Source organism: Dipteris shenzhenensis, chromosome 29, assembly GCF_047967505.1.
Source record: "Dipteris shenzhenensis isolate YYH24624 ecotype China chromosome 29, Dip_SZ_1.0, whole genome shotgun sequence".
NCBI lineage: Eukaryota > Viridiplantae > Streptophyta > Polypodiopsida > Gleicheniales > Dipteridaceae > Dipteris > Dipteris shenzhenensis.
In genome coordinates, this window is record NC_141624.1 from 527,332 (window position 1) to 652,230 (window position 124,899).

The 124,899-nt window shown below is 42.7% G+C and overlaps 3 protein-coding genes and 1 pseudogene across 6 annotated transcripts; 3 read left to right on the plus strand and 1 right to left on the minus strand.

Annotated features, from left to right (window-relative positions):
- Nucleotides 1-29,349: 29,349 nt before the first annotated feature.
- LOC147882282 (uncharacterized) lies at nt 29,350-56,466 on the plus strand. Of its 4 annotated transcripts, none has more exons than XR_015543898.1 (3): nt 29,350-30,933; nt 31,297-31,439; nt 55,999-56,466. XR_015543898.1 is itself a non-coding variant. In XM_087401022.1 (3 exons), exons 2-3 carry the CDS (start codon nt 30,788-30,790, stop codon nt 56,354-56,356), a joined length of 504 nt encoding a protein of 167 aa, XP_087257148.1. In that variant the 5' UTR covers nt 29,350-30,642; nt 30,768-30,787; the 3' UTR covers nt 56,357-56,466. The 4 variants fall into 4 exon arrangements, 2 of the variants coding, with proteins under 2 accessions (XP_087257148.1, XP_087257147.1); XR_015543899.1 differs by having other exon boundaries at nt 31,297-31,435; XM_087401022.1 differs by lacking the exon at nt 31,297-31,439 and having other exon boundaries at nt 29,350-30,642; nt 30,768-30,933.
- A 1,303-nt stretch (nt 56,467-57,769) lies between these two features.
- LOC147882283 (uncharacterized) lies at nt 57,770-101,350 on the plus strand. Its single transcript, XM_087400190.1, has 8 exons — nt 57,770-59,394; nt 59,696-59,774; nt 59,906-59,973; nt 60,680-60,830; nt 67,075-68,096; nt 68,260-69,936; nt 97,977-100,151; nt 100,422-101,350. The coding sequence occupies exons 1-8, from the start codon at nt 58,095-58,097 to the stop codon at nt 100,955-100,957; spliced, it is 7,008 nt and encodes a 2,335-aa protein (XP_087256316.1). The 5' UTR covers nt 57,770-58,094; the 3' UTR covers nt 100,958-101,350.
- Nucleotides 101,351-114,695: 13,345 nt separating this feature from the next.
- LOC147882284 (uncharacterized) lies at nt 114,696-116,727 on the plus strand. Its single transcript, XM_087400856.1, has one exon. It carries the CDS (start codon nt 115,045-115,047, stop codon nt 116,353-116,355), a length of 1,311 nt encoding a protein of 436 aa, XP_087256982.1. The 5' UTR covers nt 114,696-115,044; the 3' UTR covers nt 116,356-116,727.
- A 3,856-nt stretch (nt 116,728-120,583) lies between these two features.
- On the minus strand, nt 120,584-121,666 carry LOC147882285 (uncharacterized; annotated as a pseudogene).
- Nucleotides 121,667-124,899: the final 3,233 nt, after the last annotated feature.

The following is a 124,899-nucleotide window of genomic DNA, read 5'->3' on the forward strand; positions in this document are numbered from 1 at the left end:
TCACCTGGTTGTCATGGCGACATAGTTGTCACCTTGTTAGCTCGCCGACATAGTTGTCACCTGGTTGACATGGCAACATAGTTGTTACATGGTTGTCACCATGTCACCTGGCCGGTTGACATACTTACACACCGTTGGAATGGCTTGAACTTGAATATCTGCAATATATTGCAATAAAGATCTTTGGGGAAAAGGGGGGGGGTTGGGGGTTTCAGCCCTTATTTCTAGCCCCTAGTGCTACATTTTTATTCTCTCTCTCCATCTCCCATCTTTTCTTTCTACAATGATTCACCTACTAGCCTCATTGTTGAGTTTTTAACGAGCTATCCAAAATTTCCAGCTTCCATACGAGGTCTATCCCATATGTAATTTGTTCTAGAGTGTTGTGATTCTTCTTTCTTGTTGCAACTCAAGTTTCCTGCAGTTCTAGGCTTGTTTCCAAGTTATGCGAATTGAATACAGCAACTGTGTTTTGTTGTGAGGGATGAGTTTGTGTTGTGGTTAAAATTTCATAGGACATACTTTTTGATTGCCAACTTTTGGCACTAGGGGAAGAACTTGTATTTCAGTGTGAAAATCTTTTCTCCTCATAGCTGTTGACGTGGAAGCATTACTCCCTCTAGAGTACAGGGGATTTGACTTTTGATTGGTAGACATAAGGTTGATCTTCTTACCTTTACGTCCCCAACAATAAGAGGAAAATATGTCTTATTTTGGAAGAATTTGTTATCCTAAGCTCCCATTCTGAACTCATGGATTATTGGGTGTGACTTCAACATGGCGGACCCTCTGATAGAAAGTGCAGAAGAGTAGGAGGCCTTCACTCTTCTGACGGTGTCTTGGCTCTCTTTTTTGGGGCTTCAGATTTTTATGAGATGCATAACTTCTTTTATGCTCTTTCAGCTCGATGACATTTAGTTATCTTGCTCTCTAGATAATGTTCCCCCTTCTCGTACATACCTGTACATGCCTCGATGGATACTTTTAGGGAGATCTTCGTGAACATTTCGGCATGGCATATATGGAGATCCAGATGCACAGAGGCACTTTATGTATCTCAAGTCCACCCATCTCACACTTTGGCCAGTAGTTGGACAGACAATGTACAGACTATGATGGCCTTATGCAAGGGTCTTCTCAAGTGTCCTTTGCTAGGAGGACTATCTCCCTTAAGGAGTGGAGAGGCTCTTCTTTTCTCTTGCAGTACACCACAAGTTTAAGGTGGCATTTTTTGCCTCAACCTAGGAGCTTTATTGGCTCTTTGCGTATTTTGTTTTTTCTGATATGCATGATGTACTCATACCATGAGCATTGGCACTTGGCGTTTTGTTCCAACTTAATAGAAGTATTTCCATTGAAAAAAAAGAAGCTTCAAAGCATGGTTTGACGTGCACAAAATCAATAACGTATGCACAGTGTGGTGGAGTTAAGATCTAAGAATCAAGCATGACCACCAATAGTGCAATGGATTTAGAATCATGGAATTTTCAATTGGGAGTTACACATGAATGGTATGATGTGGATCTAAAAATTATCCAATGGGAAGAAGGGGTATCTGGAGCACAATACCAATAGAAAGGAGTCGACTTCAACAGCATGCCGAGGAGAAACATGAAAGGTAGAAGGGCTGGAGATAGAGGCAACCTTCACGTGGATGGACTTAGAGAGGGACAAGGAGTGTGTGAACATAGAGAAAGAAAGAAAGAAGAAAGAAAGTCTATTAAAGTATTCGGAAGACCAAGAAGGGTCTATGAGACTAAAAGAAGTTGATACAATGAACTGATGGGTGGAGCCACTAAACAAGCATCAACACCTATGATGCATGCAAAATTTAAAAAATCCATAATCTTGCCCATAGAGGCATCAGTACATAAAATCCAAGTTGCTCTGAGTGAAATCCGACGAGAGTGTCAACTCTAGGAGGGAGACGTCGGGGCAGAAATCCTGTGATAGGGTGCAGGCAGCTGTCGACATGTACGGTCCGTTGAAGTCTCTTGGCTATAGCCCTGCGGTGGACAAGTGCCATAGTCACTCCTGTGGGCCGTGTGTCTGCTCAAGTAAACATGGAGGTGAGGTCCTCACCTAGCATGATCTGTGTCTCAGTGCACTGGCAAGTCTGGCATGTCTCTGGCTCTAGCTCTTGTCCCTATACCAGCCGCCTCTGTGAGCAGCTCTGGTCCCTATAGCAGCCGCCTCTGTGAGCCCTCCCGATCAGTACTGTCTGGTTGGAATAACTCGGCAATCATATTCTGATCGACCATGACATCTAGATGTGTGCCATGATCTCCCCTATGTGCTCTGAGCAACTGCTCCCTGTCTCATGTATGAAAGATTCCAAACCTGGCTGGTCTGGGTAGGGAGCCGAAGCCATCTCTCAGAGGAAAAGCAAAAAGCAGAAGTATGTGAATAGGCTTGAACCATGAGCTCACCATTATAAGCATCTGCATTTCCCCCCTTTGTTCATCATTTATTGCTGGGTCCACATCTCACATTCTCCTCATCTTGTGGCATTGAGCGATGTTGTGGGGCATCTTCTCAGTTCATAATGCATGCTAACTTTATGAAATGGATGCCTTTCAATCATGCTACTACATACCTTGCCTTCCATCCTAATACCCGAGCAGCCATATCAGATTAATACACTTGACATTGTCAAGGAGAACTCTCTTGACTCAATGAGACCCTATCATAGAGTGAAAGAGAGGGAAAATAGCTGATGGTAATAATAGTACCAACTACTTGGATGAGAGAAATCAAGATAGAAAGAAAAGAGAAGGGAGGGAGAGTGGCATTGTGCTGTGAGCAAGGAGAAGTGAAAATTGGAGGTGGCATGCAATTTCACAAAGGATCTAGGAAAGAGAACTCAAGCCTTTCCATTTTTGTACCTATTTTGTACGCAGGATAGTGTGTGACTAGAGGGACTTTCTGACAGAGTGATCATGATTCATAGGAGGGGAGATTGGTAGCTATGATCTCTCTTTTTGTTACAGTCAAGTGCCTGGCTAGTGTTAAAATATTGAGCCTTTTTTTGTTATCCCTCATCATCTATTGATGTCTACTTGTACTTGTTTTGTTATGGTTCGTAACTCGTTCTCTGCTGATTTTTAACTCCTAATTTTCTACTTTTCTCACAATTAGAAGTACCCATTTATTCTACTCCATGACAATTGGCTAAAAATTGTGCTCCACAAATGGTTTCTCTCACAAGTGGCCACAAGCTTCTAGAAGAGGAAAAGCTCCCCTTCACCTCAAATATTGTTTTCTGGTTGTAATTTTGTTGTTATGGTTGATTCTCTGCCTGTGTTTAACGTCTAACTTTTTGGCCATATTGTTCATGGAATGCACCGCTTTTCTCACACTTAGAAGTACACATTTGTTCTACTCTACGACCTTCCATCCTAATACCCGAGCAGCCATATCAGATTAATACACTTGACATTGTCAAGGAGAACTCTCTTGACTCAATGAGACCCTATCATAGAGTGAAAGAGAGGGAAAATAGCTGATGGTAATAATAGTACCAACTACTTGGATGAGAGAAATCAAGATAGAAAGAAAAGAGAAGGGAGGGAGAGTGGCATTGTGCTGTGAGCAAGGAGAAGTGAAAATTGGAGGTGGCATGCAATTTCACAAAGGATCTAGGAAAGAGAACTCAAGCCTTTCCATTTTTGTACCTATTTTGTACGCAGGATAGTGTGTGACTAGAGGGACTTTCTGACAGAGTGATCATGATTCATAGGAGGGGAGATTGGTAGCTATGATCTCTCTTTTTGTTACAGTCAAGTGCCTGGCTAGTGTTAAAATATTGAGCCTTTTGTTATCCCTCATCATCTATTGATGTCTACTTGTACTTGTTTTGTTATGGTTCGTAACTCGTTCTCTGCTGATTTTTAACTCCTAATTTTCTACTTTTCTCACAATTAGAAGTACCCATTTATTCTACTCCATGACAATTGGCTAAAAATTGTGCTCCACAAATGGTTTCTCTCACAAGTGGCCACAAGCTTCTAGAAGAGGAAAAGCTCCCCTTCACCTCAAATATTGTTTTCTGGTTGTAATTTTGTTGTTATGGTTGATTCTCTGCCTGTGTTTAACGTCTAACTTTTTGGCCATATTGTTCATGGAATGCACCGCTTTTCTCACACTTAGAAGTACACATTTGTTCTACTCTACGACCATTGGCTATACAAATTGCTAGACAAATTGTGCTCCATTGATGGACATGCGATAGCTGCACAAATTGTTTTCTCTCACAAGTGGCCATAGGTGTGGCCCGGTTATCCAGAGACTATGAGGTGGTCATATTAGTATATGTGAATTTGTTAGATCAATGTAATGAAAAGCATAATGCCAATAATATAGCGGTACGAGTTTCAAAACTATACGTTAAATTCAAAGAAAGTGCAAGATAGAAAGTAAAGAGCCCCAAACGTAAACCTATACCCAGAATCAAAGAGCTGCCCATGGTGCCCCGCGCCACCCTCCAGGTTGAAACGGAGACAAAAAGTTGCGAGTACAGCCACATAACATTCAACACCCACTTTAGATCCTTAAATTCTACTTGTGGCATGAGAATCAGTGAGGGGACTTGGATTGTTCAAGGGCTCTTTTGGACCACTATAACACAGTCATTCACGCTTACCTGCAGTTCCATAGCTGAAAATTTTGGATTTCAAAAGAAAATTTTCCACTCGATCTTCTTACTTCTTACCTGGTTTTATTCTGACGTTTTCCTCAGAATCGCTTTCTCCGTCATTGCCTCTGAGCCCTAAATGTTCTCGGGCAGATTGGCTCTTAATGGAACTACGTTTTTCATGCTTCTTGTATAATCGTCGCTTTGGTTTGAGAGAGGTACGCGGTCGATCTTTGCATCTGAGCTCCAAACATCTCCTCAGTTTTCGCGCTAGATTGGATTCCACACGATCTTCTCTCATCTCAATGCCTGCTATGGTCAAAAAACCAATGGATACTAAGCGTTTCGTCACTGAGAAAATTTTGTTCTTATAGCGATTAAGAGCTCTTGCATCCACAAAAAACTCCATCTGCTCCATTATTATTTACAACGATCTATTGTCGAAGCTCACCCATAGGTTTGTCACCAAGGCGATTATAAGTTTTGACAAGATTTTTTGTAAAGCCGCATTGCGTTGATCAACCTGAATCAAAAGCAAGCTTTCAATAGGACAGTTGAAAATGCAAGATAGTCAGGCAAACGGAAAGCACTAACACCGTTACGGCAGGACTAACGACCGTAGAGACGTATATCTACATGCATGCAAGAGAAAAAGGTCGAGCCAACCATGGATGTTGTTTGAATGCTTCTGCGTGGCGGCAAGAGCTAAAGCAATCAAGGTGCTGTGGGTAATCAGGAATGGCCTACGAAGGAGAACGGGAGAGCGAAACGAGGTCAGCTGGCACGGATCACATGCGAGACCAACACCAGGCTGAGTCCACAACTTCGACAAGAAGGCATTATCGGCGTTTGGGCGGGGGCGGAGCAGAACTTGGAAGTGGAACACGATCTCCTTGTTCTGGTCATCAACGACACTCTCTTGGGCTGACAGGAACTATCTTCTCGACTCAGTTCAACCCTCTCATTTTGCGCCTCTCATTTTCCATGCAAATCAAACTGTACGTATGCATGGCACTAGGACCAAAAGCCCTGCTTTTTTGGGCCCTTGCAAAGGGTCCTAGGGGATGGCTTGGTTTTTAGGTCCATACTTTTGAAGTTAGTTCATTTGGTCAATTTAACCATCCAAATTGTGGTTAGTATGAGCTTTAAGTGTGTGTGAGTAGTAGTTTAAGAGATTTCTATGTCTTTATGGTTTAAGGTTTTCCTTTGCTTGTGGAGGTCCTAAATGTTCTTGTCTTTTGTTGTGGAAATCCTCAATGGTTTTGTCTTTTGTTAGGTATTTCTCTCTAAAGATACTCTTGCCAAAATAGGCACGTCCCCACTTTTATTTAATGGTCCTTCGACCACACACCTCTTTCACCTCTTTTCTCTCTCTCTTTCACTCATCCACCTTTCCCCATATTCCTTCACCTTCACTTGCTTTTTCTATTTTCCTTTCCTTCCAATTTACACCCATCGTTTCCCTTTTATAAGTTATTGGAAATATTTATGGAGCTTACACTTAGACTTATAATGTCACTCCAAAAGGCAAGGCCTTAGTGGGATCCCCACCTTGTTTTCTCTAGGGAGACCTTGCATTTCAAGGAGTTTCCAACCTCTCTCTAGCCAGTTCTCTTGCTTCCCTATACGTATTAGGATTATTGTCCCTTCTACCAGATAGAAGCATGCACACAACAAGAAGCATATGCAACACGTAAAGGAGAGGTTGGCCCACACAAGAGAACAAGATAGCTGTCAACAATGGCATGAAGCAAGCCTAATTCTTTAAAGTTGATGCATTGTCAAACACGTGAATGTATTCTTGAAAGTTAATCATTTCATGCAGTGGATGATGGGGCACAAGCTTAACTGCATGTCTTCCTTCCCACAACAATAAGAGGAAGTTGGCTTGGAGTCTATAAGGAAACTCCCAAATGGAGGTTTCACACACATTGTAGTTGGCTACGCTACCATTAATCTACATAGGTCATTTAAAAAATCTTCTCATGCTTGAAAGCTCACATTCAAAGTGTGTATTAGTAGGTGAACTAAAAATAGACTTGTGCTTAAGGAAAGGGTCGTTAGGTTCATGTTTTAAATTTTTTCCCAAATAGTTCTTTAATTTACAAATGATTTTTTACAAATGACGATTTTTACGTTGGATTTCATCAAATCAAACACTTAGGATGCTTGAGGATCTCATTATACCAATTGCTAAGCTTGACTAAAGATAATACAGGGTGATATGGCTAGGGTGTATTAAATAAATGTAGCATTCAATCCAGACGTGGGCACTTAAACAGTGGTTAGGTCAGTTCTCAAAGATAAGGGGTACCCTTGAGTATTATGTTTAGGTGAGTGCAAGGATAATACTAGTTTCTGCAGAGTGGAGCCGGGAGGTCCCAATGGATTCGAGAGACCCAGAGGTGGATGGGAGCCTAGGTTTGCTTCATCGGCAAATGATCAGGGTAGTGGGTTGCTTGGGCAAGGAGTGATTCATCGACCTTCCTTGCATCTCTGTGCAGGATGCACCTCTACATGGCACCTTTGACTTTGGGAGGGCTATCCACTTCGTGAGGTCCAATGGGATGTGAGATGGTTTTGGCTGTCTAGAGTAGGCCTCTTAGAGAGGTGGCTTTTTCCTCTTACACAACATGTATAAGATGGTGTCTCGACGATGTCTCCAGCTAGAAACATCAGCATGGACTCCTCACACACACACTTTTTTTTTTTGCTAGAATCTTTGAGTCATTATATTACAAAAAACGCTATCCCAGAAAGGGAGAGCTATACTCCTCACACACACACACACACACAATTCTAAGCAATAGGTGCACCACGAGGTCAGGTCTAGATTTTGCGCGCACACACACACACACACACACACACACACACACACACACACACACACAAACACACACATGCACACAGGTCTAAGCAACAGGTGCACCATGAGGTTAGGTCTAGATTTTGGGTTTATTTATGGTCCAGTCGATGGTCATGGAAGATCCCTTACTTGTTCTGAAAGGTTGCCCAACGGCAGCTAATTGGGGATCTACCCATTGGCCTTTGGTTTGAGTAGATGTGGGTGGATGGATGGTGTCATTTTTGCACTGACTACTCATTGGCAAAGTTTTACAATTGATCCCTCGCTACTTATGGACTTGCCCTAGCACACAAAGGATCTAGTTGAGATCCCTTCGGATTGTAGCTCTGGTACAGATGATTCATAGGGACTTCACTTTGGGCATGGCAGCCTAGTTGACAGAGGGGGCCCATGCATTCCCAGTCTATGAGATCTCCCTAGCATACAAATACATGGACAAAGTAGATCCACAAGATTGAGCTACATGAGGCAACCTTGTTAGAAATCACTGATCCCACTTGTGAGCCCTCGATTTGAGGGGACAAAGGGGGCAGTAGATTGTAGGGGGTAGGATAGGCACCGCTACATCAAATGGGGCCTAAACTAGGAGCTCTAAAGAAGCCTGGATCAAGGCTAGCTATAGGGTAGCAAAGGCCCTACAGCAGGGCTTTATATAGGCCTAGATTTGGGCCTGGTTGTGGTCGGCCGAGGCCAAATAGCTGACTGCAGGGCTCCCTATAGGGATGTTGCCTAGGTCGACTAAAGGGACTGAGTTAGCCCCTTCTGGTCGGCTGATTTGCCCAAGCCCCTGGGCTATAAAAGGGGGTCCTATCCCCCCTTCTTTCATCATCCATTGAAATGAAGCCTTTACCCATGGGCACCGTTGTTTGAGGGAGGAGTCCTCTGCAATACTCACAGCAGTTTCGGATAGCATCCTTGCTGGCTACTTTGTGCTCATCTGGAGCTTGCTTATCCCACACTTTGTGGAAGAATATAGTCTGAGTTTTGTCTCTCTCTCTCTCTCATGTGCTGTTCTAGTGAGTTTTATAGTATATGTGTGATCATCTATTAAGAGGTTTTTGAGTGTTGTATGAGCTGAGATCTGGAGTGAGAGGTGTGAGAGATTCTATCCTTCTATTTCCAACATGGTACTAGAGCTAGATTTCAAGATCTAGAAAGGATTTTCTTAGGTCCAATCGACACTCAGGTCTTCTGCGTGGTTAAGTTCTCTATTGCAAGTCCATTTTTCAGTTTGTTGTTTACTATTACAATGAAGATCGAAGAGAAGGGCCAATCTAGAGCCTCTTCATCCCATGCTCATCCTTCCTCCTCCTTTTCTCATCTTCCTTCTTCATTCATCCCTAACTTTGGCAAGTCTGGAAAGTTGGATGGGACTAACTATCCCATATGGAAGGTGAAGATCCGGAACCATCTCATGGCTCAAAAATTTTGGAAGCTTGTGAAAGGTGTTGAAGAGAGCCCGGAGGATGTTCTAGACAAGAACGAAAGAATTTTGATTCTAGTAGATGCGGATGATCTTGCAATGTGGGAAAAGAGAGATGCCCGCCTTAGCCATGCTGATAGGGATGACGGCGGATGTAGTAACTCCCCACATTCAGATGGCGGAGATGTCTATAGAGGCGTGGGCCATCTTGAAGGATCTGTACGAAGCAGATAACATGTCTTGGATCCTCACTCTCCAGCATCAGTTATACAATTTGGATATGAGTGAGCAAGACAACATTCATGACCCATCTAACGAAAGTCAAGGTGGTGAGGGATCAGGTCACAGCAGTTGGGCAAAAGGTAGAATCAAGTCATCTAGCTTTGCTGATACTTCACAAGCTACCTCAAAGTGTTAAGAGTTTTGTGACGATAGTCACTGCAAGTCAGTAGACCAAGCGTCTCACATTTGAAGAGCTTGCTGTAGGAAGAGGCTCAGGAGAAACTATTCAATCAATAGGACAAGAAAGCACTTGTGGCAAGGGACAAGCCAGGCAACGGCAAGTTTAAGGATTCCAAGAACAATAAGACCAAGGATGTAGAGAAAAAGAAGAAGATGAAAAGCTTGGTCATTCAGATAAGGAATCTTGCAAGAAGAAGGCAGAAGGAGTCCAAAGCCAAGGAGGAGCCAAAGACTGCATCCAACGTCACTACCAGTGCTCTCTTTATCATTACTATGTACTGCTCAGCCTATGCAATTAGCGAAGGCAAGGAGGGATGGTACGTGGATAGTTGAGCCTCAAAGCACATGTCCAACAAGAAAGAGTAGTTCAAGACCATGGAAGGTACGCATCCTGACTCCAAGGTCACTGTGGGGGATAATTAAACATGGCTTATAAAGGGTGTTGGTAGTATCCCATTCATCACGACTGCAAGAAACGAGGAGTCGATTTTTGGTGTACTCTATGTACCGACTTTGTACAAGAATCTTTTTTCTATCAGCCAGATGGACAAACACAATGTATGTCAGTCCTATTCGATGACGGCAAAGTCACTGTTACATCCAAGGAGAATGGAAAGGTGATGGCTCATGGTGTCAAGGAGCATGGGCTATACCGGATCAACACTTTGTTGGTGCACAGGGACCATGGCAAATCCAAATTATGGCATGAGTGGTTTGATCACGTCAATTATGGCACTTTGATCGAGATGCAAAATTCCAAGATGGTGGATGGACTTCCACTGATTGCAGGCAATGATCATGTTTGCAGGGCTTGCTTGGAGGACAAGTGACAAAGGGACAAGTTCCCATCGGAGACCTCATAACGGGCCAAGAAGCTGCTCGAGTTGGTCTATTTTGACATTTGCGGCCCGATGTCAACAAATTCATTCACAAGTTCATGGTATTCTCTTTTATTTATGGATGATTTCAGTCGAATGACCTAAATATACTGCCTGGCCAAGAAATCTCAAGCTTATGAGAAATTCAAAGAATGGAAGGCCTAGGTAGAAAAGGAAAGTGGAGAGGCAGTCACTACCTTCCACACAGACAGAGAAGGGGAATTCACTTCTACCAAGTTCAAAGGATTTTGTAAGAAGCACGGGATCAAGCAACAACTTACTACAGCTCGCACATCTCAACAGAAAGGAGTTGTTGAGCCGAAGCAGAGGACCATCACAGAGACAGGTTTGACCATGTTGTGAAGGAGAAATCTTTTAAAAGCATACTGAGGTGAAGCCATGAATACTGCCGTTCACATCCTCAATAGAACTAAGACCAAGGCTGTTGATGATAAGACTCCATATGAAGCTTACTATGGTAAGAAACTAACCATATCTCATTTATGGATTTTTTGGTTCTAATGCATTTGTTCATGTGCATAAAGATGAGCAGATGAAGCATGATTCCCATAGCAAAAGATGCATCTTTGTGAGATACAGTGAAGAATCGAAGGCTTATTGCCTTTACGAACCGATGAAGAAGTAGATCCATACCAGCAGGGATGTGATCTTTGAAGAGTCAGAGCCCCAGACTACACAAGAGGTTCAAGACCTTCTTACATTTCCCCCACCCAAGGTCACCATCAAGGAGGTGGAGATGATTGAAGAGCCCAAGGAGGAGGAGGAGAGGAGGAGGAGTAGGACATCCCAGTGCCGGCTCCAAAGGCACCTCCATCAGAGAAGAAGCTACCTCAGTGGTATTTGAAGACTTTAGTAGACTCACGGGTCATTGACAATACCGAGAGCAGTTTTGGAGCATGGTAGTCTCCATGGAACGTGAAGACTCCCTCCGTGAACTTTGCTATGGTGGCTCAGGTTGAGGAGCCCATATCCTTCAAGGAAGTGAGGGATATCCCAGAATGGCAGCATGCTATGCAAGCACAAATGGACACCATTCTGAAGAATAACATCTGGGATTTGGTGGACGAGCCAACCAAGCAGAAGGTAATTGGTACCAAATGGGTGTACAAGCTTAAATTCAAGTCTAATGGGAGTTTGGACAAATACAAAGCTCGATTGGCTGTGAAAGTCTCTGCACAGCCAGAGGGACTTGACTTTGAAGAGACCTTTGCCCCCACAGCCAAGATAATGACAATACACATTGTTATTGCCTTGGTTGCTCATCAAAGTTGGCCTATCTTTCATATGGACGTGAAGTCCACATTCTTGAATGGAACCTTAGAGGAGGAGGTTTACGAGGATCAACAACCAGCCTTTCAGGTTCCAAGGTTCACATCCAAGGTAAGAAGGGACTGTACGAGCTGAAATAGGCCCCCAGGGCATGGTACCAACGGATAGACTTGAAGATCGGGCTACAACGAGGTCCATCTGAGGCAAACCTCAACCTCTTCCCTGAGAGGGGGTTATGGCGGTGGCTGGTACTTATCTTGTACATGGATGATCTTATCCTTAGGGGAGACCACTCAAAGAAGATTCCTCAAGTCAAGAGACTTCTCATGGACGAGTTTGAGATGATAGATCTGGGTATTCTTCACTACTTTCTCAGGATCGAAGCCAAGCAGGAGAAGAGCAACATATTTCATCTCTTAGGAGAAATACTGCAAGGAGTTACCGAAGCATTTTCAGATGGAAGACTACAAGGTGGCAATCACTCACATGGAGGTTGGTTTGAAGCTAAGCATCCATGATATGTCTGAGCCAGTTGGCACATCACGGTATTGACAGATGCTGGTGGGGAGTTTACTTTATCTCACCAACACCAGGCCAGATATCTCCTTTGCAGTAGGGCTACTCTGTCAGTTCTCCGCCAAGCCTAGGAAGGCCCAATTGGATGTAAACATGAGGTTGCTAAGGTACTTGAAGGGTACATGAACCTATGGCATTACATACAATAAAGGTATCGAGCTAGGTGGATTCTGTGATAGTGATTGGGTAGGTGATACTAAAACTAGAAGATCTACTACAAGGATTTCATACTTACATCATGGGCCATCTCATGGCTAAGCAAGAAACAGCCTTATGTTGCCCTCTCATCAACACAGAGGCAAAGTACAGGACTATGTGCACTACAACATTCGAGATATTGTGGCTCAGGTGGATCCTAGAGGACATGGACGTGACTTAGGAGGATGCAACGATGATCATGTGCGACAACCAAAGCTGCATAGCCATCACCAAGAACCCCGTGTTCCATGCACGGATGAAGCACTTCATATGAGAGCTCATCATTGATGATGGAGTTATTTGAAATCATTGACCCCACTTGTGAGCCCCTGGTTTGAGGCGACAAAGGGGTAGCAGATTGTAGGGGGTAGGGTAGGCACTGCTGCATCAAAAGGGGCCTACACTAGGGGCTCCAAAGAGGCCTGGATCAAGGTTGTCCATAGCATAGCAAAGGCCCTATGATAGGGCCTTATATAGGCCCTACAATAGGGCATTATATAGGCCCAGACTTGGGCCTCATTGGTCGGCCTAATAGTCAACTATAGGGCTCTCCATAGTGATGCTACCTAGCTTGATTCAAGGGGCTAAGTTGACCCCTTCTGGTCGGTTGATTTGCCCTAGCCCTTGGGCTATAAAAGGGGTCCTATCCCCCCTTCTTTCATCGTCCACTGAACTGAAGCTTCTACCCACGGGCAACGTTCTTTGAGGGAGGATTTCTCTACAATACTCAGCAATTTTGAGCAGCATCATTGCTGGCTACTTTGTGCTATCTATAGCTTGTTTATCCCACACTCATATAGTTTGCGTTTTGTCTCTCTCTCATGTGTTGTTCCAGTGAGGTTTATAGTATATGTGTGATCATCTCTATCAAGAGGTTTCTGAGTGTTGTATCAGTTGAGATCGGAGTGAGAGGTGTGAGAGATTATATCCTCCTATTTCCAATAGACCCCACCTACTTAGCATCATCCCCAGATAGTGACCAGAGGATACTATGTGGGAGATAGTGGCGAAAGGACACTCTATGGGAGATAGTGGCGAGCATCACAACTTGGAGCATCTTGGTTGTGTGTTGTGGCTTGGAAATGGGATAATGCTTTGTGCCACTCGCAAACACTTTGGCCGCCATTTGGCAAGATACCATCTACACCTCATGTGCCACATGGGAATGTAGGGTGTTGTTATCTAAAGCAACTGCCCAAAAGGTAGGAGCGTTTTTTCAAGGCTTGGCCTGGACAAATATATTTTATATTTTTACATTGTGAGAGGGATACGCTAGTTGTATAGTCCTCATCCTTGGTTGCTAGCCTTGCTCTAGAGATTCCTTAGGTAGGGAGCTAGGATCTCTAGAAATATGCTAGTTTCCTTTCAGCTAATTTTCTATTATGTTTCCCATGATCCCGCTTGAGAGACTGCTGATTCTATGGTTGTTTTTCTCAAGCATTAATAGAAATCTCTTTCTTTGTGAGTAAGAATTACATAAATCTAGCATTCTTGTAGAATTGCCAATTCACTATCTAAAGTCCATGCAAGGCATTTGTATCTTCTCTACCGTTTGTCCTCTTCCATGACATTCTGCACTAGTTGGATTCTAGCTGCATATTTAAATTTGGCACAAGTAGCATAGTATAGCCCATAAGGCTCACAGAGGGTGCACCAATTATGCCATTATCAACATTCCTAAGAATGGATGAATAACATGGTTTTCCACTTCTCTGTTGAAAAAATACTCTTCATCCTATCCTTGTAAGAAGATTTAGGTCTATATCGAGTCTACATCATTGCCTATCATGTGAATGGAGCCATTCTTCATCACAGGCTAGGAGCATCTCCATTTTAAATTGTGCCAAGTTTCTTTTCTAGAAATGATTATAATGTAGCGATCAAAGACTAGTGCCCTTAATAGACTCCAACTGAAGCATTGGGTCAACAACATGGATCTATTATGCCCTCCATGCCACGTGGCCACTCAACAATGCAACCATTTGTTTCTCCTTCCATATTTTCCAAAGAATGTGCTCCCCCATTTCCACACCACATCTTGAAAATGCCTCGTAGCACTAAGGTTAATCTCATCCATTGTTACATCAACCACAATCGTGGAAGCTTGTGGTTTGGTTATGGTGAGGTGGGAACCAAGAGGGATCAATAGTGTCTACCAAGGTAGGGACATTAGCAAAGATCTACAACCTTTGAGGAATACTATCACTGATGGAAAGATATGTGCTTTTAGAATTCATCACATGCTTATACTTCATAATCCCATTAGTATTCATTTAGTCATCTCTTGTGCATTCCTCTCTGTGTGTCCTTGGTCCTCTTATAGGGAGATGGGGATTCACACTTCCAATGATTTCACCCCTTTGCTACCAAGGCAAGCATGTTCATAAAACTAGAGGTGTGTTGGCATAGAGGAAAGACCTTCTGAGTTTCAAATTTACTAATTTTTCTTGAAATGATGTTAGCTCCATCAATTATCGGGCAAGTAGCATAAAAGTCACAGTTGAAAAAACAACACAATACAACATATCTATAGTAAAGTCAAGTTTCAATGTGAAAGGCTAAAGCTGGTACATATGTCCACACAAGGTGTGCAACCTGCATAGGTAGTTAACCCAAAAAGAAGGGCCATCATAACTTGTTGCAAATGGTCAGATTTTTCAAGTATGTGCAAGTTGTCCAAAAATCCAAATCATGTAGAGAGACTAGCCCAAAGCTACATAATGGCACAAAAAACTCTATCAAAATGTGCTCACTCAACTAGTCAATGATGTGCTTATGGCTCAACTCATAATCAGATTTGTGGAACACCTCTAAATCCTTGCCATATTTGCCAGAGCTAGAGGATAGTGAATATTTGTACATGGACAAGAAGCTTTTAGAGAAGATATTGGGGATAATGATAGTTACCCACTCTTTACATGCCTAAGAGTTGATGTGAGCTATGGGATTTTTCTATTAACATTTTTGGGTGAGTATGGAGAAATATGACAAGTGCAAATTTGGAAACATGGTGAGACTAATTTGAGCCTTATGAGTGTTATTCTTCTTCTACATGCTTGATCAATTATTACCCATGCCCCTCTCCCTTCCTCTCCCAACTTGGCATATTTTGAAAAGGTTTTTAATCAAATAATACAATTTAAACATTCGACATTGCTAGAAATTGTTTAAAACTTTAAAACAAGTGTTTTTACGATCAAATTAGGGTTATTGGTTGACTAGCCATTTTTGTGTGTGCAATTCAATGAAACATTTTATTATATCACGCACTATTATTTATTTCATGTGATAGTTAAGATAATAAATAATATTGTGAGATATAATAAAATATTTAATTAAAGTGCACAATGAATCTTAGCAATCAATTTATGAGGTTTTTCCACGAGGCAAAATTCAAGTAATGAAATATAATGCATGGTATTTCTCATTTACCACTCAATAGTAGTTGCCATAACAAATGTATAAAAGAGAGGATTCTCTCATTTACTACATTATTTCTATGGGTTCTTATTTGTAAGAGTAGAGTTGGGCTTGTTTTGATGATATTTTCTATTTGTATTAAGATCTTGCCAGCTTGATCACCTTGCACAGAGAGAGAGAGAAAGAGAGAGAGAGAGAGAGAGAGAGAGAGAGAGAGAGAGAGAGAGAGAGAGAGAGAGAGAGAGATCTATTAACGTCTGTAGAAGACCTCTCGAGTCTATGAGACAAGGTACACCTTCAAAAAGTGACTAACTACATCTAGAAAGCCAGAGAGGATCAGGGGAGTGCACTAAGCTCTGCTCCTCCTGAATTATTACAAGGAATAATTGCATTCTAGTACTTTCATAAGGTGGCCTTTATAGCATTAGTTTAAGATTGAGAGTCTTGGGTTTAGATTTGAAATCCTAATCGGTTGACTTGCCCATCTCGATAAACTACCCATTTGCTTGCTTTGCATGTCCCTTTAATTTGGCAATTCAGTATTTCTTTGCTTGAGCTGGGTTGGCGTGAGCTCCTCTGATATCCAAAACTTTTGCCTTCAACTTATCTATTTATCTCAGGATCTTAACTCTTGCTGCCCTCCCTTTGAAGTGGACCTGTACTTGAGTGCTGGTTTGAAAAATATTGCTTATATTGTTCTCGTCCCATTCAACTTGTAGTATCTCCTTCTTAAGGCACACAATTATCAACATGAGGCATCCATATTTCAAACCCCCAAACCATAAGATCATTCTACTATTTACCCTAGATGCCCGTTCTTTCACTTCCTTGTTGTAAAGATCGACTTTGTTCACTTTGCTATTCACATTAGCAATCATCTCTTGCTTTGCTTCATAGATTTCACTTGAGTGGTTACCATGTCTTGCACTTTACAAACCAATTGCGGTGTCGATGGATATGCATTACATTTTTGTATTGCCTCATGGAACTTTTGCTTCCATACCCTCCATATCATGAACCCTCCTTTCTAGAGTTGCAAGCCGAAGCTTGAGCTCTTGAACTTCAAGCTCTAGGTAATAGATGTGCTCCTATGGATTTGAGATTGTCTTCATTGGGTGATATGTCTTTGTGCTAGGAGTTGGGGCAAAAGCTCCAACAGGTAAGTAAGAAGTCTTGCTAGTCGAGGTCAAGGTCAAGGTAGCAAATGACTTCTTGGTGGGCTCCATGTTGGCCTATATAAACTGCCTACCCCAATGTTGGTCTTAGCCTCTAGGTTGGGCCAGGGGGTTAGCCCAACCTAGGGTCAATGGATTGAGTTGAAACTAAACTGGCTTAAGAAATACTGAAACTCAAACTCAAACTGAATCAGACTACTGGGAACCGTTGTGAGCTATACTAAACTGAAAGATAAATCAGACTAGTGATGATTTGTAGAGGAACCTTAGGACCTGAAACCTTAATGGAGGCTTGGCGGCGGCAAGACGGGATGTGGTAGCGAGTCGGTGCTATGGAGTTAGGGCTGTGCTGGGGTAGTCAATATCCAAGTTTGTGGCTCCCATATATTGGATCTTGTTTAAGGATTTGTAAATATCACAACCTACATCACCCTGATAACAACCCTCCCAATCCTATTGATGAATTTACTAATGTTAATTCTTTTGGTGGGATGCATGCTATTTTGGTTAGTTCAATTGTGTGTAATTTTTGCAAGTCCAATCATGTGTACTTTCATCATTTTAATTGCATATTTTGTTCATTAATGTTATCCTCATTTTTAGTACTTGATGAATCGCGTCTCCTGTATTCATATTCCAAGTTTATATGTGCATTCCATTCTTAGACAAGTTAAATTTCTTGTATCATGATCATGCATTAGGTAAGGCTTTGGTTTTTCCATCACGGTGCTCTAAGGCAACATCATGGAGGATGGAGCTTTAGATTCTCATTCATAAGCATACCTTGTGACATATTGCAAGTTTGAGGGAGGCTAAAATTCAAAGTGGTGTCTCTATTTTAGAGCTCCTAGAGCATATGAAAGAGTAGCCCTTTGAAGTGGTTCGTCATATCATTCAAGATTCCCAAAAGAGTCGAGGTCCAAAATGCAAGATGTAGTCCATGCATTTTGTCCTTGCTTGTTTGGGGATGTGCTTTGTCACTGGAATCACTCAAGTCAATTCAAATTTATTAATTTGCACGTTGATGACTAGAAAATATTGCTTAACATGTGGTTATTTGAGTGGAAGGAGACGAAAATAATAATCCATTAATCAAAACAAGAAAGAGAAGGCTCTGGTAGGTGCCTTGGCAATAAGTGCCTTAACACATTTTGGTAGCATCTCCACCAACTCATATGCATCATGATAAAAATGAGCTTTGAAGAACAAAAGTAGAGTTACAACTTTGCAACCAACATGGAGATGTATGTGCTCTTGATGTCCATTTTCTCTTGAAATTTTATGGATTCATGAGCAATTGGGCAAGGGAGTGGGTGTACAAGCTTTAGACCCTTGTGTCTTATGCTGGTAAGAATAGTACATGTGACAATGACATACTATACTCAAGACCAAGCTGGCAATGGCTCTCGTGCACAAAGCTAGGTTCTCCAGAAATAGGCTGGTTTTCTTTCATCTAGTTCTCTATCATGTTTCTCATGATCTATGCTTGAGAGACTGCTGATCGTATGGTTGTTTTTTTCAAGCACTAATAGAAATCTCTTTTCTTTGTGAGTAGGAATAACTTGTAGCATTGCCAATTTTCTATCTAAATTCCATGCAAGGCATTTGTATCTTCGCTACCATTTGTCCTCTTCCATAAGATTGTGCGCTGCTTGGATTCTAGCTGCATATTTAAATTTGGCACAAGTAGCATAGTATATCCCATAAGGCTCATAGAGGGTGCACCAATTATGCCATTATCGACATTCCCAAGGATGGATGAATAACATGGTTTTCCACTTCTCTGTTGGAAAAATACTCTTCCATCCTATCCTTGTAAGAAGCTTTAGGTCTATATTGAGTCTACATCATTGCCTAATATGAATGGTGCCATTCGTCCTTGGCAGGCTAGGAGCATCTCCATTTTCAATCGTGCCAAGTTTCTATTCTCTAAATGATCATAATTCCACACCACATCTTGAAAATGCCTCGTAGCACTAAGGTTAATCTCATCCATTATTACATCAACCATAATCATGGAAGCTTGTGGTTTGGTTATGGTGAGGTGGGAACCAAGAGGGATCAATAGTGTCTACCAAGGTAGGGACATTAGCAAAGATCTACAACCTTTGAGGAATACTATCACAAATGGAAAGATATGTGCTTTTAGAATTCATCACATGCTTATACTTCATAATCCCATTAGTATTCATTTAGTCATCTCTTGTGAATTCCTCTCTGTGTGTCCTTGGTCCTCTTATAGGGAGATGGGGATTCACACTTCCAATGATTTCACCCCTTTGCTACCAAGGTAGGCATGTTCATAAAACTAGAGGTGCGTTGGCATAGAGGAAAGACCTTTTAAGTTTCAAATTTACTAATTTTTCTTGAAATGATGCTAGCTCCATCAATTATCGGGCTAGTAGCATAAAAAGCACAATTGAAAAAATAACACAATACAACATGTCTATAGTAAAGTCAAGTTTTAACGTGAAAGGCTAAAGCTGGTACATATGTCTACACAAGGTGTGCAACCTGCATAGATAGTTAACCCAAAAAGAAGGGCCATCATATCTTATTGCTAATGATTAGAGTTTTCAAGTATGTGCAAGTTGTCCAAAAATTCAAATCATGTAGAAAGACTTGCGCAAAGCTACATAATGGCACAAAAAACTCCATCAAAATGTGCTCACTCAACTAGTCAATGATGTGCTTGTCGCTCAACTCATAGACATATTTGTGGAACGACTCTAAATCCTTGCCTTATTTGCCAGAGCCAGAGGATAGTGAATATTTGTACATGGACAAGAAGCTTTTAGAGAAGATATTGGATAACGATAGCTACCCCAATTTGGAAACGTGGTGAGACTAATTTGAGCCTTATGAATGTTATTCTTCTTCTACATGCTTGATCAACTATTACCCATGCCCCTCTCCCTTCCTCTCCCAACTTGGCATATTTTGAAAAGGGTTTAATCTAAATAATTCAATTTAAACATTCAACATTGCTAGAAATTGTTTAAAACTTTGAAACAAGCATTTTTACGATCAGATTAGGCTTATTAGTTGACTAGCCATTTTTTATGTGAAATTTAATGAAACATTTTATTGTATCATTCACAATTATTTATTTCATGTGATAATTATGATAATAAATAATATTGCGTGATACAATAAAATATTTTATTAAGTTGCACAATAAATCTTAGCAATCAATTTATGAGGTTTTTCCATGAGGCAAAATTCAAGTAATGAAATATAATGCATGGTATTTCTCATTTACCACTCAATAGTAGTTGCCATAATAAATGTATAAAAAAGAGGATTCTCTCATTTACTACATTACTTCTATGGGTTCTTATTGTTGTAAGAGTAGAGTTGGGCTTGTTTTGATGATATTTTCTATTAGTATTAACATGTGTGGCTCACACTTGCCAGGTGCTAATGTCGAGATTCTTCCAACTATCGCTATGTGGGCATGCTTTTCATCAATTGTTGGATCTAATATTTGCAAACAAGTGTTCCTAATTTGGTGAACGTTCTTGAATTATCAAAACATTTTGAGTAACCTTCAAAAAATCATCCTAGTAGTCCATGTTATACTTGCAGAGTACTTGCATAATTTCCTTATACATTTTTGGATGGTATTCCCACTATGTGTAATCCAAGGAAGGGTTAGCATAATGAATCATGTTGTATGCTTGGAATCATTTCCTATAGGCACATTTTTCAAAAAAGGCATGCTCTCAAGGGATTCATGAAGTAAAAATACTATATAGCTAGTGTGCTCAAGGGACTAATCTAAATACCCTTATCTTACATAGGTATTTTATTCTAATCGTTCATATCCAATTTTATAATTCTTTAATGCCCACAATAAAAATCTCTTATTTTTTAATTTGGAATCTTCTAAAAATTTAAAAGAATATGTTGTATAAGTAGAATTCTGTAAGGTTTTTTTGTAAGTTATCTAATTAAAAAGTTGTTTCTAATGATTGCATGTTCTATACTTACATATTAAAATATTACAAAAATTATTTTAAATTCCTAAGTTATCTAATAAATTTTTTATTTTAATGATTGTTCATTCTATCTTGCATATTCCTTAGTGCACCCCCTCGGTGAATTTGTAAGGACCATTGCCTCAACAATCTTCCATGTAACATCTCATTCTGCCATTCACCAAGCCGTGTACACATTGTCCATGCTTGGGGCTTCTACATTAAGGATGGTGAACCAAATGTGTTTCACTACCACAAAGATTTGTTAGCTCACTAAATTTAGGTAGAAGGGCAAATGAGTATTGCTATCTCACTCTATCTTGTAAATTATGTTCATGAAGTTTGATTACAATTTTTGTAAGTGCTCTCAGAGGATATGTTTTGTTTCCAAACACATCTATAGGTTTGAGGAACTCCAAAGGCTTTGATTTAGGTTCTTTACCCTTGAAGATGCCCAAAAATCATTCATGGTTCATGAAATACAAAATAACTTTTTGCCTCTCATCGACTATGGTTTAAGAGAATTGGATTTTTAGTTCCTCCTACCAATCATTGAGGATAACATTAAGCCAATGGTGACAAAGCATGGAGAGGACCAAATGGTGAGGTACTTTTTGTGAGATATTTTTCCTATCCTCCTACAATTTTAAATAATATATATGACGATGGATGATTTTATCAATTGCCAGATCATCAATCGCTTAAGTAAGCCCTTGGGTGATGTATTCACTCATCTTACTATATTTGCTTGTGATAATAGACTTGAAAAACTACTTGCCTTTGAAAGTTACAACCATTATATCAGTTAATGATCGCTTAGACACATTCTTCCATCCATTGTTCATAGTAGTGCAAGCTGTCTTCTTGATGCCATTGTAAAAAACTTAATGAATCTCTTTATTCATCTTGTCATTTTAATTATCCAACATCTCATTGTAGGCATCATCATAGGATGGCATGGTAAACCTAAGACTAGATCTTGGCAATAAAAGCCCTTAATTTATTCTGCCAAGTAAGATTTTAAAATTCCCACTTGAATGCACGTTGTTTGTGATTTATATTCCATGTGTGCGTTGATTAAGGCTAGCATAAGCAAGCCCCACATCTGACACACGAACCTTTTTTTAATAAAAAGACCAAAGTCTATCCCCTAGATTGAAAATAACAATGTATCATCTAGAAAAAAATCAGGGACTGCATCTTAAAAAAAAAAGACTTCCACCTAAAGAGATCATAACAAAGCTACTTTAATCGATGTGTGGGTTGGTTAAGGCCAACATACGTGAGCCACACCTCTATACATTGATCAAATACATTACACGCATATCAACTACATGTGCATCAAGGTCAAAGAGCGTATTGATCAAATATACTACCAAGGTATACTTTATAGGTTGACATAAGTGAGCCACACATGATAATTTTTTAAATAGGAGAAAAGCAACTTAGAAAATAATATTTAAAGATCTACCAAACTCTATTTTCATCAATAGGTATTTGGAGATTCTAGCTAGCTATTGGATTAGTGAGCACTAGTAATCTTGAGGATCATGACTCTTCACTAGTGGTGGGGTTTTATACACTTTATTGCCTACTAGAGAAAAATATATAGCATAGTAAATTAAAAATTTCACATAGTAGTTATCCATGAATAGCCTTACAACCTTTTGCATACACGACAACTTCAAAACTCTTATGCTTTTTTTGTTGGGAAACTGTAAATATGTTGGAAAATTTTGAATTGGCTCCCAATCTCTTGCATACTTAGCAATTTCAAAAGTCTTTTGCTTGTTTTTTTTGAAATTTTCAAGGTTTTGAAAAAGTGAATTTCCTCCCAACCGTTTACTTACGCAACAAGTTTAGAAAGCTTTTGCTTGTTTTTCTTTAAAATTTCAAGATGTTGAAAAAAGTGTACTGCCTCCCAACCTTGTGCATACACAGGGCATACACAACAATTTCCATGGAATATGGTCTAATAATAAGTTCTCAAGTACTATTTATTAGATGAAACAATATTAGGAGAAAGAAGTATCATGGATTTGTCTTTATGATCTTGAATATCTCTATATTCATGCAGAGCATTTTTTATCTTGAATATCTCTTTATTCATTTATAGCATTTTTGCACTATCAATTTATGATTGCCTTATTAATAAGTTAATTTGATTATGTTATAAGTCAATTCAATATATGAATCTTCATATGATCATATTCAAAGAGATCTCTTTAATCCTCTAGGAATCATATTAAATTTAATAATACACTTCCTATATTTATTCATATTTATATAATAATCATGCGCATTGATATTTGAGGACTACAAAGAGTTCCCATCACAAATTTAATTACAAGGCATATTTATGAAATTATCTTTTACAATATAAGAATGATAGTCATCACCTTAAAAACCCTAAATCTTAAACCCCAAATCCTAGATCCTCAAAACTAGATCCTAAACCCTAAAGCTTAAACCCCAAATCCTGGATCCTAAAAACTAGATTCTAAATCCTAAACCTTAAACCCTATACCCTAAACCCTAGATCTTAAACCCTAAACCCAAGATTCTGAACTCTAGACCCTAGATTCTAAACCCTAAACCCTAACTCTAATTCGAAACCCCTAAACCCTTAACCGTACAAATCCTAAACTATACAATCCCTAATTCAAAAACTCGGAATCCTAAAACCTAAACCTTAAATTGCTAATCTAATTTGCAAAATGTCTTTGTTTGCATGAGGTTGTGTTGCACCCAAGAAACACATTGGGGGTGTGCAATGCACCCTCTTACTTGAATTAAGAAATTTTATTGATTCAAATAATAAGTTATATTTCATTCTAAGGTGCTACTTGGGCTTGAGATATGAGTTGGTACAACATAATTTGTTGCTTAAAAATGCTTTTTTTTCACATTTTAGCAATAGGGTATAAAATCAATAAAATCTCATGGTTCAAGTAAGAGGTTGTGTTGCACCCACACTCATTTCTCTAGCAATATGTTGTCTCTATGTTGTGGTGCATAAAATCTATTGCTCAAGCAATACCTTGGATTGAAAACAACTTGTTGCTTAAATTGACAAATTGTATTGATTTGAGAAAGAGGTTGTGTTGCACCCTAACCTGCTGCTCAAGCAATTGCTTGTCTCTATGTTGTGTTGCATGTGACTTGTTGCTCAAGCAGCACCCCAACTTGTTACTCAAGCAACAAGTTGGTGAAAGGCCCAATGCAATAGGTTGGGTGTAACATAACCTCTTTCTTAAATATGATAAATTTTAAAATTATGTTAAAAAGCTTAGGATTTTTTCAAAACATGTTGTAAGAATTGATTTTTTCCCAATTTGGTACAAAAATGAGTGCTTCTTAGGTGTAGGGTTTGGGGTTAAAGATTATTACATTTTTAAAAATAGGTATTCACTTTAAAAGAGGGTTTAGATGTGGTGTTACATGGGAGCCTAAGAGGCCATTTGGTGAGGGAAACCATTCTTTGTCAACCCACTTGGGAAGTTATCTTGCATGTTCATGTGGATGATAGTGGCTTGGCCCTTGGTGCAACATTGGCCCAACCTAATGAAGATAACTAAGTGGATTAAAAGAAACTATAGTACAATTAAAGGACAAGAGTTGGACATGGTACATGCTATGACCAATTACTGGCGCAATATATTGGCTAGTAAGTTTATTATCATTACCAATTCTCAAGCTCTAAAATACTTGTAGAACAAACCCACTCTTGGAGGCATGGATCCTTCTATTTCATGAATTTGACCTCAAGGTATTGGTCCATCCAAAATGCTTGCACCAACAACATCAAATCATTTATCAAGGATATATTTATGAGAGTTTTCTACAAGTATGAATATGATAAATTTCTTGATGCCAAGCTTTTTTGAAGTTTCTATTGAACTAGATACATGTTTGTTTGTTGTGGACTATTGTCCACTATGGCACGAGAACATAGTTCAACTCTTGTCCACAAGGGAATTTAAATGAATTGCACATGCATTATTACCCATCGCAAAATGCAAAATGATCATTCAAGTGTTACCCTCCAAAACCACAAGTCATGAGTTTCTTCCTCTCAACACTTTAGTCTAGTTCCACCTTTCCACCACTGTTGTCATGGGCCACTCAACCCAAGAACCAAAAAATGAAACAAGTATATATTGGTAGCCAATTACTATGATACTACAGGGTGGAAGCTTGGGCAGCATCTACATGTTTTGCACAAGTGGTGGCATCCTTTTTTATGGTAAGTTAGATCATTTCACCATTTGGGCGTCTAGTACAATTAATTATTGATCAAGAAACTCAGTTGCTAAATAATGACATGATGTGACAATACAAATTTTCAATTCATGTTAACAAAACCATATTGGTATTCTGACCAAGTTATGCCTCAATTGTTTAGGGGACTAGGATATGTTACTACTAGTTGCCTTGTTGTACAACATACAAGGCTAGTACTAGATACTCCCTCTTATGGAATAGAGGCAATTATATCCTATAAATTCCACATGAAAGCTACCAAAGTGTTCTAAGAGGTCTCTAATGATTTTGAATCTTCTATCATGGAGCACCTATGGAAATTGGAAGAGCTGGAAGAACATTGCAAAGAAGCCATCTTTTTTGATTAGGTATGGAAATCATAAGAAAAGGCATGGCATAATAGAAATCTTCATCATCAAGAGTTAAAGGTTGGTGACCTAGGATTGTTGTACTCTAGTAGGTTATCATAAGCTCTATAAAAGTAGTACACTACTTGGGATACATTATATCCCAAGAAGGGATTCATATGGATCCTAAAAAAGTAAGGGCCATATTAAAATGGCCGCACCCCCAACGAACCTAGAGAAATTATAGCTATTCTTAGTTTTGTATAGACTTTATAGAAGATTCACCAAGATATATATTTCATTGATGGATCAGCTTAAGGGAAGGCCCAGTACCTTCATTTGGGATGAATCTCAAAGGAAGAGTTTTAAATAATTAAATGTAGCTATAGCTATAGCGCTTATCTTAAAGGTACTGGATTCCCAATGAGCCGTTCATGGTTTGAAACAGATGCTAGTGATTTTGCTGTTGGGGTGGTATTTTTACAAAGGGATTGACTAGTAGTTTTTGGGTAATGGTAGAACAAATAATGGGTGATTCGCCAGGGAAAGGTTAAGGTTAGTAAGATAACCTAAGAAGGCAATTGATTGCCCTTATCCACTGCGGCATTTGCCATGTCTGTCAGAGCATGTCAATACGAGCATGGTCAAAACTATTCCCTAAAAGGCAAAATCGGATTAAAGTAGGCGTCTGGAGGCCTATCACCATGCTGAACGCTTCATACAAGATAATTGCCAAAAGCTATAGCGCTGAGGATAAGATATGTATGCTCTTCTATTGTAGATCATGAGCATAATGGGCTTTGTTAAAGGTCATGATATCTTTGAAAATATATTAAATGTTTCCTTTGTGCTAGACTATGCAGTGGATACATAGCAAAAGTGCATTGTGTTGGGCCTAGATTGCAATAAGGCCTATGACTGGATAAGATGGGACTTCTTGTTGGATGATTCTAGAGAAATCATGATTCGATGCCAGGTTCACTAGGTTGGTATCATGTCTGTTCGCGAATGCAACAATAGTGCTATGTATTAATGGAGGGGCTGTGGGAAGGTGCCCCATGGCCCCCTTATTGTTCACTATTGGCTCAATCCTGCTGATGCAAGTTGTTAAGAAGGAGGCCATGACGGGTCGGGTCTTTGGGGTGCACCTCTCGCAGGAGTTACAGGCTAACATCTAGATGTTTGCAGATGATACAGTGGTATTCTCTTTAGAGGAGCAAGAGACCATGAAGCACCTCCTATGTGTCCTTTAGACCTTATACACAGCGTCAGGGTTGAAGTGCAACTGGCCCAAAACCTTTGCGGTTAGGACTAATTATGGTCCGCCCCCAGAATGGCTAAAAAACTTGGATGTGCAGATAATCTCCCGAGGTGAAGTTGTGAGGTACTTGGGTACACCCCGTGGGTTAGGAGTTAGGCAAAGATTTCTGTGGGTCAAAGATAAGTTAAAGGAGAAGCTCAAAAAAATGGGATAGTATGCAGTTATGCTCGAATGCCCATTTGTTGGTCTTCCATCACATTCTCATAGTCGCCTCAACATACATTAGGTCCATTTGGTATTTTAAGAAATCTCAATGGCTGGAGATAGAAGCCATGATAAGATCATTCCTACGGGCGGAAGAGGAGGGGTGCAAGAAGATGCATCACATCCCATGGGAACCACTGAAAGCCCCTAAATTATAGGGAGGAGTAGGATTGCTAGATATCAGGCTCAAAAACACGTCACTGATCTCCAAGTGGTTGCCAAAACTATTTTTGCAGGGCATACAATGGGTGTCTATTACCAAGTTTTTCATAAAAAAGGGTGTGGGGAGAGGAGTGGGATCCTGACATGGCCTCTCATGGTACGATAAGCTTATGTCTAATTTCCCTCTTCGCATAGTAGGATCAGACTTGATTGTAGGCATGGTAGCGGCGTGGAAGGAATGCATCAAATTGCTAAACTAGAAAGGGCGGGTGGGCTTAAAAGGAGATGCGAGCCTGGTAGAATCCATTTGGTGGAGAATAGCTTTCAGGAAGGCGTTTGCACTACACGACATCTGCATGCAAGAAGCTTATTCAAAAAGGGAATAAGAGCTTGGTGTGACATCTGGGACAGAGGCCATGCAAATTGGAAGCTGGTGGAGCAAATTAAGGCCGAGTTCAATCTCAACCTCGGTGAGGAGGATTTGATCAGGGCAGTTCTTGTGAGGGTTCTCGAAAATTGGCCCTCCAATTGTATCTTGGCCTGGGAGGGATTTGCAAATCAATGGGCATTGGGGAAGCTTCGCCTTCTATGTATCTCTGCTAAGGCAACTTATCGCGGTTTAATCGCAGGAAACTCTGTGAGTCTGGACCTTAATAGAAAATGGTCACTGCTCTGCGAAGAGATGCGGAATGGTGGAAGAGGAGGTTGCAAGAAATCTGGAAGTGCTACTGTGTGGGCAAGGCTAGTTTCTTCTTGTGGAAGGTGCTCCATCAGTGGGTCCCTACTAGGGTGAGGTTGGCAAAGTATATAGCCATCAACCTTATGGCCCCGATGTGTGCGGACAGGCTATAGAGGCAGTTCGTCATCTTTTGTGGAGTTGCTTAATCACAAGGGAGGCATGGAGAAGAGTCGAGAGCTCAATTAGAAACACAGGATTAATGCACAAATTCTCTCTGGGATCTAGATGGAGGCTTGCTCTCACTGGTGACACGATAGGGCTTCCTTCAACACTGGTTGCCTACTGGCCTTATATTCGTGCAACCGTCATCTCAGCGGTTTGGGAAATTCGAAACAAGGTGGCTTTCCATAATGGTGTTCCATACGGGGCTAGGGAGTTTGCGGTCTCTAGATTAGTTAAGGTCAATTTGAAAGACTTAGTGCGGATTGTTAAGGGGAAAGACAAAGTGGTAGGTGCTAGGTTGCTGGAACTTAGTGTCGATATGAAAATAGGCATGTAAGGCAAACTCACTCTTAGCGTGGGCCAAGGGCTTTAGCCCATTTGAGGCCAGTTTTTGTAAGGTTTTTTTTTCCAGGTTTGATCACCCTGCGTAATATACTCGGCTAGTTTACTTTTTTAAAAAAGAAAAAAAAAGAGGTGTCTTCAGCACCAAAAAAGAAAAAGGAAAAAAAGAGAGAGAAGGCAATTGATTGAATTGAGAGCTAGTACAAGTGCCAGGTCTCTTTTAATCATAGTAATTTAAATGTCCACTTTGCTTTGCTACCCCAACGTATATATTTCACTTGCAATGAAAATAAGATTTTTCTTCTTATTTATGTAAGAAATGGAGCTTACAAAATATTAGCCATTATATTTTCAAATTATAGAGGGATGCTTCATAAGCGATAATCTAGAAAATGATTTAATGGTGTAAACAAGAGTTTATTTTGAATAATTGAGTAGATGAGAACCTGCACCACTACATGTGTCTCAAGACCTTCGACGACCTTTTGCTACCCCTGTGATGTTTCTAAGGGCTCCTGTCTAGTTGTAGTGGATGAGCCTTACCCCATCCCTACATGATGCCCCTACATCATTGTGCAAGCCTTTGGCTTTGTTATGTTGCTTCTCTGCAAAGACTTCAACTATTGGTGGACTCCCAACTAAATATTTCACCCATAGGGAAGGCCATTTGAATGACAAAAAGTCATTCAACTTGATTGGATAGTAAAAATGGTTTTTTTGTATCCATGTGGGCAAAGTGTTTCCAAAGTAGTAGAGCAACTTTGGGATAGCATTCAGCCACCAAAGTCCATCCTTTAGGGCATGATATACTAACAAGGGTGGCTTATAAGCGCAACTGACCGCAAGTGAGCATATGATGCTGCACACACACACGCACACACACGCACACGATGGTCACCTTGTGCAGATTTGCAAGCTTCATCTGCTCTGTTTCGACAATCTGCTCAACAAAGATGCCCAGGCAATTCACAAAAATATGCAGCTTGGCTTCATGGCAATCAGTTCTACACAACAGGGGCACTGTGCCTTTCTCCACAGAACGTTTTGTTTTAGCATAGCCGCTCAAGCTTGCGTTGGTCCAGATGGAAGCAGTAGGTTTTTCAGCCGGTTGCAACTGCGACTCACTGCGTACTGCGATCCGTAAATAAATACATGGAGACAATTGTCGAATGAGCAGCTCAGCACTGGAAAGAGACGGGAATGCTGTGTTGTAATGAAATCTGAGGCGTGGAGTTGAAGCTGCAGCGGTAAGTCATACCATGTCATCGCGTACGCGGGGGACATTCTTTCTCATCAACTCTTGCGAGAATCCAAAGAAGGAAGCTGACAAGACGGGAGGAGGGAACAGAAACTGTGATGGTGGTCGTCGATGGACGTGAAGGGAGCACGGAAATGGTAAGCGAATGAAAGGTGGTGCAGAGCAAGAGATGAGAAAGAAAAGCAGAGGAAGAAACAGTAGCGGAGAGATTCATTCGAAAAGGGAGGCAATTTTGTATATGCGACAATGCGATTAGCTACGTTGTGGCTGCATGGGGGCCGTCGGATCATCGCTTCCTTCTTCCCAACGAAGAGGAAGATGAAGAAGAAGAAGAAGAAACAAGACGAAGAAATAGAGCAAAAGAGGAAGCAAGAACCCTCCCTGTGCCAATCCCTTCATCTCCTTGCCTTTCGAATCGCTTCTCCCTCTCCTTCCTCTTTCTCCTTCTCTGCTATCCATCTCTGATCGCTCCCGCTCCGCTTCCTTCTTCCCTCTCCTTCCCAACATAACTTTCTTCTTCATTGAAGTTCCTTCCTTCGCTCGGTTGTCCCGTCGCAATCATCTCCTCTGTTCCAGCCCTTGTCCCGGTCGTCTCGTCTTTCGTACGCACCTGTGTGGGCTCCAGCACCCTGCTCTATCGATCCGTCGCTTGTCGTTGCGAAAAATTGCAGTTTTACACAACGTGCAGGTGGAAGAAGAGGAACGGAGGAATGCGATGAAACTATCGTTTCATTCACGTTAGCGACACCCGCCGCACGGTTCAGCCGCGTCGAACCTTTGCCTCGGCAACTCGCGTAAATCTTTGGCCCTGGGATCCATTCGCTGTCGCTTGGCTACTGGCCACATCGGTGCTGAATTACCAGTGTAACATTTCAAGGTTTGCAATCTACGACGGGTTAGCACCAGCTTAGCTAGCACGTTGTGGTCATACGCCGGTTTGAAGGTCAGGATTCGAGCTAACTATGCCTGTCCAGAACAAAACGCCAATCTTTCCAAAACTCAAACATGCGATCATGGTATTAAGATCTGTTCCATGCCGTATGACAAACTTGATCCGCGATACTGCAGCTACGGTCCTATTCCTCGGAATGGCAGCCATCGCAACGTCCGGCTGGTTTAATCCGTTCCAGAGCAGTTCCTCCAACGTCCTGCTTTGGGAAACAGGCGTGGAAGTGTTCGCCAATTTAACAGGGATGACGCCGGAAGCGAAATTTACTTGGCAAACCTCTTACAGGTGAGCTCACAGTATTCATATTACAGCGCTCCATCAGCGGGTTTTACCATTTAACAATGCTCTACATTTTCGCAAGAACTGAAACACTCGCGTTGAAATATTTATTAGCATCAGCTTATACAATCGTGTGATAGTAGTTTGCGAGCAACGGCCGGGAGTGTTCTAGGGTTAGCAAAAGAATGTAGTCTACGGAGGTCGTATCACAGTGTGGAAATGTTACTAGTCAAGCTGCAGATGGGGACGTTTTGATCTTTACGTGACTTTCCAATAAGATGGACTCGAACAACAGAGCATCTACAACAGAGTGCTCTTAGCACCATTACCAGCCCTCCCTCATGTTCTGTGCCCTGTCGTTGTACACAGATATCTTAGTGGGAAACAGACATTACTGATTTTCCATGCCGACTGACCGCAAACAGAGTGCCCTTGTGAGACTTGACATTCGTTACCACAATGTCAGAATGCTTCAAACGCCACTTTCAAATTGGCAATCCTAATCCAAGTAGGTACATACCCTTGCCAAATCCAACTTCCCGTTGTCGATAGAAAGATTTTCGCAATGCACTGCCTCTTTTCAATTCTAATGTTCGCTTATTGACCAGTAAAGTGCTTCTGAAATCTGTACGTAACCGTGTTTTTCTCTTGGAAATGTTAACGTCAGCCTTTACTCAAAATGTAATGAATATTTGTGAAGTCAATGAGCACGGACGACAGGGGCTTGAACTAAGTCCGCCCTAATTTTGGTGATGAAATATATCGGTTTCTCAGAATTGAAACTTTCGATAATTTCAAAAATTGAACCAATTCATATTATCACATATGTATTTATGTACATATGTCAAGTTTTGAGTTAATTGTTTGTTTCCATGGTTCTCTAAGGCATGAATGGTACAAAATGCAGTCAAACATCTATGCCGCTGTTGTACAGTGTCTTCTCCTCTAGTTTCCCAGCTTTAACAGTTTTATTTTGTACGATATTATTCCGAGACTACCACGTCTGCAGCCGTTGCAACAGTACAAACAAGGGCGGTAATCAATGTTTCAGAGTGGTAGAGAACAGCCATAATTTTGTGCCCCTCATTTCTGTGCTCTGTTGCACCCAGAAACTGTAGTGTGAATCAGATATGAGCGCTCTTAGGTTGACAAATAAAGTCGGTGTATTTGGAAAAAGGACATAAACTCATTTCCATTGCCAACGGCATTTTCATTTGTTTTCATCCTCGCTTGTAAACCAAGAGCATTATGTGCAGCTCCACATAGTTCTAAACGTATCAATAAAGAGATGCAAACAACGTATCACCCTCTTCTCCACTTTGATTTATGTGTGCATTTGTTGTTGTTGACCATGTGTGGGTGCACAACATGTCAGCAGCCTGGTCTTGACTTGGTTATGTTATGGCAGGCATGAATATAGAAATTGTGAATCAAAACATTGCTGTCATATTTAGACAGTGTCTCTTTGTCTAGTTTCCAAGTCTTTGTATAAAAGCACATATTCGAATGGAAAATAGTGCAACACATTGTTTGAATCTGTCTATTGACAAAGTGTGTTTGGGCAAGGATACATCGTTCTAATTGGATTTGTTAAGAACTATGTGGAGCTGGGTATCATGCTCTTACTGGGAGATGAAGAGTGCACTTGGCGATGGAAATAACTACGATGCCCTATTTAACAAATAACTAGACTTTATCAATCATATATATACCTTTGTAAGACTAGAATATATACAATCAACCTGGAACATCGTACAATGTTCTGATTTATACTTGGACTTTATTAATCAACCTGGAATATCCCACAAAGAGTGCTGATGTTTGCTTCTCACTAAGATTGCCAGGTGCAACAGAGCACAGATAATGAGGGACAGAAAACTATTTGTGCGACCACCAGTGTCACTCAAAGTTCTAATCGTGCCCACTATGGAAACTGATATTAGCCTTTGCTCGTATTATTGCAAATTGCAATTAATACAGACATCCCTTGGAAACTTGAACAAGACATGTATCACACCTGGCAGTCTCACATTTCCTAAAACTTGGGCCCGTTTTCCTCCCCACCCCTACCTCACCCCTAAGAGCAAGATGTTTTATTGACGTCTCTTGCCCACGTTTCAACTTGAGCCCCAGGCCCCAAGATTTGATTTTTCAGACTTGTGGCCATTAATTCTCCCAAAAGGCCCCAAGATATGGGAACTGCGTGGCATGTCAGTAGCACTCCTCTTTAGTCAGGAATTTTATGGAAGCATTAATAAGTGAGCATCCTCACTTTTTGGCCTGATGTAACGAGTTTTTGGGGACCAGAGTCTTTGGATTCGAACTTAAAAGTATATAGCATTACATTGCATGATTGACTGTTTGTATTTTCATGGTAGTACTGGTTAATGCCACTTGTGAAAGGAGTTATGACTAAGACTTGCTGCATCTTATACTAGACCCTCTTTGTCTTCTTGTTCCAACTTTAAGAGTTTGTATGTTACGTCTCAAAAACGTTTGCAGCCTCTCGTCTTCGATGCTCTGTTGCAGTTGACAACAGCAGACATCAGTGCCGTCCTGATTTGACTGACGATATCTGCAAGTTAATTGTAGGTGCAAAATGTGAGTTATCTGAAACTACTATTGTCAAGTATGTGTTCGAGACACCTTGCTTCTCAATTCAACCTAATTGGGAACTGAAGGTCAACAGGTATCCTTGCTTTAAGTCTTAGTCCAATTAACATGTATATATCCTCATGAAAAGGTTCAATAAGCAGATTTAAGAGCAGCCTGCTGCTACGTCTTCATTACTGGTTTCTCCGTCAGGATCTCCATCTCCTGCATTGCTGATAGAGGCATTTGGCTCGTTGCTTGTGGATGTTTTATAAGAACGGTTGTCAGGAGCATCAGCCTGTTGTCCCATGTACTGATTCAAGCTAGTTTCTACAACCCCAAAAAAAAGAGAGGTGATTAATTTCTAAAAAAAGAGAACGTTGCTTAGCAATGGTGCAGGTTGTCAGGAATTGACAGAATCTAGCCAGAGCACACTTTGACAATCTAGTATCGCAGGTGACTTCTGCAGCAAATAGAAGAGCTATAGTTGCAACAAAAGACAATGGATGGATGGTGCAAAGATGGAATTAAATAGCTGGAGTTTTGGGGGTTAAAGGCTCCCGCCAAAGAGGGAGAAATTAGAGAATTGATGACAAAGAATTTTTTTGATAAGCTATGCATGAACCAGTAGAGGAGATTGACTTTTACTAGAAAGTACTATGCCATATCTTGGTCTTCAAGACATGAAATGTAGGATGAGGACCAGCTTACACGATCTAGAATTGGAAAGGGCAGGTGAAAAAGACCAAATCTCCTATGAGAAGAAAGAACTTTCAAGATATGCCCAGGAGGGGAGTAGAAACTGAAGAATACACACTTCTCTATTGTGGAGCGTATATTCACATCAGGGAGAAATAGAGCATTGACGCCATATCATCCAATAACCTAAATACCTTTTCGGTTTACCACAGCAAACAACTAGGATTATGTTTGAAGGAGATTTTGGGGCACATAAACAAAGTTTGTATGTGGCATACAGGGTGATTAGATCCTTTGGGTCTCCAGGAAATGTCATATCACATGTTTACAGCCTGGAGGCCCCATTAATCCTGTTCACCTATCATGGGCAAACCAGGTCATGCGGGAGGATCTCCTACAGCTCCAAACATACAGAACTTTGTTTATCGCCCTGTGAGCTTTTGTAAAGCTCAAATTCTATTGCTTGCAGATCTCAGAGGAGGGTTTCATTGATCCCATGCCATGAGTATGTCAATTAGGCAGTTTCGGCTATCCTCATACTGACTGCATATGAGTGAGGACCCATGATAGCTCTGCACCTTATGCGACATGTAGGAGCTTGAGTCATAGGAGCACTTCGCCTTTAGGTGCCATGTGAACTATGAGATCTAAGGACGATACCAATGCCTATTTAGGGATGGATTCGTCCACATGAAGGAATGAGCACAATCAAATATATCCCTCTTTTAGAACATACAAATTGCGCTTGATGGGTGTATTCACAAAACCCCTAGACAAGAAAAACTAAGGTACCTTCTGACACCGTGCATGAGGTGCTTGTTTTCAGTTTGCAAAAATTTGTACTCATCCTGAACCCACAAAACCTTAGGGAGCCTGCACATAAACTCTCTTGAAGGTTCCCGTTCAAGTACTCTTGACATCCTTTGATAAACTGACCAACCATATGGTGCAGCTAAGGATACAACAGAGCAGGTTGTTCCCACCTTTGCCACTGGAGCAAAGGTCTCTTCATAATCTAGCCTTCTTCCTATTTGTACTCCTTGTAACAAGGTGGAATTTATACTTCTTTGTCATTCCATTGAGTGATAATCCACTTTCTATGGCTTCTAAAATCACTTTCAGTGGCTTTTTGCCATGATGGATGACCTGTGCATCCTTATATGTGTAAGGCTCAATGGAAGAACCCATTATGGTGCTCAACAATGTCAGCATTGGCAAAGCCTTGTCACTGCCCTGATCCCCCCCACAGAAGGCTCTGCATTTTTCACGTTCCAGTTCAAGCAAGAATCTATTTTCCAAGTGTAGTCAGACTCCAGAGCGTTTACAATCATCATTGACATCACAACAAGATCCTAAACAGGGAATGTACGTGGCTCAAAATATCTCATGTAATCCAAGCCCCACACGAGGGGAAAACTAAAGGCTCATCACCAAATACTTCGAAGCACACGAATTATAATCTTGAAGGATGTAACCAAGGTCTAACCAAGGATGTGCTAATAGACTAGGTTGAGACCAGACCTAGTACAGGATGGGATATGAAGCATCCGATATGGCAGCCTTGAAAATGACAACTAGTACACTACAGGATGGCCACAGCAACTATGACATTGGTATGTCATAAGTTGAGATTGTCTTAGCAGTGATCCTTGAGTTATGACTCCACCTACCACATGGATGCACCAACCTACTATCATGTGGCACAAGTAGGACTGCATGGTGATACATGGCAGTCATATGTAATTTGTAGTAGCAAACTAGGGTCTCAAAAGGGTCATCCAAAAGGAGATAGACTTCTCTAATTGATGTATGTTGGGCGCACTGCCTCAAGGCAGGTTATAACATCTTACAACATCACTTTGTATGGGAAACGTGTTCTTAATTAAAGGAGCTCTTTTGGTTAGGTTGGCCTAGACCCCAGGCTCAAGGATGGCTAACAATGTACAGAGCCTATGGCTGCGAGCTGAGTCAGCTTGCTCATCTTTGATAATTCATGTTGATTTGTGCTTTGTTTTTGCAATCTACCTACCTTGGAGTCTAACTCACCCAAGGATGATCATGCCCATAGTTGAGGTCAAGGATGAACTCTAGCTTGAAGGGTTGCTTAAACCCTTGAGCCTTAGATCTAGACACCAAGGAAGCTACCTAATAGATAGAATTGTGGACCCCTTGTCACATGCCTCTTCCAACTGGCCACCATCCCCATTAGAGTCACCAGAGACACATTTTGAGGTATAGCACCCCTCGAAATGTTTTGCCAAAATGACAAAACAAGGCAATGTTTAAATGCTAAGACTGCTTTTGTATATTTTAAGTTCTCTCCTACAAACTGAGAGGTACTAGAATATGGATTTCAGAGGAGCTCACCCCCATTCAGCTCAAGGCAAGAACTGCAGAATTGAAAAAAGTAAAAGAACCTCGAAAGGAAGGAAAATGGGCTGTTTATCGAGATGGTATAGCACTAAGCAGAGATTTCAACCCTAGACCCAAAGACTCTCAGTGTAAAACTGATGTCATTAAGGCCACTTCACAGAAATAGTATTAGACTCTACTAATGTGCTGAATAATTCGAGCTGAGATGCCTTGTGTACTCCTGGACTCTCTCTGACTCTCAGAGATGTAAGTGTTTCCTTTTGATGTGTACTTTGTCTCATAGTCCCATGAGGGCTTCTGCAGACATTAATACATCTTTCTATCTTTCTCCTTGAGTCTCTCCGTCGCAGCCCTCCTCCATCGTAGCCCTCGTCCGTCGTCACAGCCCTCCTCCGTTGTACCCCTCTGCTGTAGCCTGTTATATCCCCCTCTCTCAACTCACCCGTTGTAGCTCGTCCTAAGTCCCCTCTATATACCACAGCTCCCTGACCCGCCTGTAGCAGCACACAGCAGAAGACAGAGGAGGCACAGCAAGCCGCCTGCGTCACCAGCAGCGAGCCGCCTCCGTCACCAGCAGCAACTCACCACCTCCACCAACGTAGCAGCGATGTGTCGTCACCCTTCGGGTCCTTTTTCCCTTTCAAAGTTCTTAACGCCCCAAGCTGGGCTGAGTCCCTAGCCCAGCTTGGGGTTAGTTCTAGCAAAGGGGTTTTCAATTTTATGAAGGCCAATATGGGGTTTCCTGAGACGAAACTATTTGCTTCTACCACGGCCAGCAAGCCCTCATACTCTGTTATCGCAGCAACACCAGCCCCTATGCATTGACTTTCAAGCGAAGGATTGGCACAGATCCGCACGAGCAGATTTACTGCTTACAAAGAGAGCTCAGGCTCTGGTTGCAGCCCTAAGGAAGAAAGTAAAGGAGATGGAGAGCGATGTCAAGAGAGAAATCATACAGGAGGTATTGCAGATACATAGTGAAGCAACACCTACACCATAGCTGGTGACCAAAGTCTAGAAAAGAGAAATTTTCAGCAACAATGGACAATAAAATCTACAAAAGCGAAGTAGATGGAAAAGTACAAGAGCAGGAAAAGAGGGCTGCTAATGCCCAGTATCTACACATAGGAGGAGTACCTGGTTGGGCATGACGGAGCTTGGCAACAAAGATTGCTAACATGATAGCAGCAACCCCTCAGGTTGAGTGGGACTTAAAGGACATAACCTGTGTTGCCTATGTTGGGACACAAGCCAAAGTGGTTCTCAATGATAGTAGCGCAAGAAGCGAGATTCTTATGCAAACCAATAAGCTGAGAGGCACCAAAATATGGATCTCGGAGGAGCTCACCCCGACTCAGCTCAAGATGAAAGTCACAGAAATGAACAAAGTGAAGGACACTCCTAAGGAAGGAAAATGGGCTGTCTATAGAGATGGAAAAGCACTTACCACAGATTTCAAATCCAAACCCAAGGACTCTCAGTCTTAAACTTATGTAATGCAGGCCAATTGTCTTTCGTACCAGATTGTAGCTAATGTATAATAACTTTGGGAGTGGTATATGCACTTCCAAGAGACTCTCAGTCTATAACTGATGTTGGTGTTTATCCTTTTTGTGTGTGCACTCAACAATGGACGGACATGCAGATCACATTGAGCGACCTCCCATCCATGCTCAGGCCCCCACAGGGGTTACGATAGCCTGGGTCAGGAGCAGAGTCATTGCTAGGAGACCGAGACGGGCAGCACCCACGGACAGTCATCGGCGCTCCATCGCTGGCTACCCATTAGTACCTCCCTGACATAGATATACCCTTAAAGACGAATTGCATTGACCAGAGCCAGCCAGCCTTGATGGTGATTGACTCGATGATGATGACGATGATGCCATTATTGATGATATGACTATGTACTACTTAGCGCTTAGCATTCAGCATGGGTGATGATGCTCGTTTAGTAGCTCCACCCTTTCTGCTTGTCGCATCGGTTTCCTATTAGTCTCATAGACCCATCGGTCTTCTGAAGAATTTAATAGACTTTCTTTCTTTCCTTATTTCTCTCTCTCTCTCTCTCTCTCTCTCTCTCTCTCTCTCGCGATGATTATGTATGATCAGACTTAGGATTCAGCACGGGTGATGATGCTCGTTTTAGTAGCTCCACCCTTACTGTGATTTGTATCAGGTTTTCTTTTAGTCTCATAGACCCATTGGTCTTCTGAAGACTCTAATAAAATTTCTTTCTTTCTTTCTTTTCTTTCTCTCTCTCCAGGTTGATGCCATTTTTCAGACAGTGACTTTTCTCCACAGAGTTTGGGACCTACCTCGCAAGAGACTTCCGAGGCTGGCACTAGAGTCCTCCATATGACTAGCAGAGAGTGGGGTAGGTACAGCATGGTTTGCATGCATCATCGCATGGTTTGCGAGTCACAACGTTTAGATGGATCAGCTTCCCCCGTTTCAGTATACCATGGATGCACTGCCCGAGTTGATCCCACGGGATGAGATTAACAGCATCATACGGTTAGATCTCATCCAGCTTCACACATCTCGCACTTGGGGGGGGGGACCAGGAGTTCCCCACCAAGACCCAACTCTACTATGACCACTTTCTGAAAGTATCGGAGGATGGGCTCATCATCAGACCTCAATATCTCGAGGACAGAGGAGTCTCACATGCACTAAGGATTGCCATCGGACAGATGCGGGTCTCGTCCCATCAGCTGAGGATTGAGACAGGTAGAGCAGCACGCATACCCAGAGAGCAACGAACTTGCAGGTTGTGTACGATGGGGGCGGTCGAGACAGAGGAGCACTTTCTATGTGTCTGCCCAGCCTACTATGAGATCTGGGGGCGTTACCACTGCCTTTTTTAGGAGGGGCACGGCTTTGGCCCACTCTCACGACGACTGATCCACTTTCAGGACCAGGTCTATATTGGGCTCTACCTGATGGAGATGCGACGACACAGAGAGACAATACTACGACATATCAGAGAGCAGTAGGGTAGGACCACCGCACCATAGGGTACTGAGGTAGACCGAGCGCAGAGATAGGTCATAGCCTACCTCAACAAAGTTGAGAAGATGGTGTGTTGCAGCAAACCATGGGCTGGCACAGAGAGGGAATGAGATGGATGCAATCATGGGGTATAACAACCGCTGATATACCAGAAGATGCAAATGAAATAAGGGAGATTGTGAGGCAAAAAATGCTAGAGGAACTCTAACAAAACCCAGGTTAAAAAATGCAGTTTAAAGAACAAGAAATTAACTCAATGGAAAGCCATGGAATGCAGAAATACCTTAGGGAAGACATATCAACATTTAAACGACATCTAATCTACAAAATTGGAACTAGTTCACATGATCTCGAGGTAGAGAAGGGTAGATGGGCAATGCCACGGATTCCCAGAGAGGAAAGAACCTGCAAAATCTGCCCCACAAGGGAGGTGGAAAATGAACAGCATGTACTTTTAAGGTGTAGAGTCTATGCACATGTTAGAGAAGGCTTACATGGATGGAAAAGCACGCAGTAGAGACTTCAAATCCAAACCCAAAGACCCTCAGTCTTAAACTGATGTAATGAAGGCCAACTTTATCATAGGATCTAGATGTGTGCTATAATAACCTCGAGATGAGATGCCATGTGCACGCCTCGACACTCTGGTTTATCCAGATGTTGTAAGCCACTCTTTTTTGGTGTGTGCTTTTGTCCCATAGACCTGTGAGGTCTTCTAAGCATGTACCAGGAGTGCTAGCCCTGAGCACCTGAGACTCTTCTGTTATTTTGCTACTCTAGTATTTTGTTCACTAGTTTAGCACTTTAGCTTTCAATTTTCAGAAAGGGTCTTAGTGAATCCTTTGCTTCAGCCCTCATTGGCTGAGTTACCTTTTGGTTTTGCACTTTGTCTCATAGGCCTGCGAGGCCTCTTGCAGACGTTAATACATCTTTCTTTCTTTCTCTCTCTCTATGTGGCGTGGGCCACTCTGAACGATTTGTACGAGACAGACAACATGTCCTGGATCTTAGCTCTCAATCATCAGTTGTTCAATATGAGCATGGATGAAGGAGATACGGTCCATGACCATCTCACAAAGGTGAAGGTAGTGAGAGATGAATTCGAGTCAGTTGGTTAGAAGATGGACTCAAGCCAGTTGGTCTTACTGGTACTTGGGATGCTACCAAGGAGTTCAAGGATAACTCTGAGGATGAAGAGGACACTTCAGAAAACAAGAAAAAAGAGAAAGCATAGGAAGAAGGGCTTCTACTATAATACGCCATACCATTTTGCGAAGGTCGTAGAAAGAAGAAGGCAGATCAGAAGAACAAGAAGGGGGTCTAGCTCAGAATCAAGGGCAGGGGAGTCAGAAAACCAATGTGGTAGTCAGCGGAGAACTATTCTCGATGACATCTATGATGTGTTATTGAGGTAAGATATGCAAAACTAGGTGTCACAGTGAGGATGTCTGATATTGAGATGTGGGTAGAAGAGGAGACGTAAACCTTTGTGAAGGTGCAGGAAAGCATTGAGTGCTTGGACTCTTCTAGGTGCTTGGTTGATAATATTGACATAAGGGAGAATTCCATGGAGTGGCCCTAGGGTTTCAGGGTCCGATGGATGCTGTGGTTCAGAAGGGGACATTACAGGACTATACAGGGTAGTTGGATGTGCCTCCATGAGGTACATGGTTTGCTTTCAGAGCAAGCACACAAGCAGGACGACATTCTAGTATGTACTTTATGTAATTGATTTGAGCCTTTATAGCATGCTTTGGGAAGAATCTTCTCTTCATGTTTCTTAGGTAATGCGAGATTGGAAGGTGTATGCCTTCCTTGAAGATAGAAGGGAAAGTGTGGTTGCTTCTTTAAATATCGGAAGCAGATTGTTGGAAGGTGATAATGGGGAAAGCACACTAAAGCTAGAGGAGTACCTACTTAAGAGCTCATTGTGAGCTTATGGTCCAGGTAATCTAGAGATATTCTTGGGACTTCATTCTCAAGATGCTTGCTTGGTTGCAGACCTTGCTAGAGGAAGGAAAGGTCGAAACAAACCCATCGAGCACAAAGAGACCACGCTGGCAATGGCCACTCATTAAAAGAGGGACAATGGGAGACTGTTTGCATCAGGTGTACTTGAGATCAATGGCAAGAACGTGACTGAAGGAGGTGGTGCCATGTGGTGCTACCAAGGATGGAACTATGTACCAAAATGGTTTGCTTACGCGAAACCAGCCTGGTTAGCTGATGGAGCAGTTTCATCAACGAGTTAGGATTGGGCCAAGAGGTGTCGGTGAGGGGGTTTTGCAAAAGTCACCTCCCCATCTATAAGCCCCCATATGAGGAGAAAGAAAGAAAGAAAGAAATTTTATTAGAGTCTTCGGAAGACTGATGGGTCTATGAGACTGAAAGAAAACCTGAGTCGGGTTGCATAATACTTCTTTAATAAAGGCAGTTTAGATTGATCTTCTAGAGACAATAATTTGATTGTAGCCACTGTAACCATCCATAGATGATACATCTGATGTCTTGCAACTTGATCCAAGATTTCATTTGTGAAGGGTATTGAAAATTGGTCATAAACAATTTGTGCATTCAGCTTTTGGTAATCCATGCATACTCGGTGTTTACCATTTTTCTTTGGCACCACCACAATGGAAATAACTAGTCACTGCGGTTAATAGCATAAAATGAATCCAGCAGGAAGAAGTTGATCTAGCTCAGCTTTCACTTGTTTAGCATAATTTGGATTCATCCTTTATCTTTGTTACTGAATTGGTTTAGCATCTCACTTGAGGAATTCTATGTTGACACAACTCGGGGGAAATCCCTGAAGATCAACATAGGTCCAGGAAAAAAAATCCTTATACCTGGTAAAAGGTTCTTTAACAACCTTGAGTGGCTTGGAAGAGAGATTGGCACTTACCACCACAGTTGTAGGTTTGCCTTCTGTTCCAAGATTGAGTTCTTGGGTTGGTTTTGGCACCAACTGCTTAGTTGCGAGGCATGTAATGGTTATTGGTGTCTCGGCTTGTTGCCTCTCTCCTTTAATCTCTTCAATGAAATCTCTTGGAAATAGATCTTTTAGCAATTTGCTCGGCTTTCAGTTTCTATTTGATGTCAGTAGTCACTTGGAAAATATCAATCTCTTTGATAGGAAGTATATTTAGTTCCATCAATCACGACTCCAGATCTTGAGGAAATGGATCTGTAACTTTCAAATCTTTAGGCCGATAACTGCTCGAAATCTTCCTAGAAGCAGATGTCTTGATTATCAGTTTTGACGATCATTTCCTTTGAATCTGTAGTACCTTTGCACTCTTAAGCCAAGGCCATCCGAACAGAATAGGGTAGGCATTTTGCTCCATGGTAATCGCAATAAAACTAAATGTATAAGAAATACCGCCTATAGAAATGACAACATCCTATAGCATACCTTTTGGGTCAACTGGTCGTTGATCTACCATCCGCACTCGGAAAGGAGATGGCTCCATGGTAATCACAATGAAACTAGCTGTGTAATAAATGCCGCCTACAGAAATGACAACATCCTGTAGCTTACCCTTTGGATCTACCATCTGCACTCGGAAAGGAGATGGCTTGAATAACTTCAAAAATAATGTTTACTTTTGAACCACCAGCGACTATTACACCTAATATGGTCTGCTTTTTAACTTTGATGGTGATCACTGGTACTTCTTCGTCGATCACTGTTCGTAGATCAGTGTTGTATCAATGGCAGGTATGGTAACCAAAGAGTCGACCTTCTTCGGCTGCTCTTTAGATTCCTTAATTTGCTGGGCAAAGAAATCATGGCAACTAAGGCTGATCATATTCTTGAATAATTCCCATACTTGGACTAGCTTTGTGCTAGAATCTAATGAAGTGCTGGATTCTTGAGCACTTTGTTCCTTAGACTTTGAAGACTCGCCTAGTTGAGCGATGGATAGTTAAGACTGCTCGGATGACGTTTCCACTGTTGGTGCTTTGTCCTTCAAATCTCTAGCAATTTTAGCAATCCTTTTGTGCCTTCCAATTGACATCCTTATCTGATGGACCCGTATCTGCAGAGGTTGCAACTGGACCTTTCGACTTGGTAACCACTTGGGCGTCCACTGTGTTTTGGTAGCTCGGCTACAAATATTCGGCACTTTGGATCCACTTCTTTTCGTTCCATATTAGTTTTGAGGAACTTCAAATGTTCAGCCCAAATTAGACAGTCAGAACGGAGATGATTCTCTCCATAGGAGAAACATTTTCTTCTTTTCCATACCCTTCCTTATCCTGATCTTTTTGCTTGGGTCGTGGTGGCTTGCCACTGTCAGGCTAGGTGTCAGTTGCTACCTAGTTAGCAGATAGTTGACGATTGATCGCCAAATGTTGATGCTCTTGTTTGCTCACTCCCGATGGGTTAACTCACAAGTGCTTGGTGCTCGTGAACAGACCCCAACCCTATGCAATGCTTAGGTGAAGATGCCCACTCTTGCAATTCTTAAGTGCTGATCGTGCATGCTCGGGGGTGACAATAGATGTCAACAAGATAACTCGGAGGTCGGGGTTGTTGTTGAAGGGAAAATTGTGTGATGACAGGGGATTGAGTTCTTAACAGTTAGAAAGTATAGCACTACAACGGAGACAAAATGGAAAGGAAAGTATATCAAAGAAATCTGTTACAACCAAGACGACTTGGCTTGTAGTGCACACTTAATAGCAAACTTCCTAACCTACCAAGCCAGGTGAGAGGGAGAGCGTGAAACACATTGTCACTCCCTCCTTACTCCCTGTTACAACGCTTTTCTAAGTTTACTGTAGAATTGCCTTCTGTGGTTGCCATACTCGGCTCGTTGGACCACTGCTCGGGGATGGTTCGAATTGGTTGGAAAGGTGGGATATCTCAAGCCAAGATTTACCTGAGAAGAAAGGGACCAGAAGGGACTTTGTGCAGTAGAAAGTGGTGGACACTTTCTGGAGAGGATGTGAGGCGAAAATGGAGTTTTACAAGAAAGAGATCAACCCCATGTTAACATACAATGAGCAATAGTACCTCAAGGAAAATATTTCAATATACAAGAGTTAGGATATTTGCAGATTTATAATCAGCTCCCATGACCTGGAGGTAGAGACTGGTAGATGGACAGACACTCCCAAGCAAGAGAGGCTCTGTAAAATCTATAAGGACTGTTTGATTAAGGATGATCATCACTTTATTTGGCAGTGTCAGGGATATTCGGTTATCAGATTGGCACAGGATTTGCAGACGGTGGTACCACAGGATCTGATGATGTTCCCCCTCCCAGCACGACAGGTTGGATCTGGATGGCAATGCATAAGAAGACACCCCTAGCATGTAGGAGAGAGCACTTGGGGGGATCTTCACGACCCTTTTTAGTCTTTCATTTGAGAATGGGTGGCTTGCAGGGATATACAGCCCTGTCTAGGACCATGTATGCCCATACTCTTCATTACTAACTTTGTCTTTTTTAGTTCTACATGTTTGTAATTTTGTTTTATTGTCTTAGTAACTTTAGATTGAGGTTGGTAGGTTTACTTACTCTAGTGTAGATTGCTTTTGTTTTTCTTTTCCAATGGAGTTGTGTCTAGAACTCTCTGGACCTTGTATATTGTTCTTTTTTTTTCTAGTCCCATAGATCCTAACGGGTCTGCTGCAGACTTTAATACAAGCATTTCGTTCCATTGATTACCCTCTGAGGCATGAATGCAGTTCTTCTTCTCTCGTTCTTTGCTTTCTTCCTTTTTGCTATAATAGTGTCTATATTCTGGGTTGGGGATTTTATAGCTTAATAAGCACTGGTTTACCTATAGGATTCCAGAATCTTTCAAAACATAGGTTGTCATCCTGCTTCAACATGTATCCACTTGCTTGGTACTATTTCTTTTTGTTTTTCAATAGTATGCTTATTAAGAAATGAAATGTTTTTCCTTCTGTTCAGTTACGGACAATGGGGACTAGGTCTAGCATTTGAGGGTGGACCCCCTTGCTTGGGGTTATGGGCATTAGTGACCCACAAGAGTGATGGCCTCTCTTTGAGAGGGACATCTAGAAACCACACCCCACCTGAGTACCCAAACATGGGACCAATCAAATGCACAGATTGCATACCGACCTAGGAACCATTCAAGAGAATGTTCCCTGAGCTTTGGGTGTGGGCCTGGCAGCATGCCAAGAGTAATGGAGATACAAGATAAGACGACAAACAAATGAGCTCAGTATGGCTCAATTATGACCTTAGAGTACGTCAATAGATAGTCTAAGCTGTTAGGAACCCGTGTGTGCGATCAGAATTAAATTCTGACAACTTTGAAATTTTAGGGTTTTTGGGAGTGACGTGGCAGCTGACACGTGGCAGACTGCCACATGGAATCTGAGCTGGCAGGTCAGTCCACCTGTCCCACACATGTGGCAGCATGCATGGCAAGTGGCAGGGCATGCAGGCCAAGTGTTTGGCCCCAAATCTGGTAGATTTGGGGCAGGTTGTGGGCTGTCCACTTTGGGACTGCAGCCCACCAAAAATCTGGGACAAGTGTCCACCTTCCACTCTAGGCCTAGGGGGGGGGCTGAGCCTATAAAAGAAGGCCTCTCCCCTTCATTCCACACATGAAAATTTCGTCACTTTTCTTCTCCCTCCTTTTAGATGATGCAGCAGAACCTCTCCAGCTCCTTGGGCCAGCTTCTCCCCAGGCCATTCTCTCACCTCAGCAGCACTTTCTCTCTCTATAACAGCACATTCTCTCTCTACAGTTCCAGCCCCTCCTCTCCAAAAATCTGCTCCCTCTCAGCTCTTCTGGAACAGCAGCAGCATCCTCTCTCCTTCACCTAGCCTGGAGCAGCCACAGCCCCTTTCTCTCTCCTGCTGCAGTCTCTCTCTCTCTACTGCAGAATTTCTCTCTCTACTGTTCCAGCCCATTTCCCTTGCAGAAATCTGCCTTTCTGTGCACCTTTGGAACAGCAGCAGCTCCTCTCTTACATCTCCTCCCTTGGGATCAGCATAGGCACTCTCTCTCTACAGCTATCACTCCATAAAAGCTTTCTCTCTCTAGCCTACAGGCTGTTTTTCTAAGCTGTTCTCATTCCAGCCCCATTTCCACACTCTCCTCACCCAAGGTAGCTTCAGAGGCATCAAGGACTTCATCTACAAAAGGGCCAAGTCACGAAGGGAGCCTGTATTGTCAAGTTTATCTCATTTACAGCACTATTTCATGTTGTTTCTACTATCTTTCTAGAAACTAGTGTTTGTCTCTAATGTTGGATGTAAGTGGTGATTGTTGCAGGCTTCTTCCTTGTGGATTGGGCAAGCCAAGAGCTGAAACCTGAGCTTGGAGTCCTCCTTTTTGTTGTCTACCTTGTACATATGCTCTTGAGTCTTGTATCTAGGTCCTAGGTTTTCACTGAGTTCATCAGTTTGGAAGGTGCATTGCACCTTGGTCTTGTATCTCCATTTTCAAGAATAAAGTGAGCCTGGATAAGGGGGGGGCCCCGTCTTGGCCCCTCAATCATATTGCATTCTCCAATGATGTCACTTTGTGTTTAAGCTGTATAAGTCTTAATTCCAGCCTAATTGCAAACTCTTAAGTTCAAGTATATGTGTTTGGCAACTCGCAATCAACTCATTCAAATGCCTCTGCAAAATCCGTTGTTTGAATTGATAGAAAGCACCGAGTAGTTTACATAGGTGGCAGCTTATGCTTGGGTAATAATGAGAACATAAGCGTAGCTTTGCTTAGAACATTTCTCTCCTTGTCTTGTTTTCTCATGAGGGCATGAGGGCAACCTTGAAAGGGACCAGAATATTGTTGGATGACGATCTCACGCTGTTGCAGCAGGAACATGGGAGAGAAGGGATGGTACGGGTTATGGCAGCAAGAGAGGCAGGGAAATGGGCTGCCTACAGAGATGGCAAAGTGATTATTTGAGAAAGAGCCGACAGAGGTGACAAGGGAGAAGGGGAGAAAGGGGAGAAAGAAGAGGGTGAACTATGACGGTGCCAGAGCCGGGAGAAGAGTGCACAAAACAAGCTGAGTATCGCTGTATGGAACTGTAATGGCACACTTTGGTCCAACCCAGGTGGCTTCTCGGAGACATACACAGGCAAAGACATCATCTTCTACACTGAGACACATGAGAGCCCAGAAAGAGGGCTGCCCACAGTGACAGGATACACCTGGGAGTCTGCTCATAGGAACGAAATGAGGAGAGATAGTGGGGTACGAGGCTCTGGAGGTGTAGCTATCCTTTTCAAAACACACTTGAGGCCACTCATATCTGTGGTACAGAGAGAGGAACATGCACGTCACATGTGGATACGAGTGCAGCCACTAGATGCCCGACCTATCTTCATTGCAGTATGCTATTTCCCTCTGCACATATCATCATATGCCCATGATATCACTACAGAGGGGCACAGCCCTTATGAGACGATACATGACGATATCATAGAGTTCTCCAGACAGGGAGATACCCTCCTTCTAGGGGATTTCAATGCAAGGACAAGGGATAGGCAAGTGGGCTTACTCGACTTCACATATGAGAGAGGTCCCCAGATGATGCCAGAGTTAGATGCAGTAGAACTTGGGATTTAGAGACTCTCTGCAGATACTTTGCATGTGACAGCATACGGGCGACACCTGCTTGAGTTGGGAGCTGTCCACGACCTAATCATCTACAATGGCCTTCAGAGATGGCCATCATCTGAGGGATTCACATGCTTCCCACATGGAGGTGGGACTAGCACAGTGGACTACCTATTGGGCCCACTGGCTTTTGTCTCATGGATACATGACCTCACCATACCCCCCCCCCCCCCAACTTGGAGCTGACCACTCATATCTGGCCTTCGATGTTCTTGCTACTACACCAGGAACAGGGAGAGTTCCTACCGCTACCTGTACCCAGATCCACTTTGACCGTGCTCTTGATCCAGTGTATGTGCGCCACTTAGCCAGAGAGCTTCCGGCCTTATTGGAGGTTGATCTAGACCTCGCCCACGCCTCAGCTACCCTTGTCACAGTGATACAGGATGTTGCCACCAGATCCTTTTCTATGACCCGATCTTCACGGATACGCGATGGGAAGGTGCCTCAGAACTCCTGGTTTGATTATGAGTGCAAAGAGATGCGAGCCCATCTCACACGGGAGCGAGCCTTGGGTCAGTTGATGCCAACATTGAGCAAAATGGAATAAGGGTCTCTTTGTCCTCCGAACTGTCCAAATAGGCCAACTTATCAGCGTAAAGCCCAAAGAGGGTGCGAGATAACGGGCACTTTTCTTTCAGTCCAATACTAGAGGTATCTAACACCCCTCTAGATACCTAGCGTTAACTGAAAGATGAAACTACAAAAGAGAAACACATGTGTATGGCCCTTGGGGACGAATGTCAAGCACCAGCCATGAGTTCTCAGAGCTCTGAGTGGGTTCTTTTGGGTCCCATTAAGAATCGGGGTGTCTCTTAGACATGTGGGAGACCTGCTACTGTCGTCATTGGCTCCAATTCATAAGAGCCATGGGCATCATGATGTGGCTTGATGCTACGACGTTGCAATGGGAGTACCTTTAACCTTTAATGGTGCAATAGCTTGCTGGTCTTGTAGTCAGCCTTGTAGGCTCACGAAAGCAAAAGGATGCACAAGAGTTGGAAGCTGTCATATCAACTAGAAGAATGAAAATGAAAGTTTAAAGTACTATAAAAGAGAACCCTAGGACCTAGTGTCCTAGTGGTACCACTAGTACTAGGTGTCGTAAGAGACTAAAAGTACCAGGTGACCTAAGTGCCAATAACTAAAGCTACATGGCACATACTAGGGCCTAGAGGGCATCAACACGACTGGGAGGAGATGGCCTACTAACCCCCCTCCATGGTATGGGCTGAAGTATTCTGGAAATGTCTCAGAATATATGGTATTTTCTGGTCATGGTGGCACATGTTCATCCAAAAGGATATAGCCACCTATGAATGTACAAGGTATGCCAGATCATGTAACAAAGGGAACCAAGTGTAAAGCCTATCGGAAGACTTCGAACTTGGGACGAGGAATTGCATTTGTAAACATATTTGCTATGTTGTCCTCTGTGGGAAGGTAGGACAACTCTATGTCTCCTGCTGACAACCGCTCTCAAACATAATGATAGTGAACTTCAATGTGCTTGGTACGCGCATGAAACACTGGATTACGCGCAATGGCCAAAGCACTCTGGAGGTACATCATTTGCCATGCCCTGTGAATGTAACTTGGCAAGAGCTCTATAATTGAGATGACCCATTCTCTCATGCTGAAGATGAGTTTCAGCAAGCTGTGAATCTGAAATAGCAAATGCTTCAATAGAAAGTGCAGCTGAGTGATAATCAAGGTGATAAAGCCCCTTTTGCAAAGTGCTAGTGAGAACTATGGCATTGTCATCACGAACATCATGTACTAAGTATCTGTATCCATCAAATATCACTCTGAAACCTGAAGTGGCAAATGCTGAAATTGAAATCAAGTTGACTTCAATTCCAGTCACAAAAAGAACATTTGTCAAAGTGACAAGATGGCTTGAAATGGATGTGAGCTGCACATCTCCAATTCCTTTTACAGCATAGGAAGCATTATTAGCACATGTGACAGTCCCCCCTCAAGGTGCATTAGCTAAGGAATGAAACAACTGTCTGCAAGAAGTGATGTGCTTTGAAGCACCACTATCAAAATACCAAGACTGAACATCATTAGCAGTGAAGAATGCATTAACTTTGGAGGGATCAAAGGAGCAATGGATAGGCCATGCCCAATCATCCTGGAAAGCATTTGCATGTGATGCATCTGCTGGCTCATGGGATTCAATTGCATGTGATGCATCTGCTGGCTCATGGGATTCAATCGCATGTGAGGCATTTACTGTCAATCCTGCTTTCTTCTTCTCCAAAGCAATGCGCTTCCTGCATTCTGAAATTTCATGCCCTGGCTTGCGACAATAGTTGCATCTTTTCTTCTTTGACTTATCTGCTGTATTTTGAGATACATTGGAGGAATTGCCACTGTTAGGTGCATATTTAGGCTTGCCCATAGGCTTGGAAGCCTTGCCTTTTCCTGTCTGCTGTGAAGCAAATGCATGATCAGGAATAGTAGCTTGCCTATTAGCACGACTTTGCTCTTCCTGCAAAAGCAAAGTGACTAACTGATCAAAGAAGTAGTGGTCTGGATTACCCATGGCCACTAGTCGAAGGGTTGTAGCAAACCCTTGATATGTATTTGGCAGCCCATTCAATGTGGTACTGATAAGCTGAGAATTTGGCATCACCTCATCAATATTGGCAAGTTGTTCCATGAGGTTCTTCACCTTGGTCAAGTATGCATCCATAGAATCACCTTCATTCATGCTGACTTCTTGCAATTGCCTTCTTAAATATGCAATACGTGCCTCATTGCGAATCTGATAAAGAGAAGCCAATTTGTCCCAAGCATCCTTTGCTGTCCTGCATGACCGGATGTGTGGAATAATGAGTCTCTTGTATGATAAAGCAATACATGAATGTGCATTTGCAACTCTTGCATCCCATCTTGTTTGTTCCTGAGTTGGAGGAGCAGCAACAGGAGTGCTAGAGGATAAAGCATCGGGAGTCGTCCCCTTTGCAGAGGGACCAGCATTAGGGCAGCCATTGTAGCATTGGCTGGCCTCATATCAATCCCAGAAACAATGTTCCAAAAATGCCTTGCAACAAGAATATGCTTCATGAGATAAGACCACATAGGATAGTTGGTGCCATCCAACTTATCATCTTCATGAAGACTGCCAAATAAATCATGATTGTTGCCAGTCATTGCAAATAGGACAAGTAAAAAATGCACTGACAAAGTGACCCAAAAGATAGCCTCAAGGCTTGCAGCTGCAAGAAAATAGGACTTGCTGTCCAAATCTTGAAAAGCCCCAAAATAAGCTGTAATTTGCAAATGTGATCAAATGGCCTGTAATTTCTTGCCAATTTCACTGCAAATCTGAAAGTATTGTGCAATGTGCTTGCAATAGCCCCAAAAGCCCCAATTTGTAGAGCAAAACTGAGCCAAAAATGGAGCAAATTTAGGAAAAGCCCCAAATTGTTTGCAAATCTGCAATCTACCTGCAAAATCTAGCCCGAATGCCAAAGCCCCAAATGTCACCAAAAATTGCAGATCTACTGCAATGTCTGCTCCCAAAATCGAAGCCAAAGAATGGCTGAATGCACAGCTGAGCCTGCACACGAATCCTGCGAGTACAAAACAGTATGTACGGAACTATACGATCAAATCTGATGCAGAGGTACGGACTGTACGGAATTGTACGGACGGCCGTTTTTTTGACGCGCAGTACGAAAAATCTGTATAACTGTACGGACGAGCTGATGCACCGTATGAAAATCCGTATGACTGTATGGACTGTACGGACTCATACGGGTGGCAGGTCGTGGGGTCACGTCGGAGCTGTGCGGGACGTCCGGTACTTGAGCTTGACAATGGAGCCGAAGTGCGGGAGCTGGAGCTGGAAGCAGGAAGCTAGGAGTAGGGAGCAGGTTTGGGAAGGAAGTGCTCTTATACCACTGTAGGCTCACGGAAGCAAAAGGATGCACAAGAGTGGAGCAAGAAGTGAAAGCCGTCACATCAACTAGAAGAATGAAAATGAACGTACAAAGTACTATAAAAGAGAACCCTAGGACCTAGTGTCCTAGTGGTACCACTAGTACTAGGTGTCATAAGCACTAAAAGTACTAGGTGACCTAAGTGCCAATAACTAAAGCTACATGGCACATACCAGGGCCCAGAGTGCATCAATACGACCGGGAGAAGATGGCCTACAAGCCTCTTGTTGATTCAGTGCCTTTGGAGGGTGGGTTCAAGCTCCCTTGTCTTGTAGTGTCCACTCACCCTAGGTTCATCTCCTGTTGAAGTCATCTATGATCTTCTGCTACCACTGTCTCTGTCCTTGTCTAGACATGGGTAGTAGAAGTTTCTCTGAGACAAAAAGATCCATGCGGCATTGATCTAGATAATCAATCGTCTAGAAACACTTGGTCTGACAAGCAATGGTTCATGTTGGATCTCATAATATTTGGGGCTATTCATAAGTAGATGCTTGTTTGTCTACATATTGCAAACAGTGCAAAGACTGAAGTCATGGTGGTATGACTTCCCACCTCTTGTCTTGCCTTGATCTATCATCAATCGGGATTGTGTTTGGAGTGTCCCATGGCTATCAGTATTGCATGTGCGAGGTGAATCTATAGGTATTCTAGCGCCTGAATGAAGCCATCCTTGGACAAGAGGAGGAAGTGCTCTGTAGGATGCCAATTTGGTAGCAGTGGCTGTGATGGGAATATCCATGTCCGTTATCCTCTAATGACCGTGCTTCTCCTATTGTGCTAGTGTAAGAAAAGGGCATCTAAGGAGTATTGGTATGTGGGGAGGTAATCACTGGACATTCCCCTAGAGTTAAATTATTTGGTGGCTCGCACTTACCAGCACCTCTCATCCCATCAGCTGTGAACTGCATGGATGATGAGAGCTCCCTCCACAAAAAGCTTTGTTTGCCCCCCGTTAGTCTGGCTATACTTTTGAGCCCTATCAATGTAAGTATTGGTCTAAAACAAGGCATTTGGGGATATGGGCCGTCCTCCTAACCAACATATGGCTTGTCTACATTGTTTTCAGAAAAACATGGTATGCTACCGTTTTGAGGGTTAAACAAGATGAATTTCATTCATGTGGCCGGCCCAAGATGGCGCACGAAAAAGGGGTGAATTGAAAACAGAGAGAGAGAGAGAGAGAGAGAGAGAGAGAGAGAGAGAGAGAGAGAAGTAGAAGTAGAGTCTATTAATGTCCTCGGGGGGCCAAAAATGACCCATGGGACCCGTCTCAATACAATGTAAAATAGAGTCTCCTCAAGGAGAGGGGTCAAGAGTCTATGAGTTCCTGATGTCAGGTAAAAAGACGAGTGACAAAAGATCCCAATGCTGCTGGAGAGGCAGTAGAGAGAACTGATGTCAGTCGAGCGGAGTCCTCCAGTATCTGGTGGTAGTCCTCCTTGATATGTGCATATCGTGGGCACTGTAGAGCCACATGTGCCTCCGTCTCAACTGTCTGCATGTCACAAAGGGTACAGACTCTAGCATGTCTGGGCTGATGCATCCAAGCTCCCTTCTCAATTGCAAATGTATGAGATCTGGTACGAAACCTGGCTATGTTTCTGCGATATAGAAGGGGGATAGGTTTGCTAATATAAGGCTGAGCAGGAGTCTCTATGGACATGTATGTAGACCAACATGTGGGATTTATGTTGTCTTGGTAATATTCCAGCTTTACCCTCTTTTCACTTGTCAGCCAGTGAGTTTGCAAAGTGCTCAGTAAAGACAGTTGAAACTCTTGCATGGTGACCTTTTCAGGCGGTATGGTCAAATATGCTTCCACTTTCCATCTGCTGAACCATTTTCTTATGTCGGTTCCCCATCTTGTACAAATGATCTTACTTTTGTGGTTCTTTCGAAGCTTTGTGCTGGCATTCCATGCTTTATGAGGCAACCTATCAGGTTGCATTTGCTGCACCTCTATTAGGTATTGCATAACTCTGATTAGTGCATGAAATTCAATCGGCCTCCTTCCCGTTTCCAACAGAAGTATTGAGTATGGAGTAGTGGGTTTGACACCAAGGTGTCGCCGTAAGAAAGCCTTTTGCATTTTCTCAATATTATTCCATGTAGAGGCTGAAATACTGCCTCCCCATACTTCCACTCCATATAATACTGTCTGTACTACATATGCATCAAACAATACATTCCGAATTTTCCAGTTCCTGGTGTCAGTGTGCCTGCAGTCATTCTCAAACTGGTAGTACTTCCCCCAGCCAGTGTCCATCCTTCTGTGTATACATTGCCACCATCTGTGATCTGCCGGGATATCAACCCGTAAGTATTTGAAGGTGCTGACATACTCAATAATCTGTCCATCAAAGGTGATCTCAGGGGGATGTTCTGGCTGATTGGTACAGACTGCCATCATCTTTGTTTTTCTGACATTCACTTGCAGCCCACTTTCCCTACAGAAAGTCTTGAGCACTTGTAAAAGTTTGTGCATAGAGTCCGGATCGTATGCAAAAAGAACTACATCATCTGCGTATAGCAACAATAGCACTGTCCATAGTCCCAATTGCGGTCCTTGCAACCCTTCCTCTGTTGCAAATTCATTGATGAGTTCCTCCAGTTGATCAATGCATATTCCAAACAAGGTAGGTGAGAGAGAGAGAGAGAGAGAGAGAGAGAGAGGATTTCAAGAAATACAAATAGCAATTGCAACTTAGCCCAATCATAAAAATCCAAATGGGAATTTCAAAAAGTCAGCATTTTTAGCTTCTCAAATTGGAACCTCCAATTAGACCTTCCCATGGGCAGGCCAAAAATTCCATGGACAAATAATGGCAAGGATGGTGCAAATCAACAGAAGAGAAGGGGAGCATATGACATGACTCCAAGGAAGGGAGAATCTGAGGACTGACCGAGAGAAAGTGCAGAAAGGACAAGAACACTCTTGCTGAATCCATAGAAAATGCAATCAAACAGTGAATGACTAAGGGAGTGAGATAGTTTTGAGAGTGGGAGTTTCTACTGCTCTCTAAAAGTGAAAGTGAGCATTGAATGTAAAATTGTCTCTTACCTCTATTATATAGCCAAACCCTAAAAATAAAAACTCAATCCTAAAATCCCAATTTTCTGGGGAAAAATTTAGACATGAAAGCACAGGAAAAGAATCAAAATAAATTACACCACATTTTCTTTGCCCTCCATTTCTTGAAACAAGAACTTGGGAAATACCAAATAATTTAATGGTACACTAGTCAAACACTTTGTTGGGGCAGTGTTGGGTTTGGGAAATTCTGAGTCTTCTGCACTGCAGAGAATTACAGGAAGAGTTACCCACATCCATATGCTTTTACACCCTTAGAGTCTTAACAGTACGGGTGGAGAAGCTTGGGGGTGCCTTAACACTCAAGCAAGCCTTGCACTAGCACTCCTGGGTTCATGGTGAGCGTTAGTGTGGATAAGTGAACAGTCACAGCACAAAGCAGAGGGATGGTTTGATGGAGAAATGTAGTCTTTGAAAGGCTGTGGATGCCGGGTTGGATTGGTCCAAATGGGTTGGCCATGGATTGACTTACTGTGAGGACTGGTGAGGCCCTGATGTAGGTGGCTTTGCGGTTGATTGGGTATGTTGCCCCGTTGTGTTTGGATTTATGCGAATTGTGCGTATGTGATCAATGAGCGCTGTGACGTTTGTGCACGGGATCTGCGACTGGTGTGTGGTAGATGTGGAATTGTGTGGGGCAGGGAATGTTTGTGTAGACGGCAACAGGATGCTGTGAACCAGTGCTGACACACCTTCTTGTGGTTTACGTGTTTGCAGGTTTGGAGGCATTGCATTTATATCTGGTGATGCAGGTATTTGTGGCAGGGGTGAAAATGATTGGTTCTGGTGCGGCACTGCGAGGGACTTCCTTTGTAACATTATAGGTCTAAATGCATGCACTTCTTTTGTCATAATTGTGCTCATTCGCCTTTTACCCTGTATGTCTCTCTGTTTGTGTGTTCAGAGAAAAATTTCAATGGAACTAGGGTCCAGTACAATGAACTTCCGAAGGCACGGTAGGTGTCAATTTCCCTGCTTTTCAATTTGCAGGTCCTTCATCTTCACCGACAAAGTTTTTTACCCTCGAAAACAAATGAGGAAAGACAATCCATGTTCTGCTCTTTGTGGAGATTAGATCTTACAAGTTCCTATTGCGAGGGTAGGCATGATCACTGCTTATTTATGATTGTTTTCAGAAGAGAACTTCAAAAGAAAATAGGGAAGGACCTCTTATTGCATAGCCATTTATGAGAAGGAAAAAAGTTGCATGTTTAAGTTCTGAAAACTTTGTCCTGTTGTAAAACGAGAACATGCAATCCCCAACACTTCGAATGTCCATGGTGCTTCACTTAAGATAAATAAGTTAACCATGCAACCTTCTCTTACATTATGCCATGAACAACAAATTAGACTGCGTAAAGGTGCTATATACTTACTATTCATATCTGTTTTAAAGCAAAGAAGTTGCAGCCATTCAGGTTTTTGTACAAATACAATACTTTTCTTATTTGCTCATCATTAGCTTCTTACTTTTTTGTTAACATATTAACTATTATACTCTGGGAGTATCAATTTATATGTAAGATCTTCTAATGCAATTTATCATTTAAAAGTCCTAAGATTGTCAAATATAGAATGGGAGCTTCAAAGCCCATTTTCTTATGTCTTTAGGTGTGTACTATTTTTTGGCGTCATTTGATCTTAGGTAGTGTATACACCTCCCCGCCCCCCCCTCTCCCCTCTCCTCCTCCAACTCCCTTCTCCAACTGCCCAACCCCTCCCAACAACTTTTCTCTCTCATAGATTCTGAAGGGTCTCACGTGGACTTTTAATACATCCTATCATCTCTCTCTCTCTCTCTCTCTCTCTCTCACTCTCTCCTCTCTCTCCTCGAATTTGACATTGGATGAGTCATTTGTGGCTCCTTGATGTAAAACGTTTCTCAATCTCCTCTCTCTCAATCTTGTTTCCATGTTTGTTGGGTTGGTATTTCTTTTGTTTCCTTGTGTTTGATTGATGTTTGTTTTGCTCTAATTAATAATCTAACTCTCTCTCTCTCTCATGTGCACGCATGCCCTCCCGCTCCCCAAAAAACAAACAAACAAACATGCAAACAATTTGTTCCTCTCTTTTCTTCTTTCTTCTTTCTTCTTTCTTTTGGTTGTACAGTTCTTGTGTTTGGGTTGAATTTTATAGATTAGTAAGCACTAGGTTTACATGAGATTTTGGAATACTTTGAAAGCTAGACGGCAACTTATGGTTCAGTACTCACGAGAATAAGCATATCTTTTTGTGTATAAGTTATCAAAAAAGTTAAAATTTACTAGGCTTTGTTTCATGTCTCTTCTCAATCTTACAAGTACAATAAAGGCAACTAGTTAATTGTAGAAATATAAGGGAAAAAAATCAATAAAAGGCGAATTTGTTAGAGAGGTTTGTGTTATATAACATTGTATAGCAATAAGAAAATACGATGGAAGAAAAGGATCCAATAGGTGCATTCTCATAACTCCCGGGTGAAATCGTTGGCCCTCGGGGAGGAACTACAAATTTTACTCTCGGTAGGAATCGGTTTAATGAGCAGACAGAGAGAACGAGCGAGCGAGAGAAGGGCCTGGGCAGGGGAGGCGAGAAGCAGCAACGGCCTCTTCTATCCTCTCCAAAGTAGAGAAGCTCAAGTAGTTCCTCCTCACCTCTCCCAAAATGCTCTCCTCTGACGCTTCGCTCCCTCCCTCCCTTGCCAGTAGTGCTCGGCTGAGCACAAAGGTAGAACAGCCTCGCGATCCATGTCGACTCCTTCAGCTTCTTCTTTGCATATTTTGCCTTGATTTCTAGCATCTTTCCGCTCCTCTTAGCTCCCCGCTGCTTCTGCCATGGCGGATATCGAAGTCGCTCCCTGGCTTAAATCTCTGCCTCTCGCCCCGGAGTTTCATCCAACTGAGGCTGAGTTCGCCGACCCAGTAGCGTACATTTCCAAGATTGAGGCTGAAGCACGGTGCTACGGCATTTGCAAGATCGTCCCCCCTCTTCCCAAGGTTCCGAAGAAAACTGTGATTGCAAACATGAATCGCTCGTTATTGCAATCACTGGATGCAGCATCTGAGGCCACCCATGGGGCTGCATCGAACGTTGGTCGTAGTATGGCCGGTTCTACGGAGTGCAATTCTTCGGAATTTGGACGCAGTAGGGGTGGCACCATGGCAGCTGGAGCCGGGCGCAGTGTGAGTGGTTCCTCTCAACAAAAAAACAGAGGCACATTGTCAAATGATGTTGGGATCGGAGGGGAGCTCAAAGCCAAGTTTAATACAAGAAGGCAACAATTAGGTTGGAGTGCAAGGCGATCTAGAGGGCAGTTGCAGTCTCTGGCACAGAAACTTGTCTGGCAGAGTGGGGAGAGCTATACGTTAGAGCAATTCGAAGCCAAGGCTAAGCAATTTGCAAGGACGCGTCTCAAAACTTCCAAAGAACTTTCTCCTTTAGCTATCGAGACTCTTTTCTGGAAAGCAGCTGCGGATAGACCCATCACTGTGGAGTATGGAAACGACATTCCTGGCTCCGCCTTCGGACAGCCGCTCCAAAGCAAAACGATAACGTGCCCCACTTCCCGTTGTGGGAACAAAAGAAAGAGGGACAGTGTCGAACCTGAGCAATCACGTAAGCCTATCGATTGCAACGACGGACCCAGCCTTGACAACGCAAACGAGAACGTTGGAGTGCGAGAGACAGAGAACTTTCCGCAGCATCCGCAAATAAAGAGCGTAGAAACGGGTGGCACTGTAAGAGAAGCTTTGCGTTCAAAATCAGGTTCAAGCAAGGTGGAATCGGAAGGAGTGGGTCTTCGGCTTGCTACTGGAGATGCAGGGATTGAAAAAGAAGGGGGACCTGGAGGGAAGGTTGCTAATAGCCCTTGGAATATGCGCGTTGTGGCTCGATCTCCGGGCTCTCTTCTAAGATATATGCCTGACGAAGTGCCTGGTGTGACGTCCCCCATGGTTTACATTGGTATGCTCTTTAGCTGGTTTGCATGGCATGTGGAAGACCACGAACTGCACAGCCTGAACTATTTGCACACTGGAGCCCCAAAGACATGGTATGCTGTTCCAGGAGATGTGGCTCCAGCTTTAGAAGAGGTGGTCCGTGTCTTTGGGTACGGAAACCACCTTGATCCCAAAGGTATTTGGATACTCCTCACGTCTCTAATGCTTTTATTTCTGGTTTGTCCCATTTCTGTTTATGGCTTTGGGGCTCGTTTCCAGTGTAAGTCTTCAACGACAGCATATTTTAGTCGAAATATATCATGTCTTTTACTTCTGAACTCGAACACAGCTTTTCATTACTGCCGGGGCTGGGAATGTTCACTTTCTGCCTTTGTGCAAGTCTTTATTCGACTTTTCCTTAGCACACTGATGCCTGCCGCCCCCGCCCCCCCGTCCCTTTTTTCACCACTCTTTCTCTAATATAACTGGAACTACAGCTGCATTTGCTCTGTTGGGCGAGAAGACAACTGTGATGTCCCCAGAGGTGCTAATTGCAGCAGGTGTACCGTGCTGCAGGTAAATTCTGTAAATTTTGTGGTAAGAAATTCATGCATGATGGCCATCTTTTGTAAAATTGCCTTCTAATATGGCAACTTCATTCCCCGATGTCAGTTTCACGTGTTTTGTTGCTTTCTGTGAGTGATCAGGCTTGTGCAAAATGCTGGAGAGTTTGTTGTGACGTTTCCAAGGGCCTACCACCTGGGCTTTAGTCACGGTTTGAACTCTGGTCTCTTTATCTAGGGAATTGATGAATAATGGTTTAAAGGCTTATAATAAACAAGCAGGAAAATCTCGAGATTTTACTTTTTCCATATTATTTCTTTGTGCCGTTATGTGTCAGGACAAGTAACAGAAATTATGCAGATTGCAATTCCTTATGGGCTCTGAATATACCTAAAATTAATCCTTTTTCTATATACAGTGCCAATCTTTTGGTAGAGGTGATTTCCTTATTATGACGGTGACCTTCAAGTTATCTACTCAGTCCCAACTTATGGTCTTGGAAGTGCATCTTCCTCTGAGTCCCCTTATGGTAGCACTGAAACAAGGAAAACCTTAGTATGATGGCATGCTTCTATACGACTGAAATTGTGGATGTAACGATGATCTATACCGACTAGTGGGTTGAATATTGAGTGGCATGTCCTTGTAGCTGAGCAATAGTTAATCGATGGATGAATGTTTGGAATCGTATGGCTTATGTCATGAGGTCACTTTCTGTATTCATCTAAATGTATGCAGTTTCAAAAGGTTTTGCTTAGGTCGATGTTGTGGAATAAATGGTTACAAAGCAATATTAATTCACTGTATTCTACATTTTTGAACAGTGAAGGGATACAAATTTAGATCTAAATCAATGACCTTCGATTTCTTTCAACAAATGTGTCTAAGGTTCACATTTGTGGTATTTATGATAACAGGTTTCAACTGTGGAGAAGCTGCAAATTTTGCAACTCCTGCTTGGCTTGAAGTGGCACAAGAGGCTGCAACAAGGAGGGCAGCAATGAACTATCTTCCTATGCTTTCTCATCAGCAACTGTTGTACCTCCTGGCATTATCGCTTCCTGCAAGGTCATTCCTGACTTGTTTTTCATGCCAATGTCTGCGCTGATTATTTCTCTTTTTAGAAGAAACTCAATCAACTACTAATGGGAGGCATATAGATTTGTCAATGGTGTGGTGTATTTCCACCATGCAATTTGCGAGGTATGAAAGTGTTTTGTTGGCATCCTTCGACGTGCTGAGATTCTTTCAGGGATTAGCTCTTGAACAGACCTCGAAGATTATTGGCGCTGATATGGTCTACAAACTATTTGCAGCTAGGTGTGGTGTTTATAATGAACCTGTGTAATCACTTTAGATTGTGACAAGGAGGAACACATGAAATATTTGGCTGACTTCAAGGAGGCACATTTGATATATTTAGCTGGTTTCAAATCATAATTGGAACAATTTGTGACTTGTGTACTTAAAGCCCGTCCCGTATATTGGACAGTAATTACATCAAAATGCACTGGTAGGAGGTCCTGAATATCAAAAGGTTATGATTCTTCATGGAGGCACATGTCCCTTAAGCACAAGTGTATCTGCTCCAAGATACATGTCTCTTCACAAGAGCTACCATCAATTTGACATGCTAGTCTTTGCTGTGTGGCCCCTTATTTCGGAGCTCTGACAGAAATTCTGTACAAACCTTTCATGCAAAGATATGCTCTTGCATTGACATAATCTCTGCTGACACTGTCTACTACAAGTCTCTATGTTCTTTGAACAAAGGGCTCACAAAATGGGGATATATGCAACAGTAGGTACTCCTCTACTGTGTGCTGAACATATTACAAGCGAATAGGCGGCATGTCCAATGTTCTTATGGATGGTGATGCTCGTGACTGTGTGAGTGTCAGTTTACATTAGTACACCCCTCTTTTGGGTGCTGATGACATCAGTGGGCAGGCCATAGCTAGGCCGTGCCATTGTGATTGATTTAATACTATTATGAGGTTAAGATTGCATTTTACGTATGTAGGAGGTTGAGTGTGCTCTTGCATGCGTGTAGATCTACCCTTTCTAGATGTAAGAGACTTGATTGCTTCACCTCAATGGGTGGCTATGGATTAGACAAGATGAAACCGCATGCACAAGAGGGACTCAGAAATACAGAAATGTTGCTCTCTCCCCCACAAAATGAGCTGCCACACCAACTGAAAAACCACACTGCATAGGAAAGTAGTATCTTGTACCTTTTGAGAGTATTAACAGTTGTACTGATGTTCATATAAACATTAAGAGCAAGATTGCTGAAAAACTGAGCTGATATATCTCAGTATGCAGTGGGATGATGTGCTTGGAAAGTCCCAGCAGCTGCATGCAGGTCCCTCTATAAAGCATATGCTGCCCTGGTCGGCAGGTGGACAGACTGCAGTTGGCACTCTGTCAGGTTGGAACAGATCTGGGGCCAGGTTGGCCCTGGTCTGTGGAGTTCATAGATGGTTCCAGGTTGTCCAGTTTTTGGGGGCAGATCAGGCCCTATACCACTTGGGGGTTTGATCTATCCAGCAGGTCTGCCCGCAGATCACCTACAAGAGTGAAGATCAGAGAGTTCCACTGATCAGCACGAGTCAGTCTGCAGCAGTTTTGGACCTCCACGAGCACACAAAAGGGCAGATCTACAGATCTACAGCTTGCTGTGGTGCAAGGAGGGTGAGCAGACTCATCCACTCGAGCTGGATGTGCACATAATAGCTACTCAAGACTACATAGATGGTGTGGTAGAGAGGAGTCGTTGTACTGATTAATTTTGGTACCTTACCTCACCGACAGTGTGCTGTAGGGTCCCGGTACATGTATTGGCAGGTTTCATTCTTGGTTCTCTACATCAATACATATGCTTTTGGCTGTACATCTGACTCCTGAGTATTCTCTGTCTAGATCTGAAGTGTTCGTTCCATACTGGCATGCATACGAAGTGAGTTGGTGTTTGATGTGACATGTGATCTCTCCAATTTTCGCTGCGTGGGAGTTGGTTACAGCAAGCAACTCTCTGTCGTCTGACATGGTATCAGAGCCAGTGTTCTAAGCTAGTGGTATGTGTTGATATTTTTTAACATGGTATCATAGCCTGGTGGTCAATCAAGGATACCCATTGTCTCTGAGTCAAGCTCATGAGTTAGAGCCCAGGAGATCTACAACTGAGACCTTCTCCAAACTGAAGGGTGATGTCCTTGCTGAGGAGCTGGAGCTTCCACAGTCAGGCGTGTTTTGTCTAGCTCTTGCATTAAGGGCAGGAAAGGTTAAAAGACTTCAGGTTATCTACACCCCGCCATTGCTTCCAGCTCACTCATTCCAGATTTTGGTGAGGCTGGAAAGCTGGACGGAACCAATCATCCAATCTTGGAAACTAAAGATTTGGAGCATTCGCTGGCCAGGGAAATGGAGAAGTGGAGATTTAAGTTGGAAGGATGCAGTCGCACTCTCCATGATAACCGGGACGACTATAGATTTGGTGATACTGCATATCTAGTTGGTGGTAAACAGCACAGGAGGCATGGGAGATCTTGAAGGATCTCTACGAAACAAAAAATACAGGGAGAATCATCAAGCTCCTGAATCAATTGTTCACCATGATGATGCGGAAAGGAGAGTTAGTCAGCCCATGACTTCTTGTGATGGTGAAGATTCTCAGGGATCAGCAGGCAGATGTTGGTCACAAGAGGGACTTCAACCAGTTGGCAATGTTGTAGTAAGCTTCCAAGGATTGGTGATGACTGTCACTGCTGGAGATTGGTCAAACCTTATCACATGTTACAGAGTGGGCCCATTGCTACTCTAGGATTGGGCACACATGAAATTGTATGACGAGAATGACACTGACGACAAGGCTTATATGGTCAAGGTTAATATTGACGAAGGTAAGCCCTGGAAAAAGAAAGATATTAAGGATTCATCAAAGGATGGCAGGGAGTCTTCAGATGGTAAGAGCAAGAAGAAAAAGGAAAAGAAAGGCTTTAACTGTGGCAAGCCTAGAAGCTTTGCTAAAAATGCAAGAAGAAGAAGACATACAAAGCAAAGGAGGACTAATCAAAGACAAAAGAATGTGACCTGACAGTGGCCAATCAAAGCAACATCCAAAAAATTGCCATGCATCCGTCACTGTGTACCTCTAGTGCAGGCAGCCCATGGCTCAGCTTGCTTGCTGTCCCTAAGGGTATCCAAAAGCCGCGTGGGGACTGTTTTATGCTGTCTAATGACAGTCCTCTCCTCTGCAACTACCTGCTCAATAGCATGCTCATCAAGCTGAAACAAATCAGGCTAAACATGGGCATCATGAGGAGGCTGAGAACTGCTAGAAGGTGAGGGATTCGAACCCTGCAATTGCTGATATGAATCTATATTTGATTGAAAGAGGAGTAGCAATGAATCAAACAAATCAGAGGCATTTTATAGAAGGCTTTTCTTGGCAGTCCAGCCAAGGCAAAGCTGCATGCTGAGCAAAAACATCTCTGCTGACAATAACCTTCCCTGTGCCAGGCTGATACAAGGCACACATGATTACAACGTACCAAAACTTGTTAGTCAAAGACTAAGCATACACCTGGCATCAAGTTCAATTCCTCCACTCTGCAACTCCATCTGCAGAGTGTATAATGCCATGGGCTGCTAAAAAATCAAATAATTCATTGTACATGTATTCACTACCCCTGTTGGTGCGAAGGGTTAGGAGTTTGTTTCTGCTCTCATTTTCAGCCATGGCAAGGAAATGCTTGAAACAAGTAAAGAGTCAAGACATCGGACTTGGATTTCAAGGGATGAACCCAAGTGTGCCTGTTGAAGTCATCCACGAAGGTGACAAAGTAAGAATATCATGCAAGAGATGCTGTCTGTATTGGTTCGCATACATTACTATATATTAAGTGCAACTTCCTGGATGTACCAACAGTCCAATTCTTGGGAAAGGAGAACCGCTGCATTTTGACCAACAAGCAGCCCCCACAGACATGTTTGGAAAGTGCATGCATTTGTGGAAGGTTCACCACCATGTCCTTAGAATGCATTTTGACCAGACTTTCATAGTTGAGATGTCTTAATCTCTCATGCCATCAGAAATTACAAATTCAGCTGCTGCATTTGCCTCTATAACAGCCCCTTTGTTATAAGCATCAAGATGATACAGCCCTCCGGAAAGTGTTCAAGTACTATGCTGTTATCATGCATGTAGTCATAACGGCACAATGATAACCATTAAAAATCACTCTAAAGACATTTGTAGAGATGGCTGAAATACAAATCAGATTGTTTTTTATACCTGGAACATAAAACAATTCAAAAAGAGTAACTGTATCTCCCGAAACTGAAGTGACTTCCACTTGACCATTACCTCTCACGGGAATGTGAGGGGTCATATAGACCCAAGTACACCCTAGTGTCCTAGGTGGACCAAGTGTCTTTCCTAGATTTTCTAAGTGTCCTAAGTGGATCAAGTGTCCTAAATGGCCTACAAGGTTATACCAAGGTGAGTGGCAACAGGCTTGTGCCTTTCACAGATGTTAATAAACCTTTTTTTCTCACTCACTCTCTCCCTCTTTCTTATTCTCTCCACCTTCTCTTCCGCTACTCTAGCATCTTCTCCCCTTTCTTGCTGAGGCATTTTCCACAGTAGCATCAGAGTGTATGCCGTTGGCACCAAATCCCTAGGCCATACTCCGTTCTGCTGCACTGTCATTACATGCTGAAAGGCTTTCTTCCAATTGGCATCATAGTCGTACTATGCAGGAGAAGACAACAAAACAAAAGCATAATACTTTGCAACAAAGTGCAGCTGAAACATCTTGCCCTGGTTGATCAATTGTAGATGGTCTTCCTCCTTCCCCTCTCCCCCCTTCGCCCCCCTCCTCATCTTTTGCTACCCCATCCTCTCCTTCCCCCTTCTAGTTGAGGCCTTTTCTACATTGGAGAGCAAGAAGGTGCAAGGTTCCCATGACTGTGCCAAGTGACAACCCCAAGAGATACTGTGGTTGGTGGCAGTGTTGAGATTATCATGCTTCAGGAGCATATGTTGTCCTTCGCAGAGTCACTACAGTGAAACATCCTTCTTTTGACCCCGGCCACGGGGTGCATGCTTTTATTCAACAAGATTATGTCGAGGGTTTTTGTTCAATATAAAGGACTATGCCTATTTTTGTTCTTGGATGATATTCTCATTTTTCCAGCCACAGCTGAGCATCATTTCAAGGATATGGGGAACTTTGTTTAGGTTTTGTGCGACAATCAACCCTTTCTGAATGCCAAGGAAAGTGAATTTGGGCTACTGGAAATCCAGTATTTGAGATACATTATCAGTGCAGATGACATTCGCTCGGACCCCTAAAAGGTTCAGGCTATCATGAATTGGGCTGTCCCTCTGACGGCTTAAGAGATCCTTCTTTGTTTAGGTTTTGTGCGACAATCAACCCTTTCTGAATGCCAAGGAAAGTGAATTTGGGCTACTGGAAATCCAGTATTTGAGATACATTATCAGTGCAGATGACATTCGCTCGGACCCCTAAAAGGTTCAGGCTATCATGAATTGGGCTGTCCCTCTGACGGCTTAAGAGATCCTTCTTTGTTGGCCTCACCAGGCTTACAAAGCACACATGACAGATTCTCCATATGCAGCACCTCTAACAGATTTACTTAGAGGGTGAAGACACGCAGGCAGAAGATCTCAGTCACTGGCCCAGCTTTACAGGCCTTCCACCATTTGGAGTGGTTGGCATCCACAACACCAGTTTTGAATTTAGCATCTTGGGATTTTGTCATCACGAATGGAAGCAATGTTGCTATTGGGGCAGCTCTGCACAAACATGAACGACCAGTGGTTTATTAAGGCGTAAGTGGAATGTTGCGAGAAGAACTATTGTTTATATGATAGGGAATTACTCAAGTGTAATTCAGGCATCCCTTTCTTTATGGTTGGACTTTCACTGTTAAAACTGATCATCAAGCCCGTAAGTTTTTAGAGGATGAGTCTGGGCATGTTCCTTGATTCATCTAGATATATATATTTCCTTTGTGTTGAGAGCATAAACTATATGGGCAGGAATCTACCAGTCAGTATTCCTGGGTTTGCTGATACTGCAGATGGCTGGCTAGTTTTGGAAAACATGGCTGGAGCTAAGCTTTTCTTTGTGCCTGTTTGTGTTTGTTAAGGAAGAAACTGGCTGACAGAAGTTCTTGGATCTTTTGAGAGATTTTCAACCTTGTCCTGTTATTGCTTGTAAAATTTTGGCAACTTTAAAGATCATGCATTTGTTCACTTTCTGTATTGCATTTTGTTCAGGATTCCTATGGCTTTGCTGCATGAGCCTCGTAGCTCACGCCTGAAGGATAAAAAACGGTCCATTGGAGACGATATAGTGAAGACCGTTTTTGTAAATGATGTTGCCCAGAACAATCGGCTGCTTGGACTTTTACTGGATATAGGGGTATCAACAAGCTGCCTATTGTTCAGTGATGATGAAGACATGTTGTCTTTTGATCCAGAATCCTCTGAACAAATAAAAAGGGAAGGTGTGCTATCAGCAGAAAAATGTTCAAAGGTCTCCAGTGTTTGTCCTGAGAATGTCACAGCTATGTCCCGACAAATGTGCACTGATGGAATGTCAGCAGATCTGCCAACCTGTTTTTGGAGGAGCTCAGAAACCACACCGCAAGGAGACAACGTAGCTGCAGTGAAGAGCAATGATGTGTTGCTAGCAGGGGTTGGGAATTGCATCGAATCTCAAAATGAGTCGTTGGTCAGTGCTTCTTTGAAGTGGGGCACTCTCTCATGTGCTGCATGTGGCCTTTTGTGCTTTTCAAGCATGGCTATAGTTCGACCTGGCTCAAAAAGTGCTGGAAGCTCGCATCACTTGTATCATAGGAACGACAATGGCGAAGCTCGTTTGTCAATGTCTGATTCTGCAGGGTTTGAAAAAAAAAGTACGAGTGACCTTGTATCAGACATTGTGCCTAATGCGACTTGCTTCTCAAGCTCTTCCCTTTCACATATGGAGCTCGATACCGAAACTGTATTATGGCAGGATGGAGAGGCAGATGGCATGCAAATGGCTGAAAAACTCCATGTTAGGGGGGAGACCCTTAAGGAAAATTCTTCTCCCTCTCTTAAAGCACCAGTAATTGAGCAGGTTTTTGAACATTGTGTTCAAAATGAAGAGGATTCTCCGATGGAGGATGCGACTACCAAGTCATGCTGTGATAAATCAGGACATGAAAGCTCTATTGAACATTCTGCTCGTTGGATGGCCAACTCAGAAGCTTTTGCTGATTATACAACAAAGCATTTCTCTGTCGACATAGCAGGTATTGTGATGGGTCTACTTAGTCTTACAAAGGTGCTATTTGAGAAAAACAGATTGAAATTTGCAATCAGATAGCCATGTGACTCTTTGGCTTTTTTTAATGTCAGGATTAATGCTGTTATGTTTTTTTGGGATTTTTTGTTTTCTACATTTGGCTATCACAGCCCTGCAGAAGGATCATACAGAGGATCCTGAGTTTGTAGACAGTGGTATTGAATGTAAAGCAGAGGGTTGTTCCATATCTGCAACTTCTGAGGAAATGGTGGAAAGACAAAGTGCAAATGGGAGTTTTGAACCACAGTTATTATCAGATCCAGAAAAAGATCAAGATCTGCTCCGTGGAACTGCCACTGAAGTTGGCACAGCAGCGTGTCCATTGGCCCTACCTACCAACAGAAATGTTAGCATAGGTGGTGACACTATAAGTGACACTGGGTCAGCTCCAGTAGTTTATTCAACACTTCAGTCCTTAAATGGGGATGAGACTCCAGGCATTGTGCTTCAATGCAATGAGTGTGCTGTGGATAAGTCATATGGTAAGGAAGAGGCTGGGTCAACTGCAAGTGTTGCTGTGGTGGATGGTTCTTTTTCAGTTTTAGAACTTCTGGCAGCAACGTATCAAGATTGCTCTGACTCTGAGGAAGATAATGAAGGCAATACAACTGAGGAGATTGAAGTTGTGGATCTCCATCTTTGTCCGGATTCTTCTGTGTCTCTTTTTTCTGGAGATGACGTTGGTTGTACAGTGGATGCCCCTTGGCAAATAGACAATGGTGAATGGAGAAAAGGGGACTCATTACATGCAGATAGTATTGATCGGCTGTGTACTGTTCATCCAAGAGTCAGATTGCTTGCAAAGGGAATGGATAAATTTATATGCAAGGAAGTTTTGCTGCAACAGGGTGATGGTAATTATATATTGCAAAAGTATATGCCTAAACTCGATGCTTGTAATCGTATTGCTGAGACAACAAAATTAAAGCCACTGGTGAAACAGATGGGAGCTAATCATGCTGATACAATTGAATTGGAGCCAACTATCAGTTCCCCTACAGGAAGTATACTTTCACCTTCAGGTTCAGCCAAGTGTTTACTACTAGATAGCTCTGGACACCTCCTTAAGCCAGCCATTTGTGAAGTGAGTCTTGATACTTTATGTAGTGAGCCATTGTATCCTGATATCCTTGATGAACAACAGGTCCAAACTTCTACAATGTTGGGGAGCAGTCCTGTGGGAGGCAAAATGCAGGTTGTTAGTGAAAATGCTGATGTCCGAGAAGGTGATGTTGCTATAGTACAAAGCCAAGAAAAGATGAAATTAGAAATTGAGGGGTCTAGTATGGGTTGTGAAATGAATGTACTTACACTGAAAAGTCAAAGTGATGATCATGCTATTGAGTCTTCGGGTTTGGCAATGGAACGCTCAGCTGAGATATGTGATGGACTGAAGCTATCTAATTTGCAAAGTGTTCCCAGTCACATTGAAGCTGGAACTGCTATCGAGGATAAGGAAAGAGATTGCAAAGCTTTGTGTGAGGAATCAATGATAGAACAGAGCTTTATAAATTTACACATGAAGGATGAGCAGCTCGAATTACCTAAATGTGAAGCAGTTAACTCGAGTATGGCATGTGCAGTTGAGGCATCCATTTTAGAATGCCAAGAAATGCCTGTAAACACTGAAGTAGATATCTTTCATGAAAACCTTCAGGAGCTCCTCAAGCCTTTGCCTGTAAAGAGTGTGTCAAGGCCCCGGTTTTTATGCCTTGAGCATGCTTTGGAGGCTCACCATCGTCTTAAACCATTAGGTGGGTCATACATGGTGATTGTCTGCCATTCTGGTGAGTAAGCTACCTATAAGGAAGTTTAAAGCTCTTGTTTTGGTTGCCTGTTTTGAAAAAATTTCCATGTTGTTGGGCATGTACTCGTGTCTTTGTTAGTAGCAATTCTCATGTAATTTTTAATCACCTTATGACAGAGTCTGCACTTCACATTCGAGCAGTATGTAACAGTGTCTTATTGTTTGGTACAGTCTCTTGTATTTGGGGTGATCACATTATCTGTGACGTGCCAAGGACATGAGGCATCTGACTTACCGTACGGTTGGTGTGTCCCCGTGCGAGCATTCATGTTACCTAGGATCATGATGTCACCACGTGGGATAGTTGGGTGATGTTCCTCTCTAGCTCTCTGAAGGATCCCTCCCTGTGAATGTGTTATAATATGTGGAATTGTGACGAGGGATATAGCAATTAGCAATGTAGAGAGGCTGGGTGAAACCTTTACTGAACCTCAAACACAGCTTCCAATAAGCAAACCACAGCCCCTCTAGCTAATCCACACTTCATATCCTCAAGAACAGGTGGCTAAGAGCAACCAGGAACAATTTGCAGCACTAAGGGGCAAATTGCACTTCAATATCCGTGTTGTCCGGGAGCTGGAGAACTTTGGGACAGCTTAGGAAACTTGAAGGAAGTGCTGGAACTCAAATCGCAATGAAGGAAGGGGTGGAAGAGTAGGGAAGGAGAGAAAAACACAGCACTAGGGGCCAGACCCCCCCCCCCTTTGCCCCCTGAAGGTCTTTATTGCAATAGAATAACTTTGTACAACTGGCTGACAGAGGGAGTTTGAAGCTGAGTACAATTCTCCATACGGCTTAGTGATCAAGGACTCATCTTTTATAGCTAGGCCTAGCTTGCGCTTTTCCAAAAGCTAGACTTGCTTTCTACCCTAGAATAGGCTTCTTTTTACAAAAAGCTAGCTTTTACTGCTTTTCTCCATAAAGGAATCGCTTTTCTCGAAGTAGGGCACGTTTTATGGGCTTTTGACTCTAGTGGGCCCTCCATAAAGTGGGGCACCACTTGTTCTTGCACTTTGACTCTTGTGGGACCTGCTTTTGGTACTTGCCCTTTGAATTTCTAATCCTAGTCCCTTGTGGTGTCGCCACAGCTCTCTATTACCAATGCAAAGCAAAGTAAATAAAATTTATAGTCAACTTTCTTTGACTGAAGTCAATCGAATAAAGATTCCTTTTTATTTCTTGGGAGAAGTATCGATTGGTGACACGAGGAGTGGAGCAGATCAAGTTTCAACCTGATCTATCTTTTGTGTATAGGGAGACTGTAGGACTAAGGACAGGCGGACTAGGCATGCGATTCCCATGTGTCCGTACTTGCTTGATGCCTTCTCAGGCCACTACAGTGAATGCATATCAAACTGTGGATTGGGGGGTAACTTGCAAGTGCCATGCTCTTATCTCTTTGCTAGGAAAATGATATATGTATCCTTAACCGCCAGGCCAAGATTCACCTCTTTCCAAAGCAGATGCAACGTTGCGAGGTATTTCCATAGGTTGCGCCTTTCTATTTCTTTTCCACTTAAGCCCCTAAAGATGAGGCTTGAGCCATCTTGTCCTTCAGTCCCTCAATTACAAATGCATCCTCATATTTTTTCGCCTTGTGTGTTTGATCATGATGCGCTATGTGAGCTTGCAATACTGGCATCTATCATACATATTCCTTGTCTTTGTTGTAGTGAATTCAGCAGGTCTTCGTCTTTGCCTTTTCGGCCTTCGCTTGAAGGAATGCTGGCAATGCTTGACTTTTGCATTCACTAGTGGTCTTCTTAAATATTTATTTTCATTTCCTTCATGGCATCGCCGTCTTTTGGTATGATATTTTATAGCTGTGCAATTGCCTGCCACACGGAGAACACCGATACGTCTCCCGCTCCATTAGGTAGGAAGAAAGCTGCAGATGCATCCAAAGGGGTCACCTTATGTCACGGGGATGTGAATTTCGTGTGCATCTAAACCCGTGGCTACTCCTGTGGATATTTTGGCCACGAGGGACTGGCCTAGAGGAAGCGTCTACTCCCTAGAATTCCCTACTGGCCACTCGCCTAGAGGAAGCGTCAACTTTCTAGAAGTCCCTAGTTTGATTTCTAGAGCACCCACTAGGCCCAAGTGCTAGGTCGAGGCAAGGCTAAAGGGTTGGGCCCAAGGAAAACCAATGTTTCATTGGTTGGAGAGGGTTAGAGCTTTAATGTGGGGGTAAACCAATGTTGTCATTGGTTTTGGGGGCTAGACTTTATTGAGGAGCCATGTGGCAATTCCTCATGCAAGCCTATCTATCCCTTCCTTTCATTTGCTCGCCTTGCGAGCAAATGTATGGATGTTTTACCTCTCTTTTTGGGCTTCTCTCATTTTTCACGTATGTCGAGGCCTTTTTCCTTCACCTTTGTCTGTAAGGTAAGGCCGGTTTCAATGGTTCTCTTGCGGGACAGTCACCATAGGTGAGCCCTGTAGTGTTGGGTGAAGAAAGCCCCCATTGCATTTTTGTTACAGCCATATGAACAGTAAGCTTGTCACACCGTGAGAGGTCTTCGACTATCTCAGAGCAGGAAGAAGATAGCTTGGAAAACCACAACACCAGTAAGATTGAAGAAGAGCATAATGATGAGGGACAGCATGTTCTTTCGCGGCATGACACGGAGGTATGCCAAGATGAAGTTGATAAGGCGGAAGAACTAGATGCAGACGCCCTCTTCAAGATTAAATTGGCTAGTGAAGTGGTCATTTTGACACAGTTGACCAAGAATCTGACTGAGATACTGGATGTCCCTCCCCAGGCCAAGAAGAAGCGTAGAGAGCCAAGGCTTATGTATAATGATGTACTTCCAAGTGGACAGCCACCCGTGACTCCACCTGTAATGCCCTCAGTTGTTGTTGGCATGGGGAATGCCCCACAAGGCAACAATTTTCAGTCACTGAATTATGGACAGCAACCCTTTTTACCTCCAATGATGCACCCATGATATTTTGGAGGAGGTTTGGTCTTCCAAGCAATGGTGGGACAGCCCATTGAAGAGTTTAGTATGCGTGGCACATACTTGGGGAGTCTTCAACGAAGAACACAAAATTTCCAGCAACAAGTGATGGGGGGAATGCCGGCTGCAATGCCAACATGATGTATAAATATAGGGATGCAGCCCGGACGGCAGGTGGGGATGCCAAGAATGATGAGTGGTTCCATGAATATGCCACAGATGCAAGGAATGGGACTTGGAATGGTGACTCCAGCCATGGCAGTTGGCTGTAATGCATATAGTGGGCCAGATGATGTCACGCCCTTATTTGCAGCCACCTGTGTATGACAACAATGCACCCAAGGGCAAATTGAAAGACTAAAAAGAGGGTGGCACTGCTGTAAAATTTGAGACATTCATTGGGACATAGGACATGCTGAAAGCATTGACTTTTGTACAACAATTTGATGCTGCCTATGCCGGTGGGAACTTCATAGAGTCATGAAAGAGGTCAGGAAGGCAGCCACATTTCTCAAGGGCATTGCACTTCAATGGTGGACCAATTTTCTCTTGGAAGGTAAAGCACCTAAGACTTGGGTTGAGTTTAAGCAAGTCTTCTCATCGGCTTGGCTCACTACCACTTTTGAAGTGGATATAATTACAGCATGGCATAAGCTGGATGCCGCGAATGGTAAGAACCTCGAAGAGTTCAATAAAAAGTTTTGGGAAGCCTTGTTGCATGTGAGCTCTCTTATAGCCATGTGGAGCTGTCCGAATAGATCGAGAAGTATTGTTGTGGGCTGCCAAAGGAAATTCGGGACTACTGCACCAAAACCAAAGTCTCCAATATGTCCCAACTTATAGAAAATGCCATGACAGCTTATGCCCTCTTGCAAGGGAAGACTTCGGGCTTCAAGGGCAGCAACCAGGGAGCACAAAAGTTTAGGAGCAGCAAGCAGGGAGGCCATAAACATTTAAGGAGATTTGAACAGCCCATCAAGTCTAGATTTGTTGCAAGACAAAGGCGAGGATCGCCTCGAAAGAAATTGTCAGAGGAAGAGAAGAAGGCCATCTATGATGCCAACAAATGTTTCATATGCAAGGAAGAGGGTCACCGAGCACATGAATTCCCACACAAAAAAAGGAAGTTTCCCTCGTCGGATCAGAGTGAGAACAAGGGAGAGAAGAGGGATGACCAGCGGGGTAAGAAGCCCAAACCCACTGCTGGTCTTATGCCAAATGTCATTGGAGTTATACAGGATGTGGATGCCACGGAGTTATGTAGAGCGTGGGGTAAAATCCGTGACCAGACCGCTTTATTCTTCTTTGATCCAGGCGCGAGAGCCAATTTTATATCGCCAGAGCTGGCTGGGAAATTGGGTAATAAGGCAAAAGAGATGGGGCCACTATGTGACATAGACATGGCTTGCCGAGGGCACATTGAGTTAGTTACCCCGATCATTGGGAAGCTTCGCATGCACATTCATAGCTATGTGGATACTAAGGAGTCATACTTTATGCTGTTGAATGAGTCTTTGATGACACCATAGTGTTCTTCAAGTACGAGGCTGAGCACAAAGAGCACTTGGCAATTGATTTTGTAGAGCTCAAAAAGCATAAGTTGCTGATTAATGCCAAGAAGAGTGAATTTTCCATGCATGAAATCCACTTTTTGGGGCACATAATATCCAAGGGTGGAGTCAGGATGATCTTGCCAAAGTGGAAGCCATACGGAATTGGGCACTTTTGAAAAACATCCATGAAGTACAGAGCTTATGCTTGTACTACAGGCAGTTTATCAGCTATTTTACTGAAATAGCATTGCCTTTGCATGCCCTACAGAAGAAGGGAGTGTCTTGCAGATGGGGTACTAAGGAAATTTTTGAAGAGCTGAAGGAGAAGCTATGTTCTGATCCTGTCATAATTTTTCCAGACTTATGCAAGCCCTTTGCTGTCCAGTGTGATGCTTGTGGGAACAATATAGGAGTACTTATGCAGGACGGTAGAGTGGTTTCTTATGACAGTAGAGTGCTCAACAATGCTGAGATGAATTTTGGGATTTATGAGAAAGAGATGACAGTTGTCATACATGCTCTTTCTATTTGGAAGCATTACCCCTTAGGTGCTATTTTTTATGTCCAGTCGGATCACCAATCTTTGAGGTACTTTCTCACTCAGAGAAAGCTGTCAGAAAAGCACATGCGGTGGGCAAACTTCCTTTTGATGTTTCATTTTCAGATTCTGCATGTCCTTGGCAAGAAGAATGTTGTTGCAGATGCACTTTCCAGGAAGTGAAGTCCCGATGCAGTATCAAAGAAACCGCAAGTTTCAGCTGTCACCATCACATACCATAGTGAACTTGATGCCGTGAAGGATCAGTATGCCAATGATGACGATTTTGCAAGGATTTATGATCAGCTGGTTGAGGGCAAGCCGCAATCGGCATGAGCACTATATGCTTAAGGATGGATTCCTGATGATGCCTGGAAGACTTTGTGTCACATAGCAGTTGAGGCCAGAGTTGTTGATGGAGAGTCATGCCCCATCATATGTAGGACATCGAGGCATTGAAGCCACAATCAAAGGTGTGGAGCACTTCTTCTGTTGGCCGACTCTGAGGAAAGATGTTGAGGCTTATGTAAAGACATGCATCACTTGTCAGAAGGTTAAGTATGATAGGCAAAAGCCAGCTGGATTGCTACAACCATTGCCTATTCCGGATAGACTGTGGCAAAGCATTGCCATGGATTTCATGCCTCGTACACCATCAGGTTATGATGGAATTTGGACCATAATTTGTAGATTCACCAAGTACGCCCAATTTATTCCAGTGCAGAAGAAAATTACAGCAGATCAGATGGCGAGATTATTTATGTCTCATATTTTCAAGCACCACGGGATGCCTCAATCCATTGTCAGTGATCAAGACCCTGTCAGTGATCAAGACCCCTATATGACCAGCCTTTTCTGGAGAGGTTTGTTTGAAAACATGGGCACTATGCTGAATTTTTAATCTTCTTTCATCCCATAGTTAGATGGATAGTCAAAAGAGGCAAACTCTACTGCCCTCAATCTTCTCAAATGTTATGTTTCAGACCAGCAAACAAAATGGGAGGAATTTTTGCCACTGGTCAAGTTTGCCTACAACAATACACTGCATTCTTCCACAGGGAAAGCACCCTTCGAAATTGTGGAGGGGGGAAGAAAGGTACTGTCACGAGGACATGAAATGATGGGACTTTCGATTTGCGACTCCCGTAATTTGCGCGTGACTGCCTTGAGCCTCTGGGGCGGGAGGGTTTGGCCATGGGGCGAGACTTGGGGAATTAAAATTCCTAGTGGGTCCTTGCAAATAGTGAATGTGCGCCCAGTTACTAGGCAATTAATTCTTAGGGCCAAAGTGTGCAAGAGGGGAGTCAAAAGAGTGATGCAATTAAAAATTGCTAATTTTAGCACATGACTACAAAAAGGGCCCAAAGCTCTTATTTTGGGCTCAATTGGCCAAATCAGTTCCGGAAGGAGCCAGATCATCAGTTGTGAGCTGCCAGAGCCTGCCAGGTGCTGCTAGAGCAAAATCACATTTTACCAGGAGCTTCCAGAGCTTGCCAGAGGAAATCGTCACCAGTTAGGGCCAGTACCAGTGCATCCAGGGCCTGCTAGAGGAAAACGCACCAGATCCAGAGTCTGTTGCAGATTGCAATTTATTCCATGGTGTCTTCTGCAAATTGCGATTCTATTTCTAGGTCCTTCGGGCTGTGCTAGGTGATTGCATCTTGTTGTAAGATTTGGGGAGAGAGAGAGCAAGAGAGTGAGCAGAGAGCTGAAAGCTTGAGAGCTTAGTTGCAATAGAAGAGTGTAAAACATTACAATTGAAGGAGAGAGATAAGGTTTTGTCCTAGTGACAAAACCTTAGTAGTCACTAACCATAGTTAGTGGACTAACTGCGGTTAGGGAGAAAAACCTCTTAAAGAGGGAAAAGTGCCCTTAACTAGCTTATTAAATTACATTGGTCACTGCTGAATTATATCTATAATTCTAACACCCCCCTGCAGTGCCAATGTCATGTACAAGGATGATTAATCACCAAACGGATATAAGTTCAGGGCACTGCGAAATGCCTCAAACTTTTCACGTGGAAGTGCTTTGGTGAAAATATCTGCAACGTTGTCATGTGTGGACACAAAGATCATACCGATCTCTCCTGCATGCAACTTCTCTCTGACGTAGTGATAGTGAATCTCAATGTGTTTTGTGCGAGCATGAAACACTGGATTCTTTGCCATTGCAATGGCACTCTGACTATCGGTGAGAATTGGAGAAGGACCCTCCAATGACAGATATTACAAGTGGATGTACTATCCCAAGCATCTGGAGCAGCCAGCCTAGAATCTGAAATGCAAGATAAAAAGGCATAATCTTGTCCAACAAAGTTGGCTGCAGCGTCCCCACTGTCAGATGCATGAGGAGCTGAATCTGAAACAGCCATACCGGAGCTGTTTTTTTTCTCTTTTGCAAGCCTTTTCTTGCATTCTGCAATGTGATGACCTGGCTTTTTGCAGTAATGACAAAAACCCTTCTTCTTGGGCTTACTTGCATCATTCTTAGCCTTTTGTGAAGGCTGTCCTGACCCACTGGAAGGCTGATTTACTGATGTCTTTGCCTGTCTCTTTGTTTTTGACTTGAACTTTGAGAGCATAGCTTGTTCACCTGCACGTGAAGCCAAGTTTTTCGTGGTCTGCTCTTCCTGAAGCAGAAGTCCTATCAACTCATGAAAAGTGAGAGGATTTGCACCCCCCCTCAATGATAAGTTCAGCGAGGTATGAAAGCTGAGATAAGTCTCAGGAAGAGAATTCAGAGTGGTGGTAATCATCTCTGAATCAGGAATAATCTCATCGAGATCCTGTAGCTTTGTGAGGTGGACTGACATGGAGTCACCCTCTTCCATATGTGTATTACTTAACTCTCTTTTCAAGAAAGATACGCTTGCATCATTCCGGGCTGCATACATGCTTTCTAAGATATCCCACGCTGCCTTCGAGGTCTTACACGACCGGATATGCGGAATGATAAATCTTTTCACTGAAAGAGAGATGCATGACAAAGCTAAGGCATCGTGTGAATCCCATCTCTTCTGCTCTGGAGTAGTGACTATAGCTGCACCAACAACTTGTCCTGCAGCTGCATCTTGTGCACGACCTCTTCCACCTCCTTGTTGGGGAGGGGTATTAGGTGCCATACCTGCTGGTCGGATCTCACCCCCATTTACATAATCCCATAAATTGCGAGAAATCAGAATATTGCGTACCATACAACTCCAGAGGGAGTAGTTGGTACCATCCAACTTGTCTTCCTGTGAAAGACCACCGAACTGGAAATCATTTTGATTTTGCTGGGTCATATTTGAGAAAGAGATTTTAGCAAATACAAAACTGAATTCCCTTACTGGGAATGAAATGCACAACTCCCAAAAACACAGCCAAGCACTGGCTGTAAATGCAACGCAGATTTCTGCACTTGCACTGTCAGAAATCTGTCCAAGCATCAAAAACTCTCCATAATCTGCCAAAAGTGCTGCAAAACACTTCAAGAAAGGCAGTATGAACTGAAATCTCCAAAATTGCTCTCCCAACACAAAAGCCCCAAAATAGGCCAGAAATTGCAACGAGAAAGGGACAAATTGATCAAAAGCCCCAAATGTTGCAAGAATTGCGCTCTGTTTGCAAAAGCCCCAAATTTCACTGCGAAATTGCAGTGTAATCACAAAATCCCCAAATTTCTGCAAGGAATTGTATTGCAAAACTGAAAGCCCCAAATTTCGAGCTTGAAATTGCAACCAGAAAGGGGCAAAAGCTCAGAAAGCCCCAAATTTTGCAATTTCAGCAGAAAGCCCCAAATTTTTGGGCTAAACCTCTGAATCTGCCTGCAAATGTCTGCTTCACAAGCAACTACAAACCCAAAAATACCCAAATGACTGCAAATGTCTGCACAAATACCACCAGATATGCAAATGTTGCAGAAGAACTGCAAGAATGCCTACCAAGGATCACCGGTAGATGAAGGAAACCGTGTACAGATCTGCAGGTATGGTTTTTGCGACTGGACTGTACGGTCATACGGAGACACACGTGCGGTACGGTCGAGCAGATTTGCAGTACGGACGTACGGATCTACGAAACAGTACGGCGTAGTACGGAAGTGCAGATCGTGAGAGCAGGTACTCGGGATGTACGGCGAAGTACAGGCGTACGGCGACGAGCTGTGCCGAACAGTACGGAAGGCAGCGTAGGAGTTGTACGGGAGTTCTTCACGGGCAGCTGTACGGCGACGAGTTGTACAGCCGTACGATACTGTAGGTTGTACGGCGACGAAGCAGATGTAGTACGTGCACTTCAGTTGTACGGCGTTGCAATGTACGGACGTACGAAACAGACGTACAAAGGAGGTACGGACGACGATGGCGATGGAGCAGGAGCTTGTGGGCGCTCAACGAGGCTGAGAGCAGGAGCTAAAGAGGGAGCAGGGAGCACGGAGCTCTTGAACCTGCTCTGATACCAAATGTAAGATTTGGGGAGAGAGAGAGCAAGAGAGTGAGTTGAAAGCTGAAAGCTTGAGAGCTTAGTTGCAATAGAAGAGTGTAAGAGATTACAACTGAAGGAGAGAGATAAGGTTTTGTCCTAGTGACAAAACCATAGTAGTCGGACTAACTGCGGTTAGGGGAAAAAACCTCTTAAAGAGGGAAAAGTGCCCCTAACTAGCTTATTAAATTACATTGGTCACTGCTGAATTATATCTATAATTCTAACACTTGTTCTGGTTCTGTTTCCAAGAGTTTTTAGGCTGTCCAGGCTGTCCTAGGGAATTGCGATTTGTTTCTAGGCTGTGCAGGGAAGATTGCGATTGTTTCCAAGAGTTTTTAGGCTGTCCAGGCTGTCCTAGGGAAATTGCGATTTGTTTCTAGGCTGTGCAGGGAAGATTGCGATTTGATTTCTAGAGGTTTCCAGGCTGTGCTGGCTGACTTTCCAGGCATGGGTGTTTGCTTCTAAGGTGCTTTTGGGGATGTGCTAGAGCAGAATCAGCTTATGGCCGCAAGATCTAGGGTTTTCCAGCCAGGGTGACCTTTCTTATTCTGGGTAGAAGAAGGCTTGTCTTTGCCTGCTTTTGCCGTTCCCTAATTGGTTGCTGGCTAGTTATTGCGTTTGGGTTTCTTTCCTCGCAAAGAAGGGTTGCTTTATGCTGTTGGGCAGTGGCCAGGGAGGCTATAGATTGAGGCAACCCGTTGGGAAGTGTTTGGCTGGTTGATTGCACCAGAGTTCAGCTGTTGAGAGCTTTGTCTTGTAGTTTAGTCGTGTTTGGTTGGTTGGGCACTTGGTTGTGCGATTGTAGGAGTGGTTCAGAGAGTGGATGCTATTGGGGTCGCTGTTGCATGCTTTGGTTGGCTGAGGATATAGGATTGTCTTGTGATTGGATGTCGTTTACCGTTTGAAGTTGAGCAGGGAATTACAGGGTGAGTTGGACGGGGAGTCTGCGAGTGTTGGTTTGCCTGTGGTGCAGCTTCCCAGAGACCTTTGTAATCAGCTGCTTGGTTTCAAATGAATGTTAAATAAATACCACAAGGGGCGCCAACATTTGGGGCCAATCGGTGTCCTTGTTTTTGAGTAGGAGTGCTCTAGCTCCCCTGTGATTTGTTTTGTGGTGCATATTTACTTGTCAATTTACTGAAAGAGAAGATCTTCGAAGCGGACTGATTTGTGGAAAGCTTAGACGCAGCCTATCAGAAGGTAAAAACAGCTCTCCAGTAAAGCCAGGAGAAGCATAAAGGAGCAACAGATAAGCACCGACGTGAATTGGTCTTTAAAGACGATGATTAGGTTGCTGCTTTTTCAGAAAGCAGGACTTAGGCGGATGAAAGGCAAGGATAAGGTGTACATCAAACTGAAAATGTTGTACTATGGACCTTTCCAAGTCTTGCAAAAGATAAATGATGTAGCTTGCAGGCTGAAGCTACCGCGCCATTGGACAATTCACAATGCCTTTCATGTGAGTTTGTTGAAGCCTTTCTAGGGAGATGTGCTAGAAGATGTGCTTGATGAGAAACAACTTGAGGTGGAGGAACTCAATGTGATTATAGTTTCAGAACAGATTTTGGCACACCGTGAAAGGAAAGTGAGAGTTAGAGTTTCCAGAAGATATGTGGTTAAGTTTCAAAACTACTCAGCATTGGATGCTTGGAGGAAGGTGAATTGGTATATTCACCTAGGGTATTGCAGGTCTACCTGGAAGCATTTCAGCTTGAGCCCATTGCAGTATAGCAGAGTAGAGGTCCGGAGCATTGCTTGATGCTCGAGAGACGGTAGCACCTCTGCTCCCTCATGATACATACAACTCATAAGATATCGAGAGGTTGCTTGGTGACACTGTAGGTCTCTCCCGAGGTACTGGTTGCTGATAGTATTTACCTCTACGATGAGTGTACTAGTCACTCCACACAGGTGATGCATTGATGTATGGATGGAATCACGCACTCTCCTGGACGATATCATCTTTGCTAGTTGTATTATATTATCTGATATGGGCTATTCATGCCTTTTCCATTGTTGTTTATTTGTTGTAAATTGTAGCCGCAAACGAGATTGTTTACTATCTCAAGAGGGAGGTATGTTATGTGGACGTGAATTTCATGTGCATCTAAACCCGTGGCTACTCCCGTGGATATTTTGGCCGCAAGTTCATTGGTCGGAGAGGGTTTGAACTTTACTATGGGGGCAAACTTGATGGGATATCTCAAGGTGTATGCCCCAGGCACGCCTTGGGTTCTATGTGTGTGTGCTAGAGGCACCGTTAGGTGCCCATAAGCACTGTTAGGTGGTGGTAGATGCCACATAGGATGATTGAGAGATTCTAGGAGCTGATTGAGGAGATGATTGAGGAGATGATTGTGGAGCTTGGTGGCTCATGTAGAGGTGCCTACATATGGACCTCACCCTTCTTCATTCTAATGCAATTCTCTCATTTCGTGTTCAACTTCATGCTTTCCTTTCACTTCTCCAACATGGTATCAGAGCACTACGATCTTCCTTGAGCCCATTTATGCCATGTCATCATCATCTTCTTCTTCTTCTTCTTCTTCTTCTTCACCTTCCTCTCCATTTTGCCCCTTTCTGCCCAACCACTTGGAGGGCTGAGTTCTCTACCTACAAGCAACCATTCCCAGAGTCCTTCTGGCTGGAGAGACCCTTCGTATGGGCGACCTTCCACGTCAGAGAAATTATGCAATGGTGCCCACAGACCCGCGTAACAGTCGCCTTCTTCATGATGCTATTTCGTGCAATACGACTTGCTGGAGCAGCCATTCCGAAATTCCTCTGAGCCACGCTTGCACAACAGCATGAGCTAGCCCCTGTTCAGATTTGAAGTGAAATGGTCCACCAGGGAGGGAGAAACAGACGAAAAATTTATCGACATTCAAGCTCCTGGCTATGGCGACGTGACGCGGCATTTCGCCTCTCTTCTTCAGTGGCTCTTCTCTGGGTATACCAGCTTTATTTCTACCTAGAAAGCCCTCTTTTCTTTGCTTTGAAGAGTGAGATACAAGCCCTCCAAGATCAGGCCTCTGTTTTGGACAGTTTTGACAATGTTGTGAGTTTGGTGCTATATTAGATGCTACTTTGGCATTTCTGATGTTTTAAAGTGTTGAATAGCATCAATACAATTGTGGCTACAACTTTCCTTTAGGTTGCTATACCTGGATTTGCTTGGAATACTTTCATTTAGTCACCTCTATGAAGCATGGAAGTTGAAGTATCATTTCCATTATGATTTTTAGTATGGAATTTGGTTACAAGTCTTTGCTACACTAAATGCTTATACTTTGAAGCTTTTCAACTCTTTCTAGCCTTGTAAGAGAGTAGACACTGCCCATTTTGGGTTAGACCCTCTCATGGCTACCTTCTTGAATATTGATAAGTTCAATGGTAAAGGCTTTCACACATGGCAGATGAAAGTTAAGTTTGCATTGATGAGGGAAAACCTCTGGGGGCTTGTTAAACCTGCTTCAACTTCTTCTTCAACAGCCTCTAATGCTGGAGAATCCTCAGCTCCTACACGCCCGGCACGAGATCCTGCTAGAGAGGAGAAAGCCTATGGCATTATTGCTCTTGGCTTAGGAGATGACTATATTCATCACATTTCTGATTTAGAGTCTCCTTCTGAAGCTTGGCAGAAGCTTGATATTATTTTTGGTGCTAGCTCTCACATCTCAAAATTGTTACTTAAGATTGCTTTCTTTGAATTGAAGATGGCTAGTGGCACTCCCTTGGCTGCCTATGTCAATCACATGCGGAGTCTCATGACTCAACTTGCTTCTATCAACTCTCCAATCACTACAGATGATGCAATGGCAGTATTGCTCAAAAGTATGCCTGAAGATTATGATCATGTTGTTACCACATTGAAAAATCTTCCTAATCCTACTCTTGAAGGTCTTATTACTGCTCTTCAAGAAGAAGAAAGGCACACTGAACTCCGAAGATGCAATGACACAGCCTATGCCATTAAAACTCAAATGGGCAAGTTTCAACTTTGCAAACATTGTGGGAAGACTAATCACCTCTCAAAAGATTGCTTCAAGATCAATCCTGCAAGATGAGGCCTCCTATGATGATTATGCTTTTTGAACCATCTCCATATATGCTCCAGATCTCTCTTTTATGTTGAGTCAAGGTACTCTGCGTGGATAGTCCTTCAAAATGAATGGAATAAACTATTGTGTTCTTTGTAAACACCTCTGGTCACCATATGACGTAGGCCATGTGTATGTGTTTTGCTCCATGGTACCTCTTGCAGACATTGTGTGCATGTACATGCAGGGGAGATAACCATTGGAAGGTCTTATGTATTCCTTTGTTTACTTCACATCCTTGGAAACCCTTGCTAGCATGAGATCCTAGCCATAGATTTATCCTTGACCACCATGAGATGGCATGAGAAACTATGAGACTAGATGTATCCTTGACATAGCCTGAGGCATTCCCTTGAGGGGGGGTTTGATGGGATATCTCAAGGTGTATGCCCCAGGCACACCTTGGGTTCTATGTGTGTGTGCTAGAGGCACAGTTAGGTGCCTCTAGCACTGTTAGGTGGTGGTAGATGCCACATAGGATGATTGAGAGATTCTAGGAGCTGATTGAGGAGCTGATTGTGGAGCTCGGTGGCTCACGTAGAGGTGCCTACATATGGACCTCACCCTTCTTCATTCTAATGCAATTCTCTCATTTCGTGTTTGCATGCTTTCCTTTCACTTCTCCAACAAAACCAATGTTGTCATTGGTTTTGGGGGTTAGACTTTAATTTGAGGAGCCATGTGGCAATTCCTCATGCAAGCCTATCTATCCCTTCCTTTCCTTCTAAGCAAAAGTACGGATTTTTGATGTCTCTTTTTGGGCTATTGTCATTTTTCGACTTGTTTTTGCTGCTGGCATGCATCCCAATGTAGCTCTCCTGCTTAGAAGTGCTGGCACGCAGTCCAAGGCCTGTTCTCGAGTTGGTACAGCACAGTTTCCTTATTGTTCGGATTGTTCTGCATCTCCAGAGATCCTGTTGCAGATGTTTTAGCCTTTCTCTCACTGGTTTTTGGCTTCTACACCCTTGAGCCTTGCTCTTTCTTCTCTTTTCAGCTCCTAGAATCTGTCCTCACTTTCTCTCTCTTTTCCCCTTGATTGGAAGCCATATCTACACCCTTGAGGGCCTGGACAGAGGATAGGTGCAAGATAGAGCTTGCCCCTCTGCCATGGACAGTGGGTATATGGATATTCTGACTTCCTTTTGGAGTTCAATTGTCTTTTTTGAAGCTTATTATTGCTCTTTGGTTATTGGAAGCCCCCTCTTGGCCATTCAAGTTATGAATAGACACCCAGATACAGAGGGTGTAATCAGAGTGGTGCTAGAGGGACAGTGGGTTGCATTTTTATGCCTTGAGGCCATTTGAGCAATTGTTTTGGGACTTGTGGAGTGCATTGCCATTTTTTGTTGGACACAGTTATGAGAAATGCCTTAGCCTTGTCTGGCAGTTGGGTGCTAGTGGGTGCACTGGAATTGCTTACTTTTGGAGTTCATTTGTCCTTTTTGAAGTTTATTAGTACTCTTTGGTTATTGGAAGCTCCATTCAGGTTGTGAATACACCTAGATACGGAGGGTGTAACCAGATTGGTGCTAGAGGTCCGGTGGGTTGCTTTTTTATACCTTGAGGCCATTTGACCATTTGTTTTGGGACTTTTGGAATGCATTGCCACTCTTGGTTGGACACAATTGTGAGAAATGCCTTAGCCTTGTTTGGGTGCTAGTGCGTGCACTGGAATTGGATGCATTTTGAAGCCAAGTGTTGGCTTGTGCAGTGTCTTGCTAGTGTAGCAGAGTGGAAGGGTGAGACCTTCGTGTAAGAGCACTCTTTCCCATTGCCAAAGGAAGTAAATAAATATTGAAAGGGGCGCCAAAGTGTTTGGGGTGTCTTTGTGTTTGGTTTTGTAAGCAAGGGCACTCTAGCCTCTGTCTTGGTGTCTCTGCGTTTGGTTTCTTTGAGCAAGGGCAATCTAGCCTCCATCTTGTTTCTTTTCAAAGTTGTCTCTAATTGGTTTTGTGTTTAAAGAAGTGGTTGAGAGATATGCAATGCGGCTGTAAATGGCATGGATGCTAAGTTAGCTACAGTTTACTTATGCAGGTTTCACCTTAATCAGGCTGCCCCTTAGGTCTTCGTTTGTTGTGCCAGCTCCTTGTGGGGCAAGAGTGTCAAAGGGCCGGCTAACAAGAGGTTGTGTTGTTGTCCTTCTTATGGCTTTTCAGTAATGTAGGTTTCACCTTAATCAGGCTGCCCCTTAGGTCTTCGTTTGTTGTGCCAGCTCCTTGTGGGGCAAGAGTGTCAAAGGACTGGCTAACAAGAGGTTGTGTTGTTGTGTCCTTAAGGTTTTTCAGTAAGGGTGTTGTTAATTTGTGTTGTGGTTCCTCCTATGGTTGAGTCAAGACCAAGGTCGCTCATTGTGCTCGAGTGTCTTGCACTTAAGCCACCCACAGGATGCTCGTGAGAGAGTGCTGATGTGGCAACATTGCAGTGACATGGCTACTAATGTGGCAATTGAGATGGATGTAGGTGAGGTGGTCATGTGCCACATGACACTTGTGATGAAGTGCCACTTGCTATGTTGTTGAGGGGCACAAATGAGTGTGCATAGTCTTGTAGGTTGTAGTCGATAGAGTGTCCATGCCTGCCAACTATCAATTGCTCGGCGTCGAAGAGTATCGACGCTAGGCGATGCATGAGAGTGAAGATCTTGATTGCAGTGGGTCCTCGCCTGGATTGAGCAAAGGAGTTTTGTCCCTTTTGTTTGGTTTGATTGAGATTCAATATCTTGTTTGTGCCAAGAACTTTCAACATCTGCCACACTAACGTGGCGTTCTTATAGGCCGGCGGGTGTTGATGTGATGTTCTACAAGGTGGCTAATTATGCATGTTGAGGGGTGTTGATGTGGCTGGAATGAGATGACATGTCTTGATTTCAGATATGTCGACAAGGTCAACGCAAGCTTGGATGAACAAGACTTAAGCCCACTGATGGTAGCCAATGTTGGAGTTCGGGCAAGGTAGGGATTAGGGGATCCCCCATGGGCTGGGGCGCTGAGCAGAAGGGTGAGAAAGAAAGAATGAATGAATGAAATATTGATATCTTCACTAGGTCTCATGGGCCTTATGAGACAAGTTACAATCAAAATAGTATCTCATACAAGCCACCATGGGCTGATGCAAGGGCTCGCAAAGGTCCTTGTTGAGTGCTATACTAAGAACTCAAAAGATAGAACTCAGAAGTCTAAAATCTTGAGAGAAAGTATGATCAACTATTCTTTTGGTGCCATGGCGGGCCTCCGATGGGACATGTAGATATCTTGTATTTGCCTTTGTCGGGTTGTCTCCCCTGTGGTGGGTAGCATGGCCTTCGTTTATCTCTATATCTGGTGGGCCATCTCAAGAGTGATAGCTCGACTCTAATGGTCCCCTCTGAGTAGAGATGGGATAGACTAGAACTCCATCGTGGGCATTCTAGTGTGCCCTGTGCATGGTATTTGTGGCTTTGGCTCCACAAGTCCTCATCGCCTCTTCCCGCTAATCCACTCTGTCCTCATATCAGCTAGCTCCTCCTCCTCTAGTTCAATGTGTTTTGGTGCTGATTCGAACGTGCAGAAGTTGGTGGCTGTGCTATGTCACTGTCACCTCTTGTTGTCTTAGCAGTCTCAGGAGGGTCTTTCTATGTCGCTAGATCTCAAGCAGGTAGAGAGTGAGGTAGACCTGATCATGAAAGTGGATCAGCTAAGAAAGTGGTCCGAATCCATGTACCTTGTGGAAAAGGTAGCGATATTGTCCATGAATCTCATAATAGATTGGGCATGTACATAGGAAGTGCCTCTCTGTCTCCACCTTCTCCAATGTCCATAGGCTGTAGATCCGTTGCTCCCTAGTTTTGCTTGTGGCTCTCCCTGTCTCATTCTTCAACTCGTGGGACAAGACCCGCAACTACCCACCGACTCATATGTCCTCTAGGTACTGGGTCTGGTAATCTCTCCATCCTCGAATACTCTCAGTAAGTGATTGTGATAGAATTGGATCTTGGTCGGGAACTCCTGTTCCCCTGGTCAAGTCCATGACATATACAATTGGAGTAGAACCAAACCATATGATATGGTTGATGTCATCTCGTGGGGTCTGAGAGGTTTGGGCATCCAAATTGTACTTAAATGGAAGGAGTCAATCCATCTAAATATGTTGACTGAAAAACCATGTGGATACTTGCATACCAGGTTGTGGTAGCCCCTCTGTTAGATAGTCGTTTGGATGATGCTAGTGCCAATCTCGGTAGTCTCCAGCTAGGCAAGGCCCAAATCCTGTGAAGGTGTGTCACTATTTGAAAAATGGCATCGATCTGGAGGGTGTCATGGCATAAAGGTACATGTCCACTAGAAAGGTTGCATCAAGCTAAAGGAGAGTAGCTCCAAACTCTGTGAGGAGGATTTAATGTGGGACCGATAGTTTACAGTGGATCATTTGTGCAAGTAGTAAAATTTGTAGCCTGTCTATCTGGCACAATTCTGGCTTTGATAAGTCTGGCCCCCAAAATGCGCTACAAACATACCAGCTAGATCAACAAGATAATTGAAGAGAAGAGACTAAGTCTTGGGATCTTGAAAGTGTGACTGGGAACATTGTTGCTCAAGTTTGTGGCGAGTGCAGGTCCTTTGCTTGGTCTAGATTGTATGGATGGTTTCGTCGTGAAGATCAGGCCTTACTAAAGGACTGCCATGTAGGTATGGGATGCGACAATGCCCACTATTGTCGAAGGAGAACTATTATCTGTGTGCTGCTGCCTTGATGTGTTGAAGATCATAACCTTGTTTTTTCATGGTTGACATGATTGAGGTAGGTAGAGAGCGGCTGCCATTGAGGGCCCTTTCATCATCCAGCTTGCTTGCAACGGAAGGGATGAGGTGTGTTTGTTTTAAGTGCTATTAGATGGTTCCACACTCGAGGCATATTCATTGATCATCTCCTTGTTGCGAATGATTTCTTGATGTACCCACTCTTTGTTTGATATAAGAGGAGGCTTATAGGGTCATTAGGGATGACTTGTAAGGTTAATATTCAGCAGACCTGGGTATCCTTGACCGAACTACATGCCACTAAGATGTCGTCTTATGGGGACTTCCTCTACTTGACCAAGGAGGGGTTTGTCAAGCCAGTAAGATGATTTCTTACGGGGACCACTTCCTCTACTTGACCAAGGAGGGTTTTTTCAAGCCACTCAGATATTTATAGATTGATCTTTCACGTGGAGTACGAACCGTGTGCATAGGCATATAGGGCTCGTACCAGCTCGTGACTAGTCCACGACTGTTGTAGGACAGCATGAGGTTGTTGTGGGGGAACATGAGCCCATATCGGGCTTGTTTCTAGATGGCACACACGGCCATTTTTGGCCTAGAAATGAAAACACCGAAACGGAAACGTCGTTTCGTAATCACTGTTTTTTTTTGGGGTTGGTTTTTTGGGTGGCCCTCTTTTGATTAAACTGTTTTTGCCTTCTTTTGATTAGCTTGCTCTCCTCTCCATCCCTCCATCCTATAGGCTGGTAGCTGCTCTCCATCCTCAGCCTACTCTCAGCTCTCCATCCCTCCACTACCTCTCCTCTCTTACCTCTCCATCCTCTTTCACCTCCCCATCCTCCGTCTACCTCTCCATCCTTTATCACCTCTCCATCCTCTTTCACCTTCCCATCCTCTTGGAAGCCAAATGCTTTGAGATACTCTTTGCCCGCTGACATGTGCTTTACATGGTTAATGATCTGAGGAGTACAGTTCAAGAAAATGAACGATCGGACCCTTGCATTGACACTGTCCCAGATTTGGGCCAGATTTTAAGCTGTTCTCTGATCCACAATGCCCAAACTTTCATCAAGGGGATGTGGCCTTGTGACACCTGATGAATCTCCTCTCCACAGCTTAGGTCCTTTTAGCTAGCCTTAGGCTCTGCAGCGATGCAGAGCAGCAACGGAGAGAAAGCAACAAACACTCACAAGAGAAAGCAAGAGAACAAGAGAGACTTGCACAGGATCTCAAGAAAAACATCCTCCACTGCTGAAGAAAAACCCTCCACTGGTGACTGCTCCAAGTGTGACCTAAGATGAGAAACAATGAGGGGAGGGGGCCCTATATATAGGGTCACTCCTTGCCTTAAAGAACCGACCAGAGGGGGGGGGAAACAGTGGACCGGGGACCTTGGGTCGAGTCAGGCCGACCAGCAGGTCAGGTCTCATAGCCCTGATTAGGGCTCGTGTACCTCGCCTCTATAATCAAACCACTCCAAAATAGGCTCTCTCTTGAGGTTCAAATGCGGATACTAGATCCTGCTAAGTCATCTTCCATGAGGAAACATGTCAGGAAGCTTCAGGAATTCCAATAGGAGATACTTCAGGTAGAAAAGAAGATCTCATATGAGGATATGGCCATTACTTTGTTGTCTCATCTCACTCCCCAATACTCTGCTTTTTATTCTTCCCTAATGACTAGTGGTAGTATGAGTACTCTCACCTGGGAGGAATTGATGCCTATGGTTCTGGATCAAGAGGACTGATTTCAAAGTTCTCTCCATGGCGGTGGCTCCGATGCTCTGGCAACCCCGCAGTCAGGTAAGTTGACTAAAGCTGAGAAGGAAGCCTTGAAGGCGGAAAGGTCATGTAATCACTATGGGAAGCAATCAGAGTTGCATGGCGATTGCAAAGAACCTTGTGTTCCACGCTCGCATAAAATACATTGAGATTCAATATCACTTTGTACGCGAGCTCATCATGGATGGAGAGGTCGACTTGGTGTATTGTCCGACTACAGAAAATGCTGCGGACATCTTCACGAAGGCTCTTGAAAGAGACTTGCTAGAGAGGCATCTTCATCGACTTGGCATTGGGCCGAAAAAGTAAGTTCACTTGCGGGTGGACATTGAGGGGGGGGTGTTAGATCTCAATGCTCCACTCTCGTGTAACTATGCGAGAACCAGCTAACTCTACTTGTAAGCCCCTCATATGAGGAGAAGGCATTTGAGTAGCTCGGTTATCCGGCAGGTCCTGGTTTGGACACCAGATGGGGGCCATGTGTGGCTGATGGCTGGACGGCTTCAGATAGAGTTGGCACACTGCCAACTAGGCTACATGCAAGTGCGGGAAGGCATCCCAGGACTGACCGCACTGAGGGTAGACAAAGCATTTTTCGGGGCAGCCCACTCGGGTTGCGGGGCCCGTTTGGAGCCCCAAATGATCTCGGATGGCTGTGGGACGAACGAGTACCGTAGGTTAGTTGCTCTATTTTGTGCACCGGTTCTATCGTGTGGTCGGTGGCCTATTTCGGGATCGACCCCTAGTCGGCCGTTTTGGGCGGATTGGGTCGGTCACCCAATTGGGTCTAATCGACTACTAGTGGTGGCTATATAAGAGCAAGCTCGTGAAGCCCATTTCATCACTGGCTACAACAACCCAGATTCCTTAGCATCCAGCCTCCGTCCTCTACTGTTTCCAGCACGCCATCGAAGCTTCTTTCACAGGAGGGCATGGCTGGGAGGCAGTGCCATCTATTGTATTAGTTCTACAGTAATCAAATTTTTGATTCTCCATACTATCTGCTTTTCTCTCTTGCGTACGAGATCCTGTTATCTGTTGAGCATAGACGTTGTATTGTTTTCTTACAGTTTTTGCATCCAGTTTTTACACAAGGTTGCTTAAAATCTTAACCAATATGATAAAGACAAGGTGGAAATTGAGCTGGTTTCCCTCAATTTCAACCAGATCAGAATACAATAATGGGTCATGCTTGAGATGTCAACGTGCTATTTTACCTAGAACTGACATTTCAGGGATTCAACCAAAAGGTCATTACTAGCGGAAGTGCCCGTATCGAGCTAACAACAAAGGCTTGGGCCTAGCTCTTCCAAAGGCCCAGAAGCTTCCTCTGCTGTTATCACTTGTTACAAACATGGTGGAAGGGGGGAGAGAGAGAGAGAGAGAGAGAGAGAGAGAGAGTGAGAGAGAGTTAGGGTGTGAGAAAATAATGCTCCAATGAAGACATGAAGAAGGCTTTCATTTGTCCATCAAGTATGACAAGACAAGTGAAGTACAAGCCTTATGTAGGCTACTCACTCACACTCTAGCACCTAGTGCATATGGGATATCTCCAACACCCCCCTTAAGAGCAAAGAGGTGTGAGACCCAACACGCAAGAGTAGAGTGATCCCCACTATTGCAAAGAGCAAGTCCAACTATCTAAGGCAATGGCCTTTGAATTCTGATGCTTCCAAATCTTTTGATGCTGTTGATCAAGTAGCTCAACCTGGTCATCCTCAACAACATCCCAAACTCCTTCACGCACAAGCAGCAATTGCATCTTGGTTTGCCATGTGGGAAAACCTTCCCCCTTAAATTTATCAACAAGGATAGAGCTTGAAGACAAAGAAGTCATGACTGAAGAGAACTGCGTGAAGGCGGGCAGCAGCTTCGAAATGAAGTAAAACAGCTCTGAAAGAGTAGACGGATCCCCCCTACTGCAAAGAGCAAGTCCAACTATCTAAGGCAATGGCCTTTGAATTCTGATGCTTCCAAATCTTTTGATGTTGTTGATCAAGTAGCTCAACCTGGTCATCCTCAACAACATCCCAAACTCCTTCACGCATAAGCAGCAATTGCATCTTGGTTTGCCATGGGGGAAAACCTTCCCCCTTAAATTTATCAACAAGGATAGAGCTTGAAGACAAAGAAGTCATGACCGAAGAGAACTGCGTGAAGGCGGGCAGCAGCTTTGAAATGAAGTAAAACAGCTCCGAAATGCAAAACCGGCTGTCCAAGTACACCGAGGTGCTGCAGCAGGTCTTCAAGTAAAGAATCGGCTGATTTGTACGAGCTGGAGGCCTTAAAACACCTCGAAAATGACGCTGTTGAAGGTGGATATGCAGTAGCAGCACCGAAACCTGGAGTCCGGTGATGGAGATCTCCACACGTTGAAAAAAGTGCCGACTAGCTAGCAAGGCGGCAGCTTGCAAGAGCCGGGCTGGTACGGTGCAGCTTGCAGGAGCAGGACTGGTACGGCGCTGCAGGGGAAAACAGTACGGAACAGTCTGTACAGCCAGTATGGACTGTACAGCTGGCTGTAGAGGTTCTAGGTGGACAGGTAGGAGTGCAAAGGAGGCGGAACTGAAGCGGCTGCAAGAGGAGGCGGCAGAACTGAGGCGGCTCCAAGAGCTTGAGCTAAAATGACGATTTCAGGGTTAGGGCAAGGGTGATGTGGCAGCTAAGGAAGGTGGCTCTGATACCATGTTAGAAACATGGTGGAAGGAGAGAGAGAGAGAGAGAGAGAGAGAGAGAGAGAGAGTTAGGGTGTGAGAAAATAATGCTCCAATGAAGACATGAAGAAGACTTTCATTCATGACAAGACAAGTGAAGTACAAGCCTTATGTAGGCTACTCACTCACACTCTAGCACCTAGTGCATATGAGATAAGTCCCATGATGACACGTGGCACTCACACAAAACTCATACACATAAACTAGTACTAGATCACCTAGTACTACACACTAACACTTCACACCAACACACTCTTTGACTATGATATCTCCAACATCACTCCCGCTTTTGTGCATATTGAAATGATTTATTCTCTTGCATCCTTTGTTGGAGAGGGGGGTTTGTCTCTCCAGGCCAAAGACGTCCGGACTTGGATCATTGATAGCGGGGCATCACGGAATGTGAGTCCTTCTTCAGCTGGGTTGAAGGATTTTGTGATCTTTGGTGGTGATGTATGCATTGGTGATAGCTCAACCATCAAAGTTCGTGGTAAAGGCAACCTCGACTTCATTTCCAATGGAAAAGGAGGGATGCACTCCTCTCGAGTTTTGTTTGTTCCCTCTCTTGGATTCAATCTCTTGTTTGTCCATGGGACTTGCCGACTTGGAACCACTGTATTGTTTGATGAAAACTTTGTGGAAGTTCGAGATAAGGCTACCGGTCAGGTGGTACAGACTTGTACAGCTAGTTATGGCATTTACACCTTGTCAGCACTTTCCACAATGACGTCGTCTCTTCAAGGAGATCTCTGGCATTTTCGATTTGGTCACTTGAATGTTGATGCTCTCCGGTGTGCTGCTCAAGAACAAATGGTCTCAGACTACCAGATGTGGGTAACAAGCACGGATAGTGACGGTCATGTATTTAAGGCAAGCAACACTGAGATGCGTTCCCGAAGCAGGCTTCACGACAGGCTTCCTTCCTATTAGAATTGTTCCATGTTGATCTCTGTCGACCCATGTCTATTGCCAAGCTTGGCGGGGCTCTCTACTTCATGCTACTTGTAGATGACTTCAGTAGCTTTATGTGGATATACTTCTTGGCTCAAAATTGCGTATTCTCGCTTCCGTGCCTTAGTTGAGAATGAATTTGACTTTTATGTAAAAGCACTTCGGTCTAACAAAGGTGGTGACTTCTGTTCTCAACCATTTGAGGAGTTGTGTGATGAAAGGTATTCGATGGGAGTTTGCAAACACTGGCGTTGAGCACAAGAATCGTATTGTGGTAGAGATGTCTCGGTCCATGCTCACTCACCGGGAAGTTCCTCAGTTCCTTTGGGCTGAAGCCACTGTCACGACAGCTCATACCCTGAACCGCTCTTCGACGTCTGCTATCCCCAAGGCCACTCTTTTTGAAGCCTATTTCGGCAAGAAGCCTACTGTTTCCTATTTGGATGTGATGGCTTTGTCCACATTCCCAAGAAGCAGAGGGGGAAGTTAGATGTGAAGTCTTCTCAGACGATCTTTCTAGTCTACAGGCTATCGACTGTATGACCCTTCCAGGAAGGAGATTATCCTTAGCAGGGATGTTATTTTTGATGAGCAGCTTCCATCTTCCGTCATTGATGGTACCCTACCTCTTCTTCCAGCATCCACGTCCATCTTCCGTCATTGATGGTACCCTACCTCTTCTTCCAGCACCCGTGGATGATGACAATAGTGATGAATCTGTGCCCTTAGTACCCCCGCCTCGGCAGTTCTTGAGTCTTCTCTCGAGAGTGACCCTGACAGTGATCCAGATGATTCCCCACCTCTCTAGGCTGCCGGGGATAGTTCCGGATCAGGTTCTCAAAAGGTATCTGGTTGGTTGATTGAGACTCTTCGTGACTCAGGTGTCACGGATATTCCTTCCTCATGGCTTCAGGAGGATGATGGACCGCGGCGATTCCATTACAATAAGGAAAAGGTTCTGGAGGTAGTTCCACTTCATGTTAACTATTCCTGGATGTCCTGTATACTCAAAGACAAAGAGCCTTCGAATGTCCAAGAAGCCCTGTCTCAGACTCATTGGAAGCAGGCCATGGAACTGGAGTTGGATTCCATTGAGCGGAATGGCACTTGGGAGTTAGTACCCCGCTCGCAGCGGCATTCCGTCGTTATTAGTGTCAAATGGGTTTACAAGACCAAGTATTGCTCTGATGGCACCATGGATAAGCACAAAGCTCGACTTGTGGCCAAAGGATACTCTCAGTGCCCCGGGATTGATTATGATGACATGTTTGCTCCTACCGCTAGTATGGCCACTTCAATAAGGAAAAGGTTCTGGAGGTAGTTCCACTTCAGGTTAACTATTCCTGGATGTCCCGTATACTCAAAGACAAAGAGCCTTCGAATGTCCGGGAAGCCCTATCTCAGACTCATTGGAAGCAGGCCATGGAATTGGAGTTGGATTCCATTGAGCGGAATGGCACTTGGGAGTTAGTACCCTGCTCGCAGCGGCATTCCGTCGTTATTAGTGTCAAATGGGTTTACAAGACCAAGTATTGCTCTGATGGCACTGTGGATAAGCACAAAGCCCGACTTGTGGCCAAAGGATACTCTCAGCGCCCCGGGATTGATTATGATGTCATGTTTGCTTCTACCGCCAGTATGGCCACTCTTCGGATAGTACTAGTAGTTGTAGCTCGTGAGCAGTGGCCCATCTATCAGATGGATGTTAAATCTGCATTTCTCAATGGTGATTTTTGAAGGAAGAGATATATGTGGAGCAACTGCTTGAGTTTTTCAAGTCCGCGGGGATGGTTTACAAGCTACATGGTCTTAAGCAGGCTCCTCAAGCATGGAATCAAAAGCTTGATGAGTTCTTTGTTCGTAAGCACTTCCGCATATCCCGGGCTGATCCCAACCTGTACATTTATCGTCAAGGAAGACTTCTTTCCCTCATCATCATGTATGTCGATGATCTGTTCATTAGAGGAAGTCATACCGCCCATATTGCTGAGACCAAGGCATCTCTTTCTCAGGCCTTTGAGATGACAGATCTTGGTCTTCTACAATTCTTCCTGTGTCTGGAGATTTCACAGGGACCAGAGGGTTACTTTGTGTCCCAAAAACGTTATACTCAGGAGCTTCTGGAGGCTTTTCATATGTCCGATTGTCGCGCCATTTCCTCACCCATGGACCCCAGTACCAAATTGACCAAGTATGATCCCAGTGATCCAGTGGATGAAAGCAAGTACTGTAAGTTGATTGGATCTCTGATTTGGCTCCTCAATACTAGACTAGATCTATGTTACTCTGTTGGTCTTCTCAGCTCCTTCATGCAAACACCTGAGAAGACTCATTGGGATGCTGGTCTGCGAATCCATCGTTATCTTTAGGGGCTCGCAATCGAGGGTGGTTCTATCAGCTCAGACAGCTTTCCAAGATCCAGTTTTGAGGTTGGAGTGACTTCGACTGGGGAGGAGATTTCGGCACTCACCATTCCACCACTGGGTAATGTTTCACTCTCGGCTCAGCCGCCATCACTTGGAGCAGTAAGAGGCAACTGACGGTCACTCTCTTTTCTACTGGGGCAGAGTATGGTGCTGCATGTTCCGCTATTTGTGAGGCAGTTTGTCTTCACAACGCTTTCTTGGAGAGTTTGGGTTTCCGCAGACAGCCGCGACAGTCATCCACAGTGACAATCAAAGTTGTATCGCTGTTGCCAGGAATTCTGTATTTCATGCTCGTACCAAGCCTATTGAGACCCAGTACCACTATGTCCGAGATAAGGTTCTTGATGACGTGATCAAGTTGCCGTATTACAAGATGGAGGACAACAAGGTGGACCACTTCACCAGGCACAGCAGCTGCTCAGTGATCATTCCAGCTCCCTCCGAATGATTCATGATCCAGGGGCTGAGAAGGGGTGTTAGAGTCATCTCCTGTCTCCTTGAGTGAGGGCCTTGGTTGTGGGTCTGCCCGCCCATGTGAGGGAGATTGAGGGCCTTACTTGTGGGTTTGCCCACCCAGGAGAGGCAGAGGGGGATCACTTCGATGGCTGTCCTTGCACACAGACCATACGGAGCAGGAGCATAGGCATATGGAGCCCGTACCAGCTCGCCACCAGTCCACGGCTGCTGCAAGACAGCACGGGACCACATGGTCCTGCTGTGGGGCACATGAGCCCACATTGGGCCTGTTTCCAGGCTGTCACCAGGCCGCACACATGTCGCCTAGGTTATGCCCTTCTTGGTGGGCTACACAGGCCCTAATCAGGGCCATGAGACCCGACCTGCTGGTCGGCCTGACCCGATCCAGGATCGCCCCCTTGGTCGGCTGTTTCCCCTCCCCTCTGGTCGGTTCTTTTGGGCAGGGGGGTGTCCCTATATATAGGGCTCCTTCCTTATTGTTTCTCATCTCAGCTCACACTTGGAGCAGTCACCAGTGGAGGGTTTTTCTCCAGCAGTAGAGGAGGTTTTTCCTGAGATCCTGCGCAAGTCTGTCTTGTTCTCCTGCTTTCTCTTGTGAGCGTTGGCTGTTTTCTCTCTGTTGTTGCCCCGCATCGCTGCACTTCTCACAGATTCTTCTTACTTCTTTGCTTTCTCTTGTGAGTGTTGGCTGTTTTCTCTCTGTTGTTGCCCCGCATCGCTGCACTTCTCACAGATTCTTCTTACTTCTTTCAGGCGTTACATTCTCTTTTTAAAATTTGTATAGAAGTTAATGTTTGTAACAGTACAGTATCTTGTTTTGTCTTTCCTTAGGAGCAAATATTTAATATGGGTGTCTTTCTGTCCTTTAAATCTCCATTCTCACGCCCATATAAGTACCTTAGAATCAACCGGCTTGTCCTTATGAGGAAATATTTCATCTTGTATGTCAGTTTTTTATGAACTAGTGAAAATTCATACATTTTTGTAGACCGTAAGTTACTTCATTCGATCTTTTGCACAAAGCTTGTTGCTTGACTCTTTTTTGGTAGCCTTGTTCGTATTGTTGTATTTTATAAAATGGATAAGTGCTCTTGGATTTGATTGATATTTTAGTACCTGCTAGAATAAAAGGTCTGCCAAGTTTCATATCTATGGGAAATGATAACGTGACCTTAGCTGTTGGTTGGGTGCCATATATGCTAGTGAAGTTTACAAGGAACAAACATAAAATTAACTTTATCATTACATCCAACCTGAAAATACCTCATCTAAGGTACTTAACTTAGTGATTTGCCTTCCTTGTATGCAGATTTAGCGAATATTGAACAACGTGCCAAGGATTTGGCTGAGGAACTGGGTCTTGAACATGTTTGGACATCTATACCTTTTAGGAAAGCAAATCAGGAGGAACAGAATTTCATAAACATGGCAGTGAATATTGAAGAAGAGGGACAGTACAGTTTTAAGGACTGGGTTGTTCAACTTGGATTGAGTGTCCGTCACAGTTCTAAAAGCAGAGACACATTTTGGTCAGATCATTCTCGTGGCATCTACAGGGAGTTACTTGGATCAAACATGAGGCATGATGTAATGCTTCCTTGTGAGGCCCAATTACGGCCTTCTCATTTGACTAGTGGTTTAAAGAGTGTCAGAGTCAGTCATGCTACAGGTAAAATATCGAAGCAGAAGAAGATTTCAGTTGCTGGTCGGTGGTGTGGCAGGGTTTGGATGAACAACCAAGTCCACCCAGTCTTGGGAGGCTGTTCTAGTGCACACATGCCTCTTCCACCATTTTTTCCCTTGGTTTCACCATTTCAAATCTCTATGGTAGGAAGTACTGACAGCAGCAAAGCCCGTGGGCGGCCTCGCAAGCATTCAGTTCAGCAGGGGGAAGATATCTGTTCAGAAAGAAATGCAGAGGCATCTTGTGGGGAAGCCTGTGTTGGTAGGTCCCTCCAAAGGGATGAACGTTGTGTCAAATCTTGGATGGATGCAGAAGAGGGAGCTGGAGAAACCGACCTGGGGATGTTAGGTGTGGGTATACATCCAGACACCCAAGGTACCTTGATTTTGGGGAAAAAGGGCAAAAAACGGAAGGCTGTGGAGAATACAAGTAACGCAGCAGAACCGGACATGTCGTCATATCTCATGCTGGAAACTTTGAATGCAAGAAAAAAAAGAGAACTGCAACCTGACATAGTTGGTGGGACCGCACTAAATACGCCATGTGTTGTTTCTGAATTCAAGGGAATGTCTTCTTGCTCCTGTTTTTTGAGCACTGCTTCCATGTATCGAGGCTCTGAAGATAGAGAAAAATGTTTTCACTGTGCAAATGCTCTTACTGGAAAGCAAGGGCTTTCATCTGAGATCCCAACAGGAAACAATGGTGTCTCTAACAATACTATAAACAACTCCAGTGACTCAGATGCTGATATGTGGCAGGATGTTACAGACGCATGCGATTCTATATTCACCTCGAATGTTTCCCAGGAAATATTTTCAATAGATGGCACTGTAAGAGTCAACGACAGTTCTCTTAAGGGTTTAGAAAATGAACCTTTTCCTTCTCAAGGGGTTAGTAGAAATGGAGTTCAAGAACATATATGTTTCCATAAAAATTTAAGAAGATCTTGTGCAGCGTTTGATGGTCAATTTCTTTGTCGAGGTCAAGCTCTTGTTGGTCAAGCTCATGGCCCAGAAGCGGAGTGTGTGGAATCCCAATTTGCAGAATCTACACATCCAGATGCTTTTCCTGATACTTTGGAATTAGGTGCTGGAGAAGGGAAGAGAAAAGGTCAACCTGAAAGATCTGACTTTCCAAGTAAAAGGGCCAAAGAACAGATCTTTAGTACAGATGAAAAGCCTACCTATGTATCAGACCATTGCACTGCGAAAGATAAAGCTGACTCTTTTGAGGATGGTCATAAGATACTGGACCCTGATGGCATCGATTTAGTTCTTAGCTCAAACAAACCGCATAATCTTGGCGCTTGTGTTTGCACCAGTTCAGATCAATATTGTGAGCAGTCTTTCAATACTAGGGAACAGCTCTATTCCTGTTGCAATAATTCAAGTGAGCATACATGCATGCCTGCATTTGGAAATGATGACTATGTTCTAGCTCCCCCACCTGTGGAAAGGTTTTGTGGAAACCCCAGGCAGGATCATACAGAAAATCTCATTGATGGTGACAGTGATTCTTCGGGTGGATCTGCCCAGTGGAGGTTAATGAACTGTATGCATGAATCATCATTGACTACATGTAATGCAAAGCTGGCAGGGAAATCTAGGAGTAAAAGGAAGAAACAGTTGGGATGGAAGAAGGGGCTAAAAGTAGTGCCTGATCCTTCTCTAGATGTGGCTGAGGGCAGTGATGCAACTATGATACCTAAGGAGACGCTGCCAGATGGTATTGTAGATGGATTAATTTTCAAGTTACATCAAAAGAAGGTTGATTCGACTGATCCACAATCGCCTTGTACAAGTATGTTCCCATGTTTCTTCAACGCCAAAATGCTTGTTCAAAATAGTACTCTTGAAAGATATATTTTTCTCTCTGCTATTTGTGATTGTCATTTACATTGTGCAGAATGAACTCTGTCCAGAATCTGTATTTTGTCAATGAAGTAGAAGTTTGGAGTCATATCTTTACTACTTTATATGAAGTGTTGCTTTGGAGTCAAATCTTTACTATTTTATCTGAAGTCTTGCATCAGTTGGGAGCTCTGTGCACTCACATAATATGTTTCCACAGGATTCCCGACTGAAGGACCAAGCACAAGATTACGGACCAGAAGTGCGACAAAGCTCATCAAAATTGAAGATGGACAGGTGGCAAATGAAGGAAGTGAAAGTTTGGCACTGGCAATCGCCAAGAAAACACAAAAACAGCCGAAGAAAAAGGCAAAGAGAGCTAGTGTGAAGGATACAGACGATGAACCTGGGGCCTATCCTTGTGACATAGAAGGCTGTGTTATGAGTTTTTCTACAAAGCAAGAGCTTAACACGCACAAGCGAAACACTTGCACTTTTACTGGATGTGGGAAGCGCTTTGGCTCACACAAGTACTTGTTGCAACATCGGCGTGTGCACATGGATGAAAGGCCTCTGAAATGTCGTTGGAAGGGCTGCAAAATGACTTTTAAGTGGAAGTGGGCCTGCACAGAGCATTACCGTGTTCATACTGGTGAAAGGCCTTACGCATGCCCAGTTCCAGGATGTGGCCAAACGTTCCGGTTTGTGTCAGATTTCAGCCGACACAAGCGAAAAACTGGCCACACAAAAGAATAGGATTATAAAAAACGTTCCACAAGCTGTGGGGCTTAAAATTTCTGTTTTGAACTGTAGGGGGCTCTTACCCCTTGTTCTCCACAGGTGGCCTTACCCTGAGGATTGATTTGTGCTCTTGATCAACCCTCCAAAGCCATTTGCAGTCTTTATATTGTTATGCAGACGTGTTCTTATTGAATCAGGTCTCCATTTTGGTAGCTGACACTGAAAATTTCAGTGTAAAGTTTGTCATCCCCTATCACTCAGGGGGAGTTGATTTTTTAATCATGGCAATTGCTGAACCTTACAATGAAATGCTATTCGGTGAATAATCAAGTAAGCTCTTGATAAAAGAATTGTAACTTGTGCTATGCAGCATGTATTTGCACTGGTAGATATGATTGCGAATGTGATCCTTGCCCTCGACTTTATGTTGATAAAATCGTGTAGAATTTGACAAAGATGAAAATGTAAGGAAACCTTCTGTTCTTAAGCATGGCGCATGTGCTTGTGTGGACATGATTATCCAAACTACATGCAATGCAGATGATGGACATTTGAAACTGATCCCATGCTGACATTCTAATGGAAGATCCAATCTTCCATGGGTATGGGTACGAGTATGTGCATGTGACACGACCTAATGTGCATGTATTACATAAAAAATATAATTATGGACCTCAAATCATGAGGAGTGCCTGAATTTAAGTAGCTAATAGAATGGTATGGACAGAATGAGGACCCCCGGTGAATCTTTCAGAAAACCTAGCTGGGCAGAAGGAGATCAAGAGAGCACAGCAGGGTCTTAATAGATGGTTCAACTTGTCTTACAAGCTCTCCTATCTAGGATATCTGTTATAATCTTCAATGCCTTGTTTGGGAAATCCTGCAAAGGAACATTATGTTTTTCCTGGATCCCAAGTAATCAGGTTGAGGAAAATGTAGATGGTTTCATTAGCCATAGGGCTTTCTCTTCCAGTGGTAGCATGCTTGTCATTGCTAATAGAATGGGCTAGGGTGCTTTTATCTGTTATGAAGTTTTTCTGAATCCTCTTCATTCTTTTTCACTACACCCTTGGGGTCCTGCTTGTCATCCTTAGACTATCACTGTTTGTCTGTATAGTGTGTAGGATTTTTCATCTCCCAACTTGCAACTGATTTTTTACATTTATCTAAATAGTGCATTCATGGCCCTAGAATCTCTTTACTTTAATGCACTCTATTTGTAGGTACTAGTGAACTCTAGACCCAAGTGTTTGTATGACTGAACCATCTCCTAATCTTTCCCTCTAAATGTAAATGTCATAAACATCTTGTCCCCAATGTTTAATTGCATGCTAGAGAACTAACAGAATTTGCTTGCATGCTAGAAATTTTGCAAAGCTGAAGGCATCCAATTGTATTTGTAAGCTGCTTTCAGCTCTCATGAATAGAATGACGTCGTCCACATCTCTTAAAAGGGTATGACTTTTGGCCTCGCAATGCACATCGTCTTCATCCACTTTTTAATTCATCAATGTATTGGAAAATTAAGCATCGAGCGGTAATTCTTAGCGCAAATATGGTTGCATGTCTTGTAGGCTCGTCAAATGGAGGTCTTGCTAATTCATTCAATACTCTATTACATAACTTCATTCAAGTTTTGGGGGATTCTGGTGTCATTTCAAATGCGTTCTTGAAGTCTAGACACAATAATAAGTGTATCGTTTTTCCCTTGTCCCTTTTGCCACCACCTTGGTTGTGACTAGTAGGTGCAATGTGGAGTGATTTTGGTTTGCTTGAGATGTTGGTCTAGCATTTCTATATGCCTACACTAGGAATACCCATGTCCAATGGAGGAACTATACCTCATGTAGGGCCTCTCTTTTGATCTTGCTAGGTCAAGCATAGGAAGGGACCATCAACAAGGGAATACTAGTATGGATTTAAGTGATCAATATAGATGCCATGAGAGTGAACACCTTAGAGAGATGATACATCCCTATCATGCATTGAACATCAAATATGATCCACGCCACTCAATAGCACACATTCCATCGAATAACACACTTTTTTTGTAAGAAAAATCACACGCACGCATGCACGCATGCGGAGGCAATAAAGTGCATTGTATTTAGCTCTGCCCCTTTTGCTATTGCCTTGGTTGTGACTAGTAGGTCCATTGTTGAGTGATTTTGTTTGCTTAAGATGTTTGTCTAGCACTTCTACATGCCTATGCTAGAGATATCCATGTCCAATGGAAGTATATCTCATGTCCTGAGATGAATCTCTTGCTAGGTCAAGCATAGGAAAAAAGGGAATACTAGTATAGAGTAAGTGATCAATATAGAAGCCATGTGTGTAGAGAGAGAATATATTCTTCTCATGCATTGATAGGACATATGATCTATGCCATCAAATCTCTCTCTCATATTTTTTGGGGTGTGAAGTCCATGTATTTTATATTACGAGGCACGCAGGCACATGCGCGCATGTGCACATTCACACACGCCCACACAGGTATGTATGCACGTATATGTATATGTATATCTAAATGGGGGGACTGTTTTTTTTTACAAGGATCAGAAGATCTCAAGAAGGCACGACAATCTAGATCCCATATAATTCATAGAATGATTGTTGCAGGGATGCTCTAAAGAATTGGTATTTAGATAGCTGTGGTCCTTCCATAGGGTCTAGAGAGTGCAATAACGAACCCAGTAAAAAAGATCATATCCTTGCCTGACCAGATGAAAACCAAACAACCAGAACGGCTTGCCAAAAGAAGCATTGGGAGAACGGGCCTGAAGCTGCTGTTGTAACAAAAGTAAGAAATCATGGGACTCTGGGCAGTGCTAGAACAAATGGGGCATAGACTCTCTCAAGAACAGACATTGTCGAAAGTGGTCAGAGCAATATGACAACGAGCAAAGATCTCAAAACTTTCACCGAAGAGGGAGTGTTGAAGCCCAAATATGATGCAATCTTTTGTGCCACCATTGAGAGGTACATCTCATAGACAAGATACGATTGGCATCAAGAGAAAAACCTAAGGAGGAGGCAGCAAGACCTTATAGAAAGATGCAACTGTGATGTAAGCTAGCAGTACTGCCCTTGGGGCCACTTAGAAATATATACCAAGTGGGTTCAAATGGAGGTTTTTTAATTCAAAAATTTAAGGTAAGTCTACGTTACATATGGGATTTTTAAATTGAAATTTGAAAGAAACCCGTAAGTTGATATTAAAAAGGGGTCTTTTTATCCATGCAAAATTTTCATATAAGGGGTTTTTAAAATATCCATTGAACTCACGTTGTATCTAGGGTTTCTTAATGGTGTACCCTTGGGAGTAGTGCATGGCAAAACATGATCATCCGATTTGAAGAATCTAGTCTTTGAGACGATCAAAAATCTCAAAACGTGGTATAGGCTGAAAATCATGGATCATCTATGATAATAAATGCCATAAAGGTCTACAATATTGCCTCAAAGCATATTGCTTGATCGCTGCTGGAAAAGAGATGACCGTACCAGCAGCATCAAGCACCATCCACATGCAAAATTCCTTTACACCAAAGAAAATAAGAATGATGAGGCTCCTGCAAAGTCAAAGCAGGCATAAACAACTTCGACCAATGAAGGCTCTCACCATACAAGGAGTTTCCTCTAAGAGTATACCAGCCATTCTATTTAAGGTGGGAAAGTATGTGCTTCCAATTAGAAATCAATTATGTGATAAAGGAGCATCAATATTATCCAAGAGAAAGTCCCATTGTGTAGGGTGTTCGCAACCAAAAGAAATGGTAGATAAATTCATAAATCAAGCGTTGTCTCATATAAATACATGGCTAATCATCTTGCATGAACTGTAGCATCATTTACCCCCCTTATGCACCATCAATATGACCCAAAAGAAAGTCCCATTCTATAGGGTGTCAGCAACTAAAAGAAAGTCCCATCGTGCAGGGCGTTAGATAGATGCATAATCAAGCATTGTGTGATGTAAATCCATGGCTAATCATCTTGCATGAATTGTAGCATCATTTTCCCCTTATGCACCAGAATATGCATGTGACTATTGAGGACATTGAGTCCCCCATGCATTTTAGGTGAACAGAGATGATCCACCAAAAGCAGGCTTAGGGCTTTGTGATGTCGATAGTGGGGCCGCCAAAAGATCTCCAGGATATCAGACATAAAAGAAGCAATATTATGCTCAGTAAACATCATCAATGGTAAATAAAATAGGATATAGGACGTTGGTATGGATTGAACAATGTGATGATAGACATGTGATGGCCGAGTGGCCTGTTTCTAGTATTATGTCTTCTTTTTAAGCATGTCAAGAACCCAAATAATTTGTTGATGACAAATGATTGTACATCCCGATCGGTAGCCTAGGTGATGTACAAGCTGCATAGGTAAGGCTCCATCTCGTAGCCATAAGATGTGATGCCAAGCTTTCTCATGGAGAGAGAGAGAAGTTTGAACTTCTAAAAATTTACTTGTAGACTAGCAGCCAAGCCATATAAACATAAAGCATGCATGAGGCATCAAAGATCCCTCTTTGAATTTTGAGACATAGAAAAGGAATGATCAGCATATGCTTGCGTAATTAACGGCCTGCTCCCTTGTATCTCCAACCCATGCAAAGCACCTATAGGTAATAAACAATCCATATATTGAAGCATAGGATGAGTAGCTATGGCATAAAACTAAGCACTGAGAGGACAAACCTAACGTATTGAACAAAGAAGAGTCCATTGATCAGTGAAATCACCTGCCAATATGCCAACAACTTTGCTATCTTTATATAACCAAAAGATACCATGCTGCAAATTTTTCCCAAATCCTAGAGACTTCAGGTTTGTGAGATGAAATCCCATTGGACAGTTTTAAAAGCTTTCACAATATCAACTCGTGATAAGAGAACATCGTGTTTAGTGTATTTTGCATACTCAATCCCCACATATGCATTGGCAAAATTGTCTGTAATATGCTTGCGGGGAATAAAACCATACTGAACAAGATGCAACCCATCATGTAGATAACCTTTGACATGGGCCACTATAATTTTGGCAAATACCAAGATATATTTTACACCTATCCCATCCTACCATGTGGCAAATAGGTGTAAAGTGATTGGCTGAATTTTACTACATAATATATTAGACTTCTATGTGGTATACTAGTAGATTGCATGGTATTATTAGTTATGTTACCATGCCAAAAGTTTGGATATCATGTGGTAAATTGCTCGTTAGGTTTGGTGCATAAGAAAATGATTTAGTGTCAAAAACCAAAATTTTAGCATTCAAAATACAATTTAGTGATATCTAGACATATAGATCGTATTTTTCAATTGAGAACGTATAAAAATATCTTTGTCCTTTTGCTACTCGAGTCAAGGGCTGGTGGCTAATTATAATCCATGAGCACTTCTTCCCAACAATTTTGGAAAGCACAACATTTTTATCTATCTTGTAAGAGTGAAAACAATGATATTGCATCATAACGAACCACTATCTAAGTGTTTAATAAAAAAATTTGTATGATCTTGTCCTTTTAGTACGAGACTACCTTTTTGTAGTGTTAGTCTAATTATCAAAAACATTTATTAGACTTACTCCAAGCAATTTTTGCCTTCTAATATTGTCTTCTTCATAACCTAATTCTATGCAGTCTTTACACAAGCAATATGCTTGTTCAATAAAAACAAAGACTTTGTTGCCTAGTGTTGACAAGGATGTGGTGGATGCACGCTCTTCCTTGCATTTTCATGAACCACCAACAATTTGTGATCCTTGTATGTTGAAAGATCATATCATACTAGCCTAATTTTCTTAACCTTACAATAATGAATGGACATTTTTAGGCCTTGTAGAAAATAACATGCCTTTTTTTAAAATTGGCGGGGGGGGGGGGAGTGCCACTTGAGGGGTTTGTGATTTTATTGAATAGAAACTTGGTAGCACCTATATTAGAAGCATAAATTATAAAAGGCAAATCACATTCTTACCTTTTATTATAATTAGATAATGTTCTTGCTACTTGGTACCAATTGTATTTTACATGGATTACTAGATCGACCTGTTTCATGTCAAAAGGAGCGATGTTGCATATCAACTTCTTTTTAAGTGACCTTCAAAATCAATGAATCTTATTGCTAGGAAGAAAGCTGAGATTCATTTCGAGTAACCATGCTAATAGCCCATGCTTTATGAAAAATGTTGTAATAACGTGCTAAAATAGTTGTATTTATGATAAATGGGCCCTTTGTGCAAGGCCTCAAAAAGAAAAGAAAAGACGAAACAAGGCAAAGATTTGCTTGGTTATTTGCTAAGCTATGACATCTTAAGCATCCCTGCAAATGTTTGGTTGGAATACATCCAAAAGAAACGCTACTTTTTTTTTTTTTCCAACTCACCCACACCACACTGAAAAGTCCGTAGTGGCTTCAGTGAGTTACTGCCCGTGAGGGTTAAAGAAATTCTACTTAGTGGTGAGCTAAGGGGACGAAGATGACAAGGGGTATAGATTTGGCCTTAAGGAAAAAGTTGTTGTAAGTAGAAGTGGAGTGGAGAAAATAATAGTGGTTGGAAACGTTTGGTTGGGGGGAGAGAGAATAATAGTGGTTGGAAAGGAAGGAGAGAGAGAGAGAGAGAGAGAGAGAGAGAGAGAGAGAGGATATTATAGATATGATTGTATTAAAGTGCGTTTGAGACCCTATGGGACTCTTGACCACTATTAAGGCCGGTTACACATTTGAGTGCCCGAGTATGGGCAAGTAGGGTGTCCGCTCATGAGGTTGCCATATGTTAAAACATGACATGATTCAAAAAAAGGGGGCGTCCATGGGATAAGTAGCCACCTTCCCTTGCCCATTGTTGGACCATGCCATCTCGTGAGGCTACCATATGTCCAAAAACAACAGGATTTGAAAAAGGGGACGTTCATGGGATGGGTAGCCACATGCCCTTGCCCATTGCTGGTCCATGTTAGATGACATGAATTGAACCCATGTTAGCCAATAGAAAAGCTCTCACACCAAACCAAGTAGGCATTTCTTAGCTTGTATAAATCCCTCAGCATGTAAAGGCACACTACCCATGGTTTGGGTGGGCATTCGGTGATGTGTACTTGCCCTAACTAAGGCCGCTTACACACCAAGCCCTGCCCAATGTAAAGAAGGGGCATGGGGCTACATGGTGCACACTTGATGAGGCGCTATTGAAAGCACAAAAGGGGGTGCTAGCCACCACCCCTGCCCCAAGCGAGGGTGTCATGCAGCCCAATAAAAAAACCCTTTGCATAGACCACGTAGGCTTAAAGCACATTCTTGTAATAAGTGTGGGACACTTCATTGAAATTATGTGGAGTTGGTGTGGGAATGGGAGGTGTGTAACCAGCCTAATACTGGTCTTTGGAAGAAAACATTACAAAATTTGACTGTGTTGTGAGTACTTGTTGAGCTAGATTGTGTGCTGGTAGATCTTAAAACTCGTAGAATCTGAGCAAGAAAAGTCGAGTTGCGATGTGAGAGCAATGTTGGCCAACCTCCCAACTTCCAAAAGTGTATATCTACACATAATCGGCCTTTTTGGAAGAATGGTCAGCTCAGCTTTGTACTCTCGCCCCCACATGTGAATTTTTCTGATCAACATCATCCATCCCGTAATCCAGTGGAAGACAGGCAGGCACTTCATCGCACTATCCTTCCGTTATACTTACCTGATTGTGCGAGATTTCTCTCATTTCAGTTTAACAGGCCACTCTTCTCTTAAAAAATTTAACCTCTTCTTCCTTTGCTCGCCTTGGCCTTCTTCCTTTGCTCGCCTTGGCATTGTGTGATCACTCTCTTGTTACGCTCTCTCATGTCTTTAAATATATGCTCGCAACTCAGATGGGGCCAAGGAGAGCTTACGTCTACAATCAAACTCTATCTTTTTTCCCACCATAACAGAAACGAACTGTTTTGCTTTCTGTCCCCCCCAGTTCCCTAGCCCAAGATCAAGCTACAGCCCAAGATCAAGAGACAATTGCATCTAGACTATGCGATTAAAGCTTCTATTTCTCTGTCTTGCTGAAACTTGCATCGAGAGCAATTGCAGAATGCAATTTACATGGGAAAATCACTTTGGAGCGGTAATGGCCCTATCTAGACGCAAGTAGTATTAATGCTGGAATTCCAAGGAATTGTCGATCGATGGATCGCCCACCTTTTTCCAACAACAAGAGGTGACAAAAGTGCGCTCGTCGTCACGAAACCGGCGGAGCGAGTAGGATGCTCCTTTCGCGTGACAGTGCAACCCACCGAATAAAGTGATAATACGCGGTAGGCGATGGGAACTGGAAAACTTGGCAATCCAGGAATAGTAAGAAACCACTCTTACGTATCTCTGGGTACAGATATAGGGAATTTTGGGATTCTAAATCATATAAATGCTCTCAAGACTGAGTGAGACAACCAGCAACAAAAAAAGCAAAAATTCTCCATTTACCCATTTTCATTAGACATCCAGGATTTTGGTAGTTTGACAAAACAACAATGAAATCGATGTCAGTAGGCACCGCGCGCGTTGTTTATTCCACGATGCCTAGCACTTTAAACTGCCTATACATTAAGCTCGGTTCTCTCCCCCCCCCCCCCCCTCTCTCTCTCTCTCTCTCTCTCTCTCTCTCTCTCGTGAATTTTATTCAGAAGGCCTGCCAATTGGGTAGATCTAGTGTTGCGTAAACAATGGAGTGGTTAGACCAGCATATGTAATTAGTTCCATGGATATTGTGTATTTCAGTGTTGTTTACCTAAATATGGTCGAGAGTAGATCCATGTGTAGTTGTAGGATCCTTTATCAATTGTGTCATTCTGTGATGGTTCATGAAGTCATGAAGTTTTTGAATGTTTGTATTATTTGTGTTGTAGTCTATGTTGAAGTCACCAAGAATAATTGTAATTGCATCTTTGTTCAGTTTTTGCAAGAGGATGTTCAACATTTCATTGAATGTTATAGTTGGAGTTGTTGGGTGCTTGTACACATTGATTATTGCAAAATTATTTCCGAACTTATCATAGAAAGTTGTGAGAAGTAATTGGTATTTTTGATGAACAATTGATTTTTTTGCTTGTAGCACAATTTTATTTTTGTAGCATGTTGTTATTCCAGCTTCAAATATATCTTCTATTGTGTTGAAATTAGGTAGTTTATGTTTGATAAAAGTGCTTGTGTATAGCTCTTGTGGGCACAATATAGTTGCACTAAGTAGGCTTTTATCTACGAGGATGTCATCCATGTGAGTGCTAAGCGACCTTGTATTTAAGGATTGTATTGTAAAGCAATTTAAGTGTTGTTTGTTGAAGTTAATTTGTTTTGGCAACCATTGACGCGAGGTTCTCAAGTGATCCATTTCTTGGAGAACCATTTTGTTTACCTTTATGTGTTTACTTTCCAACTTGTTTATAAGGTATAGATTCTTTGGATCCCTCACTCATGATAGCGCTGTGTAGACAAGGCCATGTGATTTGATGTTGGAGGGGTCGAATGCTAGTGCATCCATTGTTAGGGCTTGAGAACGACATATTGTTCTTGCTCTATAGCTGGTTGAATAGGAAATTATACTCGTGTAGTGGTGTTTAGTTTGTTTTTTCCAACTTGGAATTCTCTTGTAATTTGTTGAATTGGAGTCCAATTGAATGGGATGTTACTTTTGTAAATGTTTTTGCTTCCTTGTGTTAAGATTATTGTGAAAAGGATCCACACACAAGGAGGTGAGTCTTGAATGTTTGCATATTTGAAAATTCCATCTGCACCATTTACTAGGCCATTGAATATGTTTAAGTTACCCGAGCAAAGCTCTACTATCATATCTTTTTTCAAGTGCAATTCTTTATGCAATCTAGCTGTGTTTTTTGAGTTGCTTGGGATAGTTAATGTTTTGCTACATGTTTTGTGTTTCTTATCTATTACAAGCAAAACATGTTCATCACCTTACAACAAATTGAAATTTCTTCATTGTGAATATCTTTTGCAATGTTTGTGTAGAACAAGTGTGCTATTGTTTTTTTGTCCAATGGATTTTTGAAGTATAAATTGTTGAAGAAAAAGATATCGTTTTCTGTGTGCTTAGCAGTTCTAATTTTGTTGAGGATGTTGAGATATCCGATGTTGTTTTGCCACATTGGAGTAAGCAATTCATATTGGTTTACATTACTCTCCCAATATGATGACAATGAAGATGTGGTATTGGAATTGTTCACAAATATCCATGAGTCTTTTGTTGGGCTTGCTCGGCACAAGTCGCCGCACAAGAGTATATCAACTCCTCCAAAAGTTTGTGAGTGGTTGTGTTTAATCTCTCTCACTTGCATGTGTACTGCCACTAGTGTGCTGTGTCCAACCAGTGAAATTTCATCGATCATAATTAGTTGGAGATCTTGGTAGAGAAGGGATAGTTCTTGAAGTTTTTTAGCTGATAAACTTGTGTAATGACTTGCCATGAGTGGTAAATGCAAGGCCGAGTGAATTGTTGTTCCCCCAATGTTGAATGCTTCTTTTCTAGTGTAGGCAAGCAGCAAAACTTTTGGGAGTTCAATGTTGGAAGATTCTTTGTGTGAATAGTGTCGCATTAGAGCTTGTACAATGGCTAGCAAGGTGAATGTTTTCCCAATTCCTGCATTTCCTGTGAGGAAAATGTGGAATTTATTTTCTTTGTCAATTCTTTTTCTTAGCATCATGTCATCTAGAAGCAAGCATTGTTCTTGGTTCATTTGTCTGATTCTGTTGCAGTATTCTTGATTTAAAAGCATTTTAGATATTTTTGAGGAATTGTTTAGGAATTGATTTGCTCTTGTTTGATTTGGTATGTCAAGTGCGAGATCATATTTTTTTGGGTGTTGAATTGTTGTGGTTGTGTTTGTTGTGGTGGAATTATTATTTGTTGTATTGGAGGATGACTTTTTCTTAGGAATGAGCTTGTTAAACTTGTTTCTTTGTATGTCAATTATTTCCTTGTATTGTATGTGGAAATCATACCAAATTTGGTCAGTTCTTTCTAGAGAAGGCTCTTTGTTTTCAAAAGGTAGGAAAAGGGTGCACAATTCTCTGAAATAGTTTTCTAGATCTTTAATATGCTAACTGTAGTTGTTGAATCTTATAATTTTTGGCTTTTTCCACTTTGTATAGGATGCGGCTCCATGTGGGTTAAGGATAAATTGTATGTCTATATTTGCACACCATAGCTTTAAAATTGTTGCGTTGAACTTGTTAATGTAAATGTTGTTAGGACTTCGTCTAAGAAACAAGGTAGGCTGAGAGACAGTTGAACACAGACTTTCGATGTATTCGCTTTCTGACATGCAAATTGCTTGAAGAAAACTCTCGTGGGTCATACTGAGCGTTCTTTCATCTTCTAGGGTTAATTTTATGCGTTTCATGTTTTGTTTTAATGTTTTTTTTTTTCCTTCTTGTAACAGCATCAATATAGTTGTTCTTTGCATTGGTGCTCTTGGGAAGCCAAATCTACATTTTTTCTTGTTCTTGAAGAAGGTTTTCTTATGCTTGTGTGTTTGAATCTCAATTTGTTGAAGTGGAAACGTTGAAATGTATTTGTCGACAAATGATTCTATGTCATTGTTTGATGCTATTCTAGGGACAGGTGCATCTTCAATCCATAGAAGCCCATGATCATGCTGGCTTCCTCTATGCTAGAATTCAGTAACAAAGAAAAAATCATTCAACTCCCCTAGAATGGTAGTGTCTTTGCACAATAATGTTTTGAGACACCTGAACTTATGAACATAGTATTGTGCAGTTTTTATTGGATTAGAACGTATAAGATTGCGAGTTGCTATTCTTTCATTTGCATGTATATGCTATTGGCATTCCTCTTGCAGTAACTAGAGGCAACGAAGTAGGGGTTCCCATAGTTTTTTTGTTGCAAAAAGTGTAATAAAGAAAGTTGTGGACCAAGTTGGCGCAACTAATGTGTAATAAAAAAAGTTGGTGGACCAAGTTGGCACAACATTGCAAATATAATTTTTTTAAATTGGTACTTGTAATCAGCAGAGCTACATAGATGTATGAAGTCCCTATATCCTATGTTAGAGCGCAACAACTTCTCTATGTTTGTGTCAAGTAGAGCATCCTTTACTTTCAATGTTTGGCCCTTGTTTTGACCTTTTCTCATTCGAACCCATGTAGATGAAAGGACTTGTTGTACTAATATTTTCATTGTTTTGAAAAAAATGTTTTCTATACATAGAGCAAATCTTTGATCAACATTGATGAGTTCCCACTTTGCAATGTCTTGATAAGATGTGCATTTAGGAAGGTTGTATTGTCTCTCATTGCCATAGAAAAGTTTAGGAAATGCTAATTCCTCACAATACTTATCTTTGAAAATGCTCAAAGGGGAGTAACCTTCAAAAGGTGCAACTATGATAGTACGGTCCTCAAAATCTACTACTTGTTGGCTATTGTATATACCATGAACCAATGTGTCAGTTAGTGGTTGGTCATCGGCTTCTAGATTTTTCAGCATGGTGTCTTCAGGAAGGAGTTCTTTCTCTTGTTCTTGTATCATTGCAATGTGCATTTACCACAATGGATTTATCTTCACTTTGAATAACTTGTACAATGAAGAATGCAACATTTCCCTTAGGGCAAGCATTGTCATTGTAGGCCGAACAATGCCACTCATGTAGCTATGTTTATAAGAAAGCTTTTGTTCGAGGCTTTTGTTTAATAGCCACAACAACAGTGTCTTCTGTGCTTAGAAACTTGGGGAGAAGATGTTGTGCTCTCTCCACATTTGCGAAGACATTGACAACGCTACCGTGGAGTCCATATTGTCCATCAAACGATATTTCTCTAATTTGTGCAAATGGTATTCTAATGGATATCAAACGTGCTTCTATGTTGTTCAATGCTAATGTGTACTTTTTTGTTTGAGAAATTTTCATGTTCTTTTTAGGAAACAAAGGAAATTTCATTTGTTTGACTCATTTGGAACAAATACAACACAATAATTTCTTTGAAGAATCAATGTTAGATACTTGGATGTTGTTTGATTCAAGAAATATGGCCATTGTTTGCTCAATCCTTGGTGAAATTTTAGTGAACCACAACAAACACAAGCAAAACTTGGAGTGTCCTTAATACTTTCCTCATATTTTGTTTGCAATGACAAATGTTTCCTCTTTCTCTTTTTGATGCGTGGATTGAATTGTGCAATTTGTGGCCACTGACTTTGATCTTTTGTTGCTTGCATCGTTGTAATATGAATTGTAAAGTTGTTTGATGGAGGAGCTTGATTATTTCGCTGTTGCTAAAGCTCCCCCACTAGGGTAGGCCAAAAAGATACAGCTTACGTAGGGAGTCCTACTTGGTACGTGCCGGGGTTATATTAGATATGGCACGTACGAAACATGTATTGCTCAGTACAAGCGCTAATGGGGCTCTGTGAGGACTCCCTTGTTGTTGGAATAGGTCAAGCTAATAATCTCGCTTGTTAAATAAAGAGGTTGGAATGGGTCAAGGTGTTCCATCATCGTATCAATCAAACAAGGAATAGAGGCGTTTAGGATAAGGCCAAGGGCTATGAGAGCTGTGAAAAATGCGTAGGAGCGCTGAATTCTTGAGAAGTGTGAGAGGTGACGGGGTCTCTTACAACCATTATTCCCGGTTTTTGCTTAATCTAATCAAGCACGCCCTTAGAGTCCTCCTCTAAAGCAGTGCATCGTGAAGACCACAGACCCACTTCCAATCGTCATCCTCCACAACGCTTGTTTATCGTCTACAGCAGCTGGCTCAGTGCTGCTGTTCGGATCCCTAATAGCCATCCCGTCTGCCCTTAGACCTTCCTCCATCCCCATTTTCCACCTCCTCTTGGCTTCCCAGCTGTCATTGGATCGCTACGTCCTGCTTCCTCCTTCCACAACACGTACTCTGACCACTTTCCATGAGTTCTCAGCTAATCTTCTGCAGAGCTCACGGAACACAGACATTCCTATACGATGCGCACACCTCTCTCCCCATCCTTCCAGTTTGAGAAGCCGTAGCCGACCAAGCGTGAGCATGTAGATCTGCATCCTTTGCAGCATACCTCCCCCGACCCTTTTCAATCCAGCGGCCATGAGCTCAACCGGCCCTCCTGTACCTCCCTTTTTCCCACAATACTTCGGCAGCAACGCTCCGTCATCTCCGAACAGCAGCAGTCAAGGATCCTTTTCTCCCGCTGTGATTGCTATCATCGGTATCTTAGGGGCGGCATTCCTCCTTGTCAGTTACTATACGATGGTGGCCAAGTTCTGTTCGTCTCGCGGGGTGTTTCGTAGACGTAGAGGCCGAAACCCTGCTGGAGAGGCGGTCGACCACAATGAAGCAGCTTTGCCGATGCTTACGCAAGGGTTGGATGAGTCGGTTATTCAGGCGATTCCTGTTTGTATGTATTCAAAGAGCGAAGGTCTTGTCGATGGTTCTGAATGCGCGGTCTGCCTGAGCGAGTTTCAGGAAGAAGAGTATCTTCGGCTCTTGCCCAAATGCAGCCATGCTTTTCATCTCCCTTGCATCGACAAATGGCTACAGTCCCATTCCAATTGCCCCCTCTGTCGTGCCAACATAGTGAGCCCCGTACCAGCGCCCCTAGCATCTGCGCTCACGGTCCCCACGCCTGATGGAGAAACCGCTGCAGAAGTCAGTCAGCCTCTCGACCAGGAAGCAGGGAGTTCTTCGAGTCTCCAACGCGGTCCCAATCAACGCAGCTCTGAACCGACGTCGGACGATCATATGGCTCGCTTGTCGGAGAAGATGTCCGCAGATGAACTGGAAACCCTGGATGCTTTCAGGAGGCTAAAAGCTTTGAATCGTGAGCACAAGATAGATGGCAGGTATGGGGATGCCCTGCTGGCAGCGGAGGAACGAATCCGTTTGGGTGGGTTCAAATGCTTTTCTACTGGCCGTGCGCTCAAATTTGCGCAGGAAGAAAGAACCAAGAACTGCCAGGAGTCTGAGATTGGTGATGGTGGTGGTAAATTGATGATGATGGAAAGATCGCGCTCGTTAGGGTCGCAGATGGTCCTGGAAAATACGGTGAAACTGCACTTATATGAGGAGCAGGATCGGCAACTTCCTTGGCACCACCGCCTCGATGGAGGAGCTCATGCTGTGGACTCACCTCCGAATGCAGGAGTGAATCTGCTTTTGGATGTGGATAACACGGGTTCTTCGAGCAGCCACGGCACTCCGATGGATTTCAAGTCCAGAAGCCTCAATCACGATACAGGGGTGAAGAACAAAGCAGAAATGGGAGATCCTCTTGTGGGTAGAATGTTACTCTCTCTCAAAGGTCCCCGTGCCGTGAAACGTTCTTTCTCAGGAGGAAGACTATTTGGATTCAAGGTAAGAAACACAGTTGCAACGGAGAACACCAGATTGCCCATTTGAGTTCATACATTTCATTAATTGTATTACTCCTATCACGCACGCGCATGTGATTTGTTAATTGAAGAATCACCGTTCGTATTGGCTCAAGAGCGTGCAATAAAGCATAAGCTTGCATGCTAGGGGATCATTGTCCAATTGGCAACTGCAGGACTGCAGATTGGTAGCCTCCTGCAATCGGCCTGAAAAACAATTGTGATTCTCGTATAAGCTTCAAGTTTCCTCCGTTGAGACGCCTGGATTATGGGAACAGTATAAGGTGATCTACAGCTGTACATGATTTGTGGTGGTTGTGTGGCTAACATATGTTAGTGTGTATGTGATTCTACGTTTGTTCAACGTGGTTTGGTGTTAAAAACTGCGGCATGAATGCATTATTTTTTACGCTGAGACGCGGAAGTCTTGCACAGTACTTTTGTGTTAATCGGGACCTGCACGTCTCTCTCTCTCTCTCTCTCTCTCTCTCTCTCTCTCTCCCCCTCTCTCCCTCCCTCCCTCGGTCGTTTCTTTCATCTCTTTTCCGTCGTAGCTTGATTGGGTAAATACTTCTCTCTCTCTCTCTCTCTCTCTCTCGTCTCTTTTATCTCTTTTCCGTCTAAGGCGATCGGGTCGATACTTCGAATCAAATGCTTCAATGTGCTTTGTTTCTGCATGTGTGTTTATGGCAGACCTTCGTTTGTTTATCATACGTTGCTGATGCTTCACGTTCCATCCGACTCCCGAGACAATCATCAGAGGTATCTCAACAAGAGGACCTGTAATTTTAGTGGAAGACGTTGACTTTGGGTACATGCGACGTGTGAGAATCCCGGATGTTCTGGATTGGTGATCTATCACTTGGCTTTTCTTAGGTTTGAACAAGAAGTCACCTGTACAACTATCCCAGAGGTTGTTCCCGCTTACGGCTAAGTGAGCCCGATTGCCCAAAAATGCCAACGCTTGAGCTTTCTCATGACTTGACTGCCTGCTTGACATGCCAAAATCAAGCGCACGGGATATCTAGCATTTCGAGGCTGGTTGGCAAAGTCTTGAAGTTTGCAAGTTCAAACTTAGTGTTCCATTAGCTAACGACCTGTTGATTAGGTCCCCTTAGTCTAATGCTTGGGAATTGCAACTGAGCTCTAAGCAAGTCACTGTGGGAATGTAACTAGATGATGCCAGATCTTGCCAAAGCCCGCCCAATTTCACTATATAGGCGTCAAGCAAGAACGTTATCTTTCCCAACCACCACACACGATTTTCGGATATATACTTAACACATGCACTATGCTAGTATATAGGCATGTGTAGATGAGACTTATTCCAAGATTTTCTATTTTTTTTTGTAGGGGAAATTCAAAATTGTATTAAAAGAAAAAAGAATTGTACATGAAAGGAAAAGCTCACTGTTCTTATGACCAAAATGTTGAAGAGTCCTTGACATCCTGAACTACTTTAGGCACTATTTGTCTTCCGACTCTGACTCTTTTGTAAACTAAGTCATTTCGGTACTTCCAAATATTAGCCAGGGTTATAGCTCTAATCACCTGCCAAATGAAATGCAAACTTTCATTTAGTCCCCCAGAGTCACTAAAAGGGCCACCTTCCACCTTACCTTCATGTAAATCTGGATTGAACTCAGACTTTTACTGATTTCCTTCCAAACTTCCCTTGTGTAAAAACACTCCCATAAAACATGCATATGTGTCTCCTTAAAAGCATTGCATAAGGGGCAACAAAGGCTATCCGTTTAGCAATTCATTCTTTGACTTGGAGTTTGCCTATTAGTATCCTCCAAAGCATGAGATTGAGTTTGAAGGATGGTGTTGCCCTCCAAACCCGTCTAAGTCTAGCTTAGGATTCTAACTCTCCATCCTTGCATTTGTCATTTAGTGTACAAAAACTAGTGGAGGCATTTGTCATTTGTAATACTCACTAGTGGAGAGTAGCCTAGGAAATTGATGTGTCCAAGAGGCCTCTCATACCAACCTAACCATAAGTTGTGAAGACATGGCCAAGGAACATATTGCATGCAAGTGATATTGTATAAACGGGTGTAGATGTGAGCAGTTGCAATCTCTTGCAAAGTGCTCAAATTTCTACCAATTCAAGTAGTGCATGTACAAATACACAGTACCACTCGGAATTGACTTTTGCCAAATCATTTTTGTATTGAGATGATAGTATTATAATGAAAGATCTTCAATAATGTATTATTCTACAAAACGTATGCTTCATTATTGAATTGATTAATTTAAATATTAATAATATTCTTACCCTAGATCATATCCCTTCCATACATTAAATCATATATTGTGATCATCTTCGATCCATCAAGTGCACAAATTCATTTAAATTTAGAAATGAAACTGGTTTCACGATTTATAAAAGAATCTCCCTCAAGTGTGCCACCCATCAACCCAAGAAACTCGTCAATGTTTACATTGGAAGGAGCAATCACCTCCCCAATGTTTGAACTTTTGAAATTATTACTTGGCTGCAATCCCTATACTATATACATTGCTTTGGAAAACTCACAATAAAAAACGATGGGACAAAACCAATGGTTGGGAACGAGTTTGGCAAGACAAACCAAGTAGAACTGATGAGTACATGGTGTCATGTAGACTAGAGGCATCAAGAGACATGGCACAAAGTGGGCATGAACCACCTAATGTTACCATTCGGTGCAAGTTCATATACATGAAATTGATCTTGGCCACCTAATAGTAATGTTCTCTACATCCAATGTCACGTCGCCATATAGCTATTGTTGTCTATCATTTGCTAAGTCCGTATTAGGAAAATTGGGAAAATCCCATGAAATTGGAACTCTCCAATTTGGTTTTCAAAGATGAAAATGTGCACTTTTTTGTTTGAGTTTTGTTTTTAAGTTAGTGGCTTCTTTCATGTTTTCTCATGATTTGTGCAATGTTTACAATCAAATTGGACTGAAGGATTTTGTGGCCAATATATGAGCCAAGGTCGATTTGTTTTGCATGCTTTCCATGTTTATGATGTGTTATATGTTCAATGTGTTTAAGATGGGTACTTCCATTACAAAACATTGCACATGCATGCAATTATTTCCATGTGATGACTACAATGACTCGTAGCTTTTTAAATCTCTAAGCAACTTCATTAACGTAGTTGCCCACAAAGTTGTTAATATATATTGATTTTGTTAATCGAGATAATTAAGAATAATCATTATTAATTGACTTAATTATTATTTATTGACTTAATTATTATGAATTAACATAATAAATAATATTTTTAAATTAAATACGATTCTTACTCAAAAATAGCTTTATAAAACAAGACCAAGTTTGATTGAGTGAATATAGAAATGTGGAATATAAAGATTGAGTCTAATTAACGTCGTTCATAACACAAGAATGAGTTTCAATGAGAAAGTACAAAAATGAGGCTAAAATTATAATTTGCTTCATAAAATACAACCAAGTACAAAGAAGTAGATTGCAATGGCTGAGTACAATTAAAATTCATGTCACAAGATCATTCCTATCTTTACAATTTTTCTTTGCCATGCATACATTGGTATTTTGCTCAAATGGACTTTATCTTTCTCTAATCATCCAAGAAATCGTCAACACACAAACCGTCCTTCCCACTATTGTTCTCAAGCATTTGAAGATTCTCTTGTGCTTTCAAGATTGCATTTTGTGGTATTTTGACCTTACTTCTTTTATTTGGAACTTTTGTTGTACTCCAACTCCATACTATCGAATCCACATGCTCCCAACGGTCCTCATCCCCCATATATCGCCACTCTTTGTTCCAGCAATTAGCATATCATACTACCTCACTACATCTTCCTCTATGGATAAGACTCCAATATTGCACAAATATCTTCATATAATTTGTAGATGCCTTTTCTGTGTCCACATTTGACAATGCAATGCCTAGCCAAATGGGGTATATATCGTCACTCGGCCTAACCAAAATGAAATCATTTTGTTTTACATCCACCTCTTGTTTAAATTATTCTCTTGGCTTATAACATGGAGGGCCATGGTAATGGTCCTCTAGGTCTCCCAAACCCATAGTCTCAGCATCTTCTATGTCCACTCCATCATTAACCAAGCTATCTTTCCATTGGCTCTTTGGCCAAAAGTCATGACTAAGTTTCTCATGTTGTATAGTGGGCTTCTCCATGCAAGAAATCAATGTCTCCCAATATTGAATGACAGGTGATATCCACTTTGAGTATGAATCCCCTCCTATGTTGTTACCAAGATGAGATCTCCAATATTCCACATGCTTCTTGATTCCCAAAATTATAACATCTTTATTATTTAAGTATGTTCATATTGGAACATCATTGGGAATTCCTGATGGTAGCATTGCTCTACCTTCTGCATCACATTTTCATAATTGAATATCTTCTAGTGGCTTCCATTGACCTGATTTTGGATGCATCATATATTGAAACACTGGATCACCATCACGCATGAAAAACCAAAACTGCAATGGTTTTGAATGTCTCACCAAAGCCTCTTTTCCTTCACACAAGGACCCCTTGACAAATGTTTTGAAATCAGGAACTCTTGAATTACAAATGGAGATGGACGAGAATTTTGGCATTCATTGAAGGATTGCATCATATGAGAAAATGTGAAAGTACAACTCGTTCTTAGTTTCTCTAAGAATCTACTAAACAATGCATCAATGTCCTCATGTGTATGTCCCACCATCAAGAACCCTAGTTGGATCATTTGAAAGACTCCACGTGCAACAAGCAAGGACAAGAATGCAAACAAGTATCTATTTTTATTCTCAAAACCATAGTTGTCTACCTGTAAGAGTAGTACTCGTGGAAGCTGCTTGTACTCTCTACTAGATGAAGTTATCCTTGAACTTGTTGTAGCCTCAATGTTATATTTATTTAGTTCTCCTTTTGAAAGTCCATCTTCATGCATGTGGCAATCTAATGCATCTCTTGACATCAATGCAGAGAATAAATCTTGCCTTCTACCACCGTGCTTGTTTGAAAGATCACCATGCATGTGCTTGTCCAACCTCTCAAGGTTTTGCAAACATAGTGAGATAATAAACCAATGGTGAAATTAGGGTCACTCTTCCAATACTGTAAAGAGAAGTTTCCATATGCCAATTGCCCATGTCCATGAGTGAGCATCCCTATTAAGGCTATAGAAAGTTGCATGATACGATTCAATGATTTTGGTATAGGTTGTAGCCTTGGTATGCAAGTCTTCATTTGATCGATCTTCTCATGAATGATGTAAAGATTCTGCTTCAGGTCCAACTCTGAAGACAACCTCCATGCATAATATAGGCTTCTGCAAGACATTTGTTGCAAACTATGTGCTCGTCTCTTTAGTAGCAACCGTTCCCTCTCACTTTCTATCTTCGTTGTTTCTAGCTTCATTTTAAGTTCAGAGCAAATGTCGCACTTGGAGAATGTACTTGTCTTTGATAGACTAACTTGTTTGAATATAGTTTTCCATAATCTACTGAATGTTGACCTTGACAAAGGCTTGCACTTAAACCTCTCCATTGTTTTGTTGACTTCTCGCCAAATATCCACTTGCTTGTATATGGACGGGATGACCATTTGTGTCTCACGTTCCCCTATCATCATTGTATGACTTTTATGGGGCATTTTATCTGCAGTACGCTCAACAAACATTTGAATCATAGCTTTCCCAACCTCCACATGCCTCATTCGATTTCGTATTATCTCCTTATTTCCATGCATAGCTTTTCGCGATCCAAGATCATGTTTTCTCTTGTACCTATAGAAAGTAGTCTTTGGAATTCCCTGTATTGTGTACCAAGCCTTGCAACAAACATTCATGTTTCCTATGAAGAACGTCAATCCACTCATATGTCCCTTAACCATCTTGGATGTTTGTAGATTGTTGTAAATGTCATTCACGTGATTAGCAAAACATTGACCCCAGTCCCTTCTGCTACCTTCAATCCATCCTTTAGTAGAGCAACTTTGCAATCTGGTTCAAATTGTGCCATGCCTATGAATGATAATACCCAAATTCATAATGGTTATTTTTTTAAAATCTCTCTCTCTCTCTCTCACACACACACACACACACACACACACATTCTAAGATACAAAAATGGACCTTAGTATGTGCATGTCCACAAACCTGAAGGTGTGTCACTTGCTCAAGTACAACCTTTGGTATATGTGTGCTATTGCCCAAGGTTGCCTCTGATAGGGGTTGCATGGCATTAAAGTGCCAACACACAATACTACCAAGTGCCTCTTTGACATGGGATGCACCCATGTTAGGGTACGAAAGCTCAACATCAAGAGTTGTACCACATACATCAATAGAAACTGATATCACCCCATTCCCTAACGGTTGAAAGTGGCAAGAACCCTTTGGATCAACTGAAATAATTTTCCCTTCTGCCACCTTCAATCCATCCTTTAGTAGAGCAACTTTGCAATCTGGTTCATATTATGCCATGCCTATAAATGACAATACCCAAATCCATAGAATGGTTATTTTTTTTAAATCTCTCTCTCTCTCTCTCTCTCTCTCTCTCTCTCTCTCTATCTCTCTCTCTCTCTCTCTTTGGGTCAAATCTTTAGGGGGGAGGGGTCCCTCACCACTCACTAGAATATGCTAGCATATATGATGTAGACAAATCTCTTCATGGATGCTGGTGATCTCTCTTTCTCTCTCTCTCTCTCCGTCTTTGTCTCTGTCTCTCTCTCTCTCTCTCTCTCTCTCTCTCTCTCTCTCTCTCACACACACACACACACACACACACACACACAAGCTCAACTCAAGCTTAAGGACATTGAATTAGCTAAAGTCAGGGCTACCAGAAAGGATGGAAAATGGGTAGTTTACCGTGAAGGCATAGCACTAATCAAAGAGTTTAAATCAAAACCAAAGACTCTCAGTCTTAAATTGATGTATGGCTATTTACTCTTCCATAACAACATGTAGGTACTCTAAATAATTTGGGTTGCTTTTTGCACTCCTTGGGAGCTGGCATGTGCCCTCCCTAAAGCAGATGTACTAGAGAGTTTCTTTTTGTCCCATAGACCTTTTGGTCTCCAGTGGACATTAATAGACTTTCTTTCTTTCTCTCTCTCTCTCTCTCTCTCTCTCTCTCTCTCTCTCTCTCTCGCTCTCTCTCTCTCTTTCAAACACACACACACACGGACACACACACATTCATTCTAAGATACAAAAATGGACCTTAGTATGTGCATGGCCATAAACCTTAAGGTGGTGTCACTTGCTCAAGTACAACACAAAAACGGACCTTAATTCAAACACAAAAATGATAAGTAGGGTTCCAAACATAATTGGAAAGCTTTGCAAATTGACCTTAGGTCGATTTTGATGATCACTCACACACACTAACACCTTTTGAAGATGTTTTAAGTTTCCAAATGGACATTAGGTCAATTTGCGCTTCATGGATATTGATGATCTTTGTCTCTCACGCAGGTGCAAACCTTTGCAAAATCAACCCGAGTTCGATTTGATGATTGCTCACACAGTACACACACACACACACCCACACACACATACACAAACACATTCTTAGCCATCACCTAGACACACACACATGCATCCTAAGACACACCCATACTAACTATAAAATTGACCTAGGGTCGATATGATAAGTAGGGTATTGAACACAATGGTCATGTTTTGCAAATTTACCCTCGGTCGGTTTGGTGTTCACTCATGCACACACAAACACATTCATTTGAAATCGACCTTGGGTTGATTTGCACTTCATGGGATTTTACACAAACACACTCCAGGACACCTCCACACATACTAGAAATCGACCTCAGGTCGATTTGCAAAATGAAAGCGTAGGGCATTGAACACAATGGCTAGGCTTTACATTCTATGATGTATTGCAAATGGACCTTGGGTCAATTTGAGAAGTGCTATTATTCTCATTACCACATCCTTCCTGATTTAAAAATGACCCAAGGTTGATTTGCAATCCCTCACTATGTGTGTGTCTAGGTCAGAGTGTGGGGGCTGTGTGCCTTTCCGATTGCTCTTCACATAATTGGAAATCGACCTTAGGTCAATTTGAATAAATAAAACAAGCCAAACTCCAACCAATGAAAATTGAGTGTGCACCAGTGCGTTATCTAAGAAGATTACACACTCTCATTTTCAAAATCGACCCAAGGTCGATTTGCAATCTTCAGTCCCATTGTTGTCATCACTACATATTCTCAGTTTTATATGTGTATGTGTGCGGTGTGAAGATCACATGGTCAAAGTTTTGAAATCGACCCAAGGTAGATTTGCAATCTTTGGTTCCATTGATGTCTTCACCACATATTCTCAGTTTTGTGTGCATTCCTCGTATCTCTTCCGTATGATTTGCTGTAATCTTTAGTCCCATTGTTGTCATCACTACATGCTCTCAGTTATATGTGTATGTGTGCGTGCACATATGTATGTGTGAAGTCATATGGTCAAAGTTTTGAAATCGACCCAAGGTCGATTTGCAATCTTTGGTTCCATTATTGTCTTCACCACATATTCTCAATTTTGAATAAGTGTG

Excerpts from the sequence above, each read along its gene's own strand:
- LOC147882282 (XM_087401021.1), top strand. The coding sequence starts at position 30,662 with ATGCCTGTCCAGAACAAAACGCCAATCTTTCCAAAACTCAAACATGCG. Across the intron at positions 30,934-55,998 it reads ACTTGGCAAACCTCTTACAG|GTTTGGAGGCATTGCATTTA; the intron begins GTGAGCTCACAG and ends ACGTGTTTGCAG.
- LOC147882283 (XM_087400190.1), top strand. The coding sequence starts at position 58,095 with ATGGCGGATATCGAAGTCGCTCCCTGGCTTAAATCTCTGCCTCTCGCC. Across the intron at positions 59,395-59,695 it reads AAACCACCTTGATCCCAAAG|CTGCATTTGCTCTGTTGGGC; the intron begins GTATTTGGATAC and ends CTGGAACTACAG. Across the intron at positions 100,152-100,421 it reads TCCACAATCGCCTTGTACAA|GATTCCCGACTGAAGGACCA; the intron begins GTATGTTCCCAT and ends ATGTTTCCACAG.
- LOC147882284 (XM_087400856.1), top strand. The coding sequence starts at position 115,045 with ATGAGCTCAACCGGCCCTCCTGTACCTCCCTTTTTCCCACAATACTTC.